This window comes from Capra hircus, chromosome 7, assembly GCF_001704415.2.
Source record: "Capra hircus breed San Clemente chromosome 7, ASM170441v1, whole genome shotgun sequence".
Classification (NCBI taxonomy): Eukaryota; Metazoa; Chordata; class Mammalia; order Artiodactyla; family Bovidae; genus Capra; species Capra hircus.
The window spans coordinates 101,107,231-101,248,547 of record NC_030814.1 but is presented as its reverse complement, the minus strand read 5'-3'; the positions used below and the strand labels follow the sequence as shown (position 1 = coordinate 101,248,547).

At 44.1% G+C, this 141,317-nt stretch overlaps 3 protein-coding genes, 1 non-coding gene and 1 pseudogene across 11 annotated transcripts; 3 read left to right on the top strand and 2 right to left on the bottom strand.

Annotated features, from left to right (window-relative positions):
* On the top strand, window positions 14,585-42,387 carry LOC102186759 (docosahexaenoic acid omega-hydroxylase CYP4F3). 3 transcript variants are annotated; one of them, XM_018051325.1, is made up of 13 exons: window positions 14,585-14,662; window positions 14,999-15,229; window positions 18,756-18,900; window positions 19,918-19,971; window positions 20,065-20,192; window positions 22,551-22,672; window positions 23,096-23,366; window positions 36,679-36,745; window positions 36,927-37,056; window positions 39,675-39,808; window positions 39,904-39,968; window positions 40,156-40,238; window positions 40,635-42,387. In XM_018051325.1, the coding sequence occupies exons 2-13, from the start codon at window positions 15,032-15,034 to the stop codon at window positions 40,810-40,812; spliced, it is 1,575 nt and encodes a 524-aa protein (XP_017906814.1). In that variant the 5' UTR covers window positions 14,585-14,662; window positions 14,999-15,031; the 3' UTR covers window positions 40,813-42,387. The 3 variants fall into 3 exon arrangements, with proteins under 3 accessions (XP_017906814.1, XP_017906812.1, XP_017906813.1); XM_018051323.1 differs by lacking the exon at window positions 18,756-18,900 and adding an exon at window positions 17,025-17,169; XM_018051324.1 differs by lacking the exons at window positions 14,585-14,662; window positions 18,756-18,900 and adding exons at window positions 14,673-14,762; window positions 17,025-17,169.
* TRNAM-CAU lies at window positions 42,578-42,649 on the bottom strand. Its single transcript has one exon. It is a non-coding gene; the product is annotated as a tRNA-Met (tRNA).
* Window positions 58,995-75,264, top strand: LOC102183680 (phylloquinone omega-hydroxylase CYP4F2). Of its 5 annotated transcripts, none has more exons than XM_013965041.2 (13): window positions 58,995-59,190; window positions 59,423-59,651; window positions 61,560-61,704; window positions 64,529-64,582; window positions 64,676-64,803; window positions 67,681-67,802; window positions 68,651-68,921; window positions 70,601-70,667; window positions 70,833-70,962; window positions 74,069-74,202; window positions 74,297-74,361; window positions 74,519-74,601; window positions 75,005-75,264. In XM_013965041.2, exons 2-13 carry the CDS (start codon window positions 59,454-59,456, stop codon window positions 75,180-75,182), a joined length of 1,575 nt encoding a protein of 524 aa, XP_013820495.2. In that variant the 5' UTR covers window positions 58,995-59,190; window positions 59,423-59,453; the 3' UTR covers window positions 75,183-75,264. The 5 variants fall into 5 exon arrangements, with proteins under 5 accessions (XP_013820495.2, XP_017906810.1, XP_017906809.1 ...); XM_018051321.1 differs by having other exon boundaries at window positions 58,995-59,194; window positions 59,453-59,651; XM_018051320.1 differs by having other exon boundaries at window positions 58,995-59,194.
* On the top strand, window positions 80,515-89,661 carry LOC102187042 (annotated as a pseudogene).
* LOC102187311 (cytochrome P450 4F6) lies at window positions 92,301-135,201 on the bottom strand. Of its 2 annotated transcripts, none has more exons than XM_018051318.1 (13): window positions 135,138-135,201; window positions 134,481-134,708; window positions 126,504-126,648; window positions 125,834-125,887; window positions 125,623-125,750; window positions 119,755-119,876; window positions 118,528-118,798; window positions 117,877-117,943; window positions 117,555-117,684; window positions 93,552-93,685; window positions 93,405-93,469; window positions 93,210-93,292; window positions 92,301-92,998 (listed from the first exon to the last, which is right to left on the bottom strand). In XM_018051318.1, the coding sequence occupies exons 2-13, from the start codon at window positions 134,676-134,678 to the stop codon at window positions 92,824-92,826; spliced, it is 1,572 nt and encodes a 523-aa protein (XP_017906807.1). In that variant the 5' UTR covers window positions 134,679-134,708; window positions 135,138-135,201; the 3' UTR covers window positions 92,301-92,823. The 2 variants fall into 2 exon arrangements, with proteins under 2 accessions (XP_017906807.1, XP_017906808.1); XM_018051319.1 differs by having other exon boundaries at window positions 135,096-135,145.

Here is a 141,317-nt window from a genome sequence, read left to right as displayed (position 1 = left end):
ACTACAGATGTCATTCCTGCTGTCAAGAGGCTCACATCTTGTGGGGAGATGGGCTTTGATGGAACAAATGACCAAAGATGTGTCAGACAGTGATAAGTGATGCGCCTGAGGAGGGGTCCTACCATAGTCCAGGAGCCAGGGTGAGCAGAGACCTGAATGAGGAAAGAGAGCCTCCAAGAACAGAACAAGGTGGAAATCTCAGACTGCACAAAAAAGCAGGTGGGTTTTATTCTTTTGACACTGGGTCTAACATTTGACATCATGTAATTGACACTTGGGAAGGCCAACATGGGCAGCAAATTCTGGCCCCTTATGGAAGCAATAAATGAGTGTCCAACTTCCCCGTCTATCACCTGGCTCCTCTGATTTCCCAGATCAGGTGGTAATGAAAGGGACAGAAGAGGATAGTTGCACAGCTAGTTTAGAAAACACACTTGGGGAAGATAGAGAGGGACTCATGGAGATCACCAAAAGCTAGACACCAAACAGGAGATGCCCAGAACACCTGACAGCTAAACAACAATCAGGATAATTTAAAACTAAACAGACTTACTTAGACCACTAGTCTATATGATCAGGAATAAGGCATACCACAGAACAATAGATATGAGATCTGCATTTGGCCTGGTGATGTCTATGAGATAACGGACTCTGAAAAACTGCTTTCTTGTACACAGCTCCCATAGGAATATGGGGGAAAGGTGAGAGAAACTAGGGGAAGGTGACATCATGCTGAAACCTAAGATGATTCACCATGAATGTGTGTATGTTGCCAGCCTTCTGTTCTTTTACATAGCACCATGACACTCCCGGTTGGGCCATATAGGGTCAAAAACTCCCCCACAAGACTTGTAGGAGGAATTAATGATGAAAACTTGACATTTACTCATAAAAATGAGTAAGAAGGGGATCTTCGCCACTTTTCTTTCATTTATGAAACTAAAGCCTACTCGCTTCTAAGGGGAAAGCTCTTCTGCCTGCCCGCTTGTATCTGTCACAAGCACCCGAAGCTAATAAATTCACTCTTTATCTGTTACTTTGCCTCTCACAGAATTCTTCTGCACCAAGATCAAAGAAACTGAGCTTCAATAAGTTCTGAGATGAAGTGTGTGATTTCAGTACAAGGGGAAAGGAACCAGAACAGGAGGCAGGAAGCCACAAGTGGGGACATTCTGTTCATCGATAGGAAAGTTCTGGGTCATTGTCAAAGGACTTTCATCAAACAAGGAGCATCTCAGCTGCCAAATCACACAAGCTTGGCTTATGGAATATTCCTCAGCCAGTGCTGGAAAGAGAGGACCCACTTGCCCCCTGTCCCATCTTCATGGTCCTTCCACCCCAACCCAGAGTCAGGCAGAGGGCAAACCTGTATCAAACACGTGGGGGCAGTCACTGTGAGTCACCAGCTTGGGCACAGCACATCAGCCATTTGAACCTCACTCTTCACATCTAGAATGGATCTGATAATACCTCACAGAGAGTTGCAAGCATCCGATTAGACACAGGCAGAAACAGCAGGGGAAAGTATGTTTCAAAATGGTATGTGAATAAAGGTTCTATCTATAAATAAAACTTGTGAATGTGTGTGTTGGAGGGGGGGACATGTTCGTATATGCATTGAAAAGATTCAGAAGAATCTGCACATCATGGTGGAATTGGAGGAAGTAGAATTGAAGTCTCTAGTGCATTTTTCAGCCACATTGAGCTGCTAGAACTTCTACCACTAAAACACAATCCTAAAAACAAATAAGTATTTGGCACAGTGAGGGGTACAGTTGTTGTTGTTCAACTGCCAAGGCTTGTCCGACTCTTTGCAATCCCATGGACTGCAACACACCAGGCTTCCCTGTCCCTTCACTTCTCCTGGAGTTTGCTCAAATTCATGTCCATTGAGTCAGTGATGTTATCCAACCATCTCATCCTCTGCCATCCCCTTCTTCTCCTGCCCTCAATCTTTCCCAGCATCAGGGTATTTTCCAATGAGTTGGCTCTTTGCATCAAGTAGCCAAAGTGTTGGAGCTTTGGCATCAGTTTTTCCAATTAATATTCAGAGTTGATTTCCTTTAGGGTTGACTGGTTTGATCTTGCTGCCCAAGGGACTCTCAAGAGTCTTCTCCAGCACCATTCAAAAGAATCAGTTTTTCTTAGCTCAAGAAAAGAGCTTCCTTATGGTCCAGCTCTCACATCTGTACATGACTACTGGAAAAACCATAGCCTTGACTATATGGACCTTTGTCCACAAAGTGATATCTCTGCTGTTTAATACACTGTCTAGGTTTTGTCATAGATTTTCTTCCAAGAAGCAAGTGTATTTTTAATTTCCATGGTTACAGTCACTGTCTGCAGTGATTTTGGAGCCCAAACAGCTGAGCAGTTCTTATTTTGTGTCACCATAAAGACACACTTCCCAGGAATCAGTCAGGGGTCTCTCTAGAGCAAGCATGCAGAATGCCTGCTGGCTGGCATTTCATCTCTCCTTTCCTTGGCTGCAGTGAAGAAATAAGCACTAGATTCAGCAGAATTGAGTTCAAATCCAAGCTCTACAGAGAGATCTTATGGGGAGGGAGGTGGGAGGGGGGTTCATGTTTGGGAACACATGTACACCTGTGGTGGATTCATGTCAATGTATAGCAAAACCAATACAGTATTGTAAAGTAAAATAAAGTAAAAATAAAAATTTTTTTAAAATAAAAAATAAAAACAAATCCAAGCTCTATCACTTGCTGGCTGTGTGACCTTGGGCCCGCTGATTGCCCTCTCTAATCTTCATGTCCTCTTCTGTAAATAGAGAGGTGGGTTTATACCTCCCAGGTAGTTCACTCCTCAACAATAAACTGTACCTGACCACTCACTCTGTACCATGCACAGCGCTGGGGCCCAAACACAGAATGAACAAGACAGACAAGGTCTCTGGATTGTGTGCTCATGTCTCATGGGGGAAGCAAATAGGAAATAAGACCAAGGAAGAAGGTGGTAATGATGATGAAAAGTAATAGTGTGGCCTGCTAGAAAGTGTCCGAAGGGGCTCTTCTGAATGGAGCAATCAAAGAGAGCCTCCCTGAGGAGGTAGCCCTGTTACAGAGTCCAAGCTTTAATAGCCTGCCTCACTGCCAGGCAGGCTATTAAATCGAGAGCAGAGGTTTGAGGCAAGGTATGATGACTTTATTTGGAAAGCTAGAAGACCAAGGAGATGGTGGACTGATGTCACAGAGGACCATCTTGTGCTTGCGCTCAGTCACGTCTGACTCTTTGTGGCTAGACTGTAGCTCAGGAGGCTCCTCTGTCCATGGGATTTTGCAGGCAAAAATACTGGAGTGGGTTGCCGTTTCCTCCTCCAGGGTATCTTCCCTACCCAGGGACTGAACTCGAGTCTCCTGTGTTTCCTGCATTGCAAGCATATTCTTTACCCACTGAGTCATCAATTAAGCTGAGAACCACCTTACTGAAGTTAGAATTCAAGCTTCTTTTATTCTCAACGGAGGGTTGGGGGCGTAACTGGTTGTTGCAAGCTTCTTGATGCTAGGACACTTTGTTCCTGCAGTTATCCACAAAGGTCCGGTTACAATGTTCCTGTAAACCTCCAGTAACACAAATGTTATTCTTTATGCCACAACTTTTTATCTCTATATGAATAAAAAGTTTTATACCTTGAAATGTCAAGCCTGGAAGACAGAGCCTTGAGAATGGGCTACCACCGTGTATTTCAGACTAAGCACAGACAACGGAGCACAGAGATTAAAGGTAGAGGAATAGATACAAAACAGAATCAGGTTTGTTCTTTTCTGTTAGGACCTTTGAGCAAAACCTGAATGACATGGAGAAGTGGGTAGTGAATAAAGATCAACCCCACACACATTCCCCCAAGTCTGGCCAGCCCTGAAAGGACCCAGCACAAGATGGAGCATTCAGATGGACTTAAAAAGTGTCATTCTTGCTTCCTTCCTCAGATGTGCTGAGAAAAATGGAGAAAATGAGGCAATTTCCCTCCATGTCTAACCAAGGGGGAACTAAGAACTAATCATACTGGAGACTCACACTGATGATGAAGTCTGGCCAGACACTCAAGCAGGAAGCAGCATTTCACTTACCGTAATAAAGATTAGGAAATTTAACCAGACTCTGAAGGCACACTGAGTCAGGGCAGATCTGTTAGCTGATATTGCCAAATTCTTGGCAGAGGTACCAGAAGAACAAATAAGCTGGTTAAAAAAAAAAAAAAAAAAAGACACAAGGAACATTTCAGGAAAGTCCTGAAGACATGAGAGTTAGCGTCAATTTGCCATGGATGGGATTTCTTGCTGATTCCAGTTCTGAAAAGTACCCTGACCACTCCCGCCACCCAAAAGTAGGAGGATAAGAGAGAGGATTAATAGAGTATATCCCTGTGGAGGAGGAAGGGTGTTTCTCACCCCCCACCCAAAAAAATGAATGTGGGTAAGCTGCAAGAGTAGTGTTAGTTGCTCAGTCATATCCGACTCTTTGTAACCCCATGGACTGTAGCCCATGAAGCTCTTTTGTCCATGGAATTCTCCAGGCAAGAATACTGGAGTGGGTTGCCATTCCCTTCTCCATCACTCAAAAGGAGAGGAGGGAGCCTGCAAGGAGAGAGACAGAATTTTTATCCTAATTCAGGTGTCTGCTTAGTTAATGGGCAAAGGCACTGGCCAGGTATACAGCGGGTGAGTAAACTCCTGTCTGCAAGGGCATGTGGACCTGACACTGACCCAGGATGATAAAATGGGCTACAACAATGTTACTGATTCCAAGCTCATACTCCTCGCTATACAGCAGACCGATAATTAAGAGAAGAATTGTTAGGACCAGAAAACGTGACTTTAGACAGAGAAGGAGAAATAGCATATGACATCCCTTATAAGTGGAATCTAAAAAGAAATGATACAAATTAACTTACTTACAAAGCAGAAATAGACTCGCAGATTTAGAGAACAAAATAATAGAACTTACGGTTGCATGGGGAAGGATTGGGGGGATAGTTAGGGAATTTGGGAATGGACATGAACACATTGCTATATTTTAAATAGATAACCAACAAGGAGTCCTGCTCAATATTATGTGGCAACCTGGATGGGAGGGAGGTTTGGGGGAGAGTGAATACATGTAGTGGAGGACAGAGGAGCCTGGGGTGGTGCAGCCCACGGGATCACAAAGAGTAGGACATGATTTGACAACTGAACAACAACAAATATGTATGGCTGAGTCCCTTTGCTGTTCACCTGAAACTATCACAACATTGTTGTGATACATTGTGATACATTGTATACAAAATTTTAAAGGTTTAATTTTAAGAAAATGTGACTTGGAGACCAAATGTCTTAGAGCTTGTTGTTTCCAAATCTTCCAGCAGAAGGAGCCTCCAAAACACTCAGGAGAGGAATGGACACCCTCATAGCAGCCAGTGACAGGACCAGGGCTGGGTGTGTACTGAGAATTAAACCCACAGGTGCAGCACCATCTGGGGCCCCACAGGGACCACACCTCTCCTCCTCCCTCTGTCTCATTCATTCACCATCACAGTCTTTAGTGGCAAGTCAAAGCGTTTGTCTAGCGAAAGGGGAGACATTTGACACCCAAGTATACATAACTCTTTGAAGGGGTTAGCTCCACAGTGGGAGAAAACATAGTGTATTAACAATGGGAAAATGGGGTTGTGAAAAAGACGCTCACCAGCCCAAACTCAAAAGAATGGACTTGGAGACATGAGATGCAGCGGGAAGCAAGGCTTGGATGATGGTCTTGCAAGATCGGGTGTCTGGTGGGCAGGTACACCCAGAGTCATTGCACAGAGCAAGTAATCCTAGCATGCAAATCCCTCCCCCAGTTCCTCACTGGCTGAGTATTATGGGGTGAACAATCTTCCCAGATGTCTCCTAGGTTTGTTCCCTTCCTCTTTATGGGCTGGCCCTTCCCTAACATCTTGTTTCCTCCTTTCCTACGCATGTATTCCCGTTCTTGTGTTTTGAATTCACCAACAGAACAAACCCTTTGAAAATTTTAGGCATCCCGCCTTCCCTTTGTTTGCCCAGACTTTCCAGTTTTGTAAGCCTTGTGGCTATCAGCTGTTACATCAGCAAGCTGTCACTCAAAGCTAGCTATTCTTAAAAATGGACCACTTAAAACTTTTTATTTCTTACAGGGTCAATTGAAAGTGTTTTTCTTTTTTCTTTTTTTTTTTTTTTTAAAGACTGAGGTAAAAACATCATTTGTATTCCATTAGGAACTATCCAATAGACTTCAGGATACATGTTCAATATACAAAAATTAATTCAATTTCTGTATTCCAGGAGTTGTCAAACTGTGGTCTATGGACTAATCCTGGCTTATGGCCTATCTTAGAAAGATATGCAAGAAAGTAATTCTTCTATATTTTTCAAGGATTATAAAAGAGGGGGAGGAAGAGAAGGAGGAGTTCCTGAACATGACTTGCGAGCACTAAAATATTTACTATATGGATGTTTATAAAAAAGATTAGCCAACCAACTGAGAAGGAGGCGTTCCTGAACATGACTTGCAAGCACTAAAATATTTACTATATGGATATTTATAAAAAAGATTAGCCAACCTACTGAGAAGGAGGCATGACTTACAAGTCATGTTCAGGAACGCCTCCTTCTCTTCCTCCCCCTCTTTTATAATCCTTGAAAAATATAAAAGAATCATCCTTCTATACACTAGGGGCTTCCCTGGTGGCTCAGAAGATAAAAACATCTGCCTGCAAAGTGGCAGACCCGTGTTCAATCCCTGGGTCAGGAATATCATTGGAGAAGGAAATGGCAACCCACTCCAGTATCCTTGCCTGGGGAATTCCATGGATGGAGGAGCCTGGTAGGCTACAGTCCAGGGGGGTCGCAAAGAGTCAGATGTGACTGAGCTACTTCACTTTCACGTTCACTTTCACTTTCTATGCACTAGCAGCAAACAATTGGGAAATGTTTTCACACACCATTTTTCAAGAATCATTCACTGGAAGAAGTGAGATATTCAGGTATAAATCTAACAAAATGTGTTCATGAATTTCAGGATGAAAACTTTAAGCCACAGATGAAAGAAATCCATAAATACCCAAGTGAGTAAAAAAGAGTAAAAACCTTCATAGAGCAGAAGACTCAATATCATTAAGATGTTGAGTGGTGGTGGTTTAGTGGTGAAAGGTTGTTGCTGAATGAAAAGACGCCAGGATTCTTGGCCTCCAGAGGAGAAGAATTAAATCCGGGGCCAGAGACGAGGCTTGATCACTCAGAGCTTTTGTGTAATAAAGGTTTATTAAAGTATAAAGGGGATAGGGAAAGCTTCTGACATAGGCATCAGAAGGGGGCAGAAAGAGTATCCCCCTGCTAGTCTTCAGCTGGATGTTACATAGTCACTAGCAGTCTGTTAATGAAAGAAAGGCATGTCTTAAAACTCAGAATGGCACCAGGCCCCTCACCCGTAAGATTTATTTTGGGATAATCTTGGCAGCAGATGGGCCATAACACAATTGACTTGAATCTTGTAGAAGGGCAGATTACCATACAAATAGTTTCATTTACATAGATTAGGGGAACGATATCTGCGTATAACATACTGGTTTGTCAAGTCAGTTCTGAGCCATTAGGTGGAACTGACTTGAAGACACAGTTTGGGGTAAATGCATAGTACATTAACATAGCTTAAGACAAACATTTCCATAAGAAAAATGCATTGGTTAACTCAAGGTTTGAGAATAGTTACCTTCAGGTAAAATCAGGTGTCATTATGGCAACACAGTATTTTAACCTCCTTTTAAATTTGTATAGAGAAGGAAAAAAAATATTGCTAGTTTGTTTCCTCCTGCCACTTAAGAGAGATAAAAATGTCTGACACTTGCAGCCTATTTCCTCTGTTTGGAGACCCCTGGCCTTCCTCCCCATTACCCTCTCAGTGGCTAAGTGGTATCCGACTCTTTGTGACCCCATGGACTGTAGCCCACCGGGCTCCTCTGTCCTTGGGATTCTCCAGGCAAGAATACTGGTGTGGGTTGCCATTTCCTTCTCCAGGGGATCTTCCTGACCCTGGGATGGAACCCACATCTCCTGCAGGCAGATTCTTTACCTACTGAACCATCAAGGAAGCCCCATTAAGATGTTAAGTCTCCTCAAGTTGATCTATAAATTCTAAGTAATCCCAATCCTAGAAGGACTTTTTGTAGAAATAGATAAACTGATCACAAAATCTACATAAAATGCAAGGGACTTAGAATAGCCAATATATTTCTGGAAAAGAGCAATGTATAATAGTTGAAGGATTTATAAGAACCCTTTCAAGATGTACAATAAAACAACAGCAATCATAACAGTGTAATATTGATCAAAGACTAGATACATAAATCAAAGCAACTGAATATAGAGTCCAGAAATTTTTTAAAAAACCATGCAGGGCAAGTCAATGTGCAAATGATATTCTTTTCAATAAATAGTGCTAGAAAAATTGGACATCCGCATGTAAAATAGAAACATCAACACATACCTCACACCTTATATAAAACGTAATAGAACTAAAAATGTAAGAACATAAAATTGTATAACTAACTTTTAGAAGAAAATATGTAAGGGTATCTTTGTGGCCTCAGGTTAGACAAAGAGTTCTTGTATTTAGTACCATAAGAATAATCATATCTGGAGGAGGGCATATAACCCACTCCAGTATTCTTGCCTGGACAATCCCATGGATGGCAGGCTACAGTCCATTGGGTTGCAAAGAGTTGGACATGACTGAGTGACTAAGCACAGCACAGCACAAGTATAATCATACAAAGAAAAAAATGGACATTATAAAATTTCTGAATGTTTCTCTGTGAAAGAAACTTAAGATAATGTCAAGACAAGCCATACACTAGGAAAAAACATCTACAAATTACATATCTCATGAAGGATCTTTATGCAAAATACAATAATCAGAAGACCCAAAATTAATGAGCAAGCCTAGGGAATTCTACTCAATACCCTGTAATGGCTTATCTGGGCAAAGAATCTACAAAAGAGTGGATATATGTACAACTGATTCATTTTGGTGTGCATTTGTAACTAAATACAACATTGTAAATCAATTATACTCCAATAAAAAATTTAATTAAGAATTTTTAAAACTAAAAATGGGCAAAAGATTTGAATAGGCACTTTACCACAGAAGATATATGGATGACCAATAGGCACATGAAAAGCTGTTCAACATCATTAGTCGTCAGGAAATGCAAAGATCACAGGAATGTAGCAATGCATACTTGTAATAATGGCTGGGGGAAGAACTGAGTGACAGTACCAGGCGCCAATGAGTTGAAGAATCAAAGCTACTCCATTTTGTAAGGTTCCGGGAAAAGAGCCTTTGGAAATCCCCTGACCTCACCCCACCACCTGCGAACCAATCAGAACCCTTGGCCAGCCCGGGAAATTCGAGTCAAGCCCGGGAAAGGAGAACCAATCAGAACTCAACACCTAACCCTTCACCAGAAGGTGACCAGTCAGACCCGGAGACTCCCGTTTTTTGAATTTTTCAAGCGATAATACCCTATATAAGCAATGTAACCCAGAGCTCAGGGCTCCTCCCTATAGCTGCTGCATCGGTATCGGTGGGAGCCCCAGCTCGAGCTTGGTAATAAAAACTCTCTTGCTTTTGCATTGGATATCGGCTCCCTGGTGGTCATTGGGAGATTTCGTGACTTGGGCATAACAGAGTGTGGGGAGAAACTGGAAATCTTATACTTAAATGACAGATATTGTCAGTTACATGTACGCCTATGAAAAACAGTATGGAGATTCTTTAAAGACTTAAAAATAAAATTACCATATGAGACAGTAAAATTGAAAGTAGTATCTATTAGATATATCTGCACTCCCATCCTCACGGCAGCATTATTCACAACAGACAAGATAAGGAAACAGCCTAACTCTCCATCAATGGATGAAGAAATATGGTATACATTAGAATACTATTCAGTTGTGAGACAGATGAAAGCTTGCTCCTTTGTGACAACGTGGATGGAACAACGTGAGGGCATTTGCTAAATTAAATGTTAGAGAAAGACAAATACAGGGAGCCTTCTGTATCTGTGGATTGTGCATTCACTGATTCAACCAACCATAGTTCAAAAATATTTCTTCCCCAGATATTCAGTGAGTAGGTACTATGTGCCAGGCTTTGCTGTCACCCGTCCTGTCACATTTACCTAAATTGCTGGTGAGGTGGAGCCAGTTGCTTCACCTCTCTGAAATCTCCAGCTCCTCTTCTGTAAAAACAGTAGTGAATTTGATCTTACAGGGCTGTCAGATGATTACAACAAAAAGAATGACAACAGCAATAATGACTTCCTTTACTGAGCCCTTCCTCCATCCTATGTGTTTTACATGTGTTATCTCTTTCAGTGATTTCCACCATGTTGGAAAGTGGTGCTAATGAAATGCCCGTTTACAGACATGGAAGAGGCAGAGCTTAGTGGTTCAGAGTACCCACTGTGAAGCCTGGGGCAGAGCGTGGTTCCCCCAGCTGTATGGCTTTGTGTGAGCCACTCACATGATTTTCAACTCTCAGTTTCCTCAACTGTATAAAATGAAAAAAGTTAATATACTTGTGTGTGTGTTAGTCTCTCAGTTGTGTCCAACTCTTTACAACACTATGGACTGTAGTCCACCAGGATCCTCTGTCCATGGAAGTCTCAAGGCAAAAATACTGGAGTGGGCAGCCAGTCTCTTCTCCAGGGGTCTTCCCTACCCAGGGAAGGGGTTTAAAATGGCTTCAGTGGCTTATGTTGGTAAATGTTGGTGTGGTGGTTACAGTTACTACTTTAGGCTGCCTGTCTATTCCCAGCACATAGTAGGTCCACAGTGAGCTGACTCCTCTGAGCACTGGGGACTCTTTCTCCTGCATGTCCCAGGATGCTGCTTGGTTTATTATATTCTGGCTTTGCCTGCCTAACCCTGATGTGAATGGAACTGTCAGGAGGTGAAATCTACAGAAGGGAAGGAAATTCTGGGGGCAGGTGCACCCCACCCCACTGACAGTTTTAGGATCTTCCACTTAATTCCCCTGGCCAGTGTTGGGGGAGGAGGTTTAGGGTCTCCCCAGCATCCTACCAGTGTCAGGACTCCTTCCTCCCCACACTACTTTCCTGATCAGTAGCTCTGCCAGGAGCCCCATCCTTCAAGCTTTCTCTCACCAGAGCCCACCCCACAGGGCCAGGAAGAGATGGTGCATTCACTGAAGATCCTTTGAGTGGTGCACCCTGAATATGGCTGTGTGATCCATGTGATGATACAAAGACCTCAAGGTATCTCCCCCTTGGGGTCAGCACTTTGCCTGAGAGTACATCTTTATAAGTATCCCTGGATTAACAGGGCATTGTCCCTTGTGAATGAGGGTGGAGCAGCATGGCAGAGGGGAAAGACAGGCCTGGTGATATGACAGACATAGGTTCCTTCCAGTTCTGCAACTTAGGCTAGAGGCTTGCCCTCTTTGAGCCTCAGTCTGCTCTTCTGTTCATAAGTATCTCCCCACTTGTCATCACTTGGGTCTCTGCCTGATCCCAGGGTGCTGGCCCAGAGCACTGAGGGAAGGATGATGTATTATCTTGCTGACAGAACTTCTGGCACATAGCAGGTGTACTTTGTGTAGAGCACCTGACTCATAGCATGAATATTTTATATACAGTACCTGGCACATAGTAGGTATGATTCTTTTAGAGGACCCAGCACACAGTAGATGTTCTTTGTGTATTATGTCAGGGGTTCAACAGGCATACTTTATGTAGAATACACTGGATATCATAGATAGGGTTTGTTTAGAGTACCCAGTGTGTAGTGAGCTTCCCAGGTGACTCAGTGGTAAAGAATCTACCTACCAACGCAGGAGATGCTGGTTATCCTTGGGTCAGGAAGATTCCCTGGAGAAGGAAATGGTAACCCATTCCAGTATTCTTGCCTGAGAAATCCCACGGACTGAAATCCCTGGTGGGCTACAGTCCATGGGGTTGCAAAAGAGTCAAACATGACTTAGCAACTAAACAATAACCCAGCATATAGTACTTACTTTCGTAGGTTATCTAGCATATAGTCAATATGCATGTGTCTGCGCTAAGTCGCTTCAGTCGTGTCTGAGTCTTTGCGACCCTTTGGACCATAGCCCACCAGGCTCCCGGGTCCTTAGGATTCTCCGGGCAAGAATACTAGAGTGGGTTGCCATGACCTCCTCCAGGGAATCTTCCTGATCCAGGGACTGAACTCATGTTTCATAAGTCTCCTGCATTGGCAGGTGAGTTCTTTACCACCAGGCCCACCTGGGAAGGCCACATAGTCAATATGCTTTATGTAAGTACTTTGCACAGAAGAGGTTTATTTTATTTAGAGCAGTTGACACACAGCAGGTATGCTTTATGTCAGGCATGTGGTGCACAGTAGGCATATTTACATAGAGCAACCTGCACACAGTGGATGTGCTTTAAGAAGATGACCAGACTCACAGCGGGCATGCTTTGTGTACAACACCTGGCATACACTAGACAAGATTTATACAGAGTACATGGCACAGTAGATGCGCTTTACCTAGAGCATCTGACACACAGTAGGCATGCTTTATGTAGAATTTCTGACCCCTGTAGGCATGCTTTTTGAGGTACCCAGCACAGAGTAGGCAATCTTTACATACAGTTGTCTGCGCAGAGTAGGCTTACTATATGTGGGCTACTGGCACATGTCGTGGTCTGTGTATGGGTTGGAAAAGAATTTCTGGACATGAGGCAGAATGAGAGAAGAATATTTTATTAGAGTAGGAGATGTTTTTAGAACAGCAGGCAGGCTCAAGGGAGAGCTGAACCCATTCACAGGCTAGTAGCCAATTTTTATAGCCTCAAGACTGCAGATGGTGACTGCAGCCATGAAATTAAAAGACGCTTACTCCTTGGAAGAAAAGTTATGACCAACCTAGATAGCATATTCAAAGGCAGAGACATTACTTTGCCGACTAAGGTCCGTCCAGTCAAGGCTATGGTTTTTCCTGTGGTCATGTATGGATGTGAGACTTGGACTGTGAAGAAGGCTGAGCGCCAAAGAATTGATGCTTTCGAAGTGTGGGGTTAGAGAAGACTCTTGAGAGTCCCTTGGACTGCAAGGAGATCCAACCAGTCCACTCTGAAGATCAAACCTGGGATTTCTTTGGAAGGAATGATGCTAAAGCTGAAACTCCAGTACTTTGGCCACCTCATGCGAAGAGTTGAGTCATTGGCAAAAACTCTGATGCTGGGAGGGATTGGGGGCAGGAGGAGAAGGGGATGACCAAGGATGAGATGGCTGGATGGCATCACGGACTCGATGGACGTGAGTCTGAGTGAACTCCGGGAGATGGTGATGAACAGGGAGGCCTGGCGTGCTGCGATTCATGGGGTCGCAAAGAGTCGGACACGATTGAGCGACTGAACTGAACTGAACTGAACTGAAGACAGAGAAAATTCCTACTGCAATGGTGGTATTAGGTGATCGGTTAGGATGCTATGTGTATATTCAGTTGCATCTGACTCTTTGTAACCCCATGGAATGTAGCCCGCCAGGTTTCTCTTGTCCATGGATTTCTCAGGCAAGAATGCTGGAGTGGGTTGTTATAGGGTGGGTATTTTACCTAACATGGTGTCAGGAAACAGGCCAGTTTAGGTCCAGAGGTTCATGGCAGCAGTTGCTATGGGACTTGGTCATTTGCAGAGCTTTTTGTCCTGTGACCTTGGCATAGGGCTCCACAACATACACTAGCACAAGTAGTAGTAGCTAGCCCTTTTCCTTCATTCCATCTTTTTGGGCGGTCTTGATCCTTACCATCTTCCTGTAGAACCCTTCTCAGGCCCCCTCTCAGGGTCTTATCCAACTTCCCATTTCCCAGATGGGAAGACTGAGCCCACAGAGGACACAAAGAGCCCACAGAGGGTACAAAGAGCCCACAATCAGAGCAAGGGCAGGGCAGAACACTCCCAGCTCTGCCCTCCCCCCTGTGGACCCTGCTCTCTCTAAGCTCCTCACAGCCTCCAGGAGCCCTCTTCCAAATGGGCCCTTTATCTTCTGAGTCTGATGCAGGTAATCCCCAGTCAAGTAGGTTTCTCTATTCCTGTTCTGCAGGAGTCACGTCTCACCACAGACCCTGGGCTGACTGGAGACACAACCTGAACTCCTGCCAGGCTGTGTGTGACCCCAAAAGCCAGAATTTTAACAGTTCTGAGCTTCCTGATTCCAGGCCTGGAAATGGTGTGTTAGGCTTCCTGGCCCATGTGTGGAGAGGAGCTGCAGAGAGCTTTGCCCTGCCCTCCTGTGCATGCTTTTGCCTGCCACACACTGGCCTTGGAAGTGCAGGGGTGGCTGTGAACCTGGAGGCCCAGAGTCACCTTTGTCTGCACCACAACTTGCTCACGTGGGAGGTACTGAGTCCAGAGGAGCTAGTGTCCACATAGGAGGGCAGATCCTGAGCTGATTCACAGGCAGCTCCCCCTCCCCCAACCCTGTATCCAGACAGCTGCCAGGTGGGGAGGAAGTAAGGAAGCTGCGGGGATTGGCTGATTTAGCCCGGCCCCTGGCAGCTTCCTCTAGATCTGGGGTCAGACCCAGCCATCCCAGGAGGAGGGTAGAAGAAGTTGTGTGCCACGAGCCAGCCCACACAGAAGGTAAGAAGCTGAGGGTTCTGGCCCAAGGTGGGGAAGGCAGATGCCCAAGGCAGGGTGGCTCCAGGGAATGAGATGACCTGGGAGATGAGTGGATACCAGTGTGCGTGTGTGTGTGTGTGTGTGTGTCTGTCTGTCTGTCTGTCTCTGTCTCTGTCTCTCCCTCTTCCTCTAAATTTCTGTTTCTCCCTCCCCTCTCCCAGTCCCTGTCTGTCTGTCTCTGAGTCCTTCTTGCCCGTCCCCAGCCCTCCCTATCCCTGCCCCTCACTCCCTTGCTCATTTCCCTCTTTCCGTCTCTGCCTCACAGCTCACCATCACTGTCTCTTCCTTCATCCTCAGGACTCGCCACCCTGCACCCCATCTGACCACAGGATGCTGGAGCTGAGCCTGTCCTGGCTGGGATTCGGGCCAGTGGCAACCTCCCCGTGGCTGCTGCTGCTGGTGGTAGGGACCTCCTGGCTCCTGGCCCATGTCCTGGCCTGGACCTACACCTCCTACAACAACTCTCGCCGCCTCCGATGTTTCCCACAGCCCCCAAAACGTAACTGGTTCTTGGGTCACCTGGGCCTGGTGAGTGTGGGCAGCAGATTGAGTCTGGGAAGTCAAGGTAGATGGACTTCCTGGGAGGTCAGGAGTGGGGCTCAGGTTTGGGCTGGGGTTTAGGACAGCAGAGAAGACAGGGAAGCCAAGGAACCCCCTCTTCCCTCACTCATTCATTCCTCTACTCTGCCATCGAGACGTTCTCCACATCCTGTCCTTCCAGTCCTAGCCTGCTTTGGGGTCCATTCCCTGCCTGACTTCCACACATTATGCACCTGATAAGATTCACCATCCAGCGTCTGCTCTGCACAGGGCCCATATCCTGTGTCTTGTTCTCAGCCACAGCTTTCCTAAGGGAAATAACTACCACCTCCCCATTCCCACCTACAGGAGCACAGCTGCCCACCTCCTCCCCTTTCCAGGACCCCTTCCTCTAATTTAACTCTCATCCCTTCCCTGAAGATGTCCCAATGGGCCTGTTGCCCAATCTAGATAAAGCCAGCTACTCACTTCCTCTTTCAGAAGCCTTCTTAGACCTATCCCACCTCCACACCTTCCTAGCTTGTACCCCAGACTGATACTTATGACTTGACCCCACTCATGATTAATGAAATGGGTAATCATCCATTACTTAGTAACCACTTCCCAATTTGATGATAGTTTGGGGGAATAGACACTACAGTGCCCAGTCCAGGACTGGAGCAATGTAAGCGCTCAAAATAAATGCTTGATGACTGAGGTGATCAACTTGCCATCATCTCACTCAGTCAAGGTCAAAGGGATTATATTCAGCTCCCCCAATCTCCAAGACAACTTTTTCTTTCATGCCTGGGATGAGAACTACAACTTGGGGGAGGACTTATTCCAATTGCTATTCATTAAGGCAAAGTTCACAGCGGAGGGTGTCCAAAGCTCACTGCGAAGATTTGCTGAGGTTCCAGATCTTCAAATGGTCTCAGCGAGCCCTGGAAGCAGCAGGAATGTTAGAAACTTCTCCAGTTTTGCCTTCTCTGCCTCCAAGGGCGTGGCCGTGGGGACTGGTTCAGTCACTCTTCTGTGTGACTTCAGCTGAGCCACGCTCCTTCTCTGGGCCAGTCTCATCTAGTGCTTTGAATCCTCACCTTAGGGCCTTGGGAGAGGGGAGAAAGTCACAAAGGTGAAAGCGTTTTATGTCACCTGCCTAGAGTACCTGAGGGTATTTGTCAGGTTTGAATGGAGCATCGTGAGGGAGAGGGTGCTTCACTAGGAGGCAACATGCACTTCTTCCCCTTTGAGGGGATATGGCATCAGTTTCTTCTTTTGAAAATGGCACAATTGAAAGGCATGCCCATAACTCACAGAGAAACAGACAGGATGCACTCTGCACCGAGCCTGAGCAGTGAAGACCATGTTCCTACTTTGGTTAATAGGCAGAGTTCATATTGTCCCTGGGGGATGGCCAGGGCTATAAGGTCAGAGGTCTGCAGAGCCCTTGCCATGCAAGAAATCAGAAGCCGAGTGGAGCAGGAAAAACAGGGGAGAGTGCTGGACCAAAGCCCAGTCACCCTGCTACCCACAAAGCTGCCCACTGAGGATCTCCTTTTTTGTCTCCCAGGACAAGAAAAATGTGTCTTCTCAAGCCAAGATCTGCCTCCCTGTGGGCAGAGAGCCTGTCTTCTCCCTGTGCCCTGGGATAGACCCTTGGGACTTGGACAGCCTCCAGGTCCCTCCCTCCCCCAGAGGGAAGGAGGAAGCAGAGATTCCCTCCATCTGTATAGGATCCCACACTCTGTCCACCTCAGTGGACTCTCCTTCTGTGAAGTGATGGCCCTTACCTTGCTTTCAGGTCCCCCCCACGGAGCAGGGCTTGAGCAAAGTAACTCAGCTGGTGACCAACTACCCTCAGGGTTATTTGATGTGGATGGGCCCCATCATCCCCCTGGTCATTTTCTGCCACCCTGACTTGATCCGGACTTTTGCCAGTGCCTCAGGTACCCAGGCAGAGCTGGTGGTGGTGGGTGCCATGACACACCTCAGGGCTTCCAGCCCCACCCCTGCCAAGCTTCCATGTGGCCCCTACAGGACCCCAACCCCCTCCCCCTCCTCTCTCTGCCATCTTCCTCTTTCCTTCATGTATTGATCACCGCCATCTCATAGCCTCCTCCTTCCTCTCACTGCCATTTACACCCCACCCTGGTGTCCTAGGTAAAAGACAGGACATGAAGATTCAGATTCAGGCAGAGAGATCTGTGACCTGGTGTGGTCAGGAATTTGCCAGAGGGAAATGAGCTCTGCAAACCCAGAGAAGAAGCAAGGTTCTCTTCTGGGGGATGCTGGAAGGCTTCCTGGAGGAGGAGTTAGAACTGGGTCCAGAACAATGAGCAGAAAGTTTTTAAAACAGAGTATGGAGTGATGTATGGGCATCCATAATATCCCAGGTCCCCTGCCAGACCTGCTCTCAGTCCTCACCTATCCCCAGGTGCTAAGCAATGACGGCTTATGGCTGGTGTACGTATAAGTTGCTATTCCCATGACATCCACCTCTCTGGTGGGTGGGTCACTTTCTTCTACCCTATCTTGGAGCTGGTCCACTTCTAGATCAGTGCCCTCCTTCTCCAGTTGCCAGGAATCTCCCTGAGGAGACTCCACCCCACCCCAACCTGGCTCTCTTCCCTTGTCCCCTGCCCTTCCCATCCACAGACAGATGACCAGGCAAGCAGGGGAACAGGCAGCATGTAACAGAAACCTGGGTTCAGACCCAAGGAAGCAGAGTGAACACGAGAAGGGCCCTGGCTCTCTCTGGCTGCTGAAGTCTCCTCCAGCTGTTAGTGGCAGAAATGCCATGCTGTGTGATGGATGGAAAGAAAAGGAATCAAGTGACTATATGAAATCCAAGGAGGGGTATCTTCAGACCCAGATCTATCCATGTCTATATAATGTAAGAAATCTGTTTTCATTGTTTAGTTCTCTGTTCCTCTGTGGTGGCTTTCCTATCATCTTGGTAAAACTGAATCCAACAAGCTCAACCCCCATGGAAAAGTGAGCTCACTGACAACGTTTTCAGGAAAAGACACAGGATTTCCTTTAATTTCCCTAGCCTGTGTCATAGGACCCATTCCTGTGTCCTTGAAACTCTGAGTACCCAGTCTTGGAGGTGGTTTAAGGGTCCTCTAAGCTGTTGTTTTGAGGCTCACAGTGATTTGATGGTTAAGAACATAGACCCTGGGTTCAGACAGATGTTGGCACATGTCTCAGGTTTATTGTCTGAGAGAATGTGGGCAACAGACTCCATCGTTCAGAGCCTCAGTGTCCTTATCAGGAATATCGTGATGGAAGAGAAGTCAGGGGAACACGGTATTTGGGATCCAAACAGGGAAAGACCCTTCCTATCCCTAAACTCAAAGGACTCCAATTATCATATGTGGAGGATAAGGGGACAGAGGGTGGCAGGAGGCTAAGGACAGAGGAGCAGCTGCTGGAGGTGATTCATCGTCCCAGCTCTGGATCACTGCCCTACAGATCCTTCCCTCTGGCAGCCTAGAAGAGTGTGAATGAGGTCCTATTTGTTCCTCTCCAGATTCAGAGCTCAGAGGAAGGTCTCCTGTACACACAGGGCCTGGCCAGCACCTATGGAGATGCATGCTGCTGGTGGGTGGGGCCCTGGCACGCGATCATCCGCATCTTCCACCCCACCTGCATCAAGCCTGTGCTCTTTGCTCCAGGTAGATGCCTCCCTGGCCATAGCTTGCCCATCGCCATGGTCTCTGTGTTGCTTCTAGTTGTACAAGTGACCAGGATGCAGGCAGAGGGGGGCATGGCAAAGATGCCACTGTCTCCCACTGCAGAATCCCAGCTGCATGCTCTCCAGTCATGTCTGTGCAATGTCTGCTGAATGGCAATGTCTGATCAGATGTATGTTTCTACATGGATTCTGGTTACAGTTAGTGTATGTTATACCTAGTGATACCTGGTATATGTTTAAATCTGAGTTCAGAGATGTTCTCAGTCATGTCTAGAGCTCACATGTGGCCAAGGACATTTAAGGCATCTTGGAGCCTCTCTGGTTCTTGTCTGCGATGCTGTTAGAGATTGCCTGGTTCTCCAGTTGGTCACTTCTGGATGTTTGTCTGAGGTCTGGAACTCTAGGATCACTCTGAGAAATGCCTGAGACCTTATGTGAATCTTGTCTGATGTTTAGTATATGTGTGAGTTTTGCCTGGCTCAGGTCTGTGTCATCAGTGTATTCAAGTCCTGTCTGGAGTCCACCTGGGGCACACTGAGGTCACATTAGATTGTCTTCAGGCCCATGGCAAAGCATTCTGTCATGTCATGTTGCGTCATTCATGGTGTGGCCTTGTTAGGACTTGTTAAGACATGGGACCATGTCAGATGTCTCAGAAGGGGTCAGTGCTAGGGCAGATGTGGTGTCCTAGGTCCCCATAAAGGTGTTTTGTAAAGTGATGGACTATGCTTGGGAGGTAGAAGATGCAATGTCCAGTCATGTGTCAGGTTGGGGTGTGTCTAAGCACATTGTGTCTATGGGCTCTGCCTTTGCTCTGTTCTGTACTGCGGCCTGGTCTGGTCTCCTCTCCCCTCTCAGCTTCCTGTGCTCTCGGTCCTGTTCTGCTATGTTGGGCTTGGAGGGGGAATGCAGATTCCTGGCTGGGAGCCTCCACTCCCCACCAAAAGACCCTCCTCTCCCCCTCTCCTTGGTCCCTGATGGTCCTCATCCATATCAGCTGCCATCACACCCAAGAATGTGATCTTCTACAACTTTCTGAAGCCTTGGCTGGGTGAGTAACTGTGAGTGAAGGGGGTTGAGGATGACCTTGGAGACCCAGGGGAGGGTTCTTTCTTTGCTCATTCCCTGTGATTATCTCTTCTAGGGGATGGGCTCCTGCTGAGTGCTGGTGACAAGTGGAGCAGCCACCGTCGCCTGCTGACACCTGCCTTCCACTTCAACATCCTGAAGCCCTATATGAAGATTTTCACCAAGAGTGCAGACATCATGCATGTGAGTCTCTTGAACCCAGGGTCCCAGCTGGAGTCTTGGGGACAATGGGGACTCAGAGACGTCTTGTCTGGATTTCTCCTTCTTCTGATTGCCTCGAGTCCATTGTTTTTCCTTTCTCAGCCTCAGTGTCCTTAGCTATGTAAAGAGTGTAATATGATCCCTGCTTTGCAGGGTGATCAAGATATCCTGCAAGCTGAGTTTCCCTGGTGGCTCAGATGGTAAAGAATCTGCCTGAAATGCAGGAGACCTGGGTTCAACCCCTGGGTCAGGAAGATCCCTTGGAGAAGAAAATGGCAACCAAGTGTTGCCATTCTCCAATGTTCTTGCCTGGAGAATTCCATGGACAGGGGAGCCTGGCAGGCTACAATCCACGGGGTCACAAAGAGTCGTACATAACTGAATGACTTTCACTTTCAAGTTATCATAATGGAGCCACGTCCCTGGCACATAGTAGATGCTCAGAAGGTGTTAGCTTCTGTTTTACCTTCACAGAAGGCCTTAGAATCTCGAGACATATTTGATGATAATAATGAATATGAGTATCAGGGAGTAGTTATTTCTGAGTAATGAATCACTTGAAAACAATAAGGGTTTAGTACTTATAGCAAGACTGTGAATCAGTTGGGTGGTTTCTCTGGATGTGGATGGGGCCACTCATGTACCAGTGATCAGCTGAGGGTCTGGTCGTGTTGGACTGTACCCTGCAGCACTGCAAGACTCAAGACTGAAGAAAGAGCTGGAGTCAATAACAGACATACATCAGTGGTTTAATGGATAAAGGGATCTTATGTGTCTGAAGCAAAGTCCAGGAGTGATATCCCATCTTGTGTATCTGTAGCTGAGAGCAAGTATGTCAGCATTTACTGATTAGGCTCCATGAGTAAGAGGAAATGTGAATAAGGTGTAGGTGAAGCAGGGACTGGTCAAGCATGGGATGTACAGAGAACAAGAGGACAGCTGTCTTGGGCAGCCTGACCATACAGATAGGAAGTATTGCTGGTCTGGGGTTAGTCCTCTCACAGGTTTGAAGCTCGGTTGGCTGTAAGCTGATCTAGCATGACCTCGGGTAGGGTAAATAGACTTGCTTTCATGTGATTCTCTCCCTTCAAAAGGCATCTCAGGCTGGTCCACATGGTAGAGGCAGAGTATGAAAAGACTGAGAGGAAGCTGCAGTGCCCCTTGGGGTCTAGGTTTGGAATGATCACCTCATCATTTTCACCGCAGTCTGTTGACCAAAGAAAGTCCAAGGCCAGCTCAGAATCAAAGGATGGTGAAAGAGGCTCCACCTCCAAGTACAGTTACTGAAAAATTACATTGCGAAGGGTTTTGATATATACATGGGAAAGTAAAGAACTGGAGCACAGGCTTTTGTGAAGTGCCTGTGATTTTTTTCATACTTGCAAGCCGATAAGCTTGTCACTGTTTCTTGGATTCTGCCAGAATACATGAGACTCCTAAGTCACAGACAAAGGACAGTTTATTACTCTTGGCTCAGCAAACAGCATGTGCTTCTTGTTGGTTTGCATTCTTCTTCCAAGTCACCAAATCTCATGTAAATAACACAGGTGGGCTTCTATGGATGTCTACTCATATAGTAAGTTATATCACAGGGGAGGAAATATTAGTTTTAGGAACTCTGTGGCATTTATAGCAGTTAGAAGCAGGTTGTTTGCTACAAACACAACTCTGAGAAATGGCCCAGGTAAAGAACTTGGAGTCTTAGAATTTTTTGGCAAAACCAAAAAGAAAAAAAAAAAGTGCAGAAGTACTCAGGGCCCATGGAGGACTATCTCTATTAACATAGGGATCATTTTCCTAATCAACTTATAACAATGAAAATGATGAAAACTAACATTTGTTAGCACTTAACTTTATGAAAAGTTGACCAATGGTGGACAAAGTATGAGCTCAACAGGTAAGGAATCCGCCTGCAATGCTGGAGACTCAGGAGATGTGGGTTTGATCCCTGGGTTGGGAACATCCCCCAGCGGGGAAAATGGCAACCCACTATACTATTCCTGCCTGAAAAATCCCAAGGACAGAGGAGACTGGGGAGGCCACAGTCCAAAGTATCAGACACAGCATCGGACACGACTGAGTAACTGAGCACACTCTCATGCACATAAAGTAGAGTGGGTAGAATCAGGATTACAAAACCCAGATCTTCTGACTTCCAGTAATGGAGACTTCATGTCCTAATAGTAACAGTTTTCACTCCTACATGAGCCTGGTCCTCCCTGGGGGTGGGTGCCTCGGATCGGGAGACAGACTCCAGGGAGTGCATCTTGGTATCTGGGGTTAGGAAGGGGCACCAGGGAGGCAGTTCTCAGCGTCAGCTGTGTCCCCTTCTCTGTCCAGGCTAAGTGGCAGCGCCTGATCACAGAGGGCCACACCCATCTGGACATGTTTGAACATATCAGCCTCATGACCCTGGACAGTCTGCAGAAATGCGTCTTCAGCTACGACAGCAATTGCCAGGAGTGAGTCTCACCCAAGGGCCTGGGGAACATGAGCCACAGATCCACAGGAGTAGATGGGTGAGGGAGGGTTGACCAGGACAATCAGAAAGGTCTTCTTGGAGGAGGTGGGTCAGATCTGGACATCAAAGAACAAGAAGGGGAAAGAGAAGAAGCCATCCTTTTAGGTGAGTAGAACTGTTTGATAAAGGCCAGGAGGCTAGGAGGAGCATGGTATGTGCAATAGTAAGGAGACATCTTGGAGATAAGGATGGAGGCATGGGTATCTTTATATCTTAAGAACATTTTGAAACCAAAGAGGATAAGAACTTTCTCCTGGGCTTTCCAGAGAGCCATGGAAGGTGTTTGAGAAGAGGGTTCTGTTCAAAGTTTATTTCAGACATCAGATATTTTAAATTGTTGGATTTTCATGCTCTCATCCTGTAGGAAACCCAGTGACTATATCGCTGCCATCTTGGAGCTCAGTGCCCTTGTGGCAAAACGATATCAGCAGCTCTTCCTGCACATGGACTTCCTGTACTACCTCACCCCTGATGGGCGGCGCTTCCGCAGGGCCTGCCGCCTGGTGCACGACTTCACAGGTGCTGTCATCCAGGAGCGGCGCTGCACCCTCCCCAAGGAAGATATTGGTGACTTCCTCAAGGCCAAGGAGAAGACCAAGACTTTGGACTTTATTGATGTACTCCTGCTGACCAAGGTGGGCTCCTCTGGGATCTGAATTCAAGAAGCAGTATAGGCCTTAGGAACTTGATTTAATCAAAGAACTTGAACTGGATGCAGAGGGTGCTGGGGAGCCATTTGAGATTCTTGTTGAAGGAAGGGCTGGGTTAGGGGTATGTTTTAGAGATTACCATGTGGAATACACAGGGCTTCCCTGGTGGCTCACACAGTCAAGAATCCACCTCCAGTGCAGGAGGCCCAAGTTCGATCCCTAGGTCAGGAAGATCCCCTGGAGTAGGAAATGGCACCCCACTCCAGTATTTTTGCCTAGAGAATTCCACGGACAGAAGAGCCTGGTGGGCTTCAGTCCATGGGGTTGCAAAAAGTCAGACAGGACTGAGCAACTAACACACACGCACATGTGGGGTGCAGCCTGCAGGGGACTGCTAAGTCTGAAACTGTGAAGGCTTGAGATTTTACTCTCCTTCCCAATTAGTAAGTTAGTCTACTACAGAAATAAACTGTATATATCCATGTTACATACAGAATACTGGATCATAAGAATCCGTTTATTACTTATAGCAGTAACAGTAACCAGAATAGAATGGTATCTCTGCTCCCCATTCCCAAATTCCTCTGAGATCTCCATGATTCCTTTATCTGCCCATGTAGCCATGCTTGACATTACAGAACAAATGCCTTCAGTTTTTTTTAATTAATTAATTTATTTTAATTGGAGGCTAATTACTTTACAATACTGTAGTGGTTTTTGCCATACATTCACATGAATCAGCCATGGGTGTACAGGTGTTCCCCATCCTGAATCCCCTTCCCACCTCCCACCCCATCCCATCCCTCTGGGTCATCCCAGTGCATCAGCCTTGAGCACCCTGTCTCATGCATCGAACCTGGACTGGCAATCTATTTCACATATGGTGATGTATATGTTTCAATGCTATTCTCTCAAATCATCCCACCCTCACCTTCTCCCATAGAGTCCAAAAGTCTGTTCTTCACATCTGTGTCTCTTTTGCTGTCTCGTATATAAGGTCATCATTACCATCTTTCTAAATTCCATAAATATGCATTAATATACTGTATTGGTGTTTTTCTTTCTGACTTACTTTACTCCGTATAACAGGCTCCAGTTTCATCCACCTCATTAGAACTGATTCAAATGTATTCTTTTTAATAGCTGAATAATATTCTATTGTGTATATGTACCACAGCTTTCTTATTCATTCGTCTGCCGGTGGACATCTAGGTTGTTTCCATTTCCTAGCTATTGTAAACAGTGCTGCGATGAACATGGGGTACACATGTCACTTTCACTTCTGGATTCCTCAGCGTGTATGTCCAGCAGTGGGATTGCTGGGTCATATGGCAATTAAAAGATGCTTACTCCTTGGAAGGAAAATTATGACCAACCTAGATAGCATATCAACAAGCAGAGACATTACTTTGCCAACAAAGGTCCGTCTAGTCAAGGCTATGGTATATCCAGTGGGCATGTATGGATGTTAGAGTTGGACTGTGAAGAAAGCTGAGCACCAAAGAATTGATGCTTTTTTTCTTTTTTAAGCCATTCCATTTTATTAACTAACATATAGGAAGTTTACACATAAGCTAAATAAAACTTTCCAAAGTTTATAATCTTTGATCAAAATACAGATTACAAGTATTCAGAAACACTCTTGTTCTTCTGATATACTGATCAGAGAAATAAGATATTTATAGTTTACAGAGAGCAATTACTTAGTAAACAAAGATGTAGATTAATTAAATAACCCTTCAGGGAAACATTACATATACTTTTCTTAGGTATAAGATTTCCTGATTGCTACCATGTCAAGTAAAATTTATGACTTCTAGTTATTGCTGTTATACATGGGGATTTCAGTGAACTGCCATCTTTATATCTATAAAGAACCATTGGCACCACTATTTAAAATTTAGAATGACCCTCTGTCTTACTTTAATACAAAGAATTATTTTCTGAACACTTACCTAATTGTGACATAGAGGTATATTTTAAATAATGACAATCATCACCTCCATTTAGACTTTCATTGTACGTTTTACATTTCAAGGTCCTTAATATTCCATAGAAAGGTAGATAAAACTATTTCTACCTAACAGAGAAGGGCTTCACTTAACTTTGAGGCAGGAAAGATCAAGAATATTAGTTAAATTAGCTCACATACACACTAGAAACAAAGGTTTGGCATGTAGTATTTTGAGACTTAAATTATATTAAATTTCACTTTCACATAATGTCAATATAAATAAGGATACAATAATTTTACTGTCAAACATCTCTCACCTTGATCCTATGATCCACAGTAACAAATAATTTTTCTAAGTGTTTTAACTTTGCATTATTTTCTATAATATCCTGATTTTAAGTAATACCAGAAAAGGCTTAATTACTGAATGCTATTTATTATGAATTCTCTGTATTTATTTAGACCTGAGTTTTAAAATTCATTTTGTACATTTATTACAGCATTAAACGTCCTTCCCAGTATGAACTCTCTGTTGTTTCCTGATGTGTATGCTTAGGACAAACCTCTTTCATCACTTATTAAATTTGTAGGGTCTCTCTCCAGCACACGCTCTCTGATGCTGAGTGAGGTGACGGCTCGCTCCAAGGCTTTGTCACATTATTTATATTTGTAAGATTATTTGGTGCTATGAATTATTTTATGACGAGTAAGGTTTGAGTAGCAATTAAAAGCTTTGTCATATTCTTCATATGTGTATGGTTTCTCCCCAGTATGAATTCGCCTATGTTTATTAAGGTTTGAAGTCTGATTAAAGGCTTTGCCACATTCTGTACAGTTGTATAGTTTCTCCCCAGTATGACTTCTCTGATGCTGAGTAAGTCTTGAGCAACTGATAAAAGTTTTGCCACACTCTTTACACTTGTGTGGTTTCTCTCCAGTATGGATTCGCTGATGTCGAATAAGTGTCGTACTTCGGTTAAAGGCTTTCCCACAATTCTGGCATTTATATGGTTTTTCCCCAGTATGGATTCGCCTATGTCGATTAAGATCTGAACTGCGAGTAAAGGCTTTGCCACAGTCTGTACATTTATAAGGCTTCTCTCCTGTATGAATTAGCTGATGTTGAGTAACATGTGAACACCTGGTAAAGGCTTTGCCACATTCTGTACAGTTGTATAGTTTCTCCCCAGTATGACTTTTCTGATGCTGAGTAAGTCTTGAGCGACTGATAAAAGTTTTGCCACACTCTTTACACTTGTATGGTTTCTCTCCAGTATGGATTCGTTGATGTCGAGTAAGTGCCGTACTTTGGTTAAAGGCTTTCCCACAATTCTGACATTTATATGGTTTTTCCCCAGTATGGATTCGCCTATGTCGTTTAAGGTCTGAACTGCGAGTAAAGGCTTTGCCACATTCTGTACACTTGCAAGTCTTCTCTGCAGTATGAACTGTGAGATGTTGAGTAAGACTGGAGGGCTTGCTAAAGGTTTTGCCACATTCTGTGTATTGGTTAGGTTTCCCTCCAGTGTGGGTTTTCCTGTGTCTGTTTAGATTTGATAATTGAGGAAAGACTTTCCCACATTTATTCCACTTGCAGTGTTCCTCCTTAGTATGAATACTCAGATATTGAGTAAGTTGTGATGACTGGTTAGAAACTTGACCGCATTTACTAAATCTGTAGTTATTTTCTTCATTATGGTCGTTCCTATCTGCAATAAGATTTGAGCTTTGATAAAAGACATTTCTACGTTCATCCGTTTCATCATGGTTCTCTGAACATTGAGTTCTCTGATGACTCATGAGACCATCTTGGTCAAAGAGATTCCCAGGTTCAAGGCATGGGTAGATTCTGGCTCCATCACAAATACTGTTGTAATAACTGAAGATGGAGCTCTCGCTTAAGGCCTCACTCGTTGGATTACACATGGAAGGTTGTTCTGTATTATCTGTACTATGACACCCATTGAATGAAGGTGGCTGCATAAAGACTGTCTCATTATTACCTACATAACAGATATTGGAATAGGGAGAAAATGTTTGTTGGTGGAAAAGTAATGAGCCCTCGTGAAAGGATCTCTCATGTAATGAGCCCTCGTGAAAGGATCTCTCAAATTGATCATAGTGAGATTTTCCTCCTTCACTTTCAAATCCCTGACTTTCAGACATGTATGACTGACTGTTTAACTCAAACCTATGTTCGTACTGGCTTGAGTGATTATTTGTAGCATAAACTAGATGACTTTCCATGTTTTTCAAATTTCACATCAGAGAATATGTGTGTTTTTTTTAAGTCATGTGGGTCCTTGCCAAAAAAAAAAAAACGTATTTTTCTGCCAGACTTACTGACTTCAAATAGAATTTTTACTAGTTTGACACACATCTTCAATTTCTTTTGGCAATCATATTTTCATCATGAATAACTGTCCCGATGTGGTTACATCTAAAATAATATCCTTTTTGCACATCACAGGCCCCCTTAACTTTCCCAGTCTTTCATTAAGTACAAATTTCCAAGCTGAGAGATCTCAGAACTTCCCAGCACATCACACATGAATCTCTTATGCACAGCTTCTTTGGGAACAAACCCTGGATGTCCTGAGACAATATCGCTGTGTCATCTGCTTCATTCATTCACACCTAGCACCGGGATTCTTCCTTTACTCCAAAGGGGACCTGAGAAGTTGCCGTTTCCTCCTCTTCTTCCTGCTATGTCTTCTCTGGGAATGTTATGTTGCAAATTCACACCTGTGTCTTGAGAAAATACCTTCAAAGACATCTGCACATCTCTTTAACCTGCAACCACTTCACCTACAGACAAAATGACCTTGAAAAGCTGAAAAAAGCCCATGTCTCCTGTCCTTTGTCTCAGGAGAGATTTGGGAACAATCACTTCCTACCTGGAGACCAGACTGTGGACTTATTTCTTAATTGTTCTCTCCTCATAGAGAGCTCCTAACACTCTGCTCACACAGACGATGTGGGCTGACTGACTTCCCCGGTCCAAATCCAGCTAGACCAGCCCTGCTGCTTCTCCTCGGACTGAAGCTGGGCCTCAGCTCTCACAAAGGGACCAGGAGCCACATCCTTAACCTGGGCATCCCCTTAGGATCCCCTGAAGCACTTCCTACAAACCACACTGATGCTCCCACAGGACCAACACAGAACTCTCAGAATTGATGCTTTTGAACTGTGGTGTTGGAGAAGACTCTTGAGAGTCCCTTGGATTGCAAGGAGATCCAACCAGTCCATTCTAAATGAGATCAGTCCTAGGTGTTCATTAGAAGGACTGATGCTAAAGAAACTCCAATACTTTGGCCACCTCATGTGAAGAGCTGACTCGTTGGAAAAGACCCTCATGCTGGGAGATATTGGGGGCAGGAGGAGAAGGGGACGACAGAGGATGAGATGGCTAGATGGCATCACTGACTCGATGGACATGAGTTTGAGTAAACTCCGGGAGTTGGTGATGGACAGGGAGGCCTGGCGTGCTGCGATTCATGGGGTCACAAAGAGTCGGACACGATTGAGCGACTGAACTGAACTGAACTGAACTGAACTGAATGGCAGTTCTGTTTCCAGGTGTTTAAGGAATCTCTTCACTGTTCTCTATAGATGCTGTATTAGTTTGCATTCCCACCAACAGAGTAAGAGAGTCCCCTTTTCTCTGCACCCTCTCCAGGATTTACTGTTTGTAGACTTTTGGATAGCAACCATTCTGACCGGTGAGAAATGGTACCTCATTGTGGTTTTGATTTGCATTTCTCTGATAATGAGTGATGTTGAACATCTATTCATGTGTTTGTTAACCATCTATATGTCTCCTTTGGAGAAATGTCTGTTTAGATATTTGTCCCATTTTCTGATTGGGTCTTTTATTTTTCTGGAATTGAGCTATAGGAGTTGCTTGTATATTTTTGAGATTAATTCTTTGTCAGTTGCTTCATTTGCTATTATTTTCTCCCATTCTGAAGGCTGTACTTTCACCTTGCTTATAGTTTCCTTCGTTGTGCAGAAACTTTTAATTTTAATGTGGTCCTGTTTGTTTATTTTTGCTTTTATTTCCAATATTTTGGGAGGTGGGTCATAGAGGATCCTGCTGTGATTTATGTCAGAGAGTGTTTTGCCTACTTTCTCCTCTAGGAGTTTTATAGTTTCTGGTCTTACGTTTAGATCTTTAATCCATTTTGAATTTATTTTTGTGTATGGTGTTAGAAAGTGTTCTAGTTTCATTCTTTTACAAGTGGTTGATCAGTTTTCCCAGCACCACTTGCTAAAGAGATTGTCTTTTTTCCGTTGTATATTCTTGCCTACTTTGTTGAAGATAAGGTGTACATTGGTGTGTAGATTTATCTCTGGGCTTTCTATTTTGTTCCATTGACCTATATTTCTGTCTTTGTGCCAGCACCATACTGTCTTGATGACTGTGGCTTTGTAGTAGAGCCTGAAGTCAGGCAGGTTGATTCCTCCAGTTCCATTCTTCTTTCTCAAGATTGCTTTGGCTACTCGAGGTTTTTTGTATTTCCATACAAATGGTGAAATTATTTGTTCTAGCTCTGTGAAAAATACTGCTGGTAGCTTGATAGGGATTGCATTGAATCTATAGATTGCTTTGGGTAGTATACTCACTTTCACTATATTGATTCTTCCAATCCATGAACATGGTATATTTCTCCATCTATTAGTGTTCTCTTTGATTTCTTTCACCAGTGTTTTATAGTTTTCTATATATAGGTTTTTTGTTTCTTTAGGTAGATTTATTCCTAAGTATGTTATTCTTTTCGTTGCAATGGTGAATGGAATTGTTTCCTTAATTTCTCTTTCTGTTTTCTCCTTGTTAGTGTATAGGAATGCAAGGGATTTCTGTGTTAATTTTATATCCTGCAACTTTACTATATTCATTGATTAGCTCTAGTAATTTTCTGGTGGAGTCTTTAGGGTCTTTAGGGTTTTCTATTAGAAGATCATGTCATCTGCAAACAGTGAGAGTTTTACTTCTTCTTTTCCAATTTGGATTCCTTTCATTTCTTTTTCTGCTCTGATTGCTGTGGCCAAAACTTCCAAAACTATGTTGAATAGCAGTGGTGAGAGTGGGCACCCTTGTCTTGTTCCTGACTTTAGGGGAAATGCTTTCAGTTATTCACCATTGAGGATAATGTTTGCTGTGGGTTTGTCATTATAGCTTTTATTATGTTGAGGTATGTTCCTTCTATTCCTGCTTTCTGGAGAGTTTTTAGCATAAATGGATGTTGAATTTTGTCAAAGGCTTTCTCTGCATCTATTGAGATAATCATATGGCTTTTATTTTTCAATTTGTTAACGTGGTGAATTACATTGATTGATTTGCGGATCTTGAAGAATCCTTGCACACCTGGGATAAATCCCACTTGGTCATGATGTATGATCTTTTTAATGTGTTGTTGGATTTTGTTTGCTAGACTTTGGTTAAAGATTTTTGCATCTATGTTCATCAGTGATATTGGCCTGCAGTTTTCTTTTTTTGTGGCATCTTTGTCAGGTTTTGGTATTAGGGTGATGGTGGCCTCATAGAGTGAGTTTGGAAGTTTACCCTCCTCTGCAATTTTCTGGAAGAGTTTGAGTAGGATAGGTGTTAGCTCTCCTCTAAATTTTTGGTAGAATTCAGCTGTGAAGCCATCTGGTCCTGAGCTTTTGTTTGTTGGAAAATTTCTGATTACAGTTTCAATTTCCATCCTTATGATGGGTCTGTTAAGAGTTTCTATTCCTTCCTGGTTTAGTTTTGAAAGTTGTACTTTTCTAACAATTTGCCCATTTCTTCCAAGTTGTCCATTTTATTGGCATATGGTTGCTGATAGTGGTCTCTTATGATCCTTTGTATTTCTGTGTTGTCTGTTGTGATCTCTCCATTTTCATTTCTAATTTATTGATTTGATTTTTCTCCCTTTGTGTCTTGATGAGTCTGGCTAATGGTTTGTCAATTTTATTTATCATCTCAAAGAACCAGCTTTTGCTTCGGTGATTTTTGCTATGGTTTCTTTTGAATTTATTTCTGCCCTGGTTGTTAAGATTTCTTTCCTTCTATTAACCCTAGGGTTCTTCATTGTTTCCTTTTCTAGTTGCTTCAGGTGTAGAGTTAGGTTTTTATTTGACTTTTTTCTTGTTTCTTGAGGTATGCCTGTATTGCTATGAACCTTCCCCTTAGCACTGTTTTTACAGTGTCTCACAGGTTTGGGGTTGTGGTGTTTTCATTTTCATTCGTTTCTATGCATATTCTGATTTCCTTTTTGATTTGTTCTGGATTTGTTGGTTATTCACCAGCGTGTTGTTCAGCCTCCATATGTTGAGGTTTTTAACAGTTTTTCTCCTGTAATTGACATCTAATCTTAATGCATTGTGGTCAGAAAAGATGCTTGAAATGATTTCAGTTTTTTGGAATTCACCAAGGCTAGATTTATGGCCCAGGATGTGATCTATCCTGGAGGAGGTTCCGTGTGAACTTGAGAAAAAGGTGAAATTCATTGTTTGGGGGTGAAATGTCCTATAGAGATCAATTAGGTCTAATTGGTCTGTTGTATCATTTAAAGTTTGTGTTTCCTTGTTAATTTTCTGTTTAGTTGATCTATCCATAGGTGTGGGTGGGGTATTAAAGTCTCCCACTATTATTGTGTTATTGTTAATTTCCCCTCTCATACTTGTGAGCATTTGTCTTACATATTGCAGTGCTCCTATGTTGGGTGCATATATATTTATAATTGTTATATCTTCTTGAATTGATCCTTTGATCATTAGGTAGTGTCCTTCTTTGCCTTTTCACAGCCTTTGTTTTAAAGTCTATTTTATCAGATATGAGTATTGCCACTCCTGCTTTCTTTTGGTCTCTGTTTGTGTGGAATATCTTTTTCCAGCCCTTCACTTTCAGTCTGTATGTGTCCCTTGTTTCGAGGTGGGTCTCTTTTAGACAACATATATAAGGGTCTTGTTTTTGTATCCATTCAGCCAGTCTTTGTCTCTTGGTTGGGGCATTCAACCCATTTACATTTAAGGTAATTATTGATAAGTATGATCCTGTTGCCATTTACTTTATTGTTTGGGTTCTAGTCTACACACCCTTTCTGTGTTTCCTGTCTAGAGAAGATCCTTTAGCATTTGTTGGAGAGCTGGTTTGGTGGTGCTGAATTCTCTCAGCTTTTGCTTGTCTGTAAAGCTTTCGATTTCTCCTTCATATTTGAATGAGATCCTTGCTGGGTACAGTAATCTGGGCTGTAGGTTTCTCTCTTTCATCACTTAAGTATGCCCTGCCATTCCCTTCTGTCCTGAAGAGTTTCTATTGAAAGATCAGCTATTATCCGTATGGGAATCCCCTTGTGTGTTTTTTGTTGCTTTTCCCTTGCTGCTTTTAAAATTTGTTCTTTGTGTTTGAACTTTGTTAATTTGATTGATATGTGTCTTGGGGTGTTTTGCCTTGGGTTTATCCTGTTTGGGACCCTCTGGGTTTCTTGGATTTAGGTGGCTATTTCCTTCCCCATTTTAGGGAAGTTTCCAACTATTATCTCCTCAAGTATTTTCTCATGGTCTTTCTTTTTGTCTTCTTCTTCTGGGGCTCCTATGATTCGAATGTTGGGACATTTAACATTGTCCCAGAGGTCTCTGAGATTGTCCTCATTTCTTTAAATTCTTTTTTTTTTCCTCTCTGCTTCATTTATTTCCACCATTCTATCTTCCACCTCACTTATCCTATCTTCTGCCTCAGTTGTTCTACTGTTGATTCCCTCCAGAGTGCTTTTGATCTCACTTATTGCCTTATTCATTATTGATTGACTCTTTTTTGTTTCTTCTTGGTCCTTGTTAAACCTTTCTTGCATCTTCTCAGTCCTTGTCTCTAGTCTATTTATCTGTAACTCTATTTTGTTTTCTAGATTTTGGATCATTTTCACTATCATTATTCTAAATTCTTTATCAGGTAGACTCCCTATCTCCTCCTCTTTTGTTTGGTTTGGTGGGCTTTTATCCTGTTCCTTAACCTGCTGAATATTTCTCTGCCTTTTCATCTTGTTTAGATTGCTGTGTTTGGGGTGGCCTTTCTGTATACTGGAAGTTTGTGGTTCCTCCTTGTTGTAGAAGTTCCTCCCTGTGAATGGGGTTGGACGAGTGGCTTGTCAAGGTTTCCTGGTTAGGGGAGCTTGCATCGGGTTCTGGTAGGTGGAGCTGGATCTCTTCTCTCTGGAGTGCAATGAAGTGTTCAGTAGTGAGTTTTGAGATGTATATGAGTTTGGTGTGACTTTTGGCCACCTGTATTTTAATGCTCAGAGTTATGTTCCTGCATTGTTGTAGAATTAGCTTGGTATGTCTTGCTCTGAAACTTGTTGGCTCTTGGGTGGAGTTTGGTTTCAGTGTAGGTATAGAGGCTTTGGGATGAGCTCTTGTTGGTTAATGTTCCCTGGAATCAGGAGTTTTCTGGTGTTCTCAAGTTTTGGACTTAAGCCTCCTGCCTCTGGCTTTCAGTCTTATTCTTACAGTAGCCTCAAGACTTCTCCATCCATACAGCACCAATGATGAAACATCTAGGTTAATGGTAAAAGACTCTCCACAGTGAGGGACACCCAGAGAGGTTCACAAAGTTACATGGAGAATAGAAGGGGGAGAAGGGAGATAGAGGTGACCAGGAGGAGAAGAGGGGGAATCAAAAGGGGCGAGAGCATTATAGCCAGTAATCAATTCCCTATGTGTTCTCCACAGTCTAGAACACTCAGAGAGGTTCACAGTTACATAGAGAAGAGAAGAGGGAAGAAGGAGATGGAGGTAACCAAAAGAAGAGGGGGAGTCAAAAGGAGAGAGATAAATGTAGCCAGTAATCGTGCCCTAAGTGTTTTCCACAGCCCAGAACACCCAAAGAGATTCACAGATTCAGGTAGAGAAGAGAAGGGGGAGGGAGGAGATAGAGGTGACCTGGGGGAGAGAAAGGAGAGTCAAAAGGGGAGACAGCAATCAAGCTAGTTATCACACTTCTAAGTAAAAATGGGTACTGAAGATTAGATTCTTAAAGGTACAAAATTGATCACAAATACCAAAAAGCAAAGATTAAAAATCTAAAGTAGAAGTTAGACTCTCAAAAATATAATATTTTTAAAAAATCACAAAAATTATAAAATATATATATATATGAAATCTGCTTTAAAAATAGGGTCTTTTTGCAAGGTAATAGTAGGTTATAAAAATGAAAATTAAAGGACTAATAAAGAACTTAAAAATAAAAACACTTTTAAATGATAATAAAAAATATCTAGGAATAACTCTGAAGCTGTTGAGGGCAGTATGGGGTCAGTTCAGTTTCAGATAGTTCCTTCTTCCAGCTTATACTTCTTCTCAAGGTCCATAGGCCCCTTCCAATATAGTCAGTGCTAAATACAGGGTTTTAATCTGTTGCACCTGTCACTTCCAAAGCGATTCCCTCTTCGTTTCTTTTGGCTTCCTCTGTTTGCAAGTCTCTTCAGTGTCTAATTTCTGCCCTAATACAAGGGGGCTAAGGTGTTCACTTATGTAGGCTCACTTGTTCAGTTGTGCTGCTGGAGGAGAGGAACACTGCAAGCAAATATCACTGGCATGTGTGGGGAGTGCTCGCAGTGTCTGAGCCACACTGGATTTGCCCCTGCTCACAGCACGTGTGCTGTCCTGGTCTACACTGCTCAGGCTCCAGGTTGTTCTGTAGCAGAACTGTCCAAAGAAGGCCCTGGGCTGCGTGCACTTCCCAGGTCTAAGCTGCTCATGTTCAGGTTCTCAGGTACTCAAGGCACAGACTTGGTTGGGCCTGCATTTTGTGTCCTTCCCAGGTCCGAGCAGCTCAGGTGATCAGATGCTTGGCTAGTGCCCTGTCTCAGGTGTGTGGTGCGTCTCATCACCTCCCCAGTCTTAGCCGCTCAGTTTCCTGGGTGCATAGCGAGAGCACCATCTCAGGTGTGCCATGTGTCTCCTCTGCAGAGCTGATCTCAGGCTGTGGCCCTCCTGGCAGACGTCAACTGTCCAGGATCCCAGGAAGACTTTGTTAGCAACTAGGGGAGGGGCCGCTCTGCAACCAGCTAGCTCTCCTCTGGTATTCGCTCAATCCTTTGTTCTGTGAGTGGACCTGGCTGTGCCTTAGGTTAGAGCTTTTCACGAGAAATTTCTCTCTCTCTCTCTCTCTCTCTCTCTGTTTTTTTTTTTTTTTTCCTCTCTTTCTCTGGTTAACCCACAGTTTGGTTTGCTATCTCAAGTTAGGTCCCTCAGATTATCCCCAGGGCATTCAGGCCCAGTCCTGTTCAGCCCCCATTGCTGCTGGCAGGCACAAGCATCTGGGCTAATTCTCCACTGGGAGTTGTGGTTAGGTGTGTATTCTGTGGGTTGTTTTTTCTTTTTTCCTCCTGGTTATGTTGCCCTCTGAGATTCCAAAACTCCCCACAGACCTGCCAGTGAGAGGGTTTCCTGGTGTTTGGAAACTTCTCCTCCTTCATGACTCCCACCCCAGGATGGGTCTCCATCCCTAACTCTTTTGTCTCTCTTTTTGTCTTTTTGTGTGTGTGTCCTACCTCCTTTCAAAGAGGATGGGCTGTTTTTCTGGGTGTCTGGTGTCCTCCACCAGCATTCAGAAGTTGTTTTTTAGAATTTTCTCAGCATTCAAATGATCTTTTGATGAATTTGTGGAAGAGAAAGTGGTCTCCCTGTCCTATTCATCCACCATCTTAGGATTGCCCCCCCCTAACTTATTTATTTTAATTGGAGGCTAGTTACTTTACAATATTGTAGTGGTTTTACTTCCAGTTTTTGAAATTTGGAACATACACAGGACTTCTCCTTCTTTCCTGTGTTCAAGGAGGGAAGGGAGAAGGAAAAAGAGAGAGGAGGGAAGGGAAGGGAGGGGAGTAGAGGGGAAGGGAAAATAGTGAAGAGGAGAGAAGAATAGACAAGAGCAGAGCAGAGATGAGAAGAAGTTGTTTTGGAGCTTAATAAGAACCTCTTCACTGAGAAGGCAAAGACTGCATGTTCTACAGGTGTACAACCCATTCCTTATCTCCAGGAGGCATTAGGAATTGGGTTTTAATCTCTACTTCTAAGGTAAACTTGTCATCAGTCATCCTGTAACCCAGGTTACATCATGTAGAAACATGAAAATATTTATGGATCATTGATTCCCTTTACCATGGATGCCACAGGAGGCAAAGAGTTCAAGGAGGAGGTCTATGGGTGGGGCATCTGGTGGTACTGAGCAAAGGAGGTCTAGGACTTCAGGTTGAGCTTGGGTTTCTAGATGGATAATGGAGCTTCAGAGATTGTCTCAGTTTAGGCTCAGGGACCCTCAGAACTTGTGTGAATCTGGGAATCTTGCTTTCTCTCCAGGATGAAGATGGGAAGGGATTATCAGATGAAGACATCCGAGCTGAAGCTGACACCTTCATGTTTGAAGGTGAGGGTCCCACTGTGTAACTACACAGAGGGATAGGTCTCTCCCCCAGCCCAGGAACTTGGCAAGTGGACACTGGATCACGCCATCCCTCCCCGACCCCCATGGGCCCAAGGTGAGGGTTTTGTCCACACTCTAGCGCTGAAGTAGGCCAGAAATCCAAGCCTCTCTGCATGCTCCTCAGGCCATGACACCACAGCCAGTGGCCTCTCCTGGGTCCTGTACAACCTTGCAAAACACCCAGAATACCAGGAACGCTGCCGGCAGGAGGTGCAAGAGCTCCTGAAGGACCGTGAGTCTAAAGAGATTGAATGGTGAGTGCAAGTCTTTGTGGCCTTTTTCTGTTCCCCTTCTTCCTGGCTTTGGAAGAGTGAAAATATTCTTGTGGATTCTGTCTTTATTTCATAGTGGGAATGTGAAAAGATCCCAGAAACATGGTCTGGGAAAAGTTTGCAGGTTTGGAGGACAGAAAGTCCTGCACTAACTAGCAACAATGTGTGAGGGCAGATGATACCAGTGAGCACCTATTCAATAAATGAACTTTCCCTCCACTTCTTTACTTTTCTCTCTGAAGTCACATGTTTTCAAAAATCTTCATTCTATTTCCTCATATCTTAATTCCTCATATTATTTAGTCCAGGATTTAAAAGGAACACCTGAGGACTAAAGTCATTCAACTCCTTTCCAGGAATATCTGCATCTTCTTCCATCCATTCCCCATTTAGGAAACACTGCAAAACTGCCTCCCTCTCCCCAGTTCTATGCCATCTCCAATTATCCCCACCACATTGTGTGTCCTGGAAACTCAGGAAGGACCAGTCCCAGTTTTTGCCTTCCAGGATATTCCAGCTTGATGAGAGATAGTCCCAGGTCAGGACACTCCCAGTGTGCATGGACCAGGCTGGAGTTTGATATGATAGGCTTGTGGAAAACAGATTACTTAATAATATTAACATGCCATTCCAGAGTGTGGAATGGATATCCATTTTTAGATATCCATATAATCTTTAGGCTTTTAATAGAGTCTAAAATTTTAGCATAGAGATCTTAGGCAGCTTTTGCTAAACAAACCCTTAGGTACCTCTTGTTCCTATGGTGAATCATATAGTCTATCTGGATTGAGAAACATTTATAAGTTCATTTGGAATATAGACATTCACATGTCTTTCAGATATTTTATATCATCACCATTTTTCTCTCATCTATTATATTATTTCTAAAGAAAAACTAATGATTTATGGGTATAAATTTCTTGCCCAGTGAACATAGTAAGTGCTAGATATGGTCTTATACCAACAGGACAAAGAAAGATCATTTATAATAAAAACTCTTGTAACAACTGGAGAGCTACATGGAAAAAGGTTAGTTCAATATGATCTTATGTCTTATCAGAAAATAACATATACACTAATCAAAGAGTTAAAATAAAAAATAAAAGAGGCTTGGGACATCCCTAGTGGTCCAGTGGTTAAGAATTCACCTTGAAATGCAGGAGACTTAGGTTTTATCCCTGGTCAGGGAACTAAGATCCCATGTGCACCGTAGCAACTAAGCCCACATGCAGCTAAACAGAGTCCATGGGCCCAGTGAAAGATCCCACCTGACACAACAAAGATCTGATGCAACTAAGATCTGCTGAAACCAAACAAATAAATAATTTTTTCAGAAAATAATAAAATAAAGAAGTCTTAAAGGCTCTAGAGGAAACCAGGGGAAATTATTTTATAGCTCCAGAGTAGGAAAGGCCTTATTTTGGACACAAGTCCCAAGAGATGCACAAGAAAAGTTTGACACACTGTTACATGAAAAAGATACAGAGCAATGTGTATGGTATACAGCATGATACTGCATAATTATTAATGCAAAAAAGTACTCCTGGAAGGATACATAAAAAAATAACCACTAGTCGAACTGTGAGGAAGGAAAATGAGTGATACTGAGGCATGGGGTGGTGTTTTGTGGTTTTCCGATTTGGAACTAGCTAACTATATCAGCTATTGAGAATTTAAATCACCACACAAAATTAAGGGGATAAAGAAAAAGAATTCAGTCCCCTTACTGGGTCTTATCTTCAATATTTGTACAAGATTTCCAGTGAGTTGCTTCCCTGATAGCTCAGTTGGTAAAGAATCTGCCCACAATGCAGGTGACCCCAGTTTGATTCCTGTGTTGGGAAGATTTGCTGGAGAAGGGAAAGTCTACCCACTCTAGTATTCTTGGGCTTCCCTTGTGGTTCAGCTGGTAAAGAATCTCCCTACAATGTGGGAGACCTGGGTTCGATCCCTGGGTTGGGAAGATCCACTGGAGAAGGGAAAGGCTACCCACTCCAGTATTCTGGCCTGGAGAATTCCATGGACTGTATCACAAAGAGTCGGATGCGACTCTCACTTTCACTTTTTCCAGTGAACTCTCTTGTTTTCTAAGTATAAAACCACTATCTGCCAAAAATAACACATTTACCCCCATGTTTCAAATGGCATTTCTCTCTTTTTCCCCCTTCTAAGCTCATTAGCTAGTATCCCTAGTGCTGTTATAAATAAGAGTAAACATTGACTCTGACTTTTTATTTCTTTCTCATTTGCCTTTTGATTTTTCTCTTACCATAAAGAATATTTCACTTTTAAACAAATTCGTAAAGTTTCTTTGTGGTTGGTTCTTTGATGTTTTGCTTAGAAAAGCTTCTAAAAATATGTGGCTAAATTTTGTCTGGTACTTCTGTGATTTTTCTTTCTTTTTAGGAACCATCTTATCGAGCTTTGATGGACAAAGAAAAAGTTGTACATATTTAATGTATACAGCATCATGGGTTTGGCACTATTTGATCCATCTGTGATTATGTTATAAACAGAAGGGATCTTATAGGGCAGTAGGAGTGCTGGAGGGTGGCATGTCTATTTTTGCTCCCTGGATGATTGTCATGGGGTTTCCTTAGGGACGATCTGGCTCAGTTGCCCTTCCTGACCATGTGCATCAAGGAGAGTCTGCGGTTGCACCCCCCAGTCACGGTCATCTCCCGCCGCTGTACCCAGGACATCATGCTTCCAGATGGCCGGGTCATCCCCAAAGGTGCTCACAATGACTATGGAATGAGGCTCCTGGTTAGAAAGGGGGCCCATCAGGCAGGTTGAACCTAATTCTGACTGGTCCCTCCTCTTCCACAGGTGTTATCTGCCTCATCAGCATTTTCGGGACCCACCACAATCCATCTGTGTGGCCAGACCCTGAGGTGATGCCTCTGCCACGCCATACCTCTATCATCCCTGTCCATTCCCTTTGGGGGACCCAAGGGCAACTACAGAATTCTGATTGGCCAATCAGACATCACCTCCATCCCATTATACACACATCTGCCTCTCTAAGGATGGACGTTCTGGGAGATACCACCCAGTAACCCTGTCTTGTCTTGCCCCCAGGTCTATGACCCCTTGCGCTTCGAGCCAGAAAACATCAAGGGGAGGTCACCTCTGGCTTTTATCCCCTTCTCAGCGGGTCCCAGGTGAGGACATTGGGCATTTGAGGTGACGATGGAATAGTGGGAGACAGGGATCTGGGACTAAGATCCAAGGCTTAACTGTAGGGGCCAGGAAGGGGGAACATTTAAGACTGTGTTTCCCTCCCCTCCCCCAGACATAATGGCAAGGGCCTAGGGAATGGTGGGGGGGGTGGGCACAAGAAGGGGTCCACAGTGTGCTGAGGGGCCGGTTTCCCTGTGTTCTGGTCTGAGTTCAGGACTGGAGTGTGGGCAAGGGTCTGGGAATATGCAAGCCCACGTGGGGGTTCCTGGCACGGTTAGCTTCCTTCTCTACTACTGTGTGTGTAAGTTGTGGGCCGGGTGCTACGGGGCCCAGATGAGGGTGCCAGGTGCAGTCAGAGCCCCTGATCTTGCCCACAGGAACTGCATCGGGCAGGCATTCGCCATGACCGAGATGAAGGTGGTCCTGGCCCTCACGCTACTGCGGTTCCGTGTCCTGCCAGATGAGGAGGAGCCTCGCCGGAAGCCAGAGCTGATCCTGCGGGCAGAGGGCGGACTTTGGCTGCGGATGGAGCTGCTGAGCACAGGGCAGCAATGACCCACCCACCTTCCGGCCTGAGATCCAGCCATGACCATAGACACCTCACTGCAGATTCCAAGGAATAAATCTGGGACTTCGCTGGCGGTGCAGTGGTTAAGACTTTGTGCTTCCCCTGCAAAGGGGACGGGATCCTGATCCGGGAGCTCACGTCTGTCCCAAGCTTCATTGAGAGCCAGCAGAGGGCCCCTGGGGCCTGGACGGATCCAGGCGGATGGGTGTGGCTGTGAACCTGGCGGGGGAAGTGGGGGAGGGAGAGGGTGGGGGAATGGAGGTAAATTTTTTTATGATAGCTGGAGCTCCAGCTTGGATCATTAGGACAAGATGACTTTTTAAGGAAGGTGAAGCAGAGAGCTAGATGCAGTCAGAGTCAAATGACCCTGGATCCACCACTCCCTCCTTCCAAAGGTTTGCCATTTTTACCTATTTGGCTGGGTTGGGGGAAATCTCTCTCTAAGCCTCAGTGCCTTTATTACATAATAGTAGCCACCTTATTGCGCTGTTGTGGAGATTTATAAAAAGCTTGTGCAAAATGACTGACTCAGTATCTGGTAAGCAGTCCTACAGAATGTGCATTCATTTCCACACTTTGTGATGTTTTTGCATCACTTTCTCAAATTTAAAATGCTTCAAAGTCATAAAAGTTATACTGAAGTTTGGGGACATGCAGAAACCTGCTGTTGAAGAAAATTGCCATTAGAAGATTGAGCAAATTCAAAATCTACATAGTTAGATCTGTTACACAGTTACAAGCTGCTCTGCAGTGAAACAGACCTGAAGCTAAGGACCAAAAAGAAATTTTTTCCCTCAGAGAGGCATGACCCAGGACTTCATTTTCATCAGGATGTTCTAGAAAGTGGAGGTGAAGAGAGTTCCCAATAGTGAGAGAAGGTGGAGGGGGCAGGAGTGGGGCCACTTCCTTCAGCACCTGGGACAGCGGCTGCTCCAGGACTAGCCCCACTAAGGTGGCAGGGGGTCCTGGGATAGTCTTAGTATCAGACCCTTTTGGGGTTCTACAAGCTGGGGTCAGAAGACTTAATGATTGACTAATAAGAAATAAATCCTATAACATGAAATTAGTAAATATTTCATGTATTCTAAGCTGAAAATTGCATATGTTTCTGTTTGCCTTCAGAGTTCTTATTAAAATGCTTTTCTTTAAAAACAAAACAGAAAAGCGGGAGGAACTGCCCTGGTGGTCCAGTAGCTTAGACTCAGAGTTCGCAATGCAGGTAGCCCAGGTTCAATGTCTGGTCCACGAATGATACTCCACATGCCACAACTAAGAGTTTGCATTCTGTAAATAAAGATTCTGCATGCTGCGACCAAGACCCAGAACAGGCAGATAAATAAGTAAATACTTATTAATGTTTTTCCTTTCCCCCAAATTATACCTTATCATAGAAAAAACCACAGCGAAGACAAAGTAAGAAATAAAAATCATATCTATAATCCAAACACGCCAAAGTAATCACTTCATAGTCTCTCAATTATACTGCCAAATTTTAAAATGAAAGTATCAGTCATGCCCAGCTCTTTGCGACTCCATGAACTGCAGCCTGCCAGGCTCCTCTGCCCATGAAATTTTCCTAGCAAGAGTACTGGAGTGGGTAGCTATTCCCTTCTCCAGGGGATCTTCCTGACCCAAGGATCGAACCTGACTCTCACACATTGCAGGCAGATTCTTTACTGGCTGAGCCACCAGAGAAGCCTATGAAATACACTTTCTCAGAGGCCACATGTACTCAAGAGTCTACAAAATCTTTAGCAGAGGATGGTTTCGATCCATCGACCTCTGGGTTATGGGCCCAGCACGCTTCCGCTGCGCCACTCTGCTCTGCCTTCTTAACTTCAAATTTCTATATAATCCTTAACAGTAAAAATTTGACTTTACTTCTGAATGTATTACATTTACATATAATCTCCCTTCAAAATTTTTATTTTACTGGCTAAAAGCACATGGAAATATCTGAACATCATGAGTCATTAGGGAAATGCAAGTCAATGCCACAAGGTGATATCACTTCACACCCACTAGAATGACAAAATCATAAAAATGGAAGATCACAAGTGTAGGTGAGGATGCAGGAGTAATTGGAACCCTAATATATTGCTGTTGTGAATATAAGAGTGCAGCCACTATGGAAACAGCTTGGTGTTTTCTCAATAAATTAAGCCTGAAATTGCTCTGTGACCATACCATCCTATGCCTGGGCATGTATCCAAAAGAATTGAAAACAGAAGTTTGAGGGGGGTTCAGGATGGGGAACATGTGTACACCTGTGGTGGATTCATGTTGATATATGGCAAAACCAATACAATATTGTAAAGTAATTAGCCTCCAATTAAAATAAATAAATTTAAATTTTTAAGAAGAGTTGTATACATCCCTTCCGTATTGGCACATCCACAGTTGCCTAAAGTTGAATATTTGGGAAACAATTCAAATATTCATTAACAGATAAGTGAATAAAGAAAATAAGTTATATCCATAACAAGAAATGTTGTTGTTGAATTGCTAATTCATATCCGACTCTTTGCAACCCCATGGACTGCAGCACGCCAGACTCCTCAGTCTTCCACTGTCTCCTGGAGTTAGCTCAAATTCATGTCCATTGTATCAATGATGCCATCCAAACATCTCACCCTCAGTCTTTCCCAGCATTAGGGTCTTTTTCAATAAGTCAGCTCTTCTCATCGGATGGCCAGAGTATTTGAAATTCAGTTTCAGCATCAGTCCTTTCAATGAATGTTAAGGGTTGATTTCCTTTAGGATTGACTGGTTTGATCTCCTTACTGTCCAGGAGATTCTCAAGGGTCTTCTCCAGCACCACAATTACAAAGCATCAATTCTTCAGCACTCAGCCTTCTTTATAGTCCAACTCTCACAGCCACACATGACTACTGAATAGACCATAGCTTTGACAGTACAGACCCTTGTCAGCAAAGCAATGTCCCTGCTTTTTAATGTGCTGTCTAGGTTTGTCATAGCTTTTCTTCCCAAGGAGCAAGTGTCTTTTAATTTCATGGCTGTAGTTACCATCCGCAGTGATTTTTAAGCCCAAGAAAATAAAATCTGCCACTGCTTCCACTTTTCCCCCTTCTATTTGCCATGAAGTGATGAAACCAGATGTCATGATCTTAAGTTTTCTCATGGTGAGTTTTAAGCCAGCTTTTTCACTCTGCTCTTTCACTCTCATCAAGAAGCTTTTTGCTTTCTGCTATTTGAGTGATATCATCTACATAGCTCAGGTTGTTGACATTTCTCCCGACAATCTTGATTTCAGCTTGTGATTCATTCAGCCTTGCATGTCACATGATGTACTTTGCATATGAGTTAAATAAGCAGGGTGACATCCTTTCCCAATTTTGAACCAGTCCGTTATTCCATGTCTGGTTCTAATTGTTTCTTCTTAGCCCACATACAGAATTCTCAGGAGTCAGGTGAGGTGACCTGATACTCCCACCTCTTTAAGAAGTTTCCACAGTTTGTTGTGATCCGCACAGTCAAAGGTTTTAGCATAGTCAATGAAGCAGAACAAAACGTTTTATTGGGTCATGAAAAGAAAATAAATAGGGAGTTCTCTGCAGGCCAGGGGTTAAGACTCTGCACTTCCAATACAAGAGGTGCAGGTTCAATCTCTGGTTAGGGAACTAAGATCCCACACACCATGTTGCATGGCCAAATTTTTTTTAAAGGAATGAAGCACTGACACATGCTTCAGTATGAATGAACTTTGAAAGCATTATGATAAAAGAAAGGAACTGGACACAAAAGGTCACATATTGTGTGATTCAATAGATATGAAATGTGCAGAATAGGCAAATCCATATAGATAGATCTAAGAGCTGGGGGACAAAACAGAGGGTGACTGCTAATGGGTACAGATCTCCTTTTCAGATGATGGAAATATCTTGGAGCCAATAAAGGAGAGGCGGTGGTTTCACAACACTGTGAATGTACTAGATGCATGAAATTGAACACTTTTTCATGTTATAAATTCCATAACTGAATAAATTTATTTTATGTGACTTTTACCTCAACAAAAAAAAATGCTATTTTATCTTACATTTTTCTTGTTAATCTGGATTTTTCATTAAACAATATATCATGAACATCCCTCCTCAATATACAATTCCATGGACTGTACAGTCCATGGAATTCTCAGTTGGTAAAGGCAGATTCTTTACCAACTGCACTATCAACAGGAAGCCCAATAATACTGGAGTGGGTAGCCTATTGCTTCTCCTGTGGATCTTCCCAACCCAGGAATTGAACCAGCATCTCCTGCATTGCAGGCAGATTCTTTGCCAACTGAGCTATCAGAGAAGCCTTATAATTGAATAAATGTTATTTTATGGGGGTTTTAACCTCAACAAAAAAATGATATTTTATATTTTTCTTGTTAATCTGTATTTTTCATTAAATAATAAATATATCATTAATCTAGATTTTTGCATTAAATGAAAAATTGTGATATCCCTCCACAATGTGCAATCATCATCTTGAAGATCTTTAAAATCTTTAAGTGTTAAGTATTCAATGCACTCTTTGTTTTCATAAATGATATTATGATAGAAAACAATTTAGTTTGTCTTCACTTTACAAAAAATAATCTCTTTAAGTACCTTGACAACTGGAGATATCATTATCAATTACTTATTGAGTTACTCTTAATCACATAAACTTTGGTGTAGAAATTTTATTTCTATAGCAGTAGCATCTTACATGCATTCATATAAGAAGTGGGTGTATTAAACACTTTTCATACAACACATAAGACTTGATGACTCCACAGACCTTGATGCTTTTGGTCCTATTAACAGAAGTAGATCACTGGAAGGGAGAAGGTGAGAACACTTCAGATCCTCCAGATAAACCCTGATTTCATCCTCACCTCAGTCTTTCATATTGGAGTGATGAGTTGATGAGTGGTGGAGCGGAAGTAAGTTTGGTTAGCTTGGCTTCAAAGGTCATGCCTCATCTCCCAGGGAAATAATTTTCAAGGTGTAGCTCATTCCCAAGTGCATTAGATCAGCGGAGAGCCCCTGAAGCTTTAGTAGATGAGACTCTTTGAAGACTGATGCTTAACTTTTTAAATGTAATATTCTTTACAGAGAATACATTCACTCATGTAGAAAATAAGATGCTCAGTGAAAGGCATTGCTTCTCCATATGTACTTCATTTTCCCTTTTTTTCCATCTTTCAGTTCAGTTCAGTTCAGTTCAGTCGCTCAGTCGTGTCCAACTCTTTGCCACCCCATGAACTGCAGCACACCAGGCTTCCCTGTCCATCACCAACTCCCAGAGTTCACTCAAACTCATGTCCATCGAGTCAGTGATGCCATCCAGCCATCTCATCCTCGGTTGTCCCCTTCTCCTCCTGCCCCCAATCCCTCCCAGCATCAGAGTCTTTTCCAATGAGTCACCTCTTTGCATGAGGTGGCCAAAGTACTGGAGTTTCAGCTTTAGCATCATTCTTTCCAAAGAACACCCAGGACTGATCTCCTTGCAGTCCAAGGGACTCTCAAGAGTCTTCTCCAACACCACAGTTCAAAAGCATCAATTCTTCAGTGCTCAGCTTTCATCTTTAGGTAAATGCTTTACTTTTTGTACGAGGCTTCCCTTGTGGCTCAGCTGGTAAAGAATCTGCCTGCAGTGTAGGAGACCTGAGTTCAATCCCTGGATTGGGAAGATCCAATGGAGAAGGGAAAGGCTACCCACTCCAGTATTGTGGCCTGGAGAATTCCATGGATTGTATAGTCCATGGCGTCACAAATAGTTGGACACATCTGAGCAACTTTCACTCTCTAACTTTTTGCATATCATTTCATAGTATATTTATGCTGATAATATATGTGCTTAATACCCTCAGCCTCATCTTAAACAAGTATGTGAGTTTATCAAATTTATAAAAAGTAAAGATTGCTCTATTTGGTGAACAGTTCTAAGTTTTGAAGTGTCTAGAGTGGTGTAACCACCACTACCACAGTCACCCTTGATAATCAAAACATTTTCATCCCAACTCCTGCCAAACAGTGACCTATTCTCCACCCTTATCATCTAGTATCTTTCACCTAACAATGCATTTATGATTCATTCATGTTGCATTATTCAGTACTTTGGCATTTTATTGCTAAGTAATATTGCATAGTATGATGAGCCACACTTTCTTCCACAGTTGGAAAACATATCTATAGTTTTAAATTTTGTCCTATTATAAATAAAGCTACTGTGGATATTTGTGTATAAGTGTTCATTCAATATTTCAAAGTGCACCTTTTAAAATATTTTCCAAAAGTGAACCAGGAAGAAATAGAAAATCTTAACAGACCCATCGCAAGCACGGAAATCAAAACTGTAATCAAAAATCTTTCAGCAAACAAAAGCCCAGGACCAGACGGCTTCACAGCTGAATTCTACCAAAAAAATTTAGAGAAGAGCTAATACCTATCCTCCTCAAACTCTTCCAGAAAATTGCAGAGGAAGGTAAACTTCCAAACTCATTCTATGAGGCCACCATCACCCTAACACCAAAATCAGACAAAGATGCCACAAGGAAAGAAAACTACAGACCAATATCACTGATGAACATAGATGCAAAAATCCTTAACAAAATCCTAGCAAACAGAATCCAACAACATATTTAAAAGATCATATCATGACCAAGTGAGCTTCATCCCAGGGATGCAAGGACTCTTTAATATCTGCAAATCAATCAATGTAAAACACCGCATTAACAAATTGAAAGATGAAAACCATATGATTATCTCAACAGATGCAGAGAAAGCCTTTGACAAAATTCAACATCCACTTATGATTAAAAAAAAAAAAAACCCTCCAGAAAGCAGGAATAGAAGGAACATACCTCAACATAATAAAAGCTATACATGACAAAGTGAAGTCTCTCAGTCATGTCCGACTCTTTGCGACCCTGTGGACTGTAGCCCTCCAGGCTCCTCCGTCCATGGGATTCTCCAGGCAAGAATACTGGAGTGGGTTGCCATTTCCTTCTCCAGGGTATCTTCCAGACCCGGGGATCGAACCCAGGTCTCCTGCATTGCGGGCAGATGCTTAAACCTCTGAGCCACCAGGGACACTCAGCAAACATTATCCTCAATGGTGAAAAATTGAAAGCATTTCCCTTAAAGTCAGGAACAACACAGGGTTGCCCACTCTCACCACTACTATTCAACATAGTTTTGGAAGTTTTGGCCACAGCAATCAGAGCAGAAAAAGAAATCAAAGGAATCCAAATTGGAAAAGAAGAAGTAAAATTCTCACTGTTTGCAGATGACATGATCCTCTATATAGAAAACCTGAAAGACTCCACCAGAAAATTACTAGAGCTAATCAATGAATACAGTAAAGTTGCAGGATATAAAATTAACACAGAAAAATCCCTTGCATTTCTATACACTAACAATGAGAAAACAGAAAGAGAAATTAAGGAAACAATTCCATTCACCATTGCAACGAAAAGAATAAAATACTTAGGAATAAATCTACCTAAATAAACAAAAAACTTATATATAGAAAACTATAAAACACTGATGAAAGAAATCAAAGAGGACACAAATAGATGGAGAAATATACCGTGTTCATGGATCAGAAGAATCAATATAGTGAACATGAGTATACTACCCAAAGCAATCTATAGATTCAATGCAACCCCTATCAAGCTACCAACAGTATTTTTCACAGAACTAGAACAAATACTTTCAGCATTTGTATGGAAATACAGAAAACCTCGAATAGCCAAAGCAATCTTGAGAAAGAAGAATGGAACTGGAGGAATCAACCTGCCTGACTTCAGGCTCTACTACAAAGCCACAGTCATCAAGACAGTATGGTGCTGGCACAAAGACAGAAATACAGATCAATGGAACAAAATAGAAACCCCAGAGATAAATCCATGCACCTATGGAGACGTTATCTTTGACAAAGGAGGCAAGAATGTACAATGGAGAAAAGACAATCTCTTTAACAAGTGGAGCTGGAAAAACTGCTCAACCACTTGTAAAAGAATAAACCTAGAACACTGTCTAACACCATACACAAAAATAAACTCAAAATGGATTAAAGATCTAAACATAAGACCAGAAACTATAAAACTCCTAGAGGAAAACATAGGCAAAACACTCTCTGACATAAATCACAGCAGGATCCTGTATGACCCACCTCCCAGAATACTGGAAATAAAAGCTAAAATAAACAAATGGCACCTCATTAAAATTAAAAGCTTCTGCAAAACGAAGGAAACTATAAGTAAGCTGAAAAGACAGTCTTCAGAATGGGAGAAAATAATAGCAAACGAAACAACTGACAAAGAATTAATCTCAAAAATATACAAGCAACTCCTGCAGCTCACTTCAGTTCAGTCACTCAGTCGTGTCCGACTCTTTGCGACCCTATGAACTGCAGCACGCCAGGCCTCCCTGTCCATCGCCATCTCCCGGAGTTCACTCAGACTGCCGCCAATCCCTCCCAGCATCAGAGTCGTTTCAAATGAGTCAGCACTTCGCATGAGGTGTCCAAAGTACTGGAGCTTCAGCTTTAGCATCATTCCTTCCAAAGAACACCCAGGACTGATCTCCTTCAGAATGGACTGGTTGGATCTCCTTGCAGTCCAAGGGACTCTCAAGAGTCTTCTCCAACACCACACTTCAAAAGCATCAATTCTTCGGTGCTCAGCTTTCCTCACAGTCCAACTCTCACACCCATACATGACCACAGGAAAAACCATAGCCTTGACTAGATGGACCTTTGTTGGCAAAGTAATGTCTCTGCTTTTCAATATGCTATCTAGGCTGGTCATAATTTTCCTTCCAAGGAGTAAGCGTCTTTTAATTTCATGGCTGCAGTCACCATCTGCACTGATTTTGGAGCCCCAAAAAATAAAGTCTGACACTGTTTCCACTGTTTCCCCATCTATGCCATGAAGTGATGGGACTGGATGTCATGACCTTCGTTTTCTGAATGTTGAGCTTTAAGCCAACTTTTTCACTCTCTTCTTTCACTTTCATGAAGAGGCTTTTTAGTTCCTCTTCACTTTCTGCCATAAGGGTGGTATCATCTGCATATCTCAGGTTATTGATATTTCTCCTGGCAGTCTTGATTCCAGCTTGTGCTTCTTCCAGCCCAGAGTTTCTCATGATGTATTCTGCATATAAGTTAAATAAGCAGGGTGACAATATACAGCCTTGACGTACTCCTTTTCCTATTTGGAACCAGTCTGTTGTTCCATGTCCAGTTCTAACTGTTGCTTCCTGACCTGCATATAGGTTTCTCAAGAGGCAGGTCAGGTGGTCTGGTATTCCCATCTCTTTCAGAATTTTCCACATTTTATTGTGATCCACACAGTCAAAGACTTTGGCATAGTCAATAAAGCAGAAATAGATGTTTTTCTGAAACTCTCTTGCTTTTTTGATGATCCAGCAGATGTTGACAATTTCATCTTTGGTTCCTCTGCCTTTTCTAAAACCAGCTTGAGCATCTGGAAGTTCACGGTTCACATATTGCTGAAGCCTGGCTTGGAGAATTTTGAACATTACTTTACTAGCATGTGCTGCTGCTGCTGCTGCTGCTGCTAAGTTGCTTCAGTCATGTCTGACTCTGTGCGACCCCATAGATGGCAGCCTACCAGGCTCCCCTTACTAGCATGTGAGATGAGTGCAATTGTGTGGTAGTTTGAGCTTTCTTTGGCATTGCCTTTCTTTGGGATTGGAATGAAAACACATTTTCCAGTCCTGTGGCCACTGCTGAGTTTTCCACATTTGCTGGCATATTGAGTGCAGCACTTTCACAGCATCATCTTTCAGGATTTGAAATAGCTTAATTGAAATTTCACACCTCCACTAGCTTTGTTCATAGTGATGTTTCCTAAGGCCCACTTGACTTCACATTCCAGGATGTCTGGCTCTAGGTGAGTGATCACACCATCGTGATTATCTTGGTCATGAAGCTCTTTCTTGTACAGTTCTGTGTATTCCTGCCACCTCTTGTTAATATATTCTGCTTCTGTTAGGTCCATACCATTTCTATCCTTTATCGAGCCCATCTTTGCATGAAATGGTCCCTTGGTATCTCTAATCCTGCAGCTCAACTCTAGACAAATAAAGGACCCAATCAAAAAATGGGCCAAAGAACTAAACAGACTTTTCTCCCAAGAAGACATACAGATGGCTAACAAACACATGAAAAGATGCTCAACATCACTCATTATCAGAGAAATGCAAATCAAAACCACAATGAGGTGCCATTTCACAGCAGTCAGAATGGCTGTTATCCAAAAGTCTATAAGCAATAAATGCTGGAGAGGGTGTGGAGAGAACGGAACCCTCTTACTCTGTTGATGGGAATGCAAACTAGTACAGCCACTATGGAGAACAGTGTGGAGATTCCCTAAAAAACTGGAAATAAAACTGCCATATGCTCCAGCAATCCCACTTCTGGGCATACACATCGAGGAAGCTATTGAAAGAGACACGTGCACCCCAATGTTCCTCGCAGCACTGTTTATAATAGCCAGAACATGGAAGCAACCTAGATGTCCATCAGCAGATGAATGGATAAGAAAGCTGTGGTACATATACACAATGGAGTATTACTCGGCCATTAAAAAGAATACATTTGAATCAATTCTAATGAGGCGGATGAAACTGGAGCCGATTATACAGAGTGAAGTAAACCAGAAAGAAAAACACCAATACAGTATACTAACACATATACATGGAATTTAGAAAGATGGTAATGATAACCCTGTATGCGAGACAGCAAAAGAGACAGATGTATAGAACAGTCTTTTGGACTCTGTGGGAGAGGGAGAGGGTAGGATGATCTGGAAGAATGGCATTGAAACATGTATATTATCATATGTGAAATGAATCACCAGTCCAGGTTTGATGCATGATACGGGGTGCTCAGGGCTGGTGCACTGGGATGACTCAGAGGGATGGGATGGGGAGGGAGGTGGGCGGGGGTTTTCAGGATGGGGAACACATGTACACCCATGGTGGATTCATGTCAATGTGTGGCAAAACCAATACAATATTGTAAAGTAATTAGCCTCCAATTAAAATAAATAAATTTATATTTTAAAATAAATAAATAAATAATTTAATTAACATTCCCAGCCTTATTATGATATAATTGACACGTAACATTTTGTCACATTAAGGTGTACACATTGATTTAATAGACATATAACTTTAAAGTGATGACCACATGATGTTAGTTACCACCTCTTACACAATCACATACTTATATTATTTTTTTCTGACCAGAATATTTAAGATCCCCTCTCTCAGGGACAATAAAGCTTGTGCCACAGTACCATGCAGTCACCACACTATACATTATATACTCAAACAAGCTAACTTATAACTGAAAGGTTGCATCCTTTGATCAGTATCTCTTCATTTCTCAAACTCCCGTTAACCACTACTCCATTCGTAGTTTCTCTGAGCTTGTCTTTTTTAGATTTTTTTAGATTCATAATACATATAGATATTATCATACTACAGTTATCCCTCAGTACTTTGCAAAGGGGGGTGGGGGTGGGCGGGGAATGGAGGGATTGGTTCCAAGACTCCTTGTGGATACCCAAATCTGGCGATGCTCAAGCCCTTCATGTAAAATGGTGTAGTATTTGCATATAACTTACACATAACCTCCTATATACTTGAAATTATCTCTAGATTACTTATAATGCCTTGTTGTTGTTGTTTAGTTGCTGAGCCACGTCCAACTCTTTTGTGACTCCATGGACTGTAGCCCACCAGCCTCCTCTGTCCATGGGATCCTCCAGGTGGGAATACTGGAGTGGATTGTCATTTCCTACTCCAGGGGACCTTCCCAACCCAGGGATTGAATCCATGTCTCCAGCATTAGTAAGCTGGTTCTTTACCACTGAGCCACCAGGGAAGCCCTTTTGATGCCTAACACAATGTAAACAATATGTAAATATTTGCTGGTGCACAGCAAATTCAAGTTCTGCTTTTTAGAACTTTTTGAACTTCCCCTCCTCCCCCTGAATCTTTTAGGATTGGGATTGGCTGAATCTGCAGATGCAGAATCCCCAGATATGGAAGCCTAGCTATATTTGTCTTTCTCTAACTTATTTCACTTAGCATAAGGACGCCAAGTTCCAACCACGTCATCACAAACAGATTTTCCTTCTTTCTCCTAGCTGAATTATATTCCATTGTTTATTATCCATTCCTCCACTGATACTGTGAGTAATGCTGCAATGAAGATCGGAATGCAGATATCTCTAGGAAATCCTGATTTCAATCTTGCTGGACCATACGGTAGCTTAATTTTTAATTTTTTGAGGAAACTCCATACTGTTTTCCATAGGTGTCCATGTCATTGAAAATTCTTATCATTAATATATGAGAGTTCTTGTTGTTCCCCATATGCACCTTCACCTCAAGGCGTCAGTTTTTCCCCAGCCATTCTTATGGGTATGCAGCAATATATCACAGTGAATCTGGCTGCCAATTCAGGAGATGCAAGACACATGGGATCCATCCCTGGGTCTGGAGGATCCCCTGGAGTAGAAAACGGCAACTCACTCCAGTATTCTCGCCTGGAAAATTCCATGGACAGAGGAGCCTGGCAAGCTATAGACCATGGGGTTGCAAAGAGTCAGACACAACTGAGTGCACGCACACACACACACACACACACACACACACACACACACACAAAATAACTAATGATGTTGAACATTTTTTCATGTGCCTATTTGCCATCCATATACCTTCTGTGGTAAAGCATCTTTCCAAATCTTTTGCCCATTAATTTTCCTTGAATTGTTTACCTTCTGATTATTGGATTTTACATAAGTCCTTAATCGGATATATGATTTGCATGTTTTTTTTCCAAGTGTGTGCCTGATCTTTATCTTATATTTCTTTCACAAAGCAAAATTTTTAAATGTTTATAAAGTGCAATTTACCATTTCTTTATTTTTATAATTTATGCCAATGATGTTATATATAAGAATTTTTTGTTTAACTTATGGCCACAAAGATTCTCTTCTAGTTTTTTCTTCTAAAAGTTTTATATTTTTACATTATTTAATTCCATGATTCATATTAAATTGAATTTTACATAAGGTATGACACAAGTTGACTTTTTTCATATGAATGTTCAGTTTCTCCAGTACAACTTATTGCAAAGACTGTGTTTTGTGCTTTGATTTGCCTTGCCTTTTTTTTTTTAAGTTATGGACTCTCTGTTCCATTCAATTGATTTATGTGTCTAGTCTTTGGCCAGTATCATCACCCAGTCATGATTACTGCTGTTTTATAATATGTCTTAAAAAGGGTCTCATAAATCCTTCAACTTTATTTTTCTTTTTCAGAATAATTTTGGCTATTCTAGGTCCTTTGCATTTTCATGAAAATTTTATAATCATCTTATTTCTACAAAAATTCCTCCTGAGACTGTGATTTCTCAGAATTTGTAGCTCACTTTTAGGAGACTTAAGATCTTACCAAGATTGAGTCTTCCAGTCCATGAACATTGCATATCTCTTCACTAATTTGGGTCTTCCTGGATTTCTTATATCAGTGTCTTAAAGTTTTCATCCTGGAATTCATGCACATATTTTGTCAGATTTATACCTGAGTATTCCACTTTTTCCAGTTAATGATACTTGAAAAAATGGCATTTGAAAACGTTTTCCAATTGTTTCTTGCTAGTGTACAGCACAGTTGACATATTTTTTCTGTAGGGATCCATATAGTAAATATTTTAGTGCTTGCAGGCCATATTCAGTTACTCCTCCTCCCCCTCCTCCCCTTATTTTACAATTCTTTTATATATATATATATATATATATATTTTTTTTTTTTTTACTTTATTTTACTTTACAATACTGTATTGGTTTTGCCGTACATCAACCTGAATCCACCACGGGTGTACAAAATTGTATCCAGCAAAAGAGTATACAATTCTTTTAAAATATAAAATGATTTTTTGCTTATAAATCTTACAAAAACAGGCCACAGGTCAGATGTGGTCCATAAATCATAGTTTGCTAACCTCAGGAATATAAAAATAAAATTAATTTTTTATATTAACCATGTATCCTGAAGTCTATTGCATCATTCCCAGTGGAATACAAATAATGCTGTTATTACATCAATCTTAAAAAAAAAAAAAAAAACTTTGCTTCATCCCACTTTCCTACCAGTTAATGCAGAGTTTCTTTTCCCCACCATGGAGCGAACCCCTTCAAAGAGTTACCTGTACATAAGTTTCAAATATTGCACATGTGTGTGCACACGTGTATAAGAGTGTGTATGTAAATTCAAGCACATGTGGGTACATGTCACTCTGTTTGTATGTATTTATGTGCAGACAGTATGTATGCATATGTGATTGTTTATGTAACTGTGTACATGTGTATATGTGTGTAAGGATGTGAGTGTATGTACCTTGAAGACTGAACCACTCTAACAGTCCACACCACATTAAGTTCCTCACATCAACAGCTGTGGGTGGCCCCTACTTCTGTCCCCAGATCTCAGCCATACAGTACCGGAAGGACATTATGGAGAAATAATGCCCTTAAAAGCAACCTTGAATAAGGACTGGTGGGTGCATGTTCTCTTCTGTCCCCCATGGACTGAGACCCAGGTGCCCACAATGTGAGCTTTCTCGCTGAAGCACTCTTTACGTGCTGCCTTCCCTTCACAGTCTCTCTTCCACAGTGCCCTACTGGCATTTCCTGGGATCACTTCCCAAAGAATCAACATGCATTAGAAGCCTTGCCTCAGCATTACCTCAAAATAAAGTATTTACACTTGAATCCTTTCATCAGGATCTACTTCCAGAGAATGCAAACTAACACACACACATAAGCTTACTCCTCCAAACACAACAGCCTATTATTATTTCCATTTTGCTGAGGAGGAATATGAGGCACAGAGAAGGCAAGTCACTTCCCCAAGGTCATCCAGCTAGAAAGGGACAATTGACCCTAGCATTGACCATGAGTCATCTGTTCTAAAGCAAGTGCTTGTACCTTTCAAGGGAGTAAAGAACAGTGTACATTCATAGACTCCAAGAGAGCTGATGTCCATGCCAGTGGAGATCAAGGCTCATGGCTGGTGTCCATGTCCTCCTTCTGTCATAAAATAAGTGAAATAAAGGCAATTATTCAGGTTTAGTGATGACTGTGAGCCTGGAAGTGTTGTTATTAACAGTTAACTCATTCCAATTTATTTGAGTTTCACATTTGATTTTATTTGTCATTACCTTCAATTTTGGGGTTAGAAGTTGAGGCACAGAAAGGTAAAGAGACCTGTCCAGATTCACTTAGTGGGGCCTGATTTGGCACCTGAAGTCCTAGTTCTCAATCTCAATTCTCTCTGGTTTCTACAGATCCCATGTATTGTTGCTTCCACCTGGTTGGCATAGCACTAAGCAAGCAGTCAACATGGTATTATGTACATGAATTTTTCCTTTTAAAAATATGATTTGTAATTACACAGATTACTGATCATAATGAAAAATGGTTTGCAGTCTTCATCTAAAAAAAGGGAACAGTTGGTTAAATGTAGACATTTAAGAGAATCAATGTTCCTCCTGTTCTGCCCTCCCATTCCAGGTGTCAGGTATAATTTTTCAACATTTTCCATGTCTACACAAACATGGACCCTCACATGACTGGTTTGCTGAGGTGTCCTATCCCTTTGGTCAATGTAATAGTCAGGTTCCGGCAGAGACCTCAAACAAGCTACATAAGAGTTGATTTAAGTAGGGGCCATTCACAAAGTATGAGCTCTGCAAACAAAGACTATTGCATGTCATTGGTTCTACAAGCATTAAGGCATTAACTGAGGAATTAAGGACTGTTTTTCCCATACTCTCCTGCTCAGCAGCTCCTCTAGGAGTCCCATCCTTCAAGTTTTCTGTCAGCCTGAGACCACACCTCAGAGCAATTCTGGACAGGATCAAGAAAGGGCCAGGTAGATCCACTGGGTGGTGCATTCTGAATATGGTTGTATGATCCATCCATGTGGTGATACAAGGACCTCAAGATATCTCCCCACAGGGGTCACCATATTGCCTGAGATTCCACCACTATAAATGACCCTAGATTAACCAAGCATTGTCCCTTATAAATGGGAGTAGAGCAGCATGGCAGAGGGGAAAGGCTTAGGCTTGAGGATAGGGCAAACATAGATTCCTTCCAGCTCAACAAGTTAGGCTAGAGGCTTGCCTTCTTTGAGCCTCAGTTTGCTCTTCCTTTAAATAGGTATTGTCCCTCCTGCTATCCCTTGGGTCTCCTGCCTGATTGCAATGTGTTGGCCAGGAGCACTGAGGGAAGGAGGAAGTATTATCTTGTTGCAGAACATCAGACGCACAATAGATATACTTTATATAGAACACCTCTCTCACACATAGAGTACAGTTCTGTACTCTCTACGTACTGTATTTTATGTACAGTACCTGGCACACAGTAGGCATGCTTCATGAATACCCAGGACACAGTAGATGTTCTTTGTGCAGTATGTTGGCAACTCAGTAGGCGTGCTTTATGTAGAACACCTGGGATACAGGAGAAAGGATTTGTTTAGAGTATCCAGCATACAGTAGGCATGCTTTATGTAGAGTACCTGACACACAGTAGGCATATTTACATAAAGCACAGAGCACACGATTGGTGCTTTTAACATAGAGTAATTTGCACATAGCAGGGATGCTTTATATAGAGCACCTGGCACTGAGTAGGCCGCCTTCTGGAGAGCATCCAATACACAGTAGGCATGCTCCATTTGCAACAGCTGGCACAGAGTAAACCAGATTTGTGAAGAGTACTTGGCATACAGTAGATAGGAAGGAGATAAGATCAGTCAGTCCTAAAGGGAATCAATCCTGAATATTCATTGGGAGGACTGACGCTGAAGTTAAAGCTCCAATACTTTGGCTACCTGATGTGGAAAGCTGGAAAAGACCCTGATACTGGGAAAGATTGACAGCAAGAGGAGAAGGGGGCAACAGAGGATAAGATGGTTGGATGGCGTCACTGACTCAGTGGACATTAGGTTGAGCAAACTCGGGGAGATAGTGAAGGACAGGGAAGGCTGGTATGTTACAGTTGACAGGGTTGCAGAGAGTTGGACACAAGTTGACCACTGAACAACAGCAAGATGCATTTTATGTAAGCACCTGGTACATAGTAGGCGTGCTTTCTAGAGAGTTCTTGGCAAACTACAGGCATGCTTTTTGAGGTAACTGGCACACAGTTTTTACATACAGTTCTCTACACAGAAGAGGAATATTTGTGTGGAATATTGGCACAGAGAAGTGTGAGTACTAGGTGACAGGCCTTTTCCTTCATTCCATCTTTTTGGGGGGATCCTGATCTTCCCATCTTATTGTGGGACTCTCCTTGGTTCCTCTTTCAGGCTCTCATCCAACATCCCACTTGCCACATGGGAAGACTGAGTCCAGGGAAGGTCAGCACAGCCCACAGTCAGAGTGAGGCTGCCCACTCAGAATCTCCCAACTCTGTCCTGCCCTGAGTGGATCTTTTTCTCTATGAGCCCCTTGCAGCCTTACCCTCAAGCCACCAAGTGCCCTCTTCTGGCTGCGGGCTTTTTATCCCATGAGTCCAGGGCAGGTAATGCCCATCCAGGCTGGTTTCTCTGCTCTGGCTCCCAGAAATCATCTCTCAAGGCTTCGGGCTGTTTGGAGGAAGGGCTTGAATACCTTTCCAGGCTGTGACCCAGATGGTAGAAACTTCATGTCTCTGAGCTTATTGATTCTGTGCTGAGACATGGTGCATGAAGCCCTCCTGGCATGCATGGAGCAGAGCGCCAGACATGTTTTGGGATAAGGCTGGGGCCAGGTCCTACTTACCTGGCACGTGAATATACACTCTTTTACCTGCTGTACCTTGACCTTGGAAGGGCATGGCTGGTTGTAAACTGGGAAGCCAAGAGTCACCTTTGCCCATACCCCTATGTGCCCACATAGGAGATAGTGAGTCCTGAGGACTCGGTGTCAACAATGTGTGATTCTGAGCTGGTTCACAAGCTGCTTTCAATAGCACTGTGCTCCCCCTCCCTCCACCTTCTATGTGGGCAGCTGCCAGGTAGGGAGGAAGTAAGCAGGCTCCAGGGATTGGTTGGCTTAGCCTGGCCCCTGGCAGCTTCCCATAGGTTCAGGGGCCAAATAAAGCTCCAAATCCCAGGAGGAGGGGAGAGGAACTTGTGTGAGACAAGCCGCTTTTGACAGAAGGTGCCAGGCTGGGGGTCAAAAGGCTGAGGGTCCTGGCCCAGGGTGGGGAAGGCTGCTACCCAAGGCAGGGTGGCTCCAGGCAAAGAACTGGCCTGGGAGATGAGTGAATACCAGTGGGTAACTAACACACATTCTTTGTGCGTGTTTGTATGTGTCTTTCTGTCTATATTTCTCTTCCTCTGAATTTCTGTTTTCCCTCCCCTCTCCCAGTCCCTGTCTGCCTGTCTCTGAGCCCTTCTCGCCCATCCCAGCACTCCTCATCCCTGCCCTTCACTCCCTTGCTCCTCTCCCTCTATTTGTCTTTGCCTCACAACTCACCATCACTGCCTCTTCCTTCATCCTCAGGACTCAGCCTCCACTCTGACTGCCCCACAGGATGCTGGAGCTGAGCCTGTCCTGGCTGGGACTTGGACCTGTGGCAGCCTCCCCGTGGCTGCTGCTGCTGTTGGTTGGGGCTTCCTGGCTCCTGGCCCACATCCTGGCCTGGACTTACACCTTCTACAACAACTCTCGTCGCCTCCAGTGTTTCCCGCAGCCCCCAAAACACAACTGGTTCCTGGGTCACCTAGGCATGGTGAGTGTGGGCAGCAGCATGGGTCTGGGGGATCAGGGTGGATGGACTTCCTGAGGGCCAAGAATGGGGCTCAAGTTTGGACTGGGGTCTAGGACAGCAGAGAAGCCAGGGAGGCCAGGGAGCCCCTCTTCCCTCACTCAATCATCCCCCTGCTCTGCCATCAAGACCCTCCCTGCATCCTGTCCTTCCAACCCTAGCCTGCTTTAGGGTCCGCCTGCTGCATGCCTTGCCCACATTATTGCATCTCTGAGGCCGGGCTGTCCAGAACCTGGTTCTCTGGCCTCTCCAGTCTCCATGGTGGCCTTGAGGTCCTCTCAAGGGTGCTGTCCAGGGTCTGCTCTGCATGTGGCCCCTTTCCTGTGTCTTTTCACTCTGGGTCACAGCTTCCTCACAGGAAATAGCTATCACTTCCCTATTCCCACCTACAAGAGAAAAGCTCCCACCCTCTCCCATTCCTGGGATGCTTTCCTCTAATCTTACATCCCACCCTTCCCCAAGATGTCCCATTAGGCCCCTCCCCCCATCTGGATAAAGTTAGCTACTCACTCCCTCTTTCAGAGCCTTCTTAGACCTACCTCTCCTCCACACCCACCTATCTTGTGCACTAGACTTGGACCTTTGACTTGGTCCTAGTCACAGTTAATTAAACAGTTAATCACCCAATTACTTATTAACACATCCCAGTTTGATTATCATTCTGGGGAGGAGACACTACAGTGCCCTGTCCAGGGCTGGCACAAAGTAAGCACTCAAAATAAATATTTGATGACCCTGGTGATGAATGTGCCATCATCTCCCTCAGTCAAGGTCAAATGGATGGGTATCCAGCTCCCCCCTCCAATTTCCAGGCAGCTTCCCTCTCCTGCCTGGGACAAGAACTAAACTTGGGGAAGGACTTAGAACAACTACTGTTCATTAAGGCAAAATTCACAATATTGATGTCCAAGGCTCATTGTGAAGATTTGCTGAGATTCTGGGTCTTAAAATGGTCTCAGCAGGTCCTGGAGGCAGCAGGAATGTTACAAGGTGACCACAGTTCTGCCTTCCCCACAAGAGCTTGGCCATGGGGGCCATCCTTGCTTATACTTCCTTCCTCCAGCCCCTCTTGATAAGTGACCATGGCTGAGTCACGCTCCCTCTCTGGACCAATCTCATCTAGTGCTTTGAATCCTCACCTTAGGTGCTTGGGGAGACAGGAGCAATGCACAAAAGTGAAAATGATGTCACCTGCCTAGAGCACCTGGGGTATTTGTCAGGTTTGAATGGAGCATTGTGAGGGAAAGGGTGCTTCACCAGGAGAAAATCCACACTTCTTCCCCTTTGAGGGGATATGGCATCTGTTTCTTCATTCGTAAGTGGCACAGTTGAAAGTGTTGTCCATAGAAATAGACAGGATGCACTCTGCACAGACTGACCAGCGAGGGAGTTCCTAGGTCACAGTTCCTCGCTGATTAATATGCAGAGTTCATGTCTGTCCCTGGGGTCAGCCAGGGCTAGAAGGTCCCAGGTCTGCAGATCCTTTCCTATGCAAGGAAGCAGAGGCCATGTGGACTGGCCCAGAGGTAAAAGGATGTGGGACCAAAACCCAGGGAGAAATCTGAGGTCACCCTGACATCCACAAACCTCCCCCATAAGGATTTCCTCCTGTGGCCATCCCTGGTGGACAACTCCCAGGAGGACCAGAAAAATGTGCCTTCTCAAGCCAAGGTCCACCTCCCTGTGGGCACAGAGCCTGTCTTCTCCCTGTGCCCTGGGATAGACCCTTGGGACTTGGAGAGCCTCCAGGTCCCTCCCTCCCCCAGAGGGAAGGAGGAAGCAGAGATTCCCTCCATCTGTGCAGGATCCCACACTCTGTCCACTGCGGTGGACTCTCCTTCTGCAGAGTGATGGCCCTTACCTTGCTTACAGATCCCCCCCACGGAGCAGGGCATGAGCAAATTAACTGAGCTGGTGGCCAAATACTCCCAAGGATTTAGGGTCTGGATGGGTCCCATCACCCCCGTCATCGTTTTCTGCCACCCTGACTTGATCCGGATCATCGCCAATGCTTCAGGTACTCAGGCAGAGCTTGTGGTGGTGGGTGCCATGATACATTTCAGGGCTTCCAGCCCCTCCCTGCCAAGCTTCCATGTGTCCCCTACAGGACCCCAACACCCCTCCCCTCCTCTCTCTCTCATCTTCTTCTTTCCTTCATATATTCATCATCCCAGTCTCATAGCTTCCTCCCTCCTCCGTTCTCCCATTGCCATTTACACCCCACCCTGGTGTCCTGGGTGAAAGACACCCCCAAACATAAAGGCTCAGATTAGGGCAGAGAGATCTGTGACCCTGGTGTGGTCAGAAATTGGCCAGAGGTGGGGGGAAAAAAAAAAAAAACAAAGGAAATTGGCCAGAGGGAGATGAGCTGCGCAAACGCAGAGAAGAAGCAAGGTTCTCTGCTGGGGGATGCTGGAAGGCTTCCTGGAGGAGGAGTTGCTGAAACTGGATCTGGAACAATGAGCAAAAAATTTTAAAGCAAAGGATAGAATTATGCAGTGGGCATCCATAACATTCCAGGCCCCCTGCCAGGCATGTCCTCAGTCCCACCCATCCCCAGACAGAGAGCAATGAAGGCCTGTGGCTGATAGAAGATCTGGGTTGCTATTTCCATGGCTATTTACCTCTCTGGTGGGTTGGTTTCTTTGAGCCTGTCCTAGGGCTTGAACGCTTCTAGTTCAGTGTCCTCCTTCTCCAGTCCCCAGGAATCTTCCTGAGGAAACTTCACCCAACCCTTTCTTCCTTCCCTTGCCCTCTGCCCCTCCCATCCACAGACAGATCAGGCAAGCAGGGCAACAAGCAGCATGTGACAGAGACCTGGGTTCAGACACCAGAATGCTGGGTGAACCTGGGAAGGGCCCATCCTCTCTCTGCCTGCTAAAGTCTCCTTTAGTTGTTAATGATGGAAATGCAATGCTACGTGATCTACCAAGAGAAAGAGAATCAACTGGTTGTAAAATCCCAGATGGGTGTCTTCAAGTCCAGGTGGACCCAGGGCTTAAACAGTCTATCAGAGATAGACAATCTGAAGACAAAGGAATCTGTCTCCATTGTTTAGTTCTGTGCTCATCTGTGACAGCATCATTTTCATCCTGGTACAGATGAAACCCAGAAACTCAGCCTTCATGGAACAGTGAGCTCATTCACGACACTTCCAGGAAAAGATACAGAGTTCCCTTTAATTTCTTTTGCCTGGGTCATAGGACCAATTCCTGCATCCCTAAAACTCTGAATTCCATGTCTTGGGGACACAGGAGCTATTGTTTTGGAGCTAAGAATGCAGGCCCTGGATTAAACAGTCCTGGACTAGTGTCTCAGATGTATTATCTGTAAGAATGTGGGTAAGTGACTCCATCACTCAGAGCCTCAGTTCTTATCTGGAATAAGGGAATGGAAGAGAAATCAGGGGTACATGGTGTTTGGGATCCAAACAGGGAAAGGCCATTTCTTTCCCCACACCCAAGGGACCCCTATATGGAGGATAAGGGGAAGGAACCTTGCAGGAGGCTGAGGACTAAGAAGTTGCTGTTGAAGGAGATGCATAGGTTCAAGTTGGGATCACTTTCCTACAAGTCCTTCCCTCTGGCAGCCTAGAAGAGTGTGAATTGTGTCCTATTTGTTCCTCTCCAGATTCAGAGTTCAGAGGAAGGTCTCCTGTACACACAAGGCCAGGCCAGCACCTATGGGGATGTGTCCTGCTGGTGGGTGGGGCCCTGGTATGCAATCATCCACATCTTCCACACCACCTGCATCAAGCCTGTGCTCTTTACTCCAGGTAGACATGTCCTTGGCCACAGCTTGTCCCCTGTCATAGTCTCTGTGTTGCCTCTAGGTGTGCAAGTGACCAGGATGCAGGTGAGGGGGCATGGCAAAGATGCCACTCTCTCCCATTGCAGAATCCCACCTGCCTGACCTCCAGGCATGTCTGTGCAGTGTCTGCTGAATGGCCATATCTGGTCATGTTTATATTTCTACCTTGATTCTGGTTACAGCTGACATGTGCTATACCTGGTGACACCTGCTGTATTTTATAACTGAGCCCAGAGATGGTCTCAGTCACCTCTGGGGCTCAGCTGTGGCCAAAGACATTTGAGGCATCTTGGAGTCTCTCTGGTTCTTGTCTGTGATGCCATTAGAGACTCTCTGGTTCTCCTACTTGTCACTCCTGGGGTACATTTCAGATTTATCTGAAGTCTGAGACTCAAAGCCACTCTGAGGAATGCCTGAGACCTTGTGTGGGTCTTGTCTGATGCAGGTCTTAGGGTGGGTCTGGGTCTTGCCTGGTTCAGGTCTGTATCATCAATGTAGTCAGGTTCTGTCTGGAGCCTGCCTGGGCCACACTCAGGTCAGGTCAGATGGTCTTCAGGTCCATGGCAGAGCTCTTGTGTCCTATCAGGTTGTGTCACACATGTTGGGGCCATGTCAGGCCCTGTTAACACATGGGGCCATGTCAGACGTCTCGGGGGTGGGGGGGTCACTGCTGAGGCAAGTGTGGTGTCCTTGGTCCCCATAATGATGTCTTGTAGAGTGCTGGGCTATGCTTGGGTGTTCAGAAGATGCCATGTCAAGGAATGCTGGGCATGTTGCGTCATGTTGGGATGCATCTAAGCACACAGAGTCATGTGGGCTCTGCCTTTGCTCTATTCTGTGCTGTAGCCTGGTCTGGTTCCCCCCTCCCCTCACACCCCTTCCACATTTCCTGTGCTCTTGGCCCCATTCTGCTATGGCTGGCTTGGAGGGGGAATGCAGATTCCTGGTTAGGATCCTCCACTCCGCACCAAAATTCCCTTCCTGCCCCCCGTCCCTGGGGAGAGGACCCTAACAGTCCTCATTCATGTCAGCTGCCGTCGCACCAAAGGACGTGATCTTCTATGAAGTTCTAAAGCCCTGGCTGGGTGAGTAACTGTTCACAAAGGGGGTTGGGGACATCCCTGGGGACCCAGGGGAATATTTTTCCTTTGCTCACTCCCTGTGGCTGTCTCTGCTAGGGGATGGGCTCCTGCTGAGTGCTGGTGACAAATGGAGCAGGCACCGTCGCATGCTGACACCTGCCTTCCACTTCAACATCCTGAAGCCCTATATGAAGATTTTCACCAAGAGCGCAGACATCATGCATGTGAGTCTCTTGAACCCAGGGTTCCAGCTGGAGTCTGGGGGACATGGAGGCTCATAGACATCTTATTTATAATTCTGGCTGTTCTAAGTGGCTTTGAGTCCATTGTTCTTCCTTTCTGAGCCTCAGTTGCTTTGGCTATAAAATTAGTATATTGTGATCCCTGCTCTCAGTCAGTAGAGCTAACATATTGGAACCAGATCCCTGGCACATAGTAGGTGCTCAGAAGGCATTAGTTCCTATTCTACTTTGACAGAAGCCTTGGAATCTTGAGACATGTTTGATAATAATAATGAATATTGGACTAGTTATTTCTAAGTAATAAATCACTTGAAAACAAGAAGGATTTTAGTATTGACAACAAAGGTCAGCCCAGGTGGCTCAGCAGTAAAGAATCCTCCTGCCAGTGAAGTAGCCACAAAAGACACAGATTTGATCCCTAGGAAGATCCCTTGGAGGAGGAAAGGGCAACCCACTCCCATATTCTTTGGGGGATAATCCCTTAGATGGAGGAGCCTGGGGTCACAGAGTTGGACACGAATGAGCATACAGGCACACTGACAGCAAATCTATGAGTCAGTTGTTTGGTTCTTCTAGATGGAGATGAGGTCACTCATGTATCTGTGATCAGCTATGGGTCTGATAGTGTTGCACTGCACCCTGCAGGCCCGCAAGCCACAGAACTGAAGGAGCTGGAGTAAGAAACAGAGACATCAGTGTTTTAATGGATACAGGGGTCTTGCATGTCTGAAGCAAGGTCCTGGAGTGATACCCCACCATGTGCAGCAGACAGCAGGAAGGGCATGGCAGAAGTCTTCCCTACCAGGGTGGGGAGTGGGATGTAAGCAGTTGTGGGGGAATTGATGTCATGTTGTTTCATAAGTTACCAAGAAAACTAGTAGAGGAGCCCACCCCCTCACTACCGCTTTAATAAACTATTGTGATGGAGATGCTTTGATATAAAGATGAGAACAATCACTATCTGGGGCTGAAGACAAGTATGTAGAATTTACTCATTAGGTTCCATGATTAAGACGAAGGTCTGTCATGCAAATAGGGTATAGGTGGAGCAGGAACTGGTCAAGCATGGGATATACAGAGAACAAGAGGACAGCTGTCTTGGGTGGCCTGACCATACAGATAGGAAGCCTTGCTGGTCTGGGTCAGTCTTCTCACAGGTTTGAAGCTTGGTTGGTTACAAGCTGATCTAGGATGATCTCAGCTGGGGTAACTAGACTCCCTTTCCTGTGATTCTCTCCCTTCAAAGGGCATCTCAGACTGGTTCAAATAGCAGAGACAGGGTTTGAGAAGACTGAGAGAAAGCTGCAATGTGCCTTGGGGTCTAGGTTTGGGTTGGTCACCTCATCATTTTCACCACAGTCTATTGGCCAAAGCAAGTCCAGGGCCAGCTCAGGATCAAAGGATGCTGAAACAGGCTCCACCTCCAAGTAGAGTTACTGAAAAATTACATTGTGAAAAGTTTGGATACATACATAGGGAAGTGAAGAATTAGAGATCAGGCTTTTGTGAAGTGCCTGTAATTTTTCCATGCTTGCAAGCTGACAAGTGAGCTTGTTACTGTTTTATGGATTCTGCCAGAATACATGAGACTCCTGGGTCATAGACAAAGGTTAGCCCAGCAAACAACACGTGCTTCTTGTTGGTTTGCATTCTTCATCCAAGTCACCGAATCGCATGCAAGTGACACAGGTGGGCTCCTATAGATGCCTGCTCAGGTAGTGTGTTTTGTCACAGGGGAGGGGGTACTAGGTTTAGGGACTCTATGACTCTTATAGCAATTAGAAGCAATCCTGATGTTTGTCCAGGAGGAGTCACTACCTCACTTCTCAAGGCTGTCTGCTGCAAACAGAACTCTGAGAAATGGGCCATGTAAAGAACACCAGGGCCTTCCAATTTCTTGGCCTACCAAGCAAAAAAGTGCATGGGTACTCTAGGCCCGCACAGGATTAACTCTTCTAACATAGGGAATATTTTCCTAATCTATTTATAACAATGAAGATGATAAAACCTAACATTTGTTGTTCTAGGTTGGTCAGTCATTAAGTCCTGTCTGACTCTTTGCAACCCCATGGACTACAACACTCCAGGCTTCCCTGTCCTTCACTAGCTCCCAGAGTTTTCTCAAACCCATGTCCATTGAGTCAGTGATGTCATCTAACCATCTCATTCTCTGTCACCCCCTTCTGCTCATGCCCTCAATCTCTCCAAGCTTCAGGGACTTTTCCAATGAGTCCACTCTACACATCAGGTGGGCAAAATATTGGAGCTTAAGCTGACCAACCCAAACCAACCCTCCTTTCAATGAATATTCAGAGTTGATTTCCTTTAGGATTGGTTGGTTTGATCTCCTTTCTGTCCAAGTGACTCTCAAGCATCTTCTCCAGCACCAAAATCTGAAGCACCAATTCTGCAGTGCTCAGCCTTCTTTATGGTCCAACTCTCATAGCCATACATGACTACTGGAAAAGCTATAGCTTTGACTATAAGCACCTTTGTAGGCAAGGTGATGTCTCTGCTTTTTAATTCACTGTCTAGGTTTGCCATAGCCTTTCTTTCAAGGAGCATCTTTTAATTTCATGGCTGCAGTCACTGAATAACAATTGTTAGCACTTAACTTTATTCAAAGTTGACCAATGATAGATAAGTATAGAGCACAGAGCCAGGATTCACAAACCCAGATCTCCTGGCTCCCGGCCATGGAGTTTATACACTAACAGTAACACAAGCCCAGTCCTCCCTGGGGCTGGGTGCCTGGGACCAGGAGACAGAGTCTGGGGGAATGCATCTTGGTGTTTGGGATTAGGGAGGGGCACCAGGGAGGCAGTTCTCAGCCTCACCTGTGTCCTCTTCTCTGTTCAGGCCAAGTGGCAGCGCCTGATCAAAGAGGGCCACACCCATCTGGACATGTTTGAACACATCAGCCTCATGACCCTGGACAGTCTGCAGAAATGCGTCTTCAGTTACGACAGCAATTGCCAGGAGTGAGTCTCAGCCCAAGGCCTGGGAATATAGACCCACTACAGTAGATGAGGGAGGGAGGGTAATCAGAAGAGTCTTCCCGGAGGAGGTGAGTCAGAGCTGGACATTGAAGGACAGGGAAGGGAAAGAGAAGGAGTGATTCCTACAAGTAGGTAGAACTGTTTGATAAAGGGCAGGAGGTTATAATGAACAAAGTGTGTGCAATAGTGATGAGACACTTTGGAATTAAGGTTGGAGGAGCGGGCAGGTTATATTTTAAGGGCATTTGAAGCCAGACAAAGAGGATATGAACTTTATCCTGAGGTTTCCAGGAAGCTATGAAAAGTGTTTCAGAAGATGAGAGTCATGGTCAAATCTGAGCTCTGACATCTGACTCAAGAGAAGACTGACCATAATGTAGATCCTGGATGGTGTTGACAGTGGATCTAAGGAGAATAGGGAAGTGAAAGAAAGTGAAAGTGAAGTCGTTCCAGCTCTCTGTGACCCCATGGACTCCTCTGTCCATGGGATTTTCCAGGCAAGAGCACTGGAGTGGGTTGCCATTTCCTTCTCCAATTGACCTGCTAGCAGAAGATCTGAGCTGAGAGGACAGTTTTGGAGAAAAAGGGCAGACACTGGATAAGAGAGAGAAGAGAAGCTTTGTTCTGGCTGCCTGGGGTATGGAGGCAGCTCACAGAGATGGGAAGTGGGTTGAGAAGAGTCTGGAGCATCACTCTGCTGGCTCATCACCATACTGGATCTATGGGCCCACCTGTTCTTGGAGCCTCAGTTTCCTGAAGGGAGGTAGCCTTCGGCTTCTGGGTTTCAGGTGTTTTGAGTTGTTGCATCCCTTCATGCTCTCATTCTACAGGAAGCCCAGTGAATATATTGCTGCCATCTTGGAGCTCAGTGCCCTTGTCGCAAAACGACACCAGGAGATATTTTTGCACATGGACTTCCTGTACTACCTCACCCCAGATGGGCGGCGCTTCCGCAGGGCCTGCCGCCTGGTGCACGACTTCACAGATGCCGTCATCCAGGAGCGGCACCGCACCCTCCCCAGTGAGGGTATTGATGACTTCCTCAAGGCCAAAGCGAAGACCAAGACATTGGACTTTATTGATGTGCTCCTGTTGACCAAGGTGGGCTCCTCTGGTTTCTTGTTCAAGAAGTAGAACCTTGATTTGGATCTTGGGAACTTGATTTGATCAAAGAATTTGGACTGGATGCAGAGGGCACTGGGGCACCATGTGAGATGCTCATGGAAGAGAGGGGTGGGTTAGGGTAATTCTTACAGATGACCAATATGGAATACTGCCTTCAGGAGGGCTGCTAAATCTGAAAATGTGAGGGGCCTGAGATTCCCCTCTACTTCCAAGTTAATAAGACCAGATATGTGCATATACATGTGCGTGAGCTCAGTCATGTCTGACACTGTAACCTCATGGGTTGTATCCCACCAGATTGCTCTGTCCATGGGATTTTACAGGCAAGAATGCCAGACTGGCTTGCCATTTCTTCCTCTAGGGGACCTTCCCGAGTCAGGGATCAAACCCATGTTTCCTTGTATCTCCTGCATTGGCAAGCAGATTCTTTACCACTGAACCACCTGGGAAGCCCCACATGTCTGTATACTTGCATACATATATATACATGTATGTATATATACAGAACCCTAGATAAGAGCAACCTATGTATTATTTATAGCAGCAACAGTAGTCAGAGTAGAATTGTAGCCCTGGTTCCCCATCCCCAAATTCCTTTGAGGGCATCATGATGCTTCTATCTTTACATGCAGCCATGCTTGCATGGAGGGGAATTACTGCCAAGTGTTGAATTCTAGAACTCTTTTTCTTTTGACCACCCCATTTGGCATGCTGGATCTTAGTTCCCCAACCAGGGATGGAACCTTTGTCCCCTGCGGTGAAAGTGTGGACCCTTAACCATCAGACTGCACTGATATTCTGAATTTTAGAACTAATGTGAGATATATGCTCCCTTCTTCCCTACAGGGGTGGTCAAGGAGAGGGAAAGAGAGAAAGAAAAGAAGAAGGGAGCAGTGAGGAGGGGAGGAGGGGAGAGAAGAGAAGAAGATATGAAACAATATGAGACAAGAGTAGAAAAGACAGACAATGTTCTGGAGTTTAAATAAATCCTCACTGGAAAGAAACTGAAGTCTATAGATCTACAGGTTTATAACCCATTTCTTACCTTTAGGAGAGAAAAGGAATCTCTGAATTTTTTGGGTTGCCAAAAACCTAAACAAGCTTTCTGTCCAACCCAATACTATCATACAAAGGGAGCAAATGGCACTGGGGCAATGCTCAATCTCTAGTTTCTAAGTTCAGTTTCCATTCAGTCATTCTTTAACCCAGGTTGCATAACATAGAAACATGAAAATATTTATGGATCTTTTATTCCATTCACCAGGGACAATTTAACAGGCAAAGTGGTCAAGAGGAAGTCTGTGTGGTGGGTCCTCTAGTGATAGTGGCCAGGAGTTCAAGGTGGCCATGGGTTTCTAGATGGATGATAGAGATTTTCAAAGATTGTCTCACGTTAGACTCAGGTGCCTTCAACTGAAACTGAAGTCGCTCAGTTGTATCCAACTCTTTGCGACCCCATGGACTGTAGCCTACTACGCTCCTCCATCCATGGGATTTTCCAGGCATGAGTACTGGAGTGGGTTGCCATTTCCTTCTCCAGAGGATCTTCCTGACCCAGGGATCAAACCCAGGTCTCCCACACTGTAGGCAGACGCTTTACCCTCTGAGCCACCAGGGAAACTGGTGTGATTCTGGGGATCTTGCTTCCTCTCCAGGATGAAGATGGGAAGGGATTGTCAGATGAAGACATCCGAGCTGAAGCTGACACCTTCATGTTTGAAGGTGAGGGTCCCAGTGTGGGACTACAGGAAGAGAAAGAACTTGCTGAATGGACCCTGGGCCACCCTATCCCTCCCCATCCTCTCCAAGGGCCTTAATGCAAGGGAGCTGTCCGTGCTCTGGTGCTGAAGTAGCCCAGAGACCCAAGCCTTTCTGAATGCTTCTCAGGCCATGATACCACAGCCAGTGGTCTCTCCTGGATTCTGTACAACCTTGCCAAGCACCCAGAATACCAGGAGCGCTGCCGGCAGGAGGTGCAAGAGCTCCTGAAGGATCGTGAGCCTAAAAACATTGAATGGTAAGTCCAAGTCTCCTGGTCTATTTCTGAGCCCCTCTCATTGATTCTGTTGAGAAGAGAGGGTTGGTTGGTTCTGCCATTATTGCTTAGTAGGAATATGATCAGAGACTTGGCAGGATCTAGTACTAGAATACATAAAAAAATAATTATTAGGCAAACTGCGAGGAAGGGAAATGAGTGCTGTTGGGCCATAACTTGTGTTTTGTGGTTATCCAATTTTGAATAAGTTAACTGTATCACCTGTTAAGAATTTGAATTCAGTTCAGTTCACTCAGTCATGTCCTACTCTTTGTGACTCCATGAATTGCAGCACACCAGGCTTCCCTGTCCAGCACTAACTGCCAGAACTTGCTCAAACTCACATGCATTGAGTCGGTGATGCAATCCAACCATCTCATCCTCTGTCATCCCCTTCTCCTCCTGCCTTCAATCTTGCCCAGCAATAGGGTCTTTCCCAATGAATCAATTCTTCACACCAGGTGGCCAAAGTATTGGAGTTTCAGCTTTAGCATCAGTCTCTCCAATGAATATTAGGACTGATTTCCTTTAGGATTGACTGCTTGGATCTCCTTGCAGTCCAAAGGACTCTCAAGAGTCTTCTCCAACATCACAGTTCAAAAGCACTGATTTTTTGGCCCTCTGCTTCCTTTATAGTCCAACTCTCACATCCATACCTGACTACTGGAAAAACCATAGCATTGGCTAGACAGACCTTTGTTGGTGAAGTATTGTCTCTGATTTTTAATGTGCTGTCTAGTTTGGTCATAGCTTTTTTTTTCCCAAAGAGCAAGCATCTTTTAATTTCATGGCTACAGCCACCATCTGCAGTGATTTTGGAGCCCAAAAAAAGTCTCTCACTCTTTCCATTGTTTTCCCATCTATTTGCCATGAAGTGATGGGACCAGAGGCCATGATCTTCGTTTTCTGAGTGTTGAGCTTTAAGCCAACTTTTTCACTCTCCTCTTTCACTTTCAACAAGTGGCTCTTTCGTTCTTCTTCACTTTCTGCCATAAGGATGGTATTATCTGCATATCTGAGGTTATTGATATTTCTCCCAGCAATCTTGATTCCAGCTTGTGCTTCATCCAGCCCATCATTTCACATGATGTACTCTGCATATAAACTAAATAAGCAGGGTGGCAATATACAGCCTTGACGTACTCCTTTCCCAATTTGGAACCAGTCTGTTGTTCTATGTCCAGTTCTAACTGTTGCTTCTTAAACCACATATAGATTTCTCAGGAGGCAGGTCAGGTGGTCTGGTATTCCCATCTCTTTCAGAATTTTCCACAGTTTGTTGTGATACACACAGTCAAAAGCTTTGGCATAGTCAATAAAGCAGAAATAGATGTTTTTCTGGAACTCTCTTGCTTTCTCGATGGTTCAATCAATGTTGGCAATTTGCTCTCTGGTTTCTCTGCCTTTTCTAAATCCAGCTTGAACATCTGTAAGTTCTCAGTTCACGTACTGTTGAAGCCTGGGTTGGAGAATTTTGAGCATTACTTTACTAGCACGTGAAATGAGTGTAATTGTGTGGTAGTTTGAACATCCTTTGGCATTGCCTTTCTTTGGAATTAGAATGAAAACTGACCTTTTGCAGTCCTTGGCCACTGCTGAGTTTTCCAAATTTGCTGGCATATTGAGTGCAGCACTTTCACAGCATCATCTTTCAGGATTTGAAATAGCTCAACTGGAATTCCATCACCTCCACTAGCTTTGTTTGTCGTGATGCTTCCTAAGGCCCACCTGACTTCACATTCCAGAATGTCTGGCTCTAGTCCAGTGATCACACCATCGTGGTTACCTGGGTTGTGGACATCTCTTTTGCATAGTTTTTCTGTGTGTTCTTGCCACCTCTTCTTAATATCTTCTGCTTCTATTAGGTCCAGACCATTTCTGTCCTTTATCGAGCCCATCTTTGCATGAAATGTTCCCTTGGTATCTCTAATTTTCTTGAAGAGATCTCTAGTCTTTCCCATTCTATTGTTTTCATCTATTTCTTTGCATTGATCACTGAAGAAGGCTTTCTTATCTCTCTGTGCTATTCTTTGGAACTCTGCATTCAGATGCTTATACCTTTCCTTTTCTCCTTTGCCTTTAGCTTCTCTTCTTTTCTCAGCTATTTATAAGGCTTCCTCAAACAAACATTTTGCCTTTTTGGATTTCTTTTTCTTAGGGATGGTCTTGATCACTGCCTCCTGTACAATGTCATGAACCTCTGTCCATAGTTCTTCAGGCACTCTGTCTATCAGATCTAATCCCTTGAGTTTATGTTAAGAATTTAATATATGCTACTGATACTATGTATAAAATAGATAACTAACAAGAACCTACTGTATAGCATAGGGAAACTCGACTCAATGCTCTGTGGTGACAGAATGAGAAGAAAATAAAAAATGAGGAGCTACATGTAGCTGAATCACTTTCCTGTACAGTAGAAATAAAATGTTGTAAACCAACTATACTCCAATAAAAGCTTTTTACAAAGGAATTTAAATCACCACCCAAAATGAAGGGGATTAAAGAAAAATAATTCAGTCCCCTTCCTGGATCTTCAATGTCTATAAAAGTTTTGCAGTGAATTCTCTTGTTTACTAAGCATAAAATCACTGTCTGCCAAAAATGACATATTCACCCCACATTTTGAATGGCATTATGCTCCTTTTCCACATCTAATTGCATTAGCTAGTGTCTCTGGTGCTGTAATAAATAAGAGTAAACATTGAATCTGATCTTTTACTCATTTGCCTTTTGACTTTGCTGTTTTGCCATAAATAATATTTTATTTTTATATAAATTTGTAAACTTATGGTTGGCTTTTCCATGTTTTGCTTTTAAAAGTTCTAAAAATACCTCACTAAACTTTTTCTGGTACTTCTATCACATTGCTTTTTTTTTAATTTATTTTTAAGAACCATTTCTTTGATGTATGATGGACAAAGAAAAAGCTGTCCATAAATAATGTATACAACCTAATGCATTTGGAGATATTTAAACCAACAATCCAATTTTGTTCCTAGGCAGAGAGGGTCTTATGGGGCACAAGGAGGGCTGGTGGTGTGTCTCTATTTTTGCTCCCTGGATAATTGTCATGGGGTTTCCTTAGGGACGACCTGGCCCAGTTGCCCTTCCTGACCATGTGCATCAAGGAGAGTCTGCGATTGCACCCCCCAGTCACGGTCATCTCCCGCCGCTGTACCCAGGACACTGTACTTCCAGATGGCCGAGTCATCCCCAAAGGTGCCCACAATGACTAGGGGAGGAGGTTCCTGGTGAGAAAGAGGGGCCAATCAGGCAGGTAGGACCTAGACCTGACTGCCCCTCCTCTTCTCAGGTGTTATCTGCCTCATCAGCATTTTCGGGACCCACCACAACCCATCTGTGTGGCCAGATCCTGAGGTGATATCTCCCCCACCCTCCCACCTCCCTTATCCTTGCCCACTCCCCTCAGGGGACCCAGGGGAGGGTTCAGGGTTCTGACTTCTGGCAAATCAGCCATCACCTCCCCCTACTATACAAACATATGCCAAGTAGCCCTGTCTTGTCTTGCCCCCAGGTCTTTGATCCCTTCCGCTTCGACCCAGAAAACATCAAATGGAGGTCACCTGTGGCTTTTGTTCCCTTCTCCGCGGGGCCCAGGTGAAGACAGCGGCCATATGAGATGGGGGTGGAGAGGTGGGGGTAGGGGGCTGGGGGTGAAATTCCAGGTTAAGTGTGGGGGCCAGGAAGGGGGAAAACTTTAAGATGGTCACTTTCTCTCCCCTCCCCTCAGACATTATGGTAAGGGTCTGGGGAATGGTTGTGGGCTCAAGGAGGGGTTCATGGTGTGTTGAGGGGACCCGCTCCCCTGTCTGCTGGTCTGAGTTCAGTAGTGGAGAGTGGACTAGGGTCTGGAGATATGCAAGCCCACATAAGGTTCAGGCATGGTTGGCCTCTTTCTCTATACTGTGGGTAGGAATGGGAGTTGTGGGCCAGATACCAGGTGCTTTGGGGTCCGGGTGAGGGTTCCGGGTGCAGTCAAAGCCTCAACTCCCGCCCACAGGAACTGTATCGGGCAGACATTCGCCATGACTGAGATGAAGGTGGTCCTAGCGCTGACGTTACTGCGGTTCCGCGTCCTACCGGATAAGGAGGAGCCTCGCAGGAAGCCAGAGCTGATACTGCGCGCGGAGGGCGGACTTTGGCTGCGGGTGGAGCCGCTGAGCACAGGACAGCAGTGACCCATCACTTCCTTGCCTGGGATCCATCGTGACCCTAGACACCTCCAGATTCCCAGGAATAAAACTATGCTTGTCACTTCTGTTCCAGTCGCATTGAGAGCCAGCCGGGGCGCTTGGGACCTGGGAGGATCTAGATGGGTGGGCGAGGCTATGAACCTGGGAGGTGGGGGGAAGGAGGGAGGGGAGAGGAATGGGGGCAGGTATAGTTATGATAGCTGGAGCTCCATCTTGGATCATGAGGACAAGACTACTCTTTAGGGAAGGTGGAGCAGAGAGCTAGAGCAGTGGAGCAGTGGTGGAGCAGTCAGGATCAGATGTCCCTGGATCCACCATTCCACCCTTACAAAAGCCACCATTCCAGTCTGCCATTTACTAGCTGTTTGGTTTGGGGAAAATCATATCACTCTTAAGCCTCGGCGTCTTTATTACGTAACAGTAGCCACTTCATTGCCATGTTTTGAAGATTTTTTAGCAAGCATGTGCAAATGACTGACAATATCTGGTAAGCATCTTCAATAAGTGTTCATTTCCTCCCTTCGTTTTGCATCATTTTCTCAAAATTAAAATGTTTTAAAGTTACACATTTAAGTTTTAGGACTTATGAGAACCTGCTGCTGAAGAAAACTGTCATTAGAAGATTCAGTAAATTCAGAATGTCCATAATTACATGTTACATATTTACAAGCTGCTTTGATGTGATGCTAGTCTGAAGCTAGGAGCAGAAAAAAAATTTCCCTTCAGGGAAGCATGACCCAGGATTTCGTGTTCATCTAGATGTTCTAGGAAGTGGGGGTCAAGAGAGTCCACAACAGCACAACAATGAGAGGTGGTGAAGGGGGCAGGAGTGGGCCATTTCCTTCAGCACCTGGGACAGCGGCTGCTCCAGGACTAGCCCCACTCAGGCGGTAAGGTATCCTGGGATAGTCAGTCTCAGACCCTTTCAGGGGCTAGAAGATTCGTTGGTTGCAAAATAAGAAAGAAATCTTGTAAAATGATATAAGTAAATATATGATATATTCTAAGCTGAAAATTGCAAATATTTTTCTTTTCTTTCGGTTCTTTAAAATGTTTTTCTTTTCCCACAAATGATACTCTGTCATAGAAGAAACTATAGATAAGGAAAAGTAACCAATAAAAATCATATCCATAATCTAAACATGTCAAAGTAATCTCCATTCATATTCTCTCACATAATCTGCTAAATTTAAAATTCTATGTATCCTTGTTGTTGTTGCTGTTCAGTTGTCCAGTTGTGTCCAACTCTTTGTGACCCCATGGACTGCAGCACATGAATCCTTATATCAGCAAAAATTTGACCTTGTATCTAAATGTATTACATTTATATGTAATCTCCTTCTTTTTTAAACTTCTTCTTAATAATGCTATTTTACTGACTAAGAGGGCTTCTTCAGTGGCTCAGCAGTAAAGAATCCACATGCCAATGCAGGAGACACAGGTATGATCCCTGGAGGAGGGCATGGCAAGCCACTCTAGTGTTCTTGCCTGAAAAATCCCATGGACAGAGGAGCCTGGCAGATTAAGTTCCTGGGAGTCTCAAAAAGTCAGATATGACTGAAGCAACTGAGCATGGCACAGCACTAAGCACATGGAAATATACCCAACATCATTAATTGTTAGGGAAATGCAAGTCAATGCAACAATGTGATATCAGGTCACACTCACTAGGATAACAAGAATATAAAACAATGGAAAATAACAAGTGTTGGTGAGGATGTGGTTGTGGGAATCCTCATATATTGCTGTTGAGAATGTAAAATAGTGCAGCAACTGTGGAAAATTGTCTGGTGTTTTTCCTCAATAAATTAAACCTCTTGTCCAACTCTTTGTGACCCCCATGGACTGTATCTCACCAGGGTCTTCTGTCCATGGAATTCTCCAGGCAAGAACACTGGAGTGGGATCCTTCTCCAGGGGATCTTTCTGACCCAGGGATTGAACTCAGGTCTCCTGCATTGTGGGCATACTCTTTACTGACTAAGCTACAGGGAAGACCTCAAATTAAACCTAGAATTACCAACTGACCCTGCCATCCTACACCTAGGAATGTACCCCCAAAGAATTGAAAACAGGTGTTTAAACAAAATGTTGTGCACAACTCTTCACAGTGGCACCATCCACAGTTGCTGAAAGTTCAAATTTGGGAAGCAATTCAAATTTCCATTAACAAAAAAATGAATAAATAAAATGAGGTATATCCATAATAAGAAATATTATTGAGTCATAAAAAGAAATGAAGCAGAGACTTCCTTGGCACCCCAGTGGTTAAGATTACATGCTTTCAATGCAGGGGGTGTGAGATTGATCCCTGGTTGGGAAACTAAGCCATGTGCCATGGCCAAAAAAAATTGTTTTTAAAAAAGGAATGAAATACTACAACGTGAATGAACTTTGAAAACAGGCTAAGTGAAAGGAGTCGAACACAAAAGACCACATATTGTATGATTCCATTTAGATGAGATGTACAGAATAAGTAAATCCATGGAGGTAGATCTAGGAGCTGGAGGAGGAAACAGAGCGTGACTGCTAATGGGTACAGGTCTCATTTTCAGATGACAAAAATACCTTGGAACTAGATAGGGAGAGGTGGTGGTTGTGAGTGTACTAGAGGCATGGATTTGAACACTTTTAATGTTATGGAAAACATCTATTTCTGCTCTATTGACTATGCCAAAGCCTTTTTGACTGTGTGGATCACAATAAACTGTGGAAAATTCTGAAAGAGATGGGAATACAAGACCACCTGACCTGCCTCTTGGGAAATCTATATGCAGGTCAGGAAGCAACAGTTAGAACTGGACATGGAACAACAAACCGGTTCCAAGTAGGAAAAGGAGTACGTCAAGGCTGTATATTGTCACCCTGCTTATTTAACTTCTATGCATAGTACATCATGAGAAACACTGGGCTGGAAGAAGCACAAGCTGGAATCAAGATTGCTGGGAAAATTATCAATAACCTCAGATATGCAGATGACACCATCCTTATGGCAGAAAGTGAAGAGGAACTAAAAAGCCTCTTCATGAAAGTGAAAGAGGAGAGTGAAAAAGTTGGCTTAAAGCTCAACATTCAGCAAATGAAGATCATGGCATCTGGTCCCATCATTTCATGACAGATGGAGAAACAGTGTCAGACTTCATTTTGGGGGGGGGGGGCTCCAAAGTCACTGCAGATGGTGAGTGCAGCCATGAAATTAAAAGACTCCTACTCCTTGGAAGGAAAGTTATGACCAATCGGGATAGCATATTAAAAAGCAGAGATACTACTTTGCCAACAAAGGTCCGTCTAGTCAAGGCTGTGGTTTTTCCAGTGGTCATGAATGGATGTCAGAGTTGGACTGTGAAGAAAGCTGAGCACAAAGAATTGATGCTTTTGAACTGTGGTGTTGGAGAAGACTCTTGCGGGTCCCTTGGACTGCAAGGAGATCCAACCAGTCCATCCTAAAGGAGATCAGTCCTGGGTGTTCATTGAAAAGACTGATGCTGAAGCTGAAGCTCCAATACTTTGGCCACCTCATGCGAAGAGCTGACTCATTGGAAAAGACCCTGATGCTGGGAGGGATTGGGAGCAGGAGGAGAAGGGGACAACAGAGGATGAGATGGCTGGATGGCATCACCAACTCGATGGACATGAGTTTAGGTGAACTCCAGGAGTTGGTGATGAACAGGGAGGCCTGGTGTGCTGCGATTCCCGGGGTCACAAAGAGTCAGAGATGACTGAGCGACTGAACTGAACCAAACTGAACTGAATGTCATGAATTTTGTGAATGTATGAATTTTATGTAAGTTTACCTCAACCAAAAATGTTATTTTATCTTCCATTTATCTTGTAATCTGGATTTTTCATATACTAATATATCATGAACATCTTTCCACGATATACAGTCATCATATTGGTGGTCTTTAAAATCTTTTAATGTTAAATATTCAAGCCATTCTTTATTTTTTATCTCTTTACGAATTCTCTTAATGCACTTTGATGGCTTGACATATCACTACCAATTGTAAATTGAGTTACTCTTAATCACATAGCTTTTGGTGTAGAAAGTTTGTTTCTGTAGCAATATTTGCACATATATTCATGTAAGATGTGGATGTGTTTAAGCACTTTTCATACAGCATGTAAGGCCTGGTGACTCCACAGACATTGATGTTTTGGGTCCTATTAAAGAAGTAGACCACTGAAAGACAGAAGGCAACAACACTTCATCTCCTCCAGGTAAACACCAATTTCACCTCACATCAGTCTTATGGATTGGAGAGATTAAATCGTTAGCTCAAGGTCATTCAGTTGATGGGTGACCTTGTAGGTGAAGGGTACGTTCAGTCAGCTTGGCTTCAAATGTCATGCCTCACCTCCCAAGGAAGTGATTTTCAAGGTGTGTCTCGGCTCCACATGCATCAGGTCACCTGGAGAACACCTGTAGGCTTATCAGATGAGACTCTTTGCTGGGTAGTGCCTAACTTTTTTAATGCAATATTATTGACAGAGAATTGATTCACTCGTGTAGAAAATAAGATGCTCAGTGAAATATATTGGTCTTCCATATGATGTTCATTTTCCCAGTTTTTTCATCTGTACTTTTTGTATATTATTTCATAGTGCATGCATGCTCAGTCGCTTTAGTCATGTCTGATTCTTTCCAACCCCAAGGACTGTAGCCACCAAGATCCTCTGTCCCTGGGATTTTCTGGGCAAGAATGGGTTGCCATTTCCTCCTCCAGGGCATCTTCCCAACCCAGGGGTTGAACTCAAGTCTCCTGGATTGGCAAGCGGATTCTTTACCCACTGAGCCACCCGGAAAGCCCATCACTTCACAGTATATTTATGCGAATAATTTATATGCTTAGTTACCCTCAGCTTCACTTAAAATTATATGTAAATTTACAAAATTTACAAAAAGTAAAGTGTCAGTAATGTTTGCTCTATTTGGTGTACAATTCTGAGTTTTGAAATGTCTAGAGTCCTATAACCACCACTAATATGGTTAAAAATCTTTTCACCCAAACTCCTGCCAAATATGTAGGACAATCTAGGAGCCATGTCCAGTCATTTTGGGGCATATTGTGTCATGCTGAGGTGTGTCTAAGCTCATAAGGTGGTATCTGTGGGCTCTGCCTTTGCTTTATTCTGTCTTGCAGCCTGGTCTTGTCCTCCCTCCTCCCTTTACCCTTCTTTCTAGCTTCCTGTGCTCTTAACCCCATTCCTGCCATGCTGGGCTTGGAGGGGGAATGCAGATTCCTGGCTGGGAGCCTCCAACCAGCACTAAAATTCCCTCCCCTCCCCCTCTCTCTGGCCCTTGATTATCTTCATTCATGTCAGCTGCCATCACACCAAAGGACATGCTTTTCTACAACACTCTGAAGCCCTGGCTGGGTGAGTAATTGTGAGTGAAGGGGGTTGGGGGTGACCCTGGGGACCCAAGAGAAGGTCTTCCTTTGCCCACTCCCTGTGGCTGTCTCTGCTAGGGGATGGGCTCCTGCTGAGCAGCCACCGTCGCATGCTGACACCCGCCTTCCACTTCAACATCCTGAAGTCCTATATGAAGATTTTCACCAAGAGCACAGACATCATGCACGTGAGTCTCTTGAACCCAGGGTTCCAGCTGGAGTCTTAGGGATAATGAGGACTCAACAATGTCTTGTCTGGAATCTGACTCTTGTGGGGACTTTAAGGCCATGGCTCTTTCTTTCTGAGCCTTGGTTTCCACAATTGAAAAATGAGGATTATGTGATCCCCCATTTTTGAGTGGCCAAGATGATGTAATGGGGTCATGTTCCTGGCACACAGTAGGTGCTCAGAAGGTGTTTCTATGTTTCCCTCACAGAAGGCTTGAAATCTTGAGACATGGTTGATTATAATGATGAATATCATGCAGTCATTATTCCAGAGTAACAAATCACTTGAAAACAATAAGTGCTTAGTATTAACAAGTTTGTGAGTCAGTAGGCTGGTTCTTCTGGACACGGATGGGGCCACTCGTGTATCTGTGATCAGCTGGGGTGATCAGGTGGTCTGGTGGAGGTCAGATAGGAAGACTTACTGATCTGAGGTCAGTCCTCTCTCATCTTTGTGGCTTGGCTGACTGCAGGTTAATCTCGGATGATCTCAGCTGAGACAACAGGATGTCCCTTCATGTGATTCTCTCCCTTTAGAAGGCATCTCAGGCTTGTTCACATGGCAGAAGCAAGGTTCCAACAGACTAAAAGGAAGCTGCAATTCTGCTTGGGGTCTAGGTTTGGGATGACCACTTCATCATTTTCACCAGTTTATTGGCCAAAGCAGGTCCAGAAGCAGCTCAGAATCAAAGGATAGTGAAAGAGGCCCCCACCTCCTAAGAGAAGTTACTGAAAACTTACACTGCAAAGGGTTTGGATATATATGTGGGAATGAAGAACTGGAGGTCAGGCTTTCGTGAAGTGCCTGGGATTTTTTCCATACCTGCAAGGTGACAAGAGAGCTTATTACTGTTTCATGGATTCTTCCAGGAGACATGAAACTCCTGGGTGAGAGACAAAGGGCAGTTTATTACCCTCAGAAGGCAACAACATGTGCTTCTTGTTGGTTTGCATTCTTCTTCCAAGTCACTAAATCTCATGAGGGTGACAGAGGTGGGCTTTGATATATGCCTGCTCATGTGGTATGCTGATGTATATGCCTACTATTGTATTATGGTTGGGGGCGGGGGAGGAGGTCAAGAGACTCTGTGACTTTTATAGCAATTAGAAGCAATTGCCCCTAATACCTGTCGAGGAGGAGAGATTACCTCACTCCTCAAGGTTGTTTGCTAAAAACAACTCTGAGAAATGGCCCAGATAAAGAATATCAGAGTCTTGCTTTTTTTTTTTTTTTTTTTTTTTTGGCATATGAAGCAAGAAAGTACAAATGTACGCAGGACCCATGGAGGACTACCTCTCTCAACATAGGGGACCTTTCCCTCAATAATTTCTAACAATGAAGATGATGAGATCTGACATTTGCTGTACTTGTACTTGTTACTTTATGCAGTAAGCTGACCATCAGTGCACAAAATGTAGTGGGAGGAACCAAAGTTATATTAATAGCAGGTCTCCTGACTCCCAGGCTGGGGACTTCCTGGCTTCATGTAACGACTTCCACTCCCACTCAAGCCTGGTCATCTGTGAAGATCGGTGCCTAGGACCAGGAGGTAGGGTCTGGGGAGTGCGTCTTGGTGTTTGGGGTTAGAGAAGAGGCAGTTTCCAGCCTCAGCCATGTCCCCTTCTCTGTTCAGACCAAGTGACAGCACCTGATTAAAAAGGGCCACACCCATCTGGGCATGTTTGAACGCATCAGCCTCATGACCCTGGACAGTCTGCAGAAAGGTGTCTTCAGTTTCAACAGTAATTGCCAGGAGTGAATGTTCAGCCCAGGGCCTGGGAAGATGAGCCCTAGACCCAAAGGTGTAAATGAGTGAGACTGAGGTGGACAATCAGAAAGGTCTTCCTGGAGGAGATGGGTCAAACTGGACATTGAAAGACAGGAAAAGGGAAAGAGAAACAGCAAACCCTACAGGTAGGCAGAACTGTTTAATAAATGCTAGGAGGTTAGAATGAGCAAAGTATGTGCAACACTAAGGAGACAATTTGGGTATGGGGTGGAAGGAATGTCTTAAGGACATTCTGAAGTCAGACAGAGGATATGAACTATATCTGAGGTTCCCTAGGAGCCATAGAAGGTGTATGAGCAGATGAGGGTCGAGGTCAAAGCTGAGCTTGGACATCTGACTGGAGAGAAGACTGACCACAGTGTAGACACTGGATGATATTGACAACTGGATGTAAGGAGACTAAGGAAGCCATTGTCCTCATTAACCAGCTGGGAAAGGATAAGGTCTGAGCCAAGTGGACAGTATGGGGAAGGAGAAGCAGACAGATACTAGGAGAGAAAGAAAGGAGAGAAGCCTGATGTCTAAGCTGTGCTCTAGGTGCCTGGAGAATAGAGTCAGTTCATGAAGATGGGATGTGCATTGAGAAGAATCTGAACAGTCACATCCCCTGGCTCATCCCCACACTGTATCTGTGAACCATCTGTTTCTGGAGCCTCAGCTTCCTGAAGGGAGGTAGGCCCCCAGCTTCTGGGCTTCCGATGTTTTAAGTGGTGGCTTCCCTTCATGCTCTCATCCTTCAGGAAACCCAGTGAATATATTGCCACCTTCTTGGAGCTCAGTGCACTTGTGGCAAAGCAGAACCAGCAGATCTTCCTGCACATGGACTTCCTGGGCTTCCTCACCCCAGATGGGCTGTGCTTCTGCAGGACTTGGTGGGCTACAGTGCATGGGGTCACAAAGAGTTGAACATGACTGTGTGGCTGAGCATGCATGAGTGAGTGAGTGAGTGAAGTCGCTCAGTCGTGTCCGACTCTTTGCAACCCCGTGGACTACCAGGCTCCTCCGTCCATGGGATTCTCCAGGCAAGAATACTGGAGTGGGTTACCATTTCCTTCTCCAGGGGATCTTCCTGACCCAGGGATCGAACCTGGGTCTCCCTCATTGGAGGCAGACCTTTTAACCTCTGAGCCACCAGGGAAACCCGACTGAGTATGCATGCATACATATATATACACATATATGGGTGTGTACACACACACACACACACACACACATACACACACAGAGGGAGAAGGAAGCCTGGATCAGAGCAGCACATTTATTTCTCATTGTAGAAACAGTAGTCAGAGTAGAGCTGTAGCTCTGGTTCCATCCCCAAATTCCTTTGAGGGCACCATGATGCTTTTACCTGTACGTGCAACCATGATTGCATCACAGAACAGGTACCTCTGGATTTTGAAATTTGGAACTTATATAGAACAGCTGATATATCTTCTCCTTCTTCCCTTCATCCCCTTTCCCTTCACCCTAGCGGGTGAGGGGCTTCCCTTGTGGCTCAGCTGGTAAAGAATCTGCCTGAAATGTGGGAGACCCAGCGTTCGATCCCTGGGTTGGGAAGTTCCCCTAGAGAAGGGAAAGGCTACTCACTCCAGTATTCTGGCCTGGAGAATTCCATGGACTGTATAGTCCATGGGGTTGCAAAGACTTGACAGTCCATGGGGTTGCAGAGTTGGACATGACTGAGCGACTTTCACTTTCACTTTAGGGAGTGAGGGGAAAGGAAAGATAAAAAGGGGAGAGAGAGATGGAGAGAGAGGAATGGGAGGGGAGGGAGGGAGAGAGGTTGTTCTGGAACTTAAACAAATCCTTATCAGTGAGAAGACAAAGTTTATAGGTTCCATAGGTTTCTAACCCATCCCTTATCTCCAAGAGACTAAAGAATCTCTGGATTTACTATCCTAGCCTGTGAGCAAATGGCTTTGGGACAATGTTTAAACTCTAGCTTCCATGGCAAGTTGTCATTTAATCATCCTGTAACCTAGGTTACATTATGTATAAACATGAAAATTTCTATGAATCTTTGATTCTCTTTACCATGGATGACATAGGAGGCAAGGAAGTCAAGGAGGAGATCTCTGGATGGGTCCTCTGGTGATAGAGTGCACAGGCAATCTAGCATTTCAGAGTGGGCTTGAGTTTCTGTATGGATAATGGAGTTTCAGAGATTGTTCAGAACTAGTGTGAATCTGGGGATCTTGCTTTCTCTCCAGGATGAAGATGGGAAAGGACTGTCAGATGAAGATATCTGAGCTGAAGCTGACACCTTCATGTTTGAGAGTGAGGGTCCTAGTGTGGGACTACAGAGGGGAGCATGGGTCCCTCCATTGCAGGGACTAGGTGTGGAGACCCTGAACCATCCCCCATGCCTCTCCATCCTCCCCATGGTCCTTTCTGTTAGGGTGCTGTCCACCCTCTGGTGCTGAAGTAGCCCAGGGACCCAAGCATGTCTGGCTATCCCTCAGGCCATGACACCATAGCCAGCGGCCTCTTCTGAATCCTGTACAACCTTGCAAAGTGCCCAGAACATCAGGAGCGTTGCTGGCAGGAGGTGCAAGAGCTCCTGAAGGACCATGAGCCTAAAGAGATTGAATGGTGAATTCAAGTCCTCATGGCATTTTTCTGCATCCTCTCTCTGGCTCTGTTCCCTGGCTGGGGAAGAGAAAAAATCTTTTTGTGGACTCTGTCATTATTTCTTCGTGGGAAGACCCAGGGACAAGGTCTGGTACACAGCGTGAATAGAAGGAGGAAGTTTGCAGGCTTTTGAAACAGAAAGACCTGGATTTCTGAAGTAATCAGTGACAATGTGTGAGGGTAGATGATACCACTTAGCACATATTCACTAAGTGAAATTTCCCTCTACTCTCTTACTTTTCTCTCTAAAATTACATGTTTTCAAACATCTCCATTCCCTGAGTGTTTCTTCATATCCTGCTCCTTAATTCCTTATATTATTTAGTCCAGGTTTCACATGGAACTCTTAGGAACTAAAGTCATTCAAAACCTGTCCAGGAATACCTGCATCTTCCTCCATCCAGTCCCCATTCAACAAACACTGGCACACTTCTTCCCTCTTCTCAGTTCTGTGACATCTCCAATTCTTCTCAGCCATTCTGTGTCCTGGAGACTCAGGAAGAACCTAGACCTGGCCTTTGCCTACCAGGATCTCCTAGTCTCATGGAGGAATAGTCAAGAAATTTCCTGTATAAATGGGCAGAGCTAGAGTCAAGAAACTCCCTGTATACATGAACAAAGCTTCAGTTTAGAGTAAGACAGACAAAGTAGAGGGTAGAAAAAAAATGCCTCATCTCAGACCCTGAAAGTTGAAAGGTAGAGAGGTGGGTGCATTTGAGGTAAGGTCAACAAGGTAGCTGATCAAAAATGAAGAGATGGAGGCAGAGAGGGAGAGAGACGGAGAGATAAAGGAGGAAAGGAGGGGGTTGATATATGATTGACCTGTGGAGCATAGATTACTTCATAATGTTAATACACTGTCCCAGAGTGTGAAGCAGATATCCAGTTCTGGATAGTAAAATAATACTTGGCCTTTTAGTAGAGTCTACAATTCTAGCATAGAGATCTTGAGCAGCTTTTGCTAAATAAATCCTTAGGTACTCTTGTTGCTATGGTGAATAATATAGTCTATCTGGATTGAGAAACATTTACAAGTTCAGTTTGAACACAGACATTCACATTTCTTATTAAATTTAATCCATGTATTTTATATCATCATCTTTTCTATTTTCTCTAATAGAAAAATTAATAATTTATTGATATCAATTTCTTGCTCAGTGAACTTAGTAACTGATAAATATGGAGTTGTATATCAATAGGAGAAATAAAGATCATCTTAATAATATAAACTTTTGCAACAACAGGGAAATTACATGGATAAAAAGTTAATTCAACCTGCTTCTCACATCTGTCAAGATAATAACATCTACACAAATCAAAGACTTAAAATATATAATAAGGTAGTCTTAAAGGCTCTATTTTGGGTGGCTCCAAAATCACTGCAGATGGTGATTGAAGCCATGAAATTAAAAGACGCTTACTCCTTGGAAGGAAAGTTATGACCAACCTAGATAGTGCACTAAAAAGCAGAGACATTACTTTGCCAACAAAGGTCCGTCTAATCAAGGCTATGGTTTTTCCAGTGGTCATGTATAAATGTGAGAGTTGGACTGTAAAGAAAGCTGAGCACCGAAGAATTGAAGCTTTTGAACTGTGGTGTTGGAGAAGACTCTTGAGAGTCCCTTGGACTGCAAGGAGATCCAACCAGTCCACCCTAAAGGAGATCAGTCCTGGGTGTTCATTGGAAGGACTGATGTTGAAGCTGAAACTCCAGTACTTTGGCCACCTCATGTGAAGAGTTGACTCATTGGAAAAGACCCTGATGCTGGGAGGGATTGGGGGCAGGAGGCGAAGGGGACGACAGAGGATGAGATGGCTGGATGGCATCACTGCCTCGATGGACATGAGTTTGGCTGAACTCCAGGAGTTGGTGATGGACAGGAAGGCCTGGCGTGCTGCAGTTCATGGGGTCACAGGGAGTCGGACACGACTGAGCAACTGAACTGAACTGAAAGGCTCTAGAGGAAACTATAGGAAGTTATATTACAGCTCCACAATAAGAAGGCTGTATCGTGTCATAAATCCCAGAGGGTGTACAATAAGACATTGATATGCTATATAGTATAGAGTATGCTACTATATAATTTTTAATGAAACAGAATTTTTGATATATACAATGAAGTATTACTCAGCCATTAAAAAGAGTTAAAAATGCCATTTGCAGCCACATGGATGGACCTAGAGATTGTCATACTGACAAAAGTAAGTCAAACAAAAGGAGAAATATATGACATCCTTTATATGTGGAATCTAAAAAGAAATTATACAAGTGAGTTTAATTACAAAACAAAAATAGACTCACAGACTTAAAGGATGAACTTATGGTTGCCAGGGGGAAGGATGGGGGAGAAGGATAGTTAGGGAGTTTAAGATGGACATGTACACACTACCATGTTTAAACTGGACAATGCACAATGGTCTACTGTGTAGCACATGGAACTCTCCTCAATGTTGTGACAGCCTGGATGGGAGGGAATTTGGGGGAGAACTGATGCATGAATATGTACGGCTGGGTCCCTTTGCTGCACACCTGAAACTATCACAACATTGTTCACATTGTATACCCCAATACAAAATTAAAAGGTTTTGTTTAAATGCCTCTAGGAAGATACATAAAAATAACCACTAGGCAAACTGTGAGGAGAAATGAGTGCTGTTGGGCCATAGGGGTGATGTTTTGCATTGTTCCAACTTTGAACTATGTTAACTGTATCATCTCTTTAAATCACTACACAAAAAGAAAGACATTTTTTTAAAAGAAGAATTCATCCCCGTTACTGGATCTTACCTTCAACATTTATGAAAGTTTTCCAGTGATTTCTCTTCTCTTCTAAGTATAAAATCACTATGTGTGGAAAATGACACATTTTCCCCATGTTTCGAATGATATTACTCTTTTCCCCCTGTCTAATTGCATTAGCTAGTATGTCTAGTGCCATAACAAATGAAAATAAATATTGAATCTGCTTCTTTTGTTTCTTATGCATTTGTCTTTTGATTTTGCAGTCTTGCCGCACAGAATGTTTTGATTTTATACAATTTTGTAAATATTTTTATTGTTGGATTTTTGTAGTTTTTCTCAGAAAGGCTTCTAAAAATATGTAAGTAAATTTTGTCTGGTACTTCTGTGGCACTACTTTTCTTTCTTTCTAAGAACCATTTTATTGAAGTGTGATAGACAAAGAAAAGGCTGTACATATTTAATGTATACAACATAATGAGTTTGGAGCTATTTGGTCCATCTGTTATTTTGTTATAGGCAGAGGGGATCTTATAGGGCAGTAGGAAGGTTGGAGGGCCTCTGCTTTTGCTCCCTGGATGTCATATGGTTTCCTTAGGGATGCCCTTACCCTGCTGCCTTTCCTGACCATGTGCATCAAGGAGAGTCTGCGGCTGCATCCCCCAGTCATGGTCATCTCCTGCTGCTGTACCCAGGACATTGTGCTTCCAGATGGCTGGGTCATCCCCAAAGGTACCCTAATGACTAGGGGAAGAGGTCCCTGGTGAGAAAGAGGGGATCATCAGCAGGTTAGACTTAGTCCTAATTAGCCCCTCTTCTTCCACAGGTGTTATCTGTTTCATCAATATTTTCAGGACCCACCATCACCCATCTGTGTGGCCAGACCCTGAGGTGCTGCCCCCCTCTCCCCATGGGGGATGCAAGGAAGGGCAAAGAGTTCTGACTTGCATAGCAGACATCACCTCCCTCCATTATACACACATCTGCCTCTCTAAGGATGGAAAGCCTGGGAGATCCCACACAGTAGCCCTGTCTTTTCTTGTCCCCAGGTCTATGGCCCCTTCTGCTTCATGCCAGAAAACAGCAAGGGGAGGTCACCTCTGGCCTTTGGTCCCTTCTTTTCAGGGCCCAGGTGAGGGTAGTGGGCATCTGAGGTAAGGATTTGTTGAGGGGGGAGCGGATCTGGGACTTAGATTCCTGGCATAACTGTGGGGCAGAGGAGTGGGAAAAACAAAGATAGAGTTCTGGCTCTCCCCCTTCCACTCCCCTGGACATAATGGGTAAGAGTCTGGGAATGGTGATGGGCCCAAAGAGGGTGTGTGGTGTGCTGAGAGCCCCATTTCCCTGTTTGCTGGTCTGAGTTCAGGACCAGTTCATATTCAAGCCCACGGAGGGATCCCAGGCACAAATGGGCTCTACCTCTGCAGTCATGGACGGGGGTTGCAGGCCAGATTCCAGGTGCAATGAGGCCGGAATGATGGTGCAGTCAGAGCCCCCACTCTCACCCACAGGAACTGCATCAAGCAGACATTCACCATGACCGAGATGAGGATGGTCCTGGAGCTCACCCTGCTGTGCTTGCGCATCCTGCGGGACAAGGAGTCACTCAGGAAACCAGAGCTGATCCTGACAGCTGAGGGTAGACTTTGGCTGTGGGTGGAGCCACTGAGCACAAGCCAGTAGTGACCCAACTTCTTCTGGCCTGGTATCCAACAAAGGATATAGGGAGACCAATATTTTTCATTGAGCATCTTATTTTCTACATGAGTGAATGAATTCCCTGTCGAAAATATTAAATTTAAAATTTTGGACACCACTCATCAAAGAGTCTCATCTTGTGAGCCTGCACAGGTTCTACGGGTAATATGACACAACTGGGGCTGAGACACAGTAAAAATCACTTCACTTCCTTAGAAGGTTAGGCATGACCACTGAAGCCACGCTGATAAAATTTACCCTCACTCCACCACTCATCAATCGAGTGACCTTGAGCAAGTGAGTTAATTTCTCCTATCCATAAGACTGGTGTGAGGATGAAATCAGTGTTCACCTGGGGGAGCTGAAGTGTCATCACCTTCTTCCTTCCAGTGGTCTACCTCTGTTAATAGGACCAAAAACATCAGTGTCTGTAGTGTTATGAAGCCCCCTATGTGTTGCATAAAAAGTGTTTAACCACACCAACATAAATGTATGTGTATCTATTGCTAAACAATAAAATTTCTACACTCAAAATTTTGTGATTAAGAGTAACTCAATATGTAATTGGTAGTGATATTTCAAGTCATCAAGGTGCATAAAGAGAATTCTTATAAAGTGAGACAAACTAAATTATTTTCTAACATAATGCCATTTACAAAAATAAACAGTGGCTTAAACACTTAACACTTAAAGATTCTAAAGACCCCCAAGATGATGACTGTATGTTGTGGAAGGATGTTCACAATGTATTATTATACGAAAAGTCCAGATTAACAAGAGAAATGTGTGGTAAAATAGCATTTTTTTTCTTGTGGCAAAATTCACACAGCATAAAATTTACCATTGTGACCATTATAAAGTGTTTTGAGTCCATGCATCTAGTACACTCACAGTGCTGTGCAGTCAACACTTCTACTAGTTCCAAGATATTTTTGTCATCTGAAAAAGAAACTTTATACCTCGTAGCAGTCACTCTCCATTTTCTCCTCCACCGTCCAGCTCCTGGATCTATCTCTATGGATTTACCCATTCTTCACATTTCATATACATGGAGTTATGCAATAGATGACATTTCGTATCCAGTTCCTTTCATTTAGCATAATGTTTTCAAAGTTCATTCATGTTGTAGCATGTATCAGTGCTTCATTCCTTTTTATGACCCAATAATATTCCTTGTTATGGATACACCTCATTTTATTTATTTATCCATCTGTTAAGGTATACTTGAGTTGTTTCCCAAATATCCAACTTTTGGCAATTGTGGATACTGCCACTACAGAGAGTCATGTAGAAGTTTTTTGTTTGAACACATATTTTCAAGTCTTTGTGCATACTTAGGCATGAGATGGCTGAATCATATGATAATTGTAGGTTTAATTTACTGAGGAAAAATAAAATAATTTTAAAAAGAAAAAAAAATTTACTGAGGAAATACCATGCTGTTTTCCACAGTGGTTGCACCATTTTACATTCTCAGCAACAATGAATGAGGATTCCAGTTACCCCACATCTTCACCAACACTTGTCCTCCATTTTTTTATATTCTTACCATCCTATTAGGACTTGTCTGGTAGCTCAGATGGTAAAGAATCTGCCTGCAAGGCATGAGACCCCGGTTCGATCCCTGGACCAGGAAGATCCTCTGGGAAAGGTTATGGCAACCTACTCCAGTATTCTTGCCTGGGAAATTCCATGAACAGAGATTGCAGTCCATGGGGTCACAAAGAGTCAGACATGACTGAGTGACTAACGCGTTTACTTCCACCATTCTATTGGGTGTGAAGTGGTATCCCACTGTAGCATTGACTTGCATTTCCCTAACGACTAATGATGTTTAACATATTTCCATGTGCTTGTTAGTAAAATAGCATTTTAAAAGGATATTACATGTAAATATAATACACTTATATGTAAAATCAAATTTTACTTGTATAATTATTACATATAAAACTAAATTTGGCAGTATATGTGAGAGAATATAAATGGGGATTACTTTGACATGTTTCAATTATAGATAAGACTTTTAATTCTTATTTTTTATTTTCTTCAATGACACGGTATCATTTGGGGGGGAGAGAAAAACATTTTAAATAAGAGCTCTGAAGGCAAAGAAAAACATGCAATTTTCAGCTTAAAATATATTAAATATTTACTCATTTCATGTTACAGGATTTCTTTCTTACTTTGCCACCAGTAAGTCGTCTGGTCCCTGAAAGACTCTGAGAGTAGGACTCTACCCCAGAAACCCCTGCAGCCTCAGTGGGGAATGTCTGCGGCAGCCACTGTCCCAGGTGCTGAATCAAGTGGCCCCACTCCTGCCCCCTCCACCTCCTCTTATATTGAGGACCCTCTTGATCTACATTTCCTAGAACACTTACGTGAAAATGAAGCCCTGGATTCTAATATCTCTTAGAGGGAAAAAAAATTTTTTTTGGTTCCTAGCTTCAGACCAGCTTAACATCAGAGCCCCTTGTAATTACGTAATAGATGTAACTATGGAGGCTTTGAATTTACTGAATATTTTAATGACAGTTTTCTTCAGCAGTATTTCCACGTGTTTCAAATCTTTAAATATACCTTTTATGATTTTAAAACATTTTAAATTTGAGAAAGTGATGCAAAAAGAAGAGAGGAAATTAACCTTTATTGAGTACTGATGCTTACCAAATATCGTCAGTCATTTCACACATGCTCACTTACAAATCTCCGCAACATCACAATTAAGAGGCTGCTATTATGTAATAAAGGATTTTAAACGATTTTCCCCAAACCAAACAACTAGTAAACAACAGACTAGGATGGCAACCTTTGCAGTGGGAGAGTGGTGGATCAGTGGGTCATCTGACCCTGATTGCATCTATCTCTCTGCTCCACCCTTCGCTAAAGAGTAGTCTTGTCCTCACGACCCAAGATGGAGCTCCAGGTATCATACCAATATCCGCCTCCAAGCCCCCACCCTCACCTTCCATCCCGCCTCCCACGTTCACAGCCACGCCCACCCGCCTGGGTCCTCCCAGGGCCCAAGCGCCCCCTGCTGGCTCTCGATGAGACTGGGACAGACTCGACAGCACAATTTTATTCCTGGGGATCTGCAGTGAGGTGTCTGTGGTCAGAGTGGATTCCAGGATAGAAGGTGATGATGGGTCATTACTGGCCTGTGTTCAGTGGCTCCACCTGCAGCCAAAGTCCGCCCTCCGCGCGCAGGATCAGCTCTGGCTTCCTCCGTGGCTCCTCCTCATCCGGCAGGATGCGGAACCGCAGTAGGGTGAGCGCCAGCGCCACCTTCATCTCGTTCATGGCAAATGTCTGCCCGATGCAGTTCCTGTGGGCGTTAAGTGAGGGCTCCGACTGTGCTGGGAAACCCTATCATGTTCCACCATGCCCAGAAACTAACTGGGACACCCCTCCCCTCTTCAGGGATGGACAGGGAGGCTAACGGTGTCTGAGACACTCCCTCCACGTGGGCTTGCATGTTCCCTGAGCCCCTGCACCATCCTCAAACCATCCCTACCTCACACACCAGCTGGCCTTACCTGGGCCCTGCCGAAAAGGGAATGAAAGCCAGAGGTGATCTCTTCTGGGGGGCTTCTGGATCAAAGCGGAAGGGGTTGAATACCTGGAGGACAGAGAGAGGCAGGGCTACCGGGTGGGACATCTCAGGATACCTGGACACCCCCAGATGTGAACAGAGTGGAGGAGTGTTTGATTTTCCCAGTGGAGGGCAGCACCTCAGGGTCTGGCCAGACCGATGGGTTGTGATGAATCCCAAAGATGCTGATGACACAGATGTTCCCTATGGCAGAGAAGAGAGTGGTCAGGTCAAGGTCTCAGCTGATGGGACCACCAGCCTCCCTCACACCCATTGTTTTGAGCACCTTTGGGGATGACTCGGCCGTCTGGGAGTGCAACGTCTTGGGTACAGCGGCGAGAGATGACCGCTACTGGGGGATGCAAACGCAGACTCTCCTTGATGCACATGGTCAGGAAGGGCAACTGGGCCAGGTCGTCCCTAAGTAACCCCCAGACAATTATCCAGGGAGTAAAAACAGAGACACACCCCTAGCCCTCTTACTGCCCTAAAGACCCTCTTTCCACCTTCCTCTGACTCTCACTGCTATAACAAAATTAATTCCAGATGAACCAAAGATTTAAGAATTAGGATATCAATATTTCAAGTTACTATTAATAGAAGAAAACAGCCTGACATTTTTAGAAGAATTTCTGAGCAAAGCACAACACTCCCAGCATACCCTTTAAAGTGTTAATGTATTAGCATTTTAAAGCTTTTTGAAGCTTATAATTAGTTTACAATGCAAAAAAAAGTCTCTATAATGGATTTATAAGTTTATTTGAGTAAGTTCTACTCCACGCTGTATAGTGAGACAACCTAATATTATTAAGGTGTCAAATCTTTCTAAATTAATCAGCATATTCAATGTAATTAAATAAAAATCTAGTTGGTTGGGGGGGCACTTGGTAATCTTCAATTTGAAAGAATTGGAGTTCATCAAGAGCTAGGTCAATTTGAAAACAGAAGATCAATACAGGATCTAGGGGGCTTCCCAGGTGGTGCTAGTGATAAAGAACCCTCCTGCCAATGCAGGAGACATAAGAGACTCAGGTTCAATCCCTGGGTCTGGAAGATCCTCTGGAGGAGGGCATGGCAACCCACTCCAGTATTCTTGCCTGGAGAATCCCATGGACAGAGGAGCCTAGTGGGCTACAGTCCAAAGGGTCACAAAGAGCCAGACATGACTGAAGTAACTTAGCATGCACGCATGCATGGGGTCTAGAAAAATGGTACTGATGAGCCTATTTGCAGGCCCAGAATAGAGATGCAGATATAAGGGATGGACTTGTAGACACAGTGGGAGAGGATGGGAAGAATTGAGAGAGTAGCACTGACACATATACAGTACCCTGGGTAAAATAGATAGCCATTGGGAAGCTGCTGTATAGCGCAAGGAGCCCAGCCTGATGCTCTGCAATGACCTAGGAGGGGTGGGATCGGGGGTGGGAGGGATGGCAGATATATATAGATATATAGATATATAGATATATAGATATATAGATATATAGATATATATCTGATTCACATTGTTGTACAGCAGAAACCAACACAACATTGTAAAGCAACTATCCTCCAATTTAAATTTTTTATAAAAAAAAAAAAGAAGAAGAAAATAAAAGATAAAAGAAGAACCCAAGGTTTCCCAGGTGGTGCTAGTGGTAAAGAACCTGTCTGCCAACAAAGGAAACCTAAGAGATGTGGGTTCAATCCCTAGGTTGGGAAGATTCCCCTAGAGGCAGATATGGCAATCCACTTCAGTATTCCTGCCTGGAGAATCCCATGGACAGAGGAGGCTGGCAGGCTACAGTCCATAGAGTCACAAAGAGTCAGACATGACTGAAGCAACTGAACACACACAGAAGAACCCAACCTACCAGATATTAAGAACTATTACAAAAATGTAGTAATTTTTAAAAAGCGTGGTATTGTTGCAAGAACAGTAAAACAGACTCATGGAACAGAATAGAGAACTTGGAGATCAACATGAGTTGGTGAAAACACCATCTAGAAAGGAGGCCCTGTAAACCCCTGAGCAGTGGATGGATCATTGGTAGAAGGTATTCAGACAAGTGGTGATGTAGGAACAGACCTAAATCCTCAGGAAATTCCTGGCAGTGTAGTGGTTAGGACTCTGCACTTGCACTGCAGGGGGCCTGAGTTCAAACCCTGGTCCAGGAACTGAGACAAGCCCTTGTGGGACAAGCCCTGTGGCTCTACCAAAAAAAATAAAATTTTAAGAACTAAGTCCTCATCTACTCAATATACAGAGTGGGGACTTCCCTGGTGGTCCAGTGGTTAAGAATCCACTTTGCAATGCAGGGGATGTGGGTTCAATTCCTAATTGGAGAACTAAGATTCTGTGTGCTGAAACCAAGACCCAACACAGCCAAATAAATAAATAAATTTTTAAATATACACATATACACAAAGTATAATCTCCTCTTATATGTGAAAGGTAAAGCCATAATATTAGAAGACAATATAGGAGATATCTTCATGATCTAGGTGTAGGAAAGAATTCTTAAAATCCCAAAAGTACAAACTGGAAGACAAAAGGAAATGGATAAATATGCACAGAATTAAGGAGCTCTTCTAGTTAATAAAACATACCAGGGGACCAAATTAACATTTATTACAGACGAGATATCTGCAATAAATATATAGGTCTAGAAAAATATCTTGAATATACATGGAATTCCCACAAATCGACAAGAGAGGTGGCAGGGCTCTGGGAGAAAAATAAGCAGAGGACATGATCTAGGAATTCATGGAATTTCAAACACTGAGATTTCAAACGAAGAGATGCTCAAAATAACTGGTATCAGAAAAAGGGCAATTACATAGCAAATAGATGTTCAGTTCAGTTCAGTTGCTCAGTTGTGTCCGACTCTTTGTGACCCCATGGACGGCAACACACCAGGCTTCCCTGTCCAGCACCAGCTCTTGGAGTTCACTCAAACTCATGTCCATCGAGTCGGTGATGGCATCCAACCATCTCATCCTCTGTCATCCCCTTCTCCTCCCACCTTCAATCTTTCCCAGCATCAGGGTCTTTTCAAATGAGTCAGTTCTTTGCATCAGGTGGCCAAAGTATTGGAGTTTCAGCTTCAGCATCAGTCCTTCCAATGAATATTCAGGACTGATTTCCTTTAGGATGGACTTGTTGGATCTCCTTGCTGTCCAAGAGACTCTCAAGAGTCTTATCCAACACCACAGTTCAAAAGCATCAATTCTTCAGTGCTCAGCTTTCTTTATAGTCCAACTCTCACATCCATACATGACTACTGGAAAAACCATAGCTTTGACTAGACCATTTTTGGCAAAGTAATGTCTCTGCTTTTTAATATGCTGTCTAGGTTGGTCATAACTTTTCTTCCAAGGAGCAAGCATCTTTTAATGTCAAACTTCACATCTATTTGAGGCAAGAATTCACGGGGTGGGTAATGGGAAGGAGTGGCTGAGGTTGTGCGGGTAGAGTGCTGGGCACTGAAATGAGGAGGTGTGGACAGAGACCACCAAGCAGAGGGCATCAGCATTGTCAAGGAAAGGCAATGTGTCTTTTACAGCCCAGCAAGCTGGCTCCTGGGTAGATTCAGAGAGCTTCTAAGACAGGTAAATAAAGACACATACACAAAGATGTTTGTTGAGTAATGTGATGGGAGCATCCTGGATATGCAGTACAAAGGGCTATTCTGGCCAACTGTGTTAACCAGATCTTCATTACTTTGAAATTCCACAAAATGAGGAATATTTGTATTCTCGCATGTGCATTTTAGAGGTTTTGTTAATTATATTAAAAAAATAAATGTATTCTTTGATATATTTGGTTGATGAATATTAATCTGAAGTTTTTCACGTTCTTTGCTATTTTGAGTTCCATTATAGATTCATGAATAAAGTCATTAGCAGAGGAAAAAGAAAAACCAATAAACGTAGGGACAGACTGAACAATGTCCGGAAGGACACAGGAAACCATTGAAGGATGGAATGGGATTGGGACACTGGCATATGACAGAGGTTTATATGAGGTGGTGGATGTGTTAACTACCCTATTGTAATCATTTTGCAATATATACATACATCAGGTCATGCTGTGCACCTAAAATGTACATAATGTTATACATTGATTACGTCTCAATAAAGCTAGGGGTGGGGCTGATGGGAGGCTTAAGTTCATTGTAAATCCTTTCATGCCTGCTGTTTGGATTTTAACCAAGTGCATAATTTTTTGAAATTGGGGGAAGCACAAAAACATTTTTCCACCTTACAGGACTGCTATGCTGAGCAAAACCTTGAAGTTGAGGGCATGACTTCCTTTCTCTAGTCCTATACTTCCTCTCCATCCTTCAGTCGTTGGCCCAGAATCCTCCCCTGGACCCCCAGACTACAGCTCACCCCCTCCGGTTTGTCTCTGTAGCTGCAAAGAGATATTTCTTTCTTTTTAAAAAAGAAGATTTATTTTTGGCTGGATTGACCTCATGGCATGTGGGATCTTAGTTCCCTGACCAGGGATCAAACCCATGTCCCTTGCATTGGAAGGTGGATTCTTAACCACCAGACCACCAAAAAAGTCCCTACTAAGAGATATTTATAGTACTCATATCTGACCTGCCCCTCCCCTGCTCAAATATCTCCCAAGGCTCCCCACTGCCCTCCTGCATTAGTCATGGATCTCCCTTCAAGAAAGAACCTGCTGGAGAGCTATAAGGAGAGCTGTCAGCTGACAGCCTCCAGCTATACGGTCTCTGTGCTCTGCTGTAGGATTCAAGCCAAGTCCGCACTTTCCTAGGCAGCTCACAGTCAATGACTGAGCACACTAGTGCCTGATTGACCATTTTTGCCCAACTTGACTTTTTCTTAATTGTGGCATACCTGCCCATTTCTATCTTTTATCCAACATTGGCTCCCTAAAGGATTTGAACTGATCCCCTAAAAATTCTTAACATGACTTTCAAAACATTTAAAGAAGCGCTTCCATTACAAATTCCAGCCTTGCTGGGAGCCCCTTTGATACTCACACTGTATATTTCACAACTATCAAGCACTTTTACTTCCAAACTCAGGCTCACTCCTGGCCTTTGCACAAGATACGTCCTTGGCCTGGCACTGCCCACTACCTACACCCGGAGTGGCGAATTCATATTCACTGTTTTACTATCAAGCCTCACCTACTTTCCTCTCTGCCCCGGCAGAAAAATCCCTGGACTAAGATGGCGGAGCAATAGGACAGGGAGACCACTTTCTCCCCCACAAATTCATCGAAAGAACATTTGAACGCTGAGAAAATTCCACAAAACAACTTCTGAATGCCGGCAGAGGACACCAGGCACCCAGAAAGGCAGCTCAACTGTCTTCAAAAGGAGGTAGGACAAAATATAGAAGATAAAGAGACAAAAGAGTTAGGGACAGAGATCCGTCCCGGGGAGGGAGTCATAAAAGAGAAGTTTCCAAACACCAGGAAACCCTCTCACTAGCGGGTCTGTGGGGAGTTTTGGAATCTCAGAGGGAAACATAACTGGAAGGGAAAATTAAATAAATAACAAACCCACAGATTATGTGCCTAATGGCAACTCCCAGCAGAGAAGTAGCCCAGACTCTCGCATCTGCCACCAGCAAGTGGGGGCTGAACAGGGAGGTGCGGGCTGCATTGCTTAGGGTAAGGACTGGGCCTGAATACCCTGAGGGCAATCTGAGGGAGCTAACATGAGATAGCAACCCAAACTGTGGGATAGCCAGAGAGAGAGAGAAAAAAAGAGAGAGAGAACTTTCCCGCCAAAAGCCCTAACCTAAGGCACTGCCAGGCCGCTCACACAACAAAGGACTGAGCAAATACCAGAGGAGAGCTAGCCGCCAGCAGAACAGCCCATCCCCCACCGGAGGCAGGGAGGCAGGCAGGCAGGCAGCAGCTAGAGCCTGAAAGGGGCAAACTCAGCCCCAGAGATGGCATCCCCTACCAAACTTCGAACAGGCTCCCAGTTGCCAACCAAGTCTTCCTGGGATCCTGGACAGTTGACATCCATCAGGAGGGTCGCAGCCAGAGATCAGCTCCCCATAAGAGACACACAGCACACCTGAGAGGGCGCTCCCACTGTGAACCCAGGAAACCAGGCATCTGGGATGGGGGAGGTGATAAGACACACCGCCCACCTAAGGAGAGTGCGCTCACCAAGCACCTGTCACCCGAGCTGCTCCGACCTGAGAAGGGCACAAAATGCAGGCCCAACCAAGTCTATGTCTTTGTGGAGTATTCAAGAACCTGAACCTGAGCGGCTTAGACCTGGGAACTGCACGCAACCCAGGGCCTGCTTTAGAATGCAGAATTCCAAAGAATAGCAAGAAGAGATAAGAAGGCCTTCCTCAGTGATCAATGCAAAGAAATAGAAGAAAAGAACAGAATGGGAAAGACTAGAGATCTCTTCAAGAAAATTAGAGATACCAAGGGAACATTTCATGCAAAGATGGGCTCGATAAAGGACAGAAATGGTATGGACCTAATGGAAGCAGAAGATATTAAGAAGAGGTGGCAAGAATACACAGAAGAACTGTACAAAAAAGAGCTTCACGACCAAGATAATCACGATGGTATGATCACTCACCTAGAGCCAGACATCCTGGAACGTGAAGTCAAGTGGGCCTTAGCATCACTATGGTGCAGCGGTCCTAAGATGGCAGAGGAATAGGAAGGCGAGACCACTTTCTCCCTCACAAATCCATCAAAAGAATATTTCAACACTGAGTAAGTTTCACAAAACAACTTCTGAATGTTGGCAGAGGACAGCAGGCACCCAGAAAAGCAGATCATTGTCTTCAAAAACAGGTAGGAAAAAATATAAAAGATGAGAAAAGAGACAAAAGAGATAGGGAGGGAGCTCCATCCCAGGAAGGGAGTCTTAAAAAGAGAGAAGTTTCCAAACACCAGGAAACACTCTTGCTGCCGAGTCTGTGGCGAGCCTTGGAAGCACAGAGGGCAACAGAACAGGGAGGGAAAATAAATAAATAATTAAAAACCCACAGATTATGAGCCCAACGGTAACTCCCCCAGTGGAGAAGCAGCACAGATGCCTGCACCTGCCACTAGCAAACGGGGGCTGGGCAGGGAGGCGCCGGCTGCAGTGCTTTTTAAGAATTGGGCCAGAATGCCCTGAGTGTAACCAGAGCAAATCAACTTGGGCTAGCATACCAGACTGTGGGATAGCTACCATGCGAAAAGCTCGAACAGAAGACACCACCAGGACTGCGCACAGAACAAAGGACAGAACAGAATTAGCCAGCTACAGACCATCCCCCTCCAGTGACAGGCAGCCAGAGCTTGAAGGGCTGGAAAGGGGCAATCACAGCCCCAGAGAGACATTAACTACCAAACTGCAAGCAAGCTTCTCTGCTAACTAAGACTTCTTGGGGTTCTGGACAGTCGCCATCCGCCTGAGAAGGGGCGCCAGCTGTACACCCAGAAAACTGAGTAGCAGAGATGGGAAAGACGATAAGTCGCAGTGACTGCGCTCGCCAGACACCCGAGCTGCTCAGACCTGGGAAAGGCGCAAAACGCAGGCCCAACCGAGTCTGCACCTCTGAGGACTACCTGAGTGCCTGAGCCTGAGCTGCTTAGACCTGGGAGGTGCATGCAGCCCAGGGAAGACACTGAAGAGACCAGCAAACAGAAGAAGCTAAAACAGAGGGAACCGCCTTGGAAGTGACAGGTGCAATAGATTAAAACCCTGTTAGTACCGACTACATAGGAAGGGGCATATAGATTTTGAGAAATATAAGCCAGACCAAGGAACTATCCGAAAATGAACTGACCCCACATTGCCCACAACAACACCAGAGAAAGTCCCAGATATACCTTTACTAATTTTATGATCATTCTTTTTGTTTGTTTGTTTGTTTTTTCTTTTCTTTTTCTTCTTTTTTTTAACATTTTTTAATTTTTAAGTCCTCTATTTCTCCTTTAACTTTTATTTTTACAACCTACTATTACTTTTCAAAAAAAAAAGACCCTATTGTTAAAGCAAACGCCATATTTGTGTGTGTGTGGTTGTTGTTGTTGTTTAATAATTCTTGTGACTTTTTTTTTCTCCTTCTTCTTCTTTTCTTCAATATTGTATTTTTGAAAATCCAACCTTTACTCTAGATTTTTAATCTTTGTTTTTGGTATTTGTTATCAATTTTGTACCTTTAAAAACCCAATCTTCAGTACCCATTTTTACTTGAGAGTGAGATTACTGGCTTGACCGCTCTCTCCTCCTTTGGATTCTCCTTTTTCTCCACCAGGTTGCCTCTGTCTCCTCCCTCCCCCTTCTCTTCTCTTCTCTACCCAACTCTGAATTTCTGTGGGTTCCAGACAGTGGCAAACACTTAGGGAACTGGTTACTGGCTGGATCTGTCTCTCCTTTTCATTTCCCTCATTTATCCTCCTGGCCACCTCTGTCTCCTTCCTCCCTCTCCTCTTCTCTGTATAACTCCGTGAACATCTCTGAGTGGTCCAGACAGTGGAATGCACATAAGGAAGTGATTACTGGATAGCTTGCTCTCTCCTCTTTTGATCCCACCTCATCTCATTCCAGTCACCTCTAACGCCCCCCTCCCTCTTCTCTTCTCCATGTAACTCAGTGAACTTCTCTGGGTGTCCCTCAATGTGGAGAAACTTTTCATCTTTAACCTAGATGTTTTACCATCGGGGCTGTATAGATGGAGAAGGCTTGAGGCTACTATAAAAATGAAACTGAAAACCAGAAGCAGGAGGCTTAAGTCCAAATCCTGAGAACATCAGAGAACTCCTGACTCCAGGGAACATAAATCTATAGGAGCTCATCAAATGCCTCCATACCTACACTGAAACCAAGCACCACCCAAGGGCCAACAAGTTCCAGAGCAAGACATACCACGCAAATTCTCCAGCAACACAGGAACACACCCCTGAGCTTCAATATACAGGCAGCTCAAAGTTACTCCAAAACCATTGACATCTCATAACTCATTACTGGACACTTCATTGCACTCCAGAGAGAAGAAATCCAGCTCCAGCCACCAGAACTGACACAAGCTTCCCTAACCAAGAAACCTTGACAAGCCACTGATAAAACCCCACCCACAGCGAGGAAACACCATAATAAAGAGAACTCCAGAAACTGCCAGAATACAGAAAGGCCACCCCAAACGCAGCAATATAAACAAGATGAAGAGACAGAGGAATACCCAGCAGGTAAAGGAACAGGAGAAATGCCCACCAAACCAAACAAAAGAGGAAGAGATAGGGAATCTACCTAATAAAGAATTAAGAATAATGATAGTGAAAATGATCCAAAATCTTGAATCAAAATGGAATCACAGATAAATAGCCTGGAGACAAGGATTGAGAAGATGCAAGAATAGTTTAACAAGGACCTAGATGAAATAAAAAAGAGTCAATATATAATGAATAATGCAATAAATGAGATCGGAAACACTCTGGAGGAAACAAATAGTAGAATAATGGAGGCAGAAGATAGGATTAGTGAAATAGAAGATAGAATGGTAGGAAATAAATGAATCAGAGAGGAAAAAAGAAAAATGAATTAAAAGAAATGAGGACAATCTCAGAGACCTCCAGGGCAATATGAAACACTCCAACATTAGAATTATAGAAGTCCCACAAGAAGAAGACAAAAAGAAAGACCATGAAAAAATACTTGAGGAGATAATAGTTGAAAACTTCCCTAAAATGGGGAAGGAAATAATCACCCAAGTCCAAGAAACACGGAGAGTCTCAAACAGGATAAACTCAAGGCGAAACACCCCAAGACACATATTAATCAAATTAACAAAGATCAAACACAAAGAACAAATATTAAAAGCAGCAGGGGAAAAACAACAAATAACACACAAGGGGATTCCCATAAGGATAACAGCTGATCTTTCAATAGAAACTCTTCAGGCCAGGAGGGAACGGCAAGACATACTTAAAGTGATGAAAGAAAATAACCTACAGCCCAGATTACTGTACCCACCAAGGATCTCATTCAACTATGAAGGAGAAATCAAGAGCTTTACAGACAAGCAAAAGCTGAGAGAATTCAGCACCACCAAACCAGCTCTCCAACAAATGCTAAAGGATCTTCTCTAGACAGGAAACACAAAAAGGGTGTATAAACCCGAACCCAAAACAATAAAGTAAATGGCAAAGGCATCATACTTATCAATAATTACCTTAAATGTAAATGGGTTGAATGCCCCAACCAAAAGACAAAGACTGGCTGAATGGATACAAAAACAAGACCCCTATATATGTTGTCTACAAGAGACCCACCTCAAAATAAGGGACACATACAGACTGAAAGTGAAGGGCTAGGAAAAGATAGTCCATGCAAGTAGAGACCAAAAGAAAGCAGGAGTAGCATTACTCATATCAGATAAAATAGACTTTAAAACAAAGGCTGTGAAAAGAAACAAGGAGGGCCACTACATAATGATCAAAGGATCAATCCAAGAAGAAGATATAACAATTATAAATATATATGCATCCAACATAGGAGCACCACAATATGTAAGACAAATGCTAACAAGTATGAAAGGGGAAATTAACAATAACACAATAATAGTGGGAGACTTTAATACCCCACTCACACTTATGGACAGATCAACTAAACATTAAATTAGCAAAGAAACACAAACTTTAAATGATACAACAGACCAGTTAGAACTAATTGATCTCTATAGGATATTTCACCCCAAAACAATGAATTTCACCTTTTTCTCAAGTGCTCATGGAACTTTCCCCAGGATAGATCACAGCCTGGGCCATAAATCTAACCCTGATAAATTCAAAAAAAATTGAAATCATTCCAAGCATCTTTTCTGACCATAATGCGTTAAGATTAGATCTCAATTACAGGAGAAAAACTATTAAAAATTCCAACATATGGAGGCTGAACAACACGCTTCTGAATAACCAACAAATCACAGAAGAAATCAAAAAAGAAATCAAAATATGCATAGAAACGAATGAAAATGAAAACACAACAACCCAAAACCTGTGGGACACTATAAAAGCAGTGCTAAGGGGAAAGGTCATAGCATTACAGGCATACCTCAAGAAACAAGAAAAAAGTCAAATAAATAACCTAACTTTACACCTAAAGCAACTAGAAAAGGAAGAAATGGAAAACCTCAGGATTAGTAGAAGGAAAGAAATCTTAAAAATTAGGGCAGAAATAAATGCAAAAGAAACAAAAGAGACCATAGCAAAAATCAACAAAGCAAAAGCTGGTTCTTTGAAAGGATAAATAAAATTGGCAAACCATTAGCCAGACTAATCAAGACACAAAGGGAGAAAAATCAAATCAATAAAATTAGAAATGAAAATGGAGAGATCACAACAGACAACACAGAAATACAAAGGATCATAAGAGACTACTATCAGCAATTATATGCCAATAAAATGGACAACTTGGAAGAAATGGACAAATTCTTAGAAAAGTACAACTTTCCAAAACTGAACCAGGAAGAAATAGAAAATCTTAACAGACCCATCACAAGCACAGAAATTGAAACTGTAATCAGAAATCTTCCAGCAAACAAAAGCCCAGGTCCAGACGGCTTCACAGCTGAATTCTACCAAAACTTTAGGAAAGAGCTAACACCTATCCTCCTCAAACTCTTCCAGAAAATTGCAGAGGCAGGTAAACTTCCAAACTCATTCTATGAGGCCACCATCACCCTAATACCAAAACCTGACAAAGATGCCACAAAAAAAGAAAACTATAGGCCAATATCACTGATGAACGTAGATGCAAAAATTCTTAACAAAATTCTAGCAATCAGAATCCAACAACACATTGAAAAGATCATACACCATGACCAAGTGGGCTTTATCCCAGGGATGCAAGGATTCTTCAATATCCGCAAATCAATCAATGTAATTCACCACATTAACAAATTGAACAATAAAAGCCATATGATTATCTCAATAGATGCAGAGAAAAACTTTGACAAAATTCAACATCCATTTATGATAAAAACTCTCCAGAAAGCAGGAATAGAAGGAACATACCTCAACATAATAAAAGCTATATATGACAAACACTCAGCAAACATTATCCTCAATGGTGAAAAATTGAAAGCATTTCCCCTAAAGTCAGGAACAAGACAAGGGTGCCCACTCTCACCACTACTATTCAACATAGTTCTGGAAGTTTTGGCCACAGCAATCAGAGCAGAAAAAGAAATAAAAGGAATCCAAATTGGAAAAGAAGTCAAACTCTCACTGTTTGCAGATGACATATCCTCTACATAGAAAACCCTAAAGACTCCACCAGAAAATTACTAGAGCTAATCAGTGAATACAGTAAAGTTGTGGGATATAAAATCAACACACAGAAATGCCTTGAATTCCTATACACTAACAATGAGAAAACAGAAAAAGAAATTAAGGAAACAATTCCATTCACCATTGCAACGAAAAGAATAAAATACTTAGGAATATATCTACCTAAAGAAACTAAAGACCTATATATAGAAAACAATAAAACACTGATGAAAGAAATCAAAGAGGACACTAATAGAAAGAGAAACATACCATGTTCATGGATCGGAAGAATCAATATAGTGAAAATGAGTATACTACCCAAAGCAATCTACAGATTCAATGCAATCCCTATCAAGCTACCAGAAGTATTTTTCACAGAGCTAGAATAAATAATTTCACCATTTGTATGAAAATACAAAAAACCTCGAATAGCCAAAGCAATTTTGAGGAAGAAGAATGGAACTGGAGGAATCAATCTGCCTGACTTTAGGCTCTACTACAAAGCCACAGTTATCAAGACAGTATGGTACTGGCACAAAGACAGACATATAGATCAATGGAACAAAATAGAAAGCCCAGAGATAAATCCACACACGTATGGACACCTATCTTCGACAAAGGAGGCAAGAATATACAATGGAGAAAAGACAATCTCTTTAACAAGTGGTGCTGGGAAAACTGGTCAACCACTTGTAAAAGAATGAAACTAGATCACTTTCTAACACCATATACAAAAATAAACTCAAAATGGATTAAAGATCTAAACATAAGACCAGAAACTATAAAACTCCTAGAGGAGAACATAGGCAAAACACTCTCCCACATAAATCACAGCAGGATCCTCTATGATCCACCTCCCAGAATACTGGAAACAAAAGCAAAAATAAACAAATGGGATCTAATTAAAATTAAAAGCTTCTGCACAACAAAGGAAACTATAAGCAAGGTGAAAAGACAGCCTTCAGAATGGGAGAAAGTAATAGCAAATGAAGCAACTGACAAACAACTAATCTCAAAAATGTACAAGCAACTTATGCAGCTCAATCCAGAAAAATAAATGACCCAATAAAAAAATGAGCCAAAGAACTAAATAGACATTTCTCCAAAGAAGACATACAGATGGCTGACAAACACATGAAAAGATGCTCAACATCGCTCATTATCAGAGAAATGCAAATCAAGACCACAATGAGGTACCATTTCACACCAGTCAGAATGGCTGTGATCCAAAAGTCTACAAGCAATAAATGCTGGAGAGGGTGTGGAGAAAAGGGAACCCTCTTACACTGTGGGTGGGAATGCAAACTAGTACAGCCACTATGGAGAACAGTGTGGAGATTCTTTGAAAAACTGGAAACAGAACTGCTTATGACCCAGCAATCCCACTGCTGGGCATACACACCGAGGAAACCATAATGGAAAGAGACACGTGTACCCCAATGTTCATCGCAGCACTGCTTATAATGGCCAGGACATTGAAGCAACCTAGAATGTCCATCAGCAGATGAATGGATAAGAAAGCTGTGGTACAAATACACAATGGAGTACTACTCAGCCATTAAAAAGGATACATTTGAATCAGTTCTAATGAGGTGGATGAAACTGGAGCCTATTATACAGAGTGAAGTAAGCCAGGAAAAAAAAAATAACACCAACACAGCATACTAACACATATATATGGAATTTAGAAAGATGGTAATGATGACCCTGTCTGCGAGACAGCAAAAGAGACACAGGTGTATAGAACAGTCTTTTGGACTCTGTGGGAGAGGGTGGGATGATTTGGGAGAATGGCATTGAAACATGTATACTATCATGTAAGAAATGAATCACCAGCCTAGGTTCAATACAGGATAATGGATGCTTGGGGCTGGTGCACTGGGATGACCCAGAGAGATGATATGGGGAGGGTGGTGGGAGGGGGGTTCAGGATAGGGAACTCATGTACACCCGTGGCAGATTCATGTCAATGTATGGCAAAACCAATACAGTATTGTAAAGTAAAAAATAAAGAGAAAAAAAAAAGAAAGAAAGAAAGAAAGCATCATTATGAACAAAGCTAGTGGAGGTGATATGGAATTCCAGTTGAGCTATTTCAAATCCTGAAAGATGATGCTGTGAAAGTGCTGCACTCAATATACCAACAAATTTGGAAAACTCAGCAGTGCCCACAGGACTGGAAAAGGTCAGTTTTCATTCCAATCCCAAAGAAAGGCAATTCCAAAGAATGCTCAATCTACCACACAATTGCACTCATCTCACACGCTAGTAAAGTAATGCTCAAAATTCTCCAAGCCAGACTTCAGTAATATGTGAACCGTGAACTTCCAGATGTTCAAGCTGGTTTTAGAAAAGGCAGAGGAACCAAAGATCAAATTGCCAACATCTGCTAGGTCATGGAAAAAGCAAGAGACTTCCAGAAAAACATCTATTTCTGCTTTATTGACTATGCCATAGCCTTTGACTGTGTGGATCACAATAAACTGTGGAATATTCTGAAAGAGATGGGAATACCAGACCACCTGACCTGCCTCTTGAGAAATCTGTATGCAGGTCAGGAAGCAACAGTTAGAACTGGACATGGAACAACAGACTGGTTCCAAATAGGAAAAGGAGTACGTCAAGGCTGTATATTGTCACCCTGCTTATTTAACTTATATGCAGAGTATATCATGAGAAACACTGGGCTAGAGGAAGCACAAGCTAGAATCAAGATTGCTGGGAGAAATATCAATAACCTGAGATATGCAGATGATACCACCCTTATAGCAGAAAGCAAAGAGGAACTAAAAAGCCTCTTGATGAAAGTGAAAGAGGAGAGTGAAAAAGTTGGCTTAAAGCTCAACATTCAGAAAACGAAGATCATGGCATCTGGTTCCATCACTCCATGGGAAATAGATGGTGAAACAGTGGAAACAGTGTCAGACTTTATTTTGGGGGGGGGGGTGGGCTCCAAAATCACTGCAGATGGTGATTGCAGCCATGAAATTAAAAAATGCTTACTCCTTGGAAGGAAAGTTATGACCAACCTAGATAGCATATTGAAAAGCAGAGGCATTACTTTGCCAACAAAGGTCCGTCTAGTCAAGGCTATGGTTTTTCCTGTGGTCATGTATAGATGTGAGAGTTGGACTGTGAAGAAAGCTGAGCGCCGAAGAATTGATGCTTTTGAACTGTGGTGTTGGAGAAGATTCTTGAGAGTCCCTTGGACTGCAAGGAGATCCAACCAGTCCATTTGAAAGAAGATCAGTCCTGGGTTTTCTTTGGAAGGAATGATGCTAAAGCTGAAACTCCAATACTTTGGCCACCTCATGCAAAGAGCTGACTCATTGGAAACGACTCTGATGCTGGAAGGGATTGGGGGCAGGAGGTAAAGGGGACGACAGAGGATGAGATGGCTGGATGGCATCACCAACTCGATGGACATGAGTTGAGCAAGCTGTGGGAGTTGGTGATGGACAGGGAGGCCTAGCGTGCTGCGATTCATAGGGTCACAAAGAGTCGGACACGACTGAGCAACTGAACTGGACTTTAGAGCAACCTGGAGCCTGAGCAGTGTATACTGGGAGGGCACACACACCGTGAGCAGGGGCAAACCCAGTGTGGCTCAGACACTGCGAGCATGCCCACACATGCCAGTGATATTTGTTTGCAGTGTTCCTCCCCACAGCACAACTGAACAAGTGAGCCTAAATAAGTGACCACCTTCGCCCCCTTGTGTCAGGGTGGAAATTAGACACTGAAGAGACTTGCAAACAGAAGAAGCCAAAATAAACAGAGGGAACCGCTTTGGAAGTGACAGGTGCAACAGATTAAAACACTGTAGTTAGCACCAACTACATTGGAAGGGGCCTACAGATGTTGAGAAGTATAAGCAGAAACAAAGAACTATCTGAAAGTGAACTAACACTACACTGCCCAACTCCAGAGAAATTCCTAGATATATTTTTACTATTATCATTTTTTAATTTTTTTATTTTAAATCCTCTATTACTCCTTTAATTTTCATTTTTATAACCTACTATTACCTTGCAAAAAAAGACCCTATTTTTAAAGCAAACTTCATATATATTTTTTATAATCTTTGTGATTTTGTTTTGTTTGTTTTTTTAATATTGTATTTTTGACAGTCTAACCTCTCTAGATTTTTTAAACTTTGTTTTTTGATATTTGTTATCAATTTTGTACCTTTAAGAACCCAATCTTCAGTACCCATTTTTACTTAGGAGTGTGATTACTGGCTTGATTGCCCTCTCCCCCTTTTGACATTCCTTTCATTCCCCTAGGTCACCTCTATCTCCTCCCTCCCCCTTCTCTTCTCTACCCAACTCTGTGAATCTCTTTGGCTATTCCGTGCTGTGGAGAACACTTAGGGAACTGATTACTGGCAAGATTTGTCTCTCTCCTTTTGACCCCTCTCTTCTCCTCCTGATCATCTCTATGTTCTTCCTCCCTCTTCTCTTCTCTATGTATCTCCGTGGACCTCTCTGGCTTTTCCAGGCTGTGGAGAGCACATAGAGATTTGATTACTGGCTAGATTGCTCTCTCCCCACTTTTGACTCCCCCTCTTCTCCTCCTGGTCACCTCTATCTCCCTCCTCTCTCTTCTCTTCTCCATGTAACCCAGCAAACCTTTCTAAGTGTCCCTCATTGTGCAGAATCTTTTCTCCATTAACCTAAATGTTTTATCATCAGTGCTGTATGGATGGAGAAGTCTTGAGCTACTAAAAGAATAAGACTGAAACCAGACAGGAGGCTTAAATACAAAACCTGAGTACACCAGAAAACCCCTGACTCCAGGGAACATTAATCAATAAGAGCTCATCCAAAAGCCTCCATACCTACACTGAAACCAAGCTCCACCCAAGAGCAAACAAGTTCCAGAGCAAGACATACCACTCTAATTCTCCAGCAAAGCAGGAATATAACCCTGAGCTTTAATGTACAGGCTGCCCAAAGTCACACCAAACCCATAGACATCTCAAAACTCACTACTGGACACTTCATTGCACTCCATAGACAAGAAATCCAGCTCCACCAACCAGAACACAAACACAAACTTCCCTAACCAGGCAACTTGACAAGCTACTCATCCAACCCCACCCAAAGGGAGGAACCTCCACAATAAAGAGGAACCACAAACTGCCAGAATACAGAAAGGCCACCCCAAACACAGCAATCTAAACAAGATGGAAAGGCAGAGAAATCTTCAGCAGGTAAAGGAACATGATAAATGCCCACCAAACCAAACAAAAGAGGAGTAGGTAGGGAGTCTACCTGAAAAAGAATTCAGAATAATGATAGCAAAAATAATCCCAAATCTTGAAAACAAAATAGAGTTACAGATAAATAGCCTAGAGACAAGGATTGAGAAGATGCAAGAAATGTTTAACAAGGACCTACAAGAAATAAAAAGAGTCAATATATAATGAATAATGCAATAAATGAGATCAAAAACACTCTGGAGGGAACCAACAGTAGAATAACTGAGGCAGAAAATAGGATAAGTGAGGTAGAAGACAGAATGGTGGAAATAAATGAAGCAGAGAGGAAAAGAGAAAGAAGAATGAAAAGAAAGGAGAACAACCTCAGAGACCTCTGGGACAATGTCAAACACCCCAACCTTCAAATCATAGGAGTCCCAGAAGACAAAAAGAAAGGCCATGAGAAAATACTTGAGGAGATAATAGTTGAAAACTTCCCTAAAATAGGGAAGGAAATAGTTACACAAGTCCAAGAACCCAGAGAGTCCCAAACAGGATAAACCCAAGGCAAAACACCCCAAGACACGTATTAATCAAATTAACAAAGATCAAACACAAAGCAGCAAGGGGAAAACAACAAATAACACACAAGGAGATTCCCATAAGGATAACAGCTGATCTTTCAATAGAAACTCTTCAGGCCAGAAGTGAATGGCAGGACATACTTAAAGTGATGAAAGAGGAAAAACCCACAACCCAGATTACTGTACCCAGCAAAGATCTCATTCAAATATGAAGGAGAAATCAAAAGCTTTACAGACAAAAGCTGAGGGAATTCAGCACCACCAAACCAGCTCTTCAACAAATGCTAAAGGACCTTCTCTAGACAGGAAACACAGAGAAGGTGTATAAACTCAAACCCAAAATGACAAAGTAAATGGCAATGGGATAATACTTATCAATAATTACCTTAAATGTAAATGGGTTGAATGCCCCAACCAAAAGACAAAGACTGGCTGAATGGATACAAAAACAAGACCCCTATATATATATATATATTGTCTACAAGAGACCCACCTCAAAACAAGAGACACATACAGACTGAAAGTGAAGGGGTGGAAAAAGATATTCCATGCAAATAGAGACCAAAAGAAAGCAGGAGTAGCAATACTCATATCAGATAAAATAGACTTTGAAATTAAGGCTGTGAAAAGAGACAAAGAAAAACGCTACATAATGATCACAGGATCAGTCCAAGAAAAAGATATAACAATTATAAATATACATGCACCCAACATAGGAGCACCGCAATATGTAAGGCAAATGCTAACAAGTATGAAAGGGGAAATTAACAGTAGCACAATAAAAGTGGGAGACTTTAATACCCCACTCACACCTATGGAGAGATTAACTAAACAGAAAATTAGCAGGGAAACACAAACTGTAAATGATACAATAGACCAGTTAGACCTAATTGATATTTATAGGACATTTCACCCCAAAACAATGAATTTCACCTTTTTCTCAAGTGCACCTGGAACCTCCTCCAGGATAGATCACATCCTGGGCCATATATCTAGCCTTGATAAATTCAAAAAACTTAAAATCATTCCAAGCATCTTTTCTAATCACAATGCAGTAAGAGCAGAAGTCAATTACAGGAAAAAAAAAAAAACTATTAAAAATTCCAGCATATGGAGGCTAAACAACATGCTCCTGTATAACCAACAAATCACAGAATAAATCAAAAAAGAAGTCAAAATATGCATAGAAATGAATGAAAATGAAACCACAACAACCCAAAACCTATGAGACACTGTCAAAGCATGCTAAGGGAAAGGTTCATAGCAATACAGGCTTATCTCAAGAAACAAGAAAAAAGTCAAATAAATAACCTAACTCTACACCTAAAGCAACTAGAAAAGGAAGAAATGAAGAAGCTTAGGGCTAGGAGAAGGAAATAAATCTTTAAAATTAAGGCAGAAATATATGCAAAAGAAACAAAAGAGATCATAGCAAAAATCAACAAAGCTAAAAGCTGGTTCTTTGAGAAGATAAATAAAACTGACAAACCATTAGCCAGACTCATCAAGAAACAAGGGAGAAGAATCAAATCAACAGAATTAGAAATGAAAATGGAGAAATCACAACAGTCAACACAGAAATACAAAGGATCATAAGAGACTATCAGCAACTATATGCCAATAAAATGGACAACTTGGAAGAAGTGGACAAACTCTTAGAAAAGCATAAGTTTCCAAAACTGAACCAGGAAGAAACAGAAAATCTAACAGACCCATCACAAGCATGGAAATCGAAACTGTAACCAGAAATCTTCCAGCAAACAAAAGCCCAGGACCAGATGGCTTCACAGCTGAATTCTACCAAAAATTTGGAGAAGAGCTAATACCTATCCTCCTCAAACTCTTCCAGAAAATTGCAGAGGAAGGTCTCAATAGATGCAGAGAAAGCCTTTGGCAAAATTCAACATCCATTTACGATAAAAACCCTCCAGAAAGCAGGAATGGAGGAACATACCTCAACATAATAAAAGCTATATATGACAAACCCTCAGCAAACATTATTCTCAAGGATGAAAAATTGAAAGCATTTCCCTTAAAGTCAGGAACAAGACAAGGGTGCCCACTCTACCACTACTATTCAACATAGTTTTGGAAGTTTTAGCCCCAGCAATCAGAGCAGAAAAAGAAATAAAAGGAATCCAGATTGGAAAAGAAGAAGTAAAACTTTCACTGTTTGCAGATGACATGATCCTCTATATAGAAAACCTAAAGACTCCACCAGAAAATTACTAGAACTAATCAATGAATATAGTAAAGTTGCAGGATATAAAATTAACACAGAGAAATCCCTTGCATTCCTATACAGTACAACAAGAAAACAGAAAGAGAAATTAAGGAAACAATTCCATTCACCATTTCAATGAAAAGAATAACATACTTAGCAATAAATCTACCTAAGGAAGCAAAAGACCTATATATAGAAAACTATAAAACAATGATGAAAGAAAACAAAGAGGACACAAATAGATGGAGAAATATAACATGTTCACGTGGACTGTAGCCCACCAGGCTCTTCCATCCATGGAATTCTCCAGGCAAGAATACTGGAGTGGGTTGCCATTTCCTTCTCCAGGGGATCTTCCCGACCCAGGGATCGAACTCAGGTCTCCCACATTGCAGGCAGACGCTTTAACCTCTGAGCTGCCAGGGAAGCCCATAAAGAATTAGTATAGTGAAAACTGAGTACACTACTCAAAGCAATCTATAGATTCAATGCAACTCCTATCAAGCTACCAACAGTATTTTTCACAGAACTAAAACAAATAATTTCACAATTTGTATGGAAATACAAAAAACCTCGAATAGCCAAAGCAATCTTGAGAAAGAAGAATGGACCTGGAGGAATCACCCTGCCTGACTTCAGGCTATACTACAAAGCTGCAGTCATTAAGACAGTATGGTACTGGCACAAAGACAGAAATATAGATCAATTGACCAAAATAGAAAGCCCAAAGATAAATCCACATACCTACAGACACCTTATCTTTGACAAAGGAGGCAAGAATATACAATGGATTAACAACAATCTCTTTAACAAGTGGTGCTGGGAAAACTGGTCAACCACTTGTAAAAGAATGAAACTAGAACACTTTCTAACACCATACACAAAAGTAAATTCAAATGGATTAAAGATCTAGACATAAGACCAGAGACTATAAAACTCCTAGAAGAAAACATAGGCAAAACACTCTCTGACATAAATCACAACAGGATCCTGTATGACCCACCTCACAGAATATTGGAAATAAAAGCAAAAATAAACAAATGAGGCATCAGTTCAGTTCAGTTCAGTCACTCAGTCGCGTCTGACTCTTTGCGACCCCATGAATTGCACCACGCCAGGCCTCCCGGTCCATCACCAACTCCTGGAGTTCACTGAAACTCACGTCCATCAAGTCGGCAATGCCATCCAGCCATCTCATCCTCTGTTGTCCCCTTCTCCTCCTGCCCACAATCCCTCCCAGCATCAGAGTTGTTTCCAATGAGTCAACTCTTCACATGAGGTGGCCAAAGTACTGGAGCTTCAGCTTTAGCATCAGTCCTTCCAATGAACACCCAGGGCTGATCTCCTTTAGGATGATCTCTTTGGATCTCCTTGCAGTCCAAGGGACTCTCAAGAGTCTTCTCCAACACCACAGTTCAAAAGCATCAATTCTTCGGCGCTCAGCTTTCTTCACAGTCCAACTCTCACATCTATACATGACCACAGGAAAAACCATAGCCTTGACTAGACGGACCTTAGTTGGCAAAGTAATGTCTCTGCTTTTCAATATGCTATCTAGCTTGGTCATAACTTTCCTTCCAAGGAGTAAGCGTCTCTTAATTTCATGGCTGCAGTCACAATCTGCAGTGATTTTGGAGCCCCCAAAAATAAAGTCTGACACTGTTTCCACTGTTTCCCCATCTATTTGCCATGAAGTGATGGGACCAGATGCCATGATCTTCGTTTTCTGAATGTTGAGCTTTAAGCCAACTTTTTCACTCTCCTCTGTCACTTTCATCAAGAGGCTTTTTAGTTCCTCTTCACTTTCTGCCATAAGGGTGGTGTTATCTGCATATCTGAGGTGATTGATATTTCTCCCGGCAGTCTTGATTCCAGCTTGTGCTTCTTCCAGTCCAGCGTTTCTCATGATGTACTCTGCATAGAAGTTAAATAAGCAGGGTGACAATATATAGCCTTGACGTACTCCTTTTCCTATTTGGAACAAGTCTGTTGTTCCATGTCCAGTTCTAACAGTTGGCTTCCTGACCTAATTAAACTTAAAAGCTTTTTCACAATGAAGGAAACTATAAGCATGGTGAAAAGGCAGCCTTCAACCTATTGTGGGAGAAAATAATAGTAAATGAAGCAACTAACAAAAGAATTAATTGCAAAAATATACAAGCAACTCCTACAGCTCAATTCCAGAAAAATAAATGACCCAATCAAAAACTGGGCCAAAGAACTGAACAGACATTTCTCCAAAGAAGACATACAGATGGCTAACAAACACATGAAAAGATGCTCAACATCACTCATTATCAGAGAAATGCAAATCAAAACCACAATGAGGTACCATCTCACGCTGGTCAGAATGGCTGCTATCGAAACATCTACAAACAAACACCTGTACACCCATGGCGGATTCATGTTGATGTGTAGCAAAACCAATACAAATTGTAAAGTAAAATAATAATAATAAATTTTTAAAAAGAAATTTTAAAAAAAAAGGTCTACAAACAATAAAGGCTGGAGAGGGTGTGGAGAAAAGAGAACCTTCTTACACTATTGGTGGGAATGCAAACTAGTGCAGCCACTATGGAGAACAGTGTGGAGAACTGCCATGCTGCTGCTAAGTCACTTCAGTCGTGTCCGACTCTGTGCGACCCCATAGACGGCAGCCCATCAGACTCCACCGTCCCTGGGATTCTCCAGGCAAGAACACCGGAGTGGGTTGCCATTTCCTTCTCCAATGCAGGAAAGTGAAGTTGCTCAGTCGTGTCCGACTCTTAGCGACCCCATGGACTGGAGCCTACCAGGCTCCTCTGTCCATGGGATTTTCCAGGCAAGAGTACTGGAGTGGGGTGCCATTGCCTTCTCCATATGACCTAGCAATCCCACTGCTGAGCATACACACCGAGGAAAATAGAATTGAAAGAGACACATGTACCCCAATGTTCATTGCAGCACTGTTTTTTATAGTGAGGACATGGAAGCAACCGGATAAGAAAGCTGTGGTACATATGCACAATGGAGTATTATTCAGCCATTAAAAAGAATACATTTGAATCAGTTCTAATGAGGTGGATGAAACTGGAGCCTATTATACAGAGTGAAGTAAGTCAGAATGAAAAACACCAATACAGTATACTAATGAATATATATGGAATTTAGAAAGATGGTAACAATGACCCTATATGCAAGACAGCAAAGAGACACAGATATATAGAACAGACTTTTAGACTCTGTGGGAGAAGGTGAGGGTGGGATAATTTGAGAGAATAGCATTGAAACATGTATATTATAATATGTGAAACAGATCACCAGTCCAGGTTCGATGCATGAGACAAGGTGCTCAGGGCTGGTGCACTGGGATGCCCTGTGGGATTGGATGGGGAGGGAGGTGGGAGGGGGGTTCAGGATGGGGAATACATGTATACCCATGGCTGATTCATGTCAATGTATGGCAAAACCTACTACAAGATAGTAAAGTAATTAGCCTCCAATTAAAACAAATAATTTTTTTTAAAAAGAAAAATCCCTGGAATAGACTATTACATGGGAATCAGAGAAAAGGACAAAAAAGAGAAATGAGAGTCTTTTCAGGAAAAATGCAACTTCAGGCGGAAAAGTCAGAGAGGGGAAAAAGAGTTCATATACTGAGTATATATTAGGTGACATCTGTTCTACACATATTATCAAAGTACTCCAAATAGCACTGTGGGGGAGAGATTTCCCATCCCATCCCCAATTTATAGAGGAGAAAAATGGTATTCATAAAAGGAAACTGATTTTATTAAAGTGACATAGCAAGTTAGTAGTGACATTAATGTGGATGCTCAGATCTTTCTGCCCCAAAGGCCTACAAACTTTCACCTGCTATTCAGACTAGGTATCAGACCCTGCCTCTGGGCTCTGCTCCTATTCCCACCGAGCAATAATTATAGAATCAACAAAAAAGATCTTTCCCGGCTCCCACCTGGAGAGCAGAGACAGTGGGAAGGGTTCAGGAGCATACCATGAGGACTTGCACTCACCATTCAATCTCTTTAGGCTCGCGGTCCCTCAGGAGCTCTTGTACCTCCTGCCGGCAGCGCTCTTGCCATTCAGGGTGCTTTGCCAGGTTGTACAGGATCCAGGAGAGGCCGCTGGCTGTGGTGTCATGGCCTGAGGGGCAGCCAGATAGGCTTGGGTCTCTGGGATACTTCAGCACCAAAGGGTGAACCATGCCAAGCCACCCTTCCCCACCTCCCCGCAAAGAAGATGGGAAGGATAGGCAAGATGGAGTGATCCAACACCCACCAACCCTGGGATGAAGAGACCCCTGCCCATTCTCTAGTCCCACACCGGGACCCTCACCCTCAAACATGAAGGTGTCAGCTTCAGCTCGGATATCTTCGTCTGACAATCCCTTCCCATCTTCATCCTGAACAGAAGGCAAGATCCTCAGAGTCACACCAGCTCTGAGGACACCTGAGCCTAACCTGAGATTATCCCTGAAGCTCCTTATCCAAGCAGGATCCTTCCCTCTTCATCTCCATAACCCACTCCACTCCAGGGGACTCCTCGTTGGTCTCCTGCCTCCTCTTTACTCCTTCCAGGCAGCTTTCTACACAGTCACATCTGAAACTTCTCTCTGACCTGCCCCTCCCTTCCTCAAGCATCCTCTATGACTCCCTAGCACTCTCTGGATCAAGTCCAAGTTCTTTAATCAGACCTTTGAAACTAAGATCCAGTCTACATCTTGAATTGAGATCCCAGAGAAGCCCACCTTGAGGCTTTCTGGGTGCTTAGCAGTAAAGAATCTGCCTGCAGTGCAGGAGCTGCAGGAGACATGGGTTGATTTCTGGGTTGGGAAGATCCCCTGGAGGAGGGCATGACAACCCACTCCAGTATTCTTGCCTGGAGAATCCCATGGACAGAACCTGGTGGGCTACAGTCGATAGGGTCACAAAGAGTTGGACACGACTGAAGCGATTTGGCATGCACGCACGCACACAAGAAGCCTACCTTGGCCAGCAGAAGCACATCGATGAAGTCCAAAGTCTTGGCCTTAGCCTTGGTTTTGAGGAATTCTTGGGAACCCTGACTGATTAGAGTACGACGCCTCTTCTGGATGACGGCATCTGTGAAGTCGTGCACCAGGCGGCAGGCCCTGCAGAAGCGCTGCCCATCGGGGGTGAGGTAGTACAGGAAGTCCACGTGCAGGAAAATCTGCTCAATTCGTTTCGTCACCAGGGCACTGAGCTCCAAGATGGCAGCAATATATTCGCTGGGTTTCCTACAGGGTCAGACCAGAGAAAGCCTTAAGAAGTACTGAGGGACTTCCCTGGTGGTCCAGTGGTTAGGGCTCTATGCTTCCACTGCAGGGGGCACAAATTCCCCTGATTGAGGAAGCTACATGGCATGGCCAAAAAAAAAAAAGGAGTACTGTATATCTGTGGGCCATCTCTTCTTAGAAACTGATTCTTAATAGGAAGTCTTGGGAACCCTGATAAGAGATATCAATAGCTGTGCACGTTTGGATTTCAGATGTTTTAAGCTATTGCCTCCCTTCATGATCTCATACTGCAAGAGCACTTCTGGTCAGTTACCCAGGACCACATCCCATTCAATCACATTTCTCTCTCTGACCCCCATCTCTGTGAGCTCCCTCATGTCCTAGACATCAGGGCAGAGCATGGGAATCACCCTCATCTCTCCTCTCTCCCACACAATATCTGGGCCTGCCAATATCTTCCTCAGTTTCCCCCAAATCTTCCCCGTTTTCTACACCAAGCTCAAACTTCCTCCCCTCTGTGGTCTCCTCACATCCTGTGTCTACACAACAATCAGTCTTCTCTCCAGTCATATGTCCAAGCTCAACTTTGACCAAGATCCTCATGTACCCAAACATCTTCCATGGCTCCCAGGAAACCTCAGGATGAAGTTCATATCCTCTTTGTCTGGCTTCAGAATGTCCTAAAGATAGAACTCTGCCCATTCCTCCAGCCTCAAGATGTCTCTCCCCAGCTACACACACAGGTTCTGCTCCTCCTGGCCTCATGGCCTTTATCAAACAGTTCTGCCTACCTGCAAGAATCGCTCCTTCTCTTTCCCTTCCCTGTCCTTCAGTGTCCAGCTCTGACCTACCTCCTCCAAGAAGATCCCTTCTGTTCACCTTGGTCAGTCCTCCCTGACCCAGCTACGCCCATGGATCTATGCCTCATGTTCCCCAGGCCCTGGGCTGAGACTCACTCCTGGCAATTGCTGTCGTAACTGAAGACGCATTTCTGCAGACTGTCCAGGGTCATGAGGCTGACATGTTCAAACATGTCCAGACGAGTGTTGCCCTCCAAGGCCAGACGTTGCCACTTGGCCTGGACATAAAAAAGAGCAAGGTTAAGGCTGGGGCTTCCCACTCAAGTCCCTGCCCAATCCCAACCACCTGGCTGAATTCCCTGAGACCCAGCCTTCTGGTCCTGTGCTCCAAACACCCATCCCCAGGGAAGACCAGGCTTGAGTGAGAGTGGAGTCTCCTACTATCAAGACATAAAGACCCTACAGCTGGAAGTCAGGAGACCTGGGCTCAAGGTCCAGCTCTGCCTCTTCTGTGTGTCCTGGGTTAACTCATTGCTTTCCATTTGGCTTTTCCACTATCCAATTTTTAGTAGCAGTTCAGATGGCCTGTTCAAACTACCTTGCAATTACACTCATTTCACATGCTAGCAAGTTTATGCTCAAAATTCTTCAAGCTAGGTTACAACAGTATATGAACCAAGAACTTCCAGAAGTACAAGCTGGATTTAGAAAAGGCAAAGGAACCAGGTCCAACTGCCAACATTTGTTGGATCATAGAGAAAGCAAAAGTATTCCAGAAAAATATCTAATTCTGCTCCATTGACTACACAAAAGCCTTTGACCAAGTGGATCATGACAAACTGGAAAACTCTTAAAGAGATGGGAATGCCAGACTACCTTACCTGATGCTTGAAAAACCAGGTCAAGAAGCAATAGAACTGGACATGAAATAATGGACTGGTTCAAAATTGGGAAAGGAGTACAACAAGGCTGCATAGTGTCACACTGTTTATTTAATTTATATACAGATTACATTATGCAAAATACCAGGCTGGATGAATCACAAGCTGGAATGAAGATTGACAGGAGAAATATCAACAACCTCAGATATGCAGAAGATACCACTCTAATGGCAGAAAGCAAAGAGGAACTAAAGAGCCTCTTGATGAAGGTGAAAGAGGAGAGTAAAAAGCTGTCCTGAAACTCAACATTCAAAAAACTAAGATCATGACATTCAGTCCTATCACTTCATGGCAAATAGATGGGGAAAAGGTCAAAACCGTGACAAATTTTATTTTCCTGGACACCAAAATCATTGTGGATGGTGACTGCAGTGGTGAAATTAAAAGACACCTGCTCCTTGGAAGAAAAGCTATGACAAACCTAGACAGTGTGTCAAAAAGCAGAGACATCACTTTGCTGACAAAAGTCTGTATAGTCAGAGCTATGTTTTTTCCTGTCAATTCAGTTCAGTTGCTGAGTCGTGTCTGACTCTTTGTGACCCCATGAACCACAGCACACTAGGCCTCCATGTCCATCACCAACTCCTGGAGTTTACCCAAACTCACGTCCATTGAGTCGGTGATGGCATCCAACCATCTCATCCTCTGTCATCCCCATCTCCTCCTGCCTTCAATCTTTCCCAACATCAGGGTCTTTTCAAATGAATCAGCTCTTTGCATCAGGTGGTCAAAATATTGGAGTTTCAGCTTCAATATCAGTCCTTCCAATGAACACCCAGGACTGATTTCCTTTAGGATGAACTGATTGGATCTCCTTGCAGTCTAAGGGACTCTCAAGAGTCTTCTCCAACACCACAGTTCAAAAGCATCAATTCTTCTGTACTCAGCTTTCTTTATAGTCCAACTCTCACATCCATACATGACCACAGGAAAAACCATAGCCTTGACTAGATGGACCTTTGTTGGCAAAGTAATATCTCTGCTTTTCAATATGCTATCTAGCTTGGTCATAACTTTCCTTCCAAGGAGTAAGCGTCTTTTAATTTCATGGCTGCAATCACCATCTGCAGTGGTTTTGGAGCCCAAAAAAATAAAGTCTGACACTGTTTCCACTGTTTCCCCATCTATTTCCCATGAACTGATGGAACTGGATGCCATGATCTTTGTTTTCTGAATGTTGAGCTTTAAGTCAACTTTTTCACTCTCCTCTTTCACTTTCATCAAGAGGCTTTTTAGTTCCTCTTCACTTTCTGCCAAAAGGGTGGTGACACCTGCATATCTGAGATTATTTATATTGCTCCTGGCAGTCTTGATTCCAGCTTGTGCTTCTTCCAGCCCAGCGTTTCTCCTGATGTACTCTGCATATAAGTTAAATAAGCAGGGTGACAATATACAGCCTTGACGTACTCTTTTTCCTATTTGGAACCAGTCTGTTGTTCCATGTCCAATTCTAACTGTTGCTTCCTGACCTGCATATAGGTTTCTCAAGTAGTCATGTACAAATTTGAGAATTGGACCATAAAGAAGTCTGAGGGCCGAAGAACTGATGCTTTCAAATTGTGGTGCTGGAGAAGACTCTTAAGAGTCCCTTAGACTGCAAGGAGATCAAATTCATCAATCTTAAAGGAAATCAACCTGAATATTTATTGGAAGGACTGATGCTGAAGCTGAAACTCCAATACTTTGGCCACCTGATGTGAATAGCTAACTCATTGGAAAACACCCTGATGCTGGGAAAGATTGTGGGCAAGAGGAGAAGGGGTTGACAGAGGGTAAGATGGTAGGATGGCCTCACTGACTCAATGGACATGAGTCTGAGCAAACTCCAGGAGATAGTAAAGGATAGGACAGCCTGGTATGCTGCAACCCATGAGGTTGCAAAGAGTCAGACCCAACTTAGCAACTGAACAACAGCAAAGATGACCTGTATTGGTGTTGCACAAACCAAGTTAGAATACCTGCCTCACTCCGCATAGCTCACTTACTAATGAGCTATCTTGGGCACTCTCCCTAACCTCTCTAACCTTCCATTTCGTTATCCTTAAAGTGGCAAATATAACCATCTCTACCTCACAGGATTGTGAAAATAAATTAGACAACACCTGCCATGGACCTGGCTCACTGTTCCATTTCCTTCTCCAGGAGATCTTCCTGACCCAAGAATTGAACCCACGCCTCCCTTATTGCAGGCAGACTGTTTACCCTCTGAGCCACCAAGGAAGGCCCTTCTGATATACAATAAGTGTTAAATAACTTTTAACTATCATCATCATCTTCATCACTATCATAGTGGAAGACAACTGCAAACGGGTCCCCATTTCTTCAACCTTCCCTTTATTTTCACTCTTTGCAATGAGATTTCACAGCTGTTTCATTGGGAGGTGCAACCTCTTTCTCCACCTGTTGAATCTGGACTGAGCAGGGACTTGCTTCAGTTAACAGGAGGTGGTGTGTTAGTTTCCAAACTAGGTTTTAAGAGATATTGCATGTTTCTGCTCATTCTCTTGGATCCCAGCTCCACCATGCAGTCAAGCTCAGGTGATGAGAGCTACCAGAAGAGACAAATGCAGGAGTCCATTGCCCCACCAAGGCTATCTTAAACCAGCTGACAGCTAGCCAAGCTCTGAATACATGCCAAAGCTAAATCTAGAACAACAGAACTGTCTGCATAACCCACCCATGACCACAAATGCATTCATGATTCAAACCAGGATGAGAAGAATGACTCAGCTGATGTATCATCTCATGAACAATAATAAACACTAATTCTTTCTTTCAAGTCCACGAGTTTTAAGGTGGTATGTAATGCAGAAAGAACTACTACGCAATGTTCATCATTTCTGTCCTGAATTTACAGAGCTTCCATGAAGCAGACTAGCAACTAAAACTTTCTGAGTACCTAATGTGTGCCAGGAACCTGATTCCATTACGTCATCTTGACCACACTTTTATTGCTATTGTTCAGTCACTAAGTCATGTCTGACTCTTTGCAACCCATGGACTGCAGCACACCAGGATTCCCTGTCCTTCACTACCTCCTGGAGTTTGCTCAAATTCATGTCCATTGAGTCGGTGATGCTATCTAACCATCTCATCCTCTGCCGCCTTCATCTCCTTTTGCCTTCAATCTTTCCCATCATCACGATCTTTAAAAAGGGGTGCCTCAGATCAATGGAACAAAATAGAAAGCCCAGAGATAAATCCACACACATATGGACACCTTATCTTTGACAAAGGAGGCAAGAATATACAACGGAGTAAAGACAATCTCTTTAACAAGTGGTGCTGGGAAAACTGGTCAACCACTTGTAAAAGAATGAAACTAGATCACTTTCTAACACCGCACACAAAAATAAACTCAAAATGGATTAAAGATCTAAATGTAAGACCAGAAACTATAAAACTCCTAGAGGAGAACCTAGGCAAAACACTCTCAGACATAAATCACAGCAGGATCCTCTGTGATCCACCTCCCAGAATACTGGAAACAAAAGCAAAAATAAACAAATGGGATCTAATTAAAATTAAAAGCTTCTGCACAACAAAGGAAACTATAAGCAAGGTGAAAAGACAGCCTTCTGAATGGGAGAAAATAATAGCAAATGAAGCAACTGACAAACAACTAATCTCAAAAATATACAAGCAACTTATGCAGCTCAATTCCAGAAAAATTAATGACCCAATCAAAAAATGGGCCAAAGAACTAAATAGACATTTCTCCAAAGAAGACATACGGATGGCTAACAAACACATGAAAAGATGCTCAACATCACTCATTATTAGAGAAATGCAAATCAAAACCACAATGAGGTACCACTTCACACCAGTCAGAATGGCTGCGATCCAAAAATCTGCAAGCAATAAATGCTGGAGAGGGTGTGGAGAAAAGGGAACCCTCCTACACTGTTGGTGGGAATGCAAACTAGTACAGCCACTATGGAGAACAGTGTGGAGATTCCTTAAAAAATTGCAAATAGAACTGCCTTATGACCCAGCAATCCCACTGCTGGGCATACACACCGAGGAAACCAGAATGGAAAGAGACACATGTACCCCAATGTTCATCACAGCACTGTTTATAATAGCCAGGACATGGAAGCAACCTAGATGTCCATCAGCAGATGAATGGATAAGAAAGTGGTGGTACATATACACAATGGAGTATTACTCGGCCGTTAAAAAGAATACATTTGAATCAGTTCTGATGAGATGGATGAAACTGGAGCTGATTATACAGAGTGAAGTAAGCCAGGAAGAAAAACACCAATACAGTATACTAACACGTATATATGGAATTTAGAAAGATGGCAATGACGACCCTGTATGCAAGACAGGAAAAAAGACACAGATGTGTATAACGGACTTTTGGACTCAGAGGGAGAGGGAGAGGGTGGGATGATTTGGGGGAATGGCATTCTAACATGTATACTATCATGTAAGAATTGAATCGCCAGACTATGTCTGATGCAGGATACAGCATGCTTGGGGCTGGTGCATGGTGATGACCCACAGAGATGTTATGGGGAGGGAGGTGGGAGGGGGGTTCATGTTTGGGAACTCATGTAAGAATTAAAGATTTTAAAATTAAAAAAATAAAAAACTAAAAAAAAAGGGGGGGGTACTCAAGCGGTAAAGAATCTGCTTGCAATGCAAGAGACCCTGGTTCGATTCCTGGGTTGGGAAGATCCCCTGGAGAAAGGATAGGCTACCCACTCCAGTATTCTTGGGCTTCCCTAGTGGCTCAGCTGGCAAATAATCTGCCTTCAATGTGGGAGACCTGGGTTCGATCCCTGGGTTGGGAAGATCCCTTGGAGAAGGGAAAGGCTACCCACTTCAGAATTCTGACCTGGAGAATTCCATGGACTGTATAGTCCATGGGGTCACAAAGAGTAGGACACAACTGAGCGACTTTCACTTTCACTTTCACCCCAGTTTTACAGATGAGGAAACTGAGGCTTAGAGAGGAAAATCAGTGACCCCCTTCAAAGCCATCCAGCTCAACCAAGATTGCAGACCATATGTGTTTGAGCCCATTCACCCTTTCCCAATGCTCCAGCTGGGACCCTAGATTCAAGAGACTCACATGCATGATGTCTGTGCTCTTGTTGAAAATCTTCATATAGGGCTTCAAAATCTCGAAGTGGAAGGCAGGTGTCAGCAGGCGACGGTGGCTGCTCCACTTGTCACCAGCACTCAGTAGGAGCCCATCCCCTAGCAGAGACAGCCATGAGGAGTAAGCAAAAGAACCTTTCCCTGGGCCCCCAAGATCATCCCCTTCACTCACAGTTACTCACCAAGCCAGGGTTTCAGGAAGCTGTAGAAAAACATATCCTTGGGTATAATGGTGGCTGACATAAGAAATAGAACATCAGGGGCCATGGTGGATGAGGGGGAAGAAGTAACTTTTGCTGGGGGCTGGAGGCTCCCAGGAAGGGGTCTGAATTTCTCCTCCAAGCCCAGCATAGCAGGAATGGGGCCAAAAGTAGAGGAAGCTGGGAGGAGGTAGGAGGTGGGGGTTGCGGGGGAGGGCGACCAGACCAGGCTGCAGCACAGAGTGGACCCCATCAACACAACCCGATGTGCTTAGACACACCCCAACATGACACAGCATGTCCCAGCACACCTTGACATGGCTCCTACGTGGTCCAGCATGTCCTAAATCCCCAGGCACAGCACAGCACTCTACAAAATGCACTTTTAGGCACCAAAGACACCATGCTTGCCCCCATACTCTCTGACCTCTCCTGGAACATCTGACATGGTGGACCAACAGTGTTGATTTTCCACCACCCAAAACTGAAAAAAGACTTCGGCAACCAGAGAGAACTGGAGACTTTCCCAGCATCACCCAGCAGGTCTCTGTCAATGCTGTCCATTCTCCTGCTCAACCTGGTCTGTCCAGGAGCGGGAAGGGGAGCAGGGGCCAGGGAAGAGGCTGGGAGGGAGTGCTCCTGGGAGAGATACCTGAGGCCTGGAGCAGAGGGGCAACGAAGTTAGGGTGAACAAGCCGCAGGATGGGGAAGAAGGGCCCCATCCACCAGAGGTGGACGTCGCGGAAATGGTGGCCCAGCTCCTCCACCAGCCGCATGCCCTCCTCATTGCTCTGCGCCTGGGAACAGGTAGGGTTGAGGCCATGCTTGGCAGGAGGCGCCAGAAGTTACATACTCCCACTTCATCCCCCTACCCACCACACCCACTCACCGCCTTATCCTCTTCTACCTGGATTGTTGATCTATACTCTTTCCATCTGAGTCAGCTTTTCTCTCTTGGCCTCTGTCTTTTTTCATGTCTCTCTATGTGCCTTTCTCTATCCCCTTATTCTCTTCATCTCTGTATTTTGACTGAGAGAGAGGGGGGAATGATCGGGGAGAGAGAAAGAGGGCAGGGGCTAGAGGTGGGAGGAGATAATGGGTGGATGGATGGATTTAGATAGATAATCTACTTATCAATCATTAGATGATGGGTAGATAGATGGATGGATAGAAAGATGGATAGAAAGATGGATAAATGATAGATGGATAGGTACAGATAGATGGTAGGTGACAGACAGATGATGGATGTATGGATAGATGGAGAATATATAGATAAATAAGCAGATATGACAGATGTGATAGGAAGTGGGTAGATGGACTGATAAATAGGTAGAAGATAGATATGTTTGTATCTATGTGTATGTATTTTCTTTTGCTCCCTTTTATGTCTCTGTGTGTCCTTCTCTCAGTCTCTCTCCCTCACTCTTTCTCTGTACCTCTCTTTTGCTGCCCCTACTTCTCTGTCCTTCTCTCTGACTCCCTATTCCTGTTCCTCCTCATCTCCACACCTTCCCTGGCTCCCCACTGCTCTCAGAATCAATCCCTTGTCGCTACCTGGTCTCAAAGCCCTTGTCTCCCTACTCTCCTCTCCACCTTTTCTCTGCCTCTCACCTGCATCAATGTAGCTGCCCTGAACCCCTCCCTATGGCTCAAAACCCAGGTGCTCACTCTTTCACTTACAGGCCTTTGAGTGCACTAGTCCTCTCCACGGAATATACCTTCACTTTCTTTTCTTAAAAAAAAAAAAAGCCTATTAATTGTTCCAGACCCACTTCCAACAATTCTTCCTCCAAGAAGTCCTTCAGCCTGCCCCAGTAGCAAAAGCTCCGCTTCCTCTCTGGGCTCCCCCAGCCTGTGTCTCTCCCTCAGACCCACCCAGACCACATAGGATCAGGGATATCTCTAATCCTGTGTGACCAAGACTGGAGGGTCCACCACAGCAGAGCCCGGAGCTCAGTCTCTGCAAGGATCCCCAAGCAATGTTCAGAACACCAGAATAGGGTTGGCAAATAAATGAAAGAGGAGGGGGGAAAAGATGACCAAAGATGTCCAAGAGCAGGAGAGGCCCTGGGACCTGCAGGAAGTGAACAGAAGTTTGCCAGTGAGGGGCTCACCGCCCTCAGAAACTGTCGTGGCACCCACTACCACCTGTCCCAGGCAGACACCTGTGGTGTTGGTGACAGATCAGGCAATGTCATGGTGGCAGAAAATGATGAGGAAGATGATGGAGCCCAGCCAGATTGTAAGTCCCTGGGAGCAGGTGAGTGAAGTGGAGTGAAGTCCCTCAAGCCCTGCACTGTTAGGAGGACCTGCAAGCAAGGCAATAGCCATCACTCCCGCAGAAGAAGCTGCTGCAGTGAACAGTGTGTGGGAACCTGCACAGATGGAGGGAATCTCTGATTCCCATGCTTCTTCGTGCCAGAGATGGGAGGGACTCAGAGGCTCGCCAAGTCCCGAGGGGGCATCCCAGGGCAAGGGAGAAGACATTCTCTGCCTACAGGGAGGATGACCTTAGCTCAAAGAAATCATTTTTCTCATCCTGGGAGTGGTGCCAGCCCCAGGGGTGGACACATGAGAAGATCCTTATGGAGGAGGTATGTCAGTAGCAGGGTGGTCCCTGGGTTTTGAGTCCACATTCTTTCATGTTCTGGCCCATCCACAGAGCCTCAGATTCCTTCCATGGTTAAGGGTCTACAGTCCTGGGACTTTCCAGCCCTGGTTGACCCCAAGGGACACAGGTTAACTCTGTCCATCAATCAAGACAGCCCCTCTCACCTCTGAACCCCTTCTGCTGATGAGGCTCTATGCACAGTACATCTTCTCTGTCTCCTAGCTAGCTAGCTACTGGGTTGGCCAAGAAGTGCGTTCAGGTTTTCCATAACATCTTACAGAAGGCTTGAACGAACTTTTTGGCCAACCAAATATCTCTCTGGATATAGATACCTATCTGGTACATCCTGTCTATTATTTCTCACAGTACATCCTAGCTATCTATCTCTTTCCTGAACCTATGGACACTCGCATGCTGCTACTATTGCTCTTTAGTCTCTTAGTGGTGTCCAACTCTTTATAATCCCATTTGGTGGACTACAGCCCACCACTATGGAGACTCCTCTCTCCATAGAATTTTCCAGGCAAGAATACTAGAGTGGGTTGTCATTTCCTTCTCCAGGCGATCTTCCCAACCAAAGATTTTCCCAAGAAGCATGGATAGAACCTGATTCTTGGACACTCCCATAAATCATGCCAATTACAAATGAAGAAACTGAAGCCATACCCCCCAAAAGAAGAAGAAGGGGGAGTTGCTTTCTGGTGAGGCACCCTCTCCAGTCCCTCAGGACACCCCATCCAAGCCCCCAGGTGCTCCAGGTAGGTGAACATAAGTCATTTTTACCTTTGTGACTGCTCCTTGCTCACTGGGGACTTCCCAGGTGGCACTGGTGGTAAAGAGTCTACTTACAAATGCAGGAGACACAGGTCCAATCCCTAGGTCTGGAAAATCCCACTCAAGTATGCTTTCCTGGAGAATCCCATGGACAGAGAAGCTTGCTGGACTATAGTCCATGGGGTTGCAAAGAGTTGGACATGACTGAGTGACGGAGAACACACACTCTCTGCTCTCTAAGGACCCTGAGGCATTTGATAAGCTCAGCTCAGAGAAGAAGAGAAACTTGGCCAAAGTCACACAGCAGGAGATATTGGAGGAGAAAAGCATGACTAAGACCAGCCTCCACAGCCAAGCCCTGGGATGGGGAGTCAGAAGGGTAACTTTAGGGCTCTCTGAGAACATTCCAAGTGAGAGGGTAACAGGCAGGAAGGCCAGGGGTCTCCAAATGGAGGAAATAAGCTGCAAGTGTCAGACATGTTTATCTCTTTTAAGCAGCAGGAGGAAACAAACTAGCAATAATTTTTTCCTTCTCTATAGAAATTTAAAAGGAGGTTTCTCTTAAAAATACTGTGTTACCATAATGACACCTGGTTTCACCTGAAGGTAACTATTCTCAAACCTTGAGTTAACCAATGCACTTTCCTTATGGAAATGATTGTCTTAAGCTATGTTAATATACTATGCATTTACCCCAGATTCTGTCTTCAAGTCAGTTCCACCTAATGGCTCAGAACCTACTTGACAAACCATTATGTTATACTCCGACATTGTTCCCCTAATCTATGTAAACGAAGCTATTTGTATGGTAATCTGCCCTTCTACAAGATTCAAGTCAATCAGGATGACTCGTCTGGTGCCAAGATTATCCCAAAATACATTTTATGGATGAGGGGCCTGATGCCATTCTGAGTTTTAAGACATTCCTTTCTTTCATTAACAGACTGCTAGTAACTATATATAACACCCAGCTAAAAACTAGCATGGGGGTATTCTTTCTGTTCCCTTCTGATGTCTATGTCAGAAGCTCTCTCTATCTCCTTTATACTTTAATAAAACTTTATTACACAAAAGCTTTGAACAATCAAGTCTCATCTCTGGCCGAGGATTGAATTCTTCTTTGGAGGCCAAGAATCCTGGCGTCTTTTCATGATTCAGCAACAACCTTTCACAAGTCCTGTAATCTCAGGCAAGCCTTACTATGTGCTTGGCACATACTGTTCTGTGAGATGCTGGTCTGGGGGAGGAGGAGAGAGGAGCTGGACACCTGTGCCTTTGGCCTTGGATAAGAAAGGAAAGTGACGGCAAGTTACCCAGGCCTCCACCACAGTATTACCAAACATTTATCAAACAGGCTGGGCCACTATATATATCATGTTTGTCCCCAGAGCAAACATCTAGGGTGACAGATGGATAATAAATAAGTAACGGGACAGTTGACTATTTAATCATGAGCAGGGCCAAGTCCATAAAACTGTGCTCATTTCACATTCTAGCGAGGTAATACTCAAAATCCTTTAAGTTAGGCTTCAACAATACATGAACCAAGAACTTCCAAATGTACAAGCTGGATTTAGAAAAGGAAGAGAAACCAGAGATCAAATTGCCAACATCAGCGGGATCATAGAAAAAGCAACAGGATTCCAGAAAAATATCTACTGCTGCTTCTACACTAAAGCCTTTGTCTGTGTGGATCTCAGCTAACTATATAAAATTCTTAAAGATATGGAAATACCAGACCACTTTACCTGTTTCCTGAGAAACCTGTGTGCAGGTCAAGAAGCAACAGTTAGAACCAGACATGAACAGAAGACTGGTTCAAAACTGGGAAAGGAGTACAACAAGGCTATATATTATCACCCTGATTTTTTAACTTACATGCAGAGTCCATCACGAGAAATGCCAGGCTGAATGAATCACAAGCTGGAATCAAGACTGCCCGGAGAAATATCAATAACCCAGATATGCAGAGGATACTATCCTAATGGCAGAAAGCAAAGAGGAACTAAAGAGCCTCTTGATGAGGGCGAAAGAGGAGAGTGAAAAAACTGGCTTAAAACTCAACATTCAAAAAATTAAGATCATGAATTCTGGTCCCATCTCTTCATCTCAAAGAGATGTGGAAAAAATGGAAACAGTTTTCCAGGGCTCCAAAATCACTGCAGATGATGACTGCAGCCATAAAATTTAAAGATACTTGCTCCATAAAATTGAAAGATACTTGCTCCTTGGAAGAAAAGCTATGACAAACCTAGAAAGTATATTAAAAAGCAGAGACATCACTTTGCCAACAAAGATCCATACGGTTTTTCCAGTAGTCACATACGGATGTGAGAGTTGGACCATAAAGAAGGTTAAGTGCCAAAGAACTGACACTTTTGAACTGTCATGTTGAAGACTTTTGAGAGTCCTTTGAACTGGAAGGAGATCAAACCGGTCAATTCTGAAGGAAATCAACCCTGAATGTTCGTTGGAAGGACTGATGCTGAAATTTTGAAGCTCCAATACTTTGGCCACCTGATACAAAGAGCTGGCTCATTGGAAAAGACCCTGATGCTGGGAAAGATTGAAGGCAGGAGGAGAAGGGGATGTCAGAGGATGAGATGACATCATCAACTAAATGGACATGAGTTTGAGCAAACCTTGAGATGATGAAGGACAGGGCAGCCTGCTGTGCTGCAGTCCGTGGGGTTGCAAAGAACAGACGTGACTTAGAGATTGAACAATAGCAACAAATGCGCAAAGTCAGAGATCAGAGTCTGGGGGAGTCAAAGGAAGCTTAGAGAAGACAGTTATACTTGAGCCAGAAATGGAAGGATAAGGAGGAATCCAGGGGGTAAACTCAGGAAAGGGAGGGCTTCCTGCAGCACAAGCAAGAACCCTGCAGTGGGAAGAGCTTGGTTCACCGAAGGGATAAAGCAGAAGCTCAGAGTGACCATGGCATGCACAAGGCTAAGGAGAACAGCGGGTGCCGGCCTGGAAACATTGTCTTTATCTTCAGAGCGATAGGCAGCCATTGAACAGTTTTCAGCCAAGAAACGGCGTGACCTAAATGGAATTTTGGAAAAGTCTATCCAGGGCTAAAAAGAGAAAGAGGATGGAGGGGACGCCAGTGGCAATAAGGAGACCAGAGAGTAGGCTTGGCAAGGATTCCTGGAGAAAAGTGATGGTGGATGGGGCCATGGGTGATAGGACATGCAGAGAGGGGACAGACTGGGGACAGATTGTGGAGGCAGCACATTAGGACTGGGTGCATGGGTGAGGGAAATGGGCAGGATCAGGGGCCCCAGAGAATGGGATGTGGACAGCTAGAAGGATGCACTAGACTGAGGGCAGAGGCAGGACTGGGGAGGGAGCCACGAGTTCAGATTCTGACTGAAGAATGAGGTGTTTATGAGACCCTCCCCCTTCACGTGAGAAGAGGAGGAGGGAGCTGGATGACTTGGGGTCAGGAGAGATGTGAACTTAAAATTCACTTCGGAGGAAACTGATGGCCCCCTTACGAGCTGGAATCCTAGGTGAGGAAATGTCCTCAGAAGAAGCAGAAGAAGGAGAAAGGGTTAGAATGCTGGGGGCAGAGAGCTCCTCACATGGAAAGATGGAGCAAAGGAGGAGCCAAGAGGAGACAGAAGAGCTATGGGGAGGTAGGGGAGAGACCAGAGGAGGCCGTGTGCTGGAACCAAGAGGAAAAGCAGGTTTCAGGAGGACAGGGTAGTTCACAAGCTCAGAGAGCTGCTGGGAGTTGGATGAGATGAGGCTGGATGGAGTCCATGGGATGTAGAGACCTACAGATCACAGCCATCTGGCAGAATCAGATGCCAGATGGAGGTAGGGACCAGACTGGAGCAGGAGAAAGCAAACAGAGAAATGGAGGCAGTGAGAGAAAGCAGCTCTGAGACAGCAGATCAGAGGTTTTATTCAGAAGAAGGCCCACTGGGAATGGGCAGGTGGGGATGTTCATGTCATCTCTTTGTCCTGTTTTGTGACCTCTAGCATCATCGTGGAGAAAAGATCAGAGTACTTGGAGGGTTTAGCTCTTATTCAAAGAGTCACGAAGGAAAGCCCAATTGGCCAGACACCGCAGCCCAAGTACAAAGGATGAGAATCTAAGCTAAAGATGTCCAAGGCAGTAGGATGGAAAGGAAGCCATTGGACTCGGGTGTAGAAGGCACTGGAAATCCTGGCAGGATCTAGGATGGGAGATGAAGAAAACAGAAGTTCAAAGGAAGAGGAGTTGTGATCAGAGAATGCAATCCTCAGATCAATGGTTTTGGAGGTGGTGCCCTTACGGGTGATGACAAAATCCTAAGTGTGATTGTGGCAAAAAGGGGCCGACTCAACACAGCGGAAAGGCCTCTGAGGATAAGACTAGGAAGGTGGGCCAGAAGCCTCCTTCCAGGAAGTTTGACCATTAGAGCAGAGTGATTCTGAAAAAGAGAGTGGTCCACTTTTATCCAAGTTGGGCAACAGGGCTCACTGATGCATCTTGGGGGTAGAAGACAAGATAGGTAAAGGAAGGTGCCTGAGGAAAGGGAGAAGGGGAGACAGTCCACACATTCCTCTGACCCCATAGGGGGAAGATGGGGTGGGGGTCATAGTTAATTCCTACTGGGACTCCGAAGCCCGCAGAGGAGTAGACACTGGCCCAAGGCCCAGCTGGAACAGATCCTGGACAGTGGCTCTGAGGAGGCCTCAAGACCAGCCGTACAGTCTGCGGGGACACCACGGGGCCCAGCTCTCTGCAGCCCACCCTGAGAGCCCCTCAAATGTGCACAAATGTGGGGAAGACAAGCAGGAACATGACCCAAAACAGGCTTGGGGTGAGGACAGCATTGGAGAACAAGAAAGGCACTGGGGGGACTTCCCCGGTGGCCCAGTAGCTAAGACTCCATGCTCCCTGTGCAGAAGGCCCAGGTTCGATCCTTGGTCGGGGAACCAGATCCTGCATTCTGCAATTAAAGCTCCACATGCAGCAAAGGTTGACGATCCTGCGTGCCACAACTAAGATCCAGTGAGCGAAATAAGTAAATTAAAAAAAGAAGAAGAAGAAGGAAGGCATTGGAGCATAGGATGGACAGAGAAGAGAGGACTGGACCCAGTGGGTGGGAGGTGAGGCAAGAGGTTTCCCTTGCCGCCACAGACCCCAGCCTAATCCCAGACTCCCAGCTCTCCGAGCCCCATTCCTGACCCTCAGGAAGTCTATCCACCCTGATCCCCCAGACCTATCCTGCTGCCCACACTCACCAGGCCTAGGTGACCCCAAAACCAGCTCCTTTTGGGGGGCTGCGGGAAACATCGGAGGCGACAGCAGTTGTCATAGAAAGCATAGATCCAGGCCAGGACGCGGGCCAGGATCCAGGAGGCCCCGAGCAGCAGCAGCAGCAGCCACGGGGAGGCTGCCACTGCCCCGAGTCCCAGCCAGGACAGGCTCAGCTCCAGCATCCTGTGGTCAGATAGGGTGCAGGGTGAATCCTGAGGATGAAGGAAGAGACAGTGATGGTGAGCTGTGAGGCAGAGACGGATAGAGGGAGAGGAGAAAGGGAGTGAGGGGCAGGGATAGGGAGGGCTGGGACAGGGACTGGGAGAGGGGAGGGAGAAACAGAAATTCAGAGGAAGAGGGAGAGAGAGAGAGAGACAGAGAAAAAGAAAGAAGGAAAGAAAAAGGAAAGGAAAGAAAGGGAAGGGAAATGAAAGCAAGAGAGAGAAGAGAAAAAGAAAAAGACAGATGAAGAAAGGAATTAGTGGAAGGTTGCCAGGAGCTCCAGTTGCGAGGAAACCACCATCCCCCGTGGGGGGAAGGAGGGGATGTGCGGCTCTCTCTCTGGAGCCACCCCATCTAGCGCAGCACCCACTTCCTACCCCAGGCCAGAACCCTCAGCCCCAGCAACACCAGCCCGGCACCTTCGGTCAGGAGCGGCTTGTCCCACACAACTTCCTCCGTCCTCCTTCTGGGAGGTCTCTTTCCCTCTGGCCCAATCTCTGAATCACAGGGAGGCTGGGCTTGGCTGGCAGCCAGTCCCTGCCTGCCTCCTCCCCAAGCTGGCATCCGGCCCAAGACTTCAAACCGGAGGTGTCTGGCCAGAGAGACCAGCTCAGGGTCACATGGCACAAACCCTGAACTCTCAAGACTCAGCACCTCCCGCATGGGTTTGTTGGAGTGTGAGCAAAGGTGACTCTGGGCCCCCAAGTTTACAACTGCCCTTGCCCTTCCAAGGCTAGGGTGTGGCACTCAAAGCATGAACGTTGAGGTGCCAGGTGAGCAGGGCCTGGCCCAGCCTTGTCCCAAAACATCTCTGCAGCTCCTCTCCCTGCGTGTGCCAGGAGGGCATCATGTATCATTTTTCAGCACAGAATCAGGAAGCTCAGAGATCTGAAGCCTCTGCCCTTTAGGGCACAGGAGCCTGGCAGGAGTTCAAGTCCTTCTTCCCAACAGCCCAGGGTGTGTGTTGAGCCATGACTGTGGCAAGCAGGAACAGAGAATCCAGCCTGACTTGGAATTACCCACATTAGATTCAGAGGAAAAAGGATTCAGTCGAAGAGAGCACCTGGGAGCATGAGGTGTAAGGCTTGCAAGGCACTCGTAGAGAGCAGGGTTCACACAGGGGAAGGCAGAGCAGGGAGATCCCGAGTGGGGAGCCTCACTCTCACTGTGGTTTGTGCCCACTTTCTCTGGGCTTCCCTGGTGGCTCAGACAGTAAAGAATCTGCCTGCAATGCAGGAGACCCAGGTTCGATGCCTGGTTCGGGAAGATCCCCTGGAGGTAGACATGGCAATCCACTCCACTATTCTTGCCTGGAAAATCCCATGGACAGAGGAGCCTGGCAGGCTACAGTCCTGGGGTTACAGAGTCAGACTAACACTAACTGAGTGACTAACACTTTCACTTTCTCTGGGCTCAGCCTTCCCTTCTGGGACATGGGATGTAAGCGTTACAGGGGACACAAATTCTTCCAGATCCCATTCCCAAATTTCCCTGTAAAGTGTTAGCACCCCATGAGCTCTCCTCATGGTCAGGCTAAAAGATGAGGGTAGGTTTGAAGGATGCAGCTGCTGAATGAAAGAAGCTCAGACATTCTTCCTGCATCTCAGAAAGCTGGAGAGATGCCCAAATTTCCTCCTCCACCTCTGCTACCCCCTATTTCTTCCGGGTCTATCTGATCCAGCTTCAGGTGGCTTCAGGAGGCTTAATCCGGCTTCAGGTGCCTGGTCCTTGTTGTTGTTTAGTCACTAAGTCAACTCTTTGCAGCCCCATGGACTATGTAGCCAGCCAGGCCCTTCTGTCCATGGGATTCTCTAGGCAAGGATACTGGAATGGGTTGCCATGCCCTCCTCCAGGGGATCTTCCCAATGCAGGGATCGAGCATGCATCTCCTACATTGGCAGGCAGATTCTTTACCACTAAGCCACCTGGGAAGCCTGGAGACCCCAGCAAGTTTGGGTGCACTGTCCTAGACTCTTCTCCTCTGCTGAGGTGGATCCAGCCACTGACAATTCCATCCAGAAAAGAGCCAGGAGCAAGGTGGGAGCAGGTGAGAAGCAGCAGGGCTAGCCAGAGAGGGGTGGGGAGAAGCAGGAAGAAAGAAGAGGAAACGGGTCCAGAGAGGTGCAATAACTCTCTCCAGCCACACAGAGAAGTAATTCAACAAGATAGGACTAGTGAAAGAGAATCTTGGCATATATTCAGAACTCATCAACTGTTTAGGGAAGAAAGGGACCTTTATAGCTACAAGCTGTAAAACCTGGCCAGCCAAAATGGGGTCCTCAGACCAGCAGCGCAGGCAATAGCAGCAACATCTAGGAAATGCAGAACTTTGGGCTCTAACACACCAAGGTGATGGCTGCAAACTTTCTGCCATTGTCCCCAGTGAGAGGAGGAATTATTTTGTCTTCTCCTGGAATCAGGCCTGACACTGTTTAACTAACATTGTGCGGTCAGGTGGTACCATGCCAGTGATGGGCCTCAGACTGGTTTGGCAGCTTAAATTTGCAAGTTTTTTATGTATATAATCGTATTTATTTATTATTTTTGGCTGCGCTGGGTCTTCACTGCTTCATGGGCTGCATCGGCTTTTCTCTTGTGGCTCCCAGGCTCTAGAGCAAAGGCTCAATAGTCGTGATGCAGGGGCTTCGTTGCTCCGCAGCATGTGGGATCTTTCCAGACCAGCGATCAAACCTGTGTCTACTACATTGGCAGGCAGATTCTTTACCACTGAGCCACCAGGGAAGCCCTACGTGCTGTTCTTGAAACACAGTCCCTTGGAACTCAGTCACCATGCGATAGAGAAGCCCAAGCCAGGTGGAGAAGCTCTGATCAGCAGCCTTGGATTCTCTTCCAGCCGACAGTCAGTGTCACCTGCCGGCCACAAGAGGGAGCCATCTGTACGGTCCAACCCGCTGAGCCTCCAGATGCGCACAGCCTTGGGTGACGTCACAGGGTTCCCAGTTGACATGCAGAATCATAAGAGAAAATGAAGTAGCCATTGTTTTAAGCCACGAAGGTTTGGGGGCTGATTTCAAAGAACGACATAATGCCATCTGCAGCAACATGGCTGGACCTAGAGACTGTCATATCGAGTGAAGTAAATAGAGGACAAACGTCGCATGACATCCCTTACAAGTGGAATCTAAAAAGAGATGATACAAATGAGCCTACTTACAAAGCTGAAAGAGACTCACAGACTTATAGATAAATTTATGGCTGCTGGCGGGAGGGATCAGTGAGGATGGGGGGAGGGATGGTAAGGGAGTTTGGGGTGGACAGGCACACACTGCTATATTTATAAGTGAAGTGAAAGCGAAAGTCACTCAGTCGTGCCCTACTCTTTGTGACCCCATGAACTATACAGTCCATGGAATTCTCCAAGCCAGAATGCTGGAGTGGGTAACCTTTCCCTTCTCCAGGGGATCTTCCCAACCCAGGGATCGAAACCAGGTCTCGCATTGCAGGTGGATTCTCTACCAGCTGAGTCACAAAATAGCTGGATTCTTTACCAGCTGAGCCACAGATAACCAAATGGACCTACAGGCTCAGTGTTATGTGGAAGCCTGGATGGGAGCAGAGTTTTGGGGAGAATGGATTCATGTAGATGCCTGACTGAATCCCTTAGCTGTCTGTCTGAAACTATCACAACATTGTTAATCAGCTACACCCCAAAACAACATTTAAAAGTTATTGATTTAATTTAAAATAATTAGAAAAAAAGATTTTGCGAGTGTTCATTTCAGAGTGACAGATCATTACCGTCGGATTGTACTTTCCTAATCAGAATTTATGTGTTAACCAGATTCCAGGGATTCTTGTGCTTGCTAAAGTTTGAGAGTCACTGCTTTAAGAGACCTGGGTCAGACTCTGCAATATATGTCAGGGAACCGTACCTCGTTTGTCTCTTGCTTTTTTTAACCTGTAAAATCAGGAGAAAAATCTGTCCTTGCCAGGCCTGCATGGCTGTGGATTTACTGAGTGTCTACTATGTTCTAGAAATAATTCTAGAGGGTAGGTTGTAGCTATAAGCACAACAGACATTGTCTCTTCTGTCAAAGGACTCCTCTAAGGGGGAGAAGGGCGATGATCAGATAAATGATCAAGAATTGCCAGACAGTAATAGGGATACGAGGGCTTCCCAGAGGAGGTGACCTTTGAGCGGGACCCAAATGAAGAGGGGAAGTGGACTGCGTGGTTAAAAGGGCCCCACAGTCACAGAGTAGTTGCAAGCAAGCCTGTCCTTGTCCTTTCAGCACCCACACTGTGAAGGCAGTTGCCAAATCCTTGGGGGAACCAGCTAAGGTGAAAATTTTGGTCCAGCATTCTCTCCAGAAGCCAGGATTAAAGACTGCTTCACCATGTGGCCAAGAACTCAAAATCCAGCAGGCCTAGGGCCTACAGGAGGGGCAGGATCCATCACCTGCTTCCTGGATCAGACAGTAGGATAATTAAGGGACCCAGCATGGAAGGACAGGAAGCCTCAGATGGGGACCTTCCATTCTGTGCCCGAGGAGACTGGAGCGTCTCCAGGGGTTTCTCATCAAAGAACATCTCAGCTGCCAAATCACACAAGCCTGGCTTACAGGATGTCCCCCAGCCAGGGTTGAAGAAAGGAGCCACTCTCCCTCCACACCCATCCAGAGCCTGGCAGTGGGCAAGCCTGTGCCAGACCAGCTGTGGTGGTTGCTTGGAATCACCAGCCACTGGCACAGTCCATCACCCCTCTGAACCTCACTTTTCACATCTGTTAAATGGGTTGATAGAACCTCACAGAGAGTTGCAAGCATCCCATTAGACGCAGGCAGAAAGAGCAGGAGAAAGTATGTTTCAAAACAGTTTGCAGGTGGCACAGTGATTAAGAATCCACCTGCCGATGCAGGAAAGGCAGGAGGCATGTGTTCAATCCCTTGGTTGAGAAGATCTCCTGGAGAAGAAAAGAGCAACCCACTCTGGTATTCTTGCCTGGAGAATTCGGTGGACAGAGGAGCCTGGCAGACTATGGTCCATGGAGCTGCTAAGAGTCAGACACAGCTGAGCAACTGAGCACAGCACAAAGGTGAGATTATAAACAACGCCTGCGAATGCATGTGTATGTGTGCATGTGTTTGTATATGCGATGAAAAAGTCCAGAAGAATCCACACAACACAGTGGAACTGAGGGAAGTGAATTGGAGTCTCGAATGCATTTTTCTCCCACATTGAGCTGCTAGAATGTTTATCACTAAAACACAATTTTAAAAAGAAATACGGATTTAGCACAGTGAAAGGCACCTAGCTGGCCACACAAAACAGATGATGAGTTTTTATTTGTTGTCGTAATAAAGACACACCTCTCACGAACCAGCCTGGAGTCTCTCTAGAACAAGCCTGCAGGCTGCCTGCTGGCTGGCGTTTCGCCTCTCCTCCCTCAGCTATTAGGAAGGAACAAGTTCCGGACTCAGAAGAACTGACTGAGTTCAAGTCTCAGCTCTGCTACTCGCTGGCTGTGTGACCCTGGGCAAGTCCACTGCCCTCTCTAATCTTCATGTCCTCCTCTGCAGATGAAGAGAGGATTTATATCTCTCCCAGGTGGCTCATTCCTCAACAACAAGCTGTACTTGCCCATCCACTCTATAGCAGGCACAGGGCTGGGACCCAGCACATGCGATGAACAAGACAGACAAGGTCTCTGGATCATTGAGCTCACATCTAGTGGAGGAAGTCGACAGGAAATAAGACCAAGTCGGGTGGTGGCAGGAATTAGGGAAATGAACAGAGTGAGATGCACTAGAAAGTGACTGAGAGCACTGCTCTGGACTGGGCAGTCAGGGCAGGCCTCCCTGAGGAGGTGGCTTTTGGGCAGAAACCTGAATGACATGGAAAAGTGGGCCATGAATAAGAACCACCCCCTGAAGCCACACCAGGACTAGAGATCCGGCACAGGGTGGGACACACATGTTCATTCTGCTTCTGTCTTCAAATGGACTAAGATAATCAAGGCTGGCTAAGATAATCAATGGGCTAAGATAATCAATGTCACGAACCTCATTCCATAGTTCATCAGGCACTCTGTCTATCGGATCTAGTCCCTTAAATCTATTTCTCACTTCCACTGTATAATCATAAGGGATTTGATTTAGGTCATACCTGAATGGTCTAGCGGTTTTCCCTACTTTCTTCAATTTAAGTCTGGATTTGGTAATAAGGAGTTCATGATCTGAGCCACAGTCAGCTCCTGGTCTTGTTTTTGTTGACTGTATAGAGCTTCTCCATCTTTGGCTGCAAAGAATATAGTCAATCTGATTTCGGTGTTGACCATCTGGTGATGTCCATGTGTAGAGTCTTCTCTTGTGTTGTTGGAAGAGGGTGTTTGCTATGACCAGTGCATTTTCTTGGCAAAATAGCTGTGAAGAGAAGAGAAGCGAAAAGCAAAGGAGAAAAGGAAAGATATAAGCATCTGAATGCAGAGTTCCAAAGAATAGCAAGAAGAGATTAAAAAAACCACTTCTTCAGCGATCAATGCAAAGAAATAGAGGAAACAACAGAATGGGAAAGACTAGAGATCTCTTCAAGAAAATTAGAGATACCAAGGGAACATTTCATGCAAAAATGGGCTCGAT

What these genes read in the sequence shown, in the direction of transcription:
- LOC102186759 (XM_018051325.1), top strand. Translation starts at nt 15,032, where the DNA reads ATGCTGGAGCTGAGCCTGTCCTGGCTGGGATTCGGGCCAGTGGCAACC. An exon ending in GAGTCTAAAGAGATTGAATG is followed by an intron (nt 37,057 to 39,674) that starts GTGAGTGCAAGT and finishes GGGTTTCCTTAG; the next exon opens with GGACGATCTGGCTCAGTTGC. An exon ending in CTGTGTGGCCAGACCCTGAG is followed by an intron (nt 39,969 to 40,155) that starts GTGATGCCTCTG and finishes TCTTGCCCCCAG; the next exon opens with GTCTATGACCCCTTGCGCTT.
- LOC102187311 (XM_018051318.1), bottom strand. Translation starts at nt 134,678, where the DNA reads ATGCTGGAGCTGAGCCTGTCCTGGCTGGGACTCGGGGCAGTGGCAGCC. An exon ending in CCCTCTGCTCCAGGCCTCAG is followed by an intron (nt 125,888 to 126,503) that starts GTATCTCTCCCA and finishes TTCTTATGTCAG; the next exon opens with CCACCATTATACCCAAGGAT. An exon ending in CTTCCTGAAACCCTGGCTTG is followed by an intron (nt 125,751 to 125,833) that starts GTGAGTAACTGT and finishes TGTCTCTGCTAG; the next exon opens with GGGATGGGCTCCTACTGAGT.
- LOC102183680 (XM_013965041.2), top strand. Translation starts at nt 59,454, where the DNA reads ATGCTGGAGCTGAGCCTGTCCTGGCTGGGACTTGGACCTGTGGCAGCC. An exon ending in TCCTGGGTCACCTAGGCATG is followed by an intron (nt 59,652 to 61,559) that starts GTGAGTGTGGGC and finishes CCTTGCTTACAG; the next exon opens with ATCCCCCCCACGGAGCAGGG. An exon ending in GATCATCGCCAATGCTTCAG is followed by an intron (nt 61,705 to 64,528) that starts GTACTCAGGCAG and finishes CATTCATGTCAG; the next exon opens with CTGCCGTCGCACCAAAGGAC.